The following is a 121,896-nucleotide window of genomic DNA, read 5'->3' as shown; positions in this document are numbered from 1 at the left end:
GCATTAAACTACAGTTACGATACACAAGAAGAGGGGACGCACAAAGCACGTAACAAACAAGATTATATGATCCACAGCAACAGGATACCAGTGTTTGAGAAAGAAAAAACAAAAAACAGGTTAGACCAGATCATATAGTTGCACCTGTATGTGGGTATTTACATATAAAGAAAATATGAATACAGCTCATAAGTCAAATTCTACCTCTTCCTGGTTTGGCAGTGCAAAAACAACAACATTGGCTCCATCCAGGTCAGCCGTGCCATTGGCCAGAAAAGAGGCAGGAGGCGGGAGTGAGAGAGAGCGTACCTTAGTTACAAAGTTACCTATTAACTGGATGTTCTCGGAAGCAGCTGCTGAGCACACCTCGCTCAACCTTTGCATAACATTTCTCCATTTCATAGGGAAGGCAGGAGAAAATGTGGCTAAGGTCGACATGAAATGTGCGAGCCACGGAGATCTACTCTGACAGGTGACCAGGTAAGGCTTTAAATCAACAGCTTGTAGAAGAGAGAGGTAGCCAGTGTCTTCCACACACTGGGATATGTGTTTTGGTTTGGTTGTGAACTGAGACAAGGAATTATATCTGAACATTGTGCAACAATATCACAATGGGAGAAATTTAAATAAATAAATAAATAAATAAATAAATAAAATAAGGAGTATTTAGCTGTTCCAAAACCATGAAGTGTAACATACTTTTATTTACAACTCAACTGGTTACGACTGAAGGAGGAGGACTGGCAATGCGTGCCTGAATGCATTGCCAGAAAAATCCAAAGTATATCAAAAAATAATATGGTTTTCATTAACAGTGGAAATCAGTAACATATTTTTTTTTCCTGCAGTGGAGTCATTTAGTGCTGCAGCAGCTGAAGGCCATTCTTTCTATAGACAGAAAAAACACAATATCAAAGCGTGTTTACATTTCTATGACCTGCACTGCCCTACAAACTGAGCACACAGTGGTTCAGAACTGTGTGCTCACTGCTGTGCTTTATTATTTCAAAGTATATTGTACCATCGAAAATGAGTGCATCTGCACCACCTTCAAAATGTACAAAAGCAATAAGCAGTATTTCTGCTGTGTGTAGTTCCTACAATACTGTTTGTATTGGAGCCCGGGCTCCGAATAAAACACCACAGGCTTGGTAAACTGTGAGCTGTAGGACTTGTCAGCACCGAGTTCTCTGCCAAAGAGAGACAGCAGAAATTGTAGCCAAGTCAGGTGAGGATTAGCTTTAGTTTTAGCTAAGGTTTAGCTAGTGGCTTTTACCCAGCTGTCACTGTAAACGGGAAAAAAGAAGAAGACTTTAATGTTTAACATATGACAGCAGCTAAAAGAGTTCATATCTCAAGAAAACAACCCCAACAACAGCAAAAACATTTTAACCGATATAATAAAAACTCAAAGATCCTAAGGAGTTTGATGCCGACCTTTAACCAAAGGTGAATGTAAAGGTTTTGGAGCAGGTACGTTTTATCTCAGTGATTTGTTTGGGTAAAATTATAACCTTTAAGAGAACAGTCAAACACTACAACCTTTAAACCCTTTCTCCCACTCTGTAGTTGCTACTCATTTTAAAGCTACTCAAACCTTTACCTTATTTCGCATGAAGTCACGGCAAAATGGCACACAATTTATGAACTCTTTTACTCATATAGTGTCCGAATGACCCTTGCTGAATACTCACTGACATGTTTTCCACCTGCTGTTTTTACCCCAAACAAAAGAACACCATTAACGGCTCTCTCTCTTTTAAACAGCACATGTCTATAATTTCCCACTTTAAATGTGTGGAGTTTCATTAAGGAAGTGTTAAAAGTAACTTTAAAATATCAAATAACGTAGTTTTTGGTCTTGCTGCAGGTTGATTATTATCTTTTTAATTAGCCATCCCTAAGCTTGGGTTTATTCTTTGTGTGGCTGAGGCTTCTCTGTTGACACTGCCATTATTCCAGGACCAAAAGACAAAAACCAAACATGTCATTTGCGAGTTCATTTAAGCTATTATGATCTTGGGTATAGTTAGACAACGCCAGCACAATACACTAATCATTTTTCAGGGCGTAGCTTTCATACTTCCAGTATGTGAGTTAAATAATCAGGCTAATAAACAATGTCTCTGCCAGCTGTTTTTAAACCCACTGCTCAATTAGTTCTTGTGCCTATCATCACAGACAAACAATAGCATGGCCTGACTCCTCCACACATTTACAAAGGAAGACAAAAATACAAAACTTGGCAGTGGGATAAGAGGCAAAGGGGGAGGCCTGCACGCTGCACTGTGGATTGTTGGGGTGAGGGTCACCCAGAGGACGGCTTGTGGTTTGAATATAAATATCGGTGATTATTTCAGCCAGGCAGAGAGCGTAAAGTGTGAGCTGAAAAGTAAATCCATTTTTGTGATAAGTGCTTATCAAAAAGCCTGTTTTTCATGTCTGATTCTGGCTCGCTGTTACATAAGTTGAAAGAAGTTTACCATATAATTTGGTGTCACCTCCTGTTGCGTAATCAGATTTGAACGCATCAAACCGCTTACAGTTAGCCTTTTCAAAGGAGCCTCATCACACTCCGTGAGCGGAACATAATTTTGATGTTTAATTCAGTTTGATGACAGGGAGAGCATTTCACGCCCTCTGGCCATCATTAGCGTCTACAAACTGACGCTGGACTCACAATTTGGAGAGGTGAAACAAAGTAAGGCTGCAAAAAACTGGCTCCTTGCGTTTGAGAGTGATATTCAAACACAGGCGCAAATGCAGCTTTTTCACAGACGCAACTTCGCATACAAGCACAAACAAATGTACTGCGGCAGTGCGCAGTCACACTCTGACACACATATTCTTGGCTCCGGGTTGATGTGTATGTTTTGCTACGCCTGTGTGAGGACAGAACGGGAAGAGATAAAGGCAGCTCTGTCGGTGTGTTTACAGCCAACACTGCTGAAGAGAATAGCCTAAGAAGATGAAGGGGAAGTCGCCTAATGGCCACAGCTAAGGAGCTGGAGCTCTCTTGCTGTGAAAAATCACCTCAGAGCCAAGAAAGCGAACAAGAAACTTTAAGCACGCCCTTTAAAACAACCACCACTATTTTGGGGGAAAGAAAGACACTGTAAATTCGTCTTTACATCTTTATAAACCATAGTTGATTTGAACTTTTTTTATGAAGCTGGTACAGGAACAAAGTCATAAAAACCAAAGTCATAGTTGTCACATTGTGGGAACCAATGTTCTGCGCTCTTCCTGTGAACTGTGGCGGAGCAGGTCACCCAGTCACTAAGGCCTAATTTCAGTGGGTCAGCCTTCTGAATAAAATCAGGCTGCAATATTCATGACTACTCCAGCACTTCCCATCACTGCTGTCTATAAATCAGTCCAGCCAATTTGCAAACCAAACCAAGATGCATCAGTTTGGTTTGCAAAAATTAATTTAGATGTTATAACAGTTACAGTTTACATGTTGATTTTTTTTTACTGCCACTTAACTGCTTTTTCTACAGTCACACTAGTGGAAACAGTGGTTCATCTGTGGCAATGTGATAAAAATAACAAATCTGTTGTTGTATAAGAATATAGAAATTCACATTCACATTAACTTGCCCACAAAAAGAGAGGTAGCCCCTGCAAGACAACGATTTAACTACAAAATAGCATAGGTGCTTATCAACCATGTTTTTATATAGGAATACACCCAGAATCCAAGAGGTTGGCAAGCGGTTGCGATGCATCTATTGCAGAACAACTCCCAAAGTGTAACATTAAACGCTAGGTGACAAATCGTCGGTGTATTATCCTTTTGGCCACCCAACACGTCCCTATATTACAAGTTCAGAAAAACTAGGAAACATGAGAACCTTTTGAAATGAATCTACACATGTACACTTATTTTACTTAAATCGCTTTGGAAAACACTATCTAACATGATTAAGGTGGTGGTCATGGTTAGGGCTGAATTGCACAGCTGGAACGTGTGTTACCGTAGGAGCGTCATTCTATTCGATTTCATCCACAATATCACCTTTCCCGTTCCCATGGAACGCTTCCGGACATGACAAATCGTCGGTATATTACGCGTCGGGAGTGAGAACAGGCTGTGCAGATAGATGCATCGCAGACAAGCTGTGCTCATCAGTGCAAACCAACCCAGATCAACTGGAATGTTATGACAATTTGTCTGCAATTATAAATTTGGTGGCAATACTTGCAAACCTTTTCTAATCTGTATGAGAGTAACTGTAGTCCATCTGAGACACAGTGATTATGTGGAAACAAGACTGCCTTCCAACAGGCAAAGGGCAATTGCCTTGTGATGTAAAGTGTCAATACAGTGTTGCTTCTTTTATTTAACTAAGACACATTTCTATATTTATAGTGAGCTATAAATCTATCTACAGTCAATATAAAGGTTTTTAGCAACCCCCCCCCCAAAAAAAAAAAATAAAAAATAAAAAATGTTATGATCTAAAATCTAGATCACAAACATAAACATATACTGTAGGTCCTAGTAAAAAACAGTTAAGAATGGACATCACGGACAAGAGCAAAACTTATTTGACTGCATTTTTGCAGCTCCAGTGTAAATACAGGGGGTCAGCCCGTAGTGCTGTGCATGCAAATATGAGTCTACTTTGCAAATAGCTGTGCATAAAGGTTCTCTTGTGGACGACAGGTTTGTATTTGCATTAAGAACATCGCTGATATGCTACTGTCAACAAAATACAACAAGTGGAACAAGCGAGTTCCTGAATGTAAGCAGAACACGGGGGTTTATAATCCAGTGCGCGTTGCCAATTCTGGAAATATGATGATACATTTGACAGCTGGTTAGCTAATTTTTGGGGGGAAAAGTGGGTGGAAACGCCGATTCTGGCTCTGTAAGGGAGGATCACACGTGTATTAATAATGTGTTTGTTTCATTTCATAAAAGCAAGATTTGTTTTATCGCTTTAAAAAATTGTGATCTTTGCAGACATCAGTAGAGAGTTCTGGCTTTCAGCCAAACTAGGCAGGCTGTTCCCCATTTCTTTTTGCTACACAACACAAATGGAAGTGAAGTCCCAAGATGCTGCACTTTTCCCATGTGGCTCAAATTAGATGGAATTTCCTCTCAGCACTGATTTTCCATGAAATTCCATTTTAATTTTTCTATAATAAACAACAAATGTAAGATCTTCTTGCCCATTAAGTCTGAAGTTTTGTAGGAAGCTGTTAAACATGCAAAGTTAAGATTCCTTCACACACACACTCACAGATTACTCATTTTGCCAGTGTTTTGTGTAGCATAAAGGAAGGGTTCTACAGTATGTGGGACTTCCTGTTTGTGACACACTTTTCCTATTGTGCATGATATCCTCCTGATTTCCTGACAGCCCGTGCTGAGTGATAATTTCAGTATTTAAAAGAACCTTTAAAAGAGCTTCCTTTAATGATGAAACACTCACTCTCCATAGATACTTAGTGAAATATTTAAGCCGTTTGATTGTTCAGTTTCGTTTTGTGTGGCTTAGTTATGAAATATGCATTTAATGCCACAAAGATTTCAAAGCACCAATGCACATGGGTATCGTTTACTGGTAATCTACATAACTGAGGAGCTTTTTTCCCCAGTTTTGTAAGATGCCTTTGTAGGAAAGTGTGTAAAATAAAAATATTCATGCTTCTTTTCTTCTCTTTTCTACTTTCTCCAGATCCATATGTAACTACAGCAAGAGGTCTGTAGCTCATATTTCATTGCATGCATAAACCGATTACGATACCAGCACCATTCAGCTGGTACTGAACTGAGGCCTCCCCCCCAGTCACTCAACCTTGCCGCCAAGCGGCGCTCTGAAAGTTAAACTCCTCACTAGTCAACAGACAACTAACTCCCTCATCTGGGGAGATGCCAGCCCTACAACATCACTTCTGAATCCTACAGTGGCTTTAATTAGATCAAGGCAATATAACACAAACCACTGAAAAGTGCCAGCTTCAATTAAAAGGAGTTCAAGGGTCTGCTGGCTCTTGTCGAAAGAGAGTGACATATGTGTTTGACACGCCTGCAGTCCATGGTTTCACGCTTGAGTTAATGGTGCCGCAAAGCAAGAGGAAAGCCTCATTCATCAAGAAGCAAACTGAACTACAAAGTGGAGGTCTCTTTCTAGAAGAGGCTGTACAAATAAGAGGCAAAGCTAAATGGAACCATCACTAAATGACACAGCTTTACCAACAGCAGCAAAAAATGGTAAGAGTTCAGTTGTTTTAGTAATGTCAGATAGAACGTTTATCAGCAGGAAATTTGTCTCTGCATCTGCTCTAACGGCAGAAGACAGTAAATACAGTTCCCCATAGTTGAAGCTTAATGCGGGTATCTGGGTTCTTTCCACAGTTGTGCCACCTCAAAACCACACTGATTAACTGGAATGGGACTCCTTGTCTTCTCTTACAGACACTTTGACAGCCAAACAGACCGGTCACAGCTGGGAGTTCTTCGTGGCCGTCCTCGTCGCAGCCATCTTGGTCACTGTTATTATTGCCATTATGGTTAAATATCAGGTGTTTCGGCGCTTCCTGGCGAGCTACAGACACACGCGGCTGAGGGAGAGTGATTCTATTAGCCACTGTGACCCATCAGGTTTGCTTTTTATGAATTCAATTTTAGAGATTACTGCATGCTGACATTTGTTTGTATGTTCAAAACCGAAAGCCGAGCCAATGCCCAGAGTACATTTAACATCTATAAATTCATGCAACAGATTGGATAAGAAAGCATTACACAAGAAAAATAGCAATATGAAAAAAGTGTACTTGTGCTCATAGTGTGCTTTGTTACAGCCTAAAGCATTTTTTTTAAAATCAACAATAGACCAAAAGATTATGTGTATGATGAATGACAGGAATTATAGGCTACCTCTGCAGTTAGTGTTAGCACTACAGTGGTTTCCAGCTCATTGTCTTTGTTTTCCGGCCCTGCTGCTTGTGGACAAAATAAACAACCAGCTCCTGTAGATGGTCAGAAATTAAAAGCAGATAAAAACAGAAGCAGTCCTTAGAAGCTGGGGGAGACCAAAACGCAGCACAACAATGACTAAATATCTGAGTTTAAAAAGACAAAAACACTACTGGAGATCAGTGTCCAGTGCTGTGTTCACAGTGCATTGAACTGCCTCCAAGTGGAAATGAAAATATCATCTAAGCCAATGAACACATAACAACACGGCAACAATTAATTTTTGTACTTCGGATGCCATGTCCTGGCAAATAGCTTGCATAATGTTTCCAAAAATGAGAAATGCTGACTTACAGTTGAAGCAAAACCAGACTGCACAATTATCTTTTGAAAATCTTTTATTAGGCTTTTATTAGGCTGCAGGAGATCTTCTGTTTAGAAGAACTGTGTCTTTAAGAGCTAATACAGCAATTAAGAGCTCATAGAAATTGATACCTCAAATCCAAAGCCGTCTGCGCTCTGTTGACTTACTCGGCGAGTCTTTTTATATTTGCAAATGCTGATAACATGGTTGGACAGAATGACTTACCGGACTTGGTTTCTAATGATTCTTGGCTGTGGGTTTTTTTATTTGCTCTCTTCTTCTTTTCTCATTGTTTTCAGGCCTGGAAGTGGGGTTTACCATGCACGGAGGACGTGGAATGCATCCTCACTGTATGCCTCCAGTGAGCGAGGAGGATGACGACGGCTTCATTGAGGACAACTATATCCCGACAAGTGAGAGACAGAGGGCCGAGAGAGCGGCCGAGAACATAGAAGAGGACACGGAGGAAGAGATTTATGACAGTGAGTTTAGCATTGGTTAGAAGGGATGTCTCCACACCTTCTGAACCACTGTTCTGGTATTTGGGCCAGAAGTGAGCTATCCGTTTCACTCCATCTGATCCTTTTCCATGGGTTTTCATAGTTTCTATCTCAAAAACTGATCCTTGGTTAACAACTGATTAGATGCATAAAGATAAAAAAAAATCCATTATTTCTGGAGAGCTTGGAAAGGAATATCCTGATGTCAAGCGCATTATCATGGCAGTAGTTCTCAGTGTGGGAGAACATTTCAACATGTTCTTATGAGAATAGGCTTGCGTTAAAAACACATATCATGGAAACTGCTGGATTTTTGAAAATGTACTTGAACAAATCTCCCATTAAAAAAATAAGTAAATTTTGTTTAAAAAAAACAAAACAAAACAAAACAAAATGTAAGTATACCTTTAAAAAAAAACGTAGGTACACCTTTTTAAAAAGGGAAATACACCTTTGTTTTTGTTTTGTTTTTTTGTAAAAAAAAAGGAAGTATACCCTGTTTAAAAAAAAGAAAAATAGGAAGTACGCCTTCAGCTTCAAAAGCTACTATTTTTCCTGTTAGCAGGGATAGCCAGTCTCTGATATCAGCTTCATACGATTTTCTTGATCACTTGTCCTTTCAAAATTCTCAATTACCTCAGCATCATTTCAAAGATTTTTTCCCCCATTCCAGAACTCCGTTTATTTCTCTTCATTGGTATATTTGAGAGTGTGCTGAGTTCTATTCCCCCTTTACTCTAATGGCCTCAGGTCATAGCTGAATCAGTGACTGATTAGTGACAAGCTGCCTAATTTGTTAGGCCTTAGTGTAACACAGTATAGATGTACAGCTTCCTCTCACGCCTCTCATGCAAAGCTGCATTTGGTGTGGGAAACATAGCTAAGCCAGTTTTTTTAGCTGATTAACTGATTACTTGATTTGATTTGATAGCACGGATTATTAATTAATTAATCGTATGCCGACGCATAGCCATAGTTAAGTAAGACTGACAACAAGAGCATACATTGCTTTGCTCAGTGAGAGTACTTTAAGTACCATGTACTGTACAACACTTGCACCGTTTTCTTTTAAAATGTTTTTTCTGACTTTCATTGTAATAATTGTATGGTTTTGGATGTTGCCTTACAAGAAAATTACAAGAGTCATATCATTCATTTGTGCTGTTACGGTACATTATTATTATTATTATTATTATTATTATTATTATTATTTTTAATCTGCCACAGTCAGTTTTTTTAAATTAAATTGTACTGCAGCTCACATATATCATAAGCAGTACTTGCAGTTACTTTTCAACCTTTTGAATCCTGTTTTTAAGAAACTGCACTGAGATGTGTACACAAAGTCAGCTAGACCTCAATAAATATCTACCTGTAAGTGAAACCCTTGCTGCATTGTCATGTATTTTCAACTGAAATCTGTCGGGGTTATTTCTGAGGGCTATTTCTCCACCATTAATTTGTGTATTTTGCTTGTCTCACTGGACACAGAATGGAATCATTACACTCACCTGTCCATTTAAACTTTGCGACGATGCTATAAACAACCATAATAACGCCTGAAAGTGCGCCTCGAGCAGAGGCCTGCAGCGCTTCGGATCCCAGGAGACGACGCCGATGATGAGAGGGGCTGACAGGTCTGTGAAGCTGTCAGCCGAGGCACCCGGAAACACGGCGTGTAAAGTTGACACCGAAACCGGAAAAAGACGATCTCGCCTTCAAAATAAATGGATAATTGAACGTTGTTTGCTATGATGGGTGTGTCTCATGTCTTAGAAACCCCCCACCCACGCACCCATCACTACCATGCCAAAAATCAAGAAAAAATAATGACTAAATAATACTTATAATAATATTACCACTCCCATTAATCATCACTTTTCCTTTCATTCAGAAAAGGTTAAACTTATTTTTTACGCTGTTTAATCTATAGATATAGATCGTCTTAATGTCACAGTAATGTAAATCAGATGGCAGCCTATTCCTGCAAAATTATTGTGGGCTGTGGGAGTAGAAAAAACGAAACCATTAATATTTTTAAAGTAATGTGCCACTGAATGTATTATTTATGAAGAACAGAAACATTAAAATATGATTTGCTTAAGGTATTTGGAGTTATTTATTTAAAAAGAAAATAGCCGGAAGTCGTATTTCCGTGACAGTAGCTAGCTTGATGCTACGATCCGGAAAAGCAGCGAGTTGCAGCGAAACGCGTTGACTGTGCAGTGTGGAGGAGAGGAGGAACGAGGATGATGGGAGCGAATCGTATTCCACTCAAGTGACCCATATCTTACAGTAGACCCAGATATTATTTAGCCTACTTCTTGTTCTCGAGGATTTTTCTCCGTGAAGATGTCGGCGTCAGCGATATTTATCCTGGACCTGAAGGGAAAGGTAAGTTTGTGGCGACTTGTTGGTGAGGAAGTTGACATTATCAACGCAGCACCTGCCTCAAGATAGTCAGTTTGCCAAGAAAGTCGCACAGGATATTTTCATTTTTATTGGCGTAATCTGCAGCTGTACATCACATGCCGCATACACTTTTCTTTGTCGAAAACTCTTTGCTAATTTAACTCTGAACCACCCGTACAGAGCAGACAGGAAGAGAAGCTCAACTTGTCAAACTCGTTTCACCAATGTTCAGTATACACAGAGGGCTTGTTCTTGTGCAGCGATGCAGCCTTTATTGTACGTGATGTGTCCTATTTCGAGGTCTAAAACTTTACCTTGGGCAGCCCTTACATGCCATGCAATAAACCGTACAGTGGTTAGTTTAAAATAATGGGGATATGTGTGTGGACATGAGGATGACATACATTAGAAATACATCTTAAGAGACAAACTCAAGTGAAATGCTTGAGGGTTAGTGATCTCAAGGTGAAAATGTCATTTATTTGTAAATTTGTACTCATCAGTTAATTTAGCTGGGTGCCTTACAAAAAATCTGCAGTCCTAAAAGTAAGGATTTGTCACTTTTATGTATTTCATGAATACTTATTTGATATTATTATTATTACATAACCTTAATCAGTCCAATCTAATAATTTCAACCATAAATGTCATAAAAAGCAACTACCCACAGCAAAATGTGATGTTTTTAGTTGATCTAGTTTGTTTGGGTAGCTTACAAACCCATCACTGTTTTGGTTTGCTCTCGTAAAAGCCTGAGAAAACCTGCTAACGTTCACATTAGGAGACAAGTCTCAAGTTTATTTATTATTTTTGCAAAAAATATACTTATTTTTATGTTGATCATCTTACCAGAATACTGAAACACCTGATTTAAGTGTTTCAGTTCTAACATGTGTGTAAGTTTAGTTAGACAAAACAAGTAACAAGTATCTGTAACCATAATGCTAGGCTTGGTCTACCACCTGACCAAACTATTTTAGTGATTAAAATGACAGAGTGTGGTAAATTTTGACCCTATTATGTTGTATAGACTTCCTATTGTGTTTGTTGTAAATATACTCTCTCCTTTATCTATGACAGCTATTCTAAAATGGTTTAATGTAATTATAGTTTTACAGTGATTTTTCTGCAAGAGGATTGGAGTTAGTTTCAGGGCTCCTGCTACTCTAGACCTAATAGCTGTGCTCCAGTGTAAAACATTAAAATGTGGTGATTAAAGTGGAAAGTAATGATAAAATAATTTTGAAAAAGCAATATTGCTAAAAATGGTTAAACTAATGCATAAATATATATATTTGTTTTTAGGGTCTGTTGATGAGCCTGGAAAAGACCTTTCCATTATCCTTGCCCCACCGGCAGCCTATTTCCCGGAAAAACACTATGAAAAGCTGTACACATTCACAGTGGGAAACATTTTTAGGATTATAAATATCACAATGTTACATATAAATATACAGCTGGAATTATAAATGACCCCAATAACTCATTAAAAGGATAAGACTATCTTCACCATGTATTTTCTCTAACCGTAACTTATTCTTAGGACAATGAAACAGTGTTTGTGGAAATGATACTGAAAGTCATGAGGATCATAAATGACGCAGTACTTGCTGTTTTCATTAATTTTTGTATTTTTTTAAGTATTTCTACAATTTCTTACTACTTCATATGACTCTATTAGCTTGTAGAGTTAATTTATGTGGGGCCAAAAAAAAAAGAATTGTTGAAGAAGCCTTATATGCTTGACAACATTACCCATTAGGGAGAAGGATCAGTCCCATCGTTGCCTGGATGTCTTATCGTACAGAATAAAGGTTTTCTCTTTCCCTCTCTTGCGTTCTATCCATCTATCTCTGCCCTGAAGCAAATCAGTAGTATCTCTTTGCCTTCAGTCTTCACCCTCTCTCTGCCCTGACTAGATGAGGTCCTCTGTTGTAGCAGAAAATTGTGAAACAAATCTGAGATGGAAAAAAGCATGAGAACAGTCCCAGTGACACTGTAGATAAAAAAATAATATTAAGGTTGTAGTCATTAACCCAAAGCAGTTATGGATACATAGGTAACCTGCTTAACTGTACAAATCCATAGACCTTTTGAACTATTGCTACTGCAGAAGTCTGTTGCATTTTTGTGTTTTCAAGTGTGCCAACCTACCCCAAGCCCTCGGTGCCTCCTCATGGGCGCTAGACTGCACTTGCTGGGTAGACCTAAATGTCAGGCTATTGAAATCAGCATGGCATCATTTGTTCTCTGTGATTCCCAATAGAATTTTTAATGAGCGAACATGCTCAAGCTGACTTTTTGGGTTGTAATGAGTAATGGCAGATTCCAATAGCTGGAGGCTAACATCTTCAGACATATAGTATATTTGCTCAAGGGGCTACAGCTCTTAGTTTTTGTAATATATATTCAATTATGTTGGACAATGCACATTCATCAACATCATAAGGGTAATGTGCAAAGACTGACTCATTTCGATTAGCTTTTTGTTTAATTGTTTAATTTGTTTAATTTAATTGCGTCCACCATGAATCCCAATTTAATTATTTTCATACTGGTTGATTTATCCATCTGTCCATCCATCCATACATCACATCCTCTATGACTCGCACCCACTAAGAGTAATGATTTTGGGGAAGGTTACACCCTGCACACCTTGGATACCGGTCTTTTGCAGGAATAACAAAGAGAGACAGACAACTATTCACACTCACTTTCACACCTATTGCCAATTTAGAATTGCCTGTTAACCTAACCCATGGATGTCTTTGGACCATGGGAGGAAGCCAGAGTACCCAGAAAAAGGTTATGCAAGCACAGGGAGAATATGCAGGCAGAAAAGACTACTGGAGGGATCACCTTCAGGATTGTTTTAGATACATTCCATGACCCTAGAGGATGAATGTGCATGACTTGGGTAATACACATTTTGCTAACAGTGTAACAGTTTGTGGACTAACTTACAGCTGGATCACATTTGTAATTTAGTCACTTATTTAGATGCAAAACAAATGACATTCTCATCATCATCTGCTTGTGTTGGGTATCATATTAGCATGCTGACACACTAAACTGTGATTAATATAGTAAACACTGTACCAGCTAAGCAGAAGTACGAGTTTGATAGAGCTGCCACTGTAGACTTAGTCTTATTGGACAAAGAATGCTGCAGCTGCAACAAGCCCCCTTCTCGAGGCCCTTTGAGTATTAACAATATTTAATGGTTGCAGTTGATGGACCAACTCAGTGGTGTCTTTTTGTACTTTTCAATGGTTCATTATTTCAGCTACAAGTTGTGTACTGTTAACTACTAGCAGCTTTGAAACGTCATTCAACATTTTCTACATAGAAATTTATTTTAGTACAGGAATTTATCTCATAGTCAGATTGAACTTAGTGGGCTTAGTGTAATTTACAAGAGGGTTGATGGGTGACACAAACTGTTCTTGTTTTTTTTTGTTTTGTTCCTGTTTGCCTTCCGGTCATACGGCCCAGCGAGGGGTGTCTGTTGCCATGTTTCTTTAGAGGTTAGCAGTGAGTGCTTTCTATTGATTTCAAACATTGAAAACAGTCATTGATTGGCTTGTGTGACCCAGTAACAAACTCCCATCAAATCCCCACAGCGATTTTCCCCAGCTGATTATGTTTTATTTCATTTATTTATTTTTTAAGACCACTGATGGTTTTAATATATAATACTTTGTTGTGCTGGTAAAAGCCAATTATAACGCCAAGAATTGCCTTTTGTCTTGTAGATTAAACAAAGAATGGATCAGCACATGTAATTCACTTTATAATAGGGCTAATTGGCTGTATTTTATACTTCAGTTTTTATATTATGCTTCCATTGTTCTTATTTCCTTTTTAGTTTTTTCCTTTTGTTCCCACTGAACAAAAAAACATTTCTTGGTTTTGAAACGATTTAACTAAGTTCTACATAAAGATTTTTAGCTCTCTGTCACAGTTGAATGCCATTTAAAACAATTAGATATAAAAAATATTTGTGATGCACGTTGATATTCCAGCAAAACTTCCCAAACTTTAAGCAGACACTACTGCGGGTTAACTTGAAGGGGATACATTCCCACTTGGTTGTAAAGAGACCTGGATTATTAAGTAGCAGTGCTTTGCTTTGGGGCATGAAATATGCTAACTGATTGGTTCTCTGCTGAAAACAGTGCAGCACTGCTTGTTTTTCTGGAAATACGAGTTTAACTGACACACGTTTGAACCATAGTGGCACGGCAGTGATATGTTGACACTTCCGTTTCCTAAAGGTGATATAAAAGTTTTTACAAGTCATTCTTATGATTGGCACCATTATTGTTACCACAGACTAGTTATTTTCAGAATCATCATAATCGGATGATGTGAAATGTCTCTCAGATGCAAATTTGGTGGGTTTTCTTTTGTGTTGTTTTTTTAAAGGTGGACATCAATGCACTAAAAGAGAGAATTACACAGAGGAAAATTGGTGGATAAAGCAGTCAATAAGAAGCTCGTCACAGCTCATCACAGTAAATGAAAAGAGTGATAAACTTTCTTCGTCTTTTATTGATTTATTGTCTCAAATAGAAATTAACTTCAGCCAACTTGTCAAGTATGTGCACATTGGTTGTGTACGGCCAGCGATGTTGGTGGCCTTTTCTTTGCGGTCCACATGTTCTATATGCCATTGTAAGTGCAGTAGGAGGCAAGTGTTATAGTGTTATATATTGGGCTGTTTATACTTTATTTTTTCATTTTTTTCAATTAGAAATTGATACTGTTATATGTAAAACAAAGAAAATAAGTGAATTATCAAATCAAAAATGCTGGACTCAGCAGATGTCTGTATCTTCTGTTGGAAAATCACTGTTGACTAAGTAATTAATTATTCCCCTTTTTGATGCGGTAACCAGAAATGATTATGACCACCACATAGTTAACCTGCTGTTGAGTCAAGTCTGGAACATATGTGTGCCGGTGTTTTTTCCATCAAGGTGTGATTTTTAAAACTGGCAATTCAAAGGACACTCTTCCATGGGCTTTCAATATTGCAGCTCTTTTTTGATATAGACTTGCCTATAGCTCACTCTCTGTCTGGTCACCTCTGAACTGTTGCCTGTGTGTGTTCTCCTCTCATAGAATCTGATCAGTGGCCTGTTCATATCCTTCTTCTCCCCCAGATTACTTTACTTTGCTGGAATGTCCTTTTTTTATTTCTTATTTCCTCCTGTCTTTGTTGCATCTGCCCCTTTGTGACCTTTGTGCAACAGAGGCTCCTCTATTAAAGAAGATGGGAAGCTTTTTGTGTTTGTGTGCGTGCATGCATGTGTGTGTGTGCGTGCATGTGTGTATGCTTGCCATCTAGATCCCTGAAGCGTACAAGCTTTGATCTCTTTCTTCACTTCACCGTGTGCGTCCGGAGAATAGAAAGACTGCTAACTCATCTTGTTATGTTTGTCTGTGTGTGTGTGTCTGTGTGCGTGTGTATGTATGTTTTCATTAAAATTAGGAGGTGTGGTGCTTTCTCTGGGCTGAATGAAGCAAGTCTTGTCATATCTGTGACTAGCATCGCATGCTGATTGGAGATGTTACAACATTCAGCCTTAAGTCTCAAGACAGACCTTGATACAATTACACCCCACCCCCCAGTGTGTAATATAGAACAGATCTGAAAAATGTTCTCAAACATAGTTTAAAACTGCACTTGTGTGATATGAACGTGCGCACTTTTGTCATCATTTTAAATCCTTGACTTACAACAGAGTAAGAAGAGTTTCTGGGTCATCTTTTTCTTGGTTCAGTCACATATTGTTCTTTTTCATGCTGTGTTTTATTTTCATTGTGTCCACAGTGGAGTTTTTTTTCTTCACAAAGGAGACACTGTGTCTTGTGTAGATGTAGCAAATTGGCTTATAAAGTCAACTAAAGCAAAGTCAATATATCAGGATCTCTTGTGACAGTGGTCTGAAAACCCCCCCCAAAAAACAGAATATGTGCAGTCATAATTTTTTCATTTTTTACTTTTAGAAGTTCAATCACAGACATGTACTCACTTAACTAGATTAGTAGCTGTGGTGGGTGTGTAAGCTCACACTCGCCTTTTATTACAAACCGGTTCCAGCTCTTTTTCGATGGTTGTTGAGTCACTGACAAAGAGGAGGACTCAAGGTTCACATTGGGAAAGGTCTGTTAGATGTGTGTTTGCACATTTTCCAATTTGCAACTGTTTAAAAGTGTGTCTGTGAGTGATGGAGGTGCTATTAGTGTTGCGGGTATATAGTGATGAATAGAGTTGTCGTGATACTAGAATTTAAAACTTGATACCGATACCCAGGAAAATACTCAATATTTGACACCTTTTTTTTAATAAAGGAGGAAGGAAAAAATGACAAAAAATCAATAGGGTTTTCTTTTTTTTGGGTAAAGATTAGTACAATACAAATCTAACATCAATCACAATGTTTTTGAGTAGTCTGGCATATAAAGTAATCTAACGTGGTGCAACCCCCCCCCCCCCCAAAAAAAGGACAATAATATTTATAGGTGGTTTGAGGTAGTACTGTGCCTCTCACGACTTTGCACTTTTCTTTACTGATCATCTGATGAAAAACGTATCCTCTTCCTTCTAACTTCAAGCCATATTTTCTAAACTGGGGCTCTAATACACAAAAAAGTGCTTAACCATGCCTATCTATTCTTGATATTATACCAATTGCTTATTATTAGTAAATTGGCTAAACAACAATAGCTGGTTACAAACTAACATTTTGCTTTATGTTGGGTTTGAGTGTCCTAAAAATCCCTCCGATAAACCCTTTAATTTTTTCACTCTTGCATTTATTTGCTAAGGAACAGAGTCCAACAACATTAGATACACTTCAACCAAAGTTTCACTAACACTAGGCTATTAGCAGCTAACAGTGCTATGAGCCTACAGCAGTGCTAATTTTCACTGACTCATCTCTTCTTATTTGACTCCTTTCACAAAGTTTTAAAGCCTTGAGTAAATGGACATGGACACTATTGTCAGCCTACACTTAATGCAGACAAATGGCAGCCAGAGTTGTTTGTCCTACAGTGGCCACCATAGCCAGGATTATGCACTTGAATTGGGAGGGGTAATAAAACAGAACTTGGACAGCTAGTGGAGAAATTTGTCACACTGTACCTTTTAACATTATCCGCTAGCCACAACCTCAATGATGACTTAAGAAATGGCTAATGTTGCTATCTGGTAATTGCAAACATATAAATGGTTAAAGGTATCAATGCGAATGGGTATCTGAACTGATAGTAATTCTTATTAGTTTATTATCACTTAGTATCTTAGTACTGTTTCTTTCAGACATAAAATGAATTTTTATAAGGGAAAGGCTAAGAATTAATGAAAATTTATTTTAAATTTGGTTTTAAGATTGATTTATTTTTTGCCAATTGACAGCAAGGAGGAGAATATACCATAAATGTCTAGTAGGACTTGGGGACATTGCATGCCTTGGCTATCATTTCAAACCTGGAAATCTTCCAACCCTTGCTAAGGTCTGCTCTTATTCTTCTTTCAAGTTGAAAAGTTGGTCATTCATCATTCATGATCAGATACCCATCAGTCCATTAAAACTACAAAGGAGAGATTCAAGCTGGAAACACATTTTGCACATTTCCACAGAGGATGAAAAAAATAAATATAACCCCCATTCAGGAGGTTAGAGGGTTTTTGTCAGCCACTGGCTTCTGTAGCTTCTTTAAGCTTGAGTGCAGGTTTGGTATCTTTGCCAAAAGCTATAAATATTTAATGACAAAGTCCTCTTTAATATCATCCTCTGCCTCTGTATCTTGTGTGTCTTTATGTTACTCATCCAGGTTCTGATTTGCCGTAACTACATGGGAAACATGGACATAAATGTGATCGACCAGTTCATGCCCATTCTGATGAAGAGAGAAGAAGACGCTGAGATGACGCCGCTGATCAGCCATGGCTCCGCACACTTCATGTGGATCAAACACAACAACCTTTACTGTATCCAAAGAGAGTTTACTGCTGCGTGATGTGCTCTGTGGTGCCTGCTAAAACGAAGCCTTCACTGCAGACACTATAAATATCTATGTGAATTCTCCACTTTACCACAGTATAGTTTTCCATTCTGGCTGACATTCCTGCTTTAGTTCTTCAAATGACAGCCCTCCCATCAATCATTTACAGCATGTAATACATATACCTTAATTGCATCTTTCCAGGACAGATCTATATGAAGTCCTGTGTTTCAGGTTGCTTCTGAGCTTCTCCACTTAAAAAATTGAACACAGGTTCACTATGATGTGTTATTCACTGTCTTCAATATTCCACACTCAGTCTTACTTACACATTATTAATTCAGGAACATATTCCAGTTGTTAGTAGTATTCCCAGTGCACTGCATTACACAGCTGAGCTCTTTTACCACCCTGTGGCCATGTTTTTAGTTGCTTGAAAGTCTCACACATTCTGTTAACTTTCAATTATGCTGCATTCGTCTCATAATCACTCCCAGTAAAGAATAAAACATGCCTGCTTCATGTCTTCTAACAGATTAAAAAACGTTTGCCTCTTGTAGATAAAACTTTGTTTCTTAACAGTTTTTTTTTTCAGTGGTGGCAATCACTAAGAAGAATGCTAATGCTGCTCTCGTGTACTCCTTCCTTTATAAAATAGTACAGGTGAGTGTGATGTTTACAGTTCATACTTTTTATTCCAAGGATGGAAAAGTTGCATTTGCATTATGAAGTCGTCTGATTTTCTATGTAGGCAATACATTTGGTTTGATCTATTGATGAAATGCAGGAACAGTTGGTGTTTCTGCACCGACAGTCTTGGTTTTTGGTTTGGGTTTCGTTGTATTTCTTGCAAAGTACTTTGTGACATGTACGGTAAAACAACAATGGCACTCACAGAATACTTCCCTCCCAAACTCTTACATTTATAAGAACGTGACCTGGAGTGGTACCACATTGTAATAGACTCCTTCTTTGATCTCCACCTCTACCTTTCCAACACATTTCAGGAAATATGGCCTAGTAGCTGTTTCGCATAATTCTGCTAGCAGACGGCCAGATAAACAAACAGCTCTTTTCTTGCTAGAGGAATAAATGTAACCAGCTCATTGTATAAATTATTGGAATAGGTCTTAATAAACTGCAGTATTAACCAGTTGACTATGAAGTGTAAGCGTATCTATTTGTTTTTCCCCTATACATATCTTTTCAGCACTGATATATGAAAAGATAATAATAAAAATCTTACTGTGGGATAGTAATAACATACAGTATGTGTGCACTCAATGTAAAAAGTACTGCTCAGCAGCTTGCATAGGATTTTTCATAGTAGCTGTTTGTATTTCTGTTTCTAGGTATTTAAGGAGTACTTTAAGGAGCTTGAGGAGGAGAGCATTCGCGACAACTTTGTGACGGTGTACGAACTGATGGACGAGGTGATGGATTTTGGGTTCCCTCAGACGACTGAGAGCAAGATCCTACAAGAGTAAGACAAATGTCACACAAGTTGACAACAGTCCACAAACCATTGCGCCACGTCTGTTTGTTCAAGTGTAAAAACTCAATACCTCAGACTGGGAAGCATTTTAGATTCAAATAAATAATGAGTCAGCACTTTATCGAAATATGTAAGCATAGACGGAAATACAGTAAATACAATTAGTAATGCAAAAAATACTATACAATTCTAATGAGCTTAAAAGTTAATATTTGGTATGACCACCTTTATTCTTCTACACAGCCTGAACTCTCTTAAGCAGCTTTGTAGTCATTTCTTCTTGAAGGACATTCAAACTCTTCTGTAGATTTTGGCTGCCTTTTTTTTGAAAATTTCGTGCTGAAAATTAAACTTCCGATGGCATTGCATGGCAAAATCTGACAAGCTCTCCAACACCACTGACTGAAATGCTTTCCCAAACCATGTCAGAGCCTCCACTGTTTTTTACAGACAACTGTAGACACAGTAGTATCTCTTGTCCTCCTCTGTACATTCCGATAAAAATTTAAACCAAGAATTTTACATCTGGATTATCACTTCATTAGACCAGTTGTCGCTGATTTTCAGCCCAGTACTTGAGTAATTTGGCATACATTGGCCTTTATTCCCTGTTTCGCTTCCTTAAAAATGGCTTCTTGGCAGCCACTCTTCCATTGAGGCTATAGTGAACAGTAGTAGTTCATCTCTCAGTTCCAGTTTCAGGTCTTTGCTGAATTTCATATTTCCTAAGGACATGGCATGTCTGGTGAAGATATTTTTATTTAATTTTTTTCCTGCCACTTCTTGTTTTGTCCTCCACTTATCCAATTTCCTCACATTTTTGAGGTAATGCTGCATACCATGGCAAGACATACCAGGTTTTTGGCACGTGGTTCTTTGGGAATCACCTTGTTGGTGCAAAGATACCATTTTATGCCTGTCAACCCATATGGAAAAGAAATAGTAAAAACATATATGATTTCATTATATAATTTTTCAAGGGATCTTATATGTGTTTTCACTCTTGTATGCTTTTCATACAAGTTTCATACAAGACAGATACAAACTTTATAAGATTTATATATATCTTTTCCATATGGGAAACTGTGTTATCTTTGGTATCTGTTCTAGATTCAACTGGAGAAATGGGAGCAAATGATGTGTTTTTGCGACAGGCTGCTGGTAACAAAGTGTTACCAAATTTAAAATGGAGTCCGATGGACCGATCCGATATTATGTATCTGTATCGATCCGATACTGACCTAAATTACTGGATCGGATATAGGAGAGAAATAAAAAATGTAATCCGATCCGAAGTATCACAAAATAACCTCACAAAACGCGCTACTTGGCGTAACCCAGCTCAGCGCATCGGAGCAGTATGTGTCACCTGATAGAGCGGCTGTTGTCTGCGAGACATGTCGGTGGTCTGGTGGAGCATTTGGAGCATTACGTGCTTCCAAACCGCGGCATTCCATCTCAAAGAAAACTATCCCAGAGAAGTAAAGTGTGTAAGTGCATCTCTGAATGTTTGCATAGTATTTCCACTTTAAGCATAACAACTGATATATATGGAGCCACAGCTGGACTGGCCATCGGAGTTCCATATTGAGGCGAAAAGGAAGCGATTTGTCCCGTACTTCAGCTAGAATTAAAAAAAGGCACGAAAAAAGGCTGGAGTTATTCTGTCTTTGCTGCACAGCTGCCGTTCTTCTCTCATTCTCTCCCCCTTCCTCCCCTGTTGCTACTTCAATCATGGAACTGACCAATGATCTTTTCTGTCGCAAGTCCCGTCTTACTTGTTTGTTTATCGCCCACTTTGCGCCAGAAAGAGGAGACCAGCGGATAAAGAACAGCTGCTTGATAAGCTGTTGTTAGACTTGATTTAATATTAATTTCTAGTATCAGCTGATGTTTGCTGGAGCCATGGCTGTAAAAGCTGCTGGTCATGATATCCGTTTGGATATGTCGTGAGAGGGAAACATGAATATGAAACCAGGAGATGTCCTTACTGAATCATCAGCTGAACAGTGATGGACAAACAGGTTTACCTGTTATGTGACATGAATGAGTGGAAGGGAAGCTATGAACTGTTTCTGAGAGACAAATAACACCAGGATCCTTTTCTGTGTAGCTGACAGCTGGTAACTGTGCAGGTGCGGATCTAGCAAAGTTTTGCCAGGGGGCCAGGTAGGGCATTAACAGGGAAAGGGGGGCACAAAAAATACTTTTCTTTGTTATTTCATTTAAAATGATGAACTTTTAATAAATAATTATCTGAATCTTACAACCAAAGTGGTCATCTGATTAAATGTATAGAAATCCATTATTGTATATAGTAACTATTAAGTCTAATATACATCAAAGTAATCTATAGTACTTTTTCCTATGGGAAGGTACCATCTGTGCAGTCTGCAATTCTGTTGTAGAAAGATGTTGAATCTATTTAATTATTCTTGAAAAATAATTTATTTCTGTGCATTTGTTTTACACGTGCATTAAATTAAAGTTGATTATGTCGATTAAGCATTGTGAGGTGAAGGGTGGGGGGGGGGGGTAATATTTTTGCTGGGAGTTGGCAAACCTATTAGTTAGGTTGTTTAATATTTCTGCTAAGTACTCTTTAAGATACCAGAATAGGGATGATGGTGCAGCTTTAAGTTTATTAGATTGATCAGTTTTGCTGAACTATAAAATATTTTGGGTGCAGTGTATTTTTTGCATACAAGTATAACAGAATAGCTTTAGTGTTTTGGTTTTTAAAACTTGAGAATGAACAAAATGTAGCAACATATTTATAAAAAAATTGTTTTATTGATTAAAAAATACACTATATCGGATTCATATCGGTATCGGCAGATATCCAAATTTATGATATCGGTATCAGACATAAAAAAGTGGTATCATGCCATCTCTAATATTATGATACAACACTGGTTCATCAACTGAGTTATGTGCAAAAGAAAAAAAAAACATTCCAAAAATGTCCACGTCTGAACTAAAAATGAGTGAAAAAGCAGCCAATGTCCAAAGAAAACTGAAAACCCTCAGAAAGCCTTGAAGGACTATTGCAAAAGAGAAAGCTCCTTGGAGGTAAAATATAAAGAGTGGTGAATAAAGATTTTTGCATGGTACGGTATATTTCTTTGATATTTGTGTTTAAACTATTTTGAAAGTATTAGCTAACCTTTCATTAAAAGAAAAAGGAAAAAAAGACATCATGAGTGGCCAAACGCGACAGTAATAAAATTTTAATGCATTACCTTTGTCATTGCAACACCATCAAACTCTGTCTTTTGATATTTTCTCAGAGAGACACCCAGTGGCAAAACTTACACTCTGTGCAGTGGAAGTAAAAGAGGGCTTGTAGAAATTGCTTTGGTGATTTTATATTGGACAAATGGTGAAACAGTATGGCATTTAAAATGAACACTAATCAGGCTGATGAGGTGAAAGTTACAAACTCTCAAAGGCCATAATTGCTGCATTCCTGTCTGGTTTTAATGTAACCACATTTACTCAAGTGGTACCTGTATCATCCATCAGGGAACAAAACAGGAGTTTTTCAGCGAGGTAACAGCTTCATATTTCATGGTGCAAGTTAGCGGGAGAGAGGGAATGAGAGCAAATGATGATTCTGTTTGAAGTGCTCTAGGCCATTTTTTTTCTTCTCATTCAACTGAGCACAACTGGTGACTAAAATTGTAATGAATGGCTCAGCTTTATACACTGAGTGAAATGAAGTGAAGCCACTGCTATTCTTTGGACCACTCGTGCTTTGTGTTTGAGCTGTACACAGGGTTGTTTTGCTTTTACCCTCCTCATGGCTCCACAGAGAGACTTTTGTTTCCAGGAGAAGGATCAACATTCACTCTGAAGCCCACAGCACCACAGGCACATAGGCTGTTAGTGTGTGCATTTTATTTGATTATTTTATTTTGCTGTGAATATATTGTGCACACAATTTCTTTGTCTTTTTTTTGTTATTGCTATTAGCTGCTGCTGTAACAATTTGTCACCATCTTTATTTACAGGGTGCTTTATCAGAAACTTTCACATTTGCATAGTGTATTGTTTACCTTTTTCATGTTTTATGTGTAGTAATACATGATGGATGTTTAATTTAATGTGGTTTTTTTCACAGAGGTTTGGCTTTGGCTACGTGTGTGTGTGTGTGTGTGCGTGTGCGAGCGCGTGCATGCGTATGAGTGTCTGAGCGTCTGAGCGTCTGAGTACTGCTGATAATTACCAGGCTCCTGTTGGCACTCACACACAATGACACCATCAGCTGGACACACTCAAGACACTCAGACAGAAATCCCTGCTCTTCTCTTCCCCAAGGAGCCATACAGTTGTTGTCTCTCACACACTCTCTCTTTCTCTCTCTCTCTGACACACACACACACACACACGTTCTGTCTCTCTGTCTGCAGGCTACTTCAGTTCTCTGACCTTTTCATGCCCCCAACACTGCTCTTCTCTTACATTTTAACACTATCTACCTGGCAAGAGTATAACTGTGTGTCTGTGTGGGTGGATGCAAGTGTGACTGGAGGGTTGCGCATGCACGTGAGTGAGTTCATGTGTGCACATACGTAGAAATCTTCATCGGCGTGTAGGCGTGTCTGTGTGTGTGTTTCCTTTGACTGCTATTGTTATGCTAATCCATCAGTTTGCTGCCAAATCAGCTTCCAGACCCTTTCATTAGCATTTCTGAGGAGAATCAGGGCAAAACAGAACAAACAGCAAAGCAGCAAAACAATCCGGCGTCAACCCCAAACCCACTTGTCGCCGCCTTTCATCTCTCAGCACTTGCAGACTTTCCTACATGTCAGCATGCATTCAAGACCCGCTAGGTTGGAGGAACTAGGGCAGAAAACACAGAAAAATCTTCCGCCTCAATCCGTCAATCAATCCAAAACTTGTTTATTTGGCACATTTTGTGGATGAGATTAGATAGAAAATTTTGATTTTAAGGGAAAGCAAGACTCTTTTTGTTTAGCAGGATTTCACACAGTTAGAAATCACACAATCTCACAGACAAGTATGTTTAGAACAATCGTAGTTAAATAGTTTTATAATAAGAATAGTAAGACTTAGCACAGAGAGCTGCCAAGAAAATCCTTCAGTTTTGGAGGCTTCACAGCAAGTTTTGTTTATTTTTGTCCTTTTTTGGTGTTGTCTGCTAAAAAAGGGGAAATATTTTAGATGGCATTTTGTGTAATAAAAAAAATACTACATTTAAGCAATATTGTCTCCTTGATGCTAAGAAAAAAGTGTTTATTGCAGGCTTGAAGAACATCTTTTTAAAAAGTTAATTTTCTGGACAGTATTTTTATACGTTAGCCTTTAGAAGTAACACGTCTCCTTACAAGATTACTGCCATTAGCATTAGTCTGTTACTTCACAGTGATACGTGACAAAAGCAACTTGTTGGAGCACTTTTGTGTTACCAAACGTGACAGTACTCTGAAGTCGAGCTATGAAGTATTATTATCCATATACACACAATGTGAATACTTTCAGTGTCAAGGGGATCTTCTTTGCTAGTAAGCAGCTGTGAGGAAAGGGCCAGAGACAGAAACACTGCTAGCACATTAGGGAATTTTTATTTTATTTGTTTTATTGAAAACAAAATGAAACGGCTAATATAATACAATATTTAACAGAAATGGATTGCTTATTAGGAAAAAAAACCCAAGATCACAAAAACAAAACTAAACTAAATGATTGATTTTCAGAATGAACTCATTAGATTAAAGTAGTGTTTAGTACTTTAAGTAGTTACAGTGTAACACATTATGCCCAGCGATTTGATGTACCTGCACTTATAGAACATTGTACTGAAGTCACATTTCTTTTTAACTCTTCACTGATGCTGTGCATTCATACAGCTCACACCCACAGCCAATTTAAATTCACCAGTCAACCTAGCATGCATCTCTTTGTACTATGGTAGGAAGCTGAGCCAATCAGGAGATTAAAACCGGTAAGCGTTATTCTGTGGGGGACAGCGCTAACTACCACACCACCATGCTGCCCAGTACTGTTGAGTGGTTGGATCAGTGGCTTAGATGGCACTAATAATACAGGTTACATTCAATATATTCCTGAAAAGTATGAAAGGTGAAATGATAAACATTGCATACCTGCTTTAGAGATTCTCATTTTCAGCAAATAGAGATTTTTGAGGTTTGGAAATGCACCTGGAGCATTCAGGTCATTGATATGTGGTTTTATCTAAGGAAAGCTTGAAGGCCTGAGTGGGAGAATGAAAAGATGAGAGACGGCTAAACGGAGGAGGAGACAGAGTGGAGGAGAAAGTGTCAGAGTAATGAACTCAGGGTGGAGATAAGCGGCTGCTTCAGAGAGTGCACTTTGGATCACTGTCAGTCTGTCTTTTTTGTGCCAATGTCAAAGAAACTGATTAAATTCAATTTAAGCTGATACTTCTTCGAAGTACGATGAACTCTAATTTCAGTTTCTCCTGCCAAGTACCAGCATTTAATCATTGTGAATAATAATATACTCAGACACTAACATATATCTAAATACATACAATACAAAAATGATTAATAACCCTTCAACTGGAATAACTGTTTACACTTCATATTCTGGGGGGAAATAATTGGGAGGCAGAAATATCCAGACAGCTCTGCAGTGGGAATGAGGCCACTGAGAGCTAAACAGTGATGGGGGGCAGGTGTTTCGGTAAAAGAGGCCTGGTCACATGATGTATCATAGTGCAGCTCCCTCTTATTCTCATGACGAGTCATTATACATCCCTGGAGTCGAAGAGGACCGGTGAAACAAAGCTTTACAGCTTGGTTAAGAGCGATGAGGTAATGCAGTGCTCTGTTCTCGGGTAGAGGCAGAATAGTTACATGTTAAAATGTATAATGAGTTTATTGATTTGTTCTTAGTACAGTTAATATTAGACCTAATTTAGAGCAGTATATGTACATCGTTGACATTTTTCAGAAGTTGCACCATTAAATATTTTTGTCATCAGCCTACCACTTAAATTATGTAAATGTATGTGTTTACTGGGAAAGGAGCTTTCTGTGTCGGTGTATCCTGAATAATATCACCCAAGTGCCATAATTCTCTCTTAGTATTGAGCATTTTTAGTGTTTTTTAGCACATTGGTTTGGTTTCACATCTGAGGTTTTGATTCGGCTTGGCCAGTCTTAGTAAGCAGAGGGTAGCTCATTTCCGTAGACAAGATCTCTGTCTTAAGACTCTAATTTAACTTTCAGTACCAAAGAGCTGACTGATTATCTGCAGAATGCAGCAGCAGCTAAAGACTTGGATGGTGGCATTAAAACTAGAGCTGAAAACAGAGTATGTGTATATATAACTGAGCAGAAGCATGAATCCAACTTTAAAGGCTTTACTTCAGCCAGTAACTGATCATCTTTTGTCCATCAGAATTTTCCTAAATTGTGTCAATAAAAGGCCTCTAACCTCCATTATTTCTGTCAGTGCATCCTAACACAGTTGCAAGCTACAGAGAAGCCTCAACAAATCAAAGAAAACTGACAAACTTGCTTCAAGATGCGTTACACGCTGCAGGTTCGGTTCCTTTGAATCAGCTGTCCCAGTCTTTCCTCATGGCCCAGTAGATACTCGATTCGTTGGTTCGTATTTACCCAGCCAATATGTCATTGTTTAGTCTCATGTAAACAAATGCTACAGCCCCAATTGATTTATGTAAATCTGTTTTCTAATTACGTTCATGAATAATCTTCGTACAGCACAAATACAAAGCTCCTTTAATTTATCCACGCTTGAGTAACTCATTTTTTTAAAGTCGTGGGGTGCGATTAATGCAAAGCGTAGAAACGTTCCTCAAGAGAGATTTGGTTCATGTTGCTAGATAAACACGCTGTTTGTTGCCATTTTTCATTTAGATATATTTGAGTTAAGGATCTCGCTGTTGTTCTTAGGCCTCTGAGAAGCTGTCAGTCTTTAGAGGAGATGAGGAGATTAAATTATAATTTCAGCCTGCTGCAGTTTATCATGGTACTCCTCCAAAATTAGAAAGTGCTGCCTCTTTCCCAAACACCTTCATGAAGGCTGCGATCATTAGTTTTCAAACTAGCTTGATGAATGATGTACATGGGTTTTCAGGTGTCCTACTCAGCAGGATTACAGACTGACTTTGAACACAACTTGAGCTTCTCTCTGCCTTTGTCTCCTTCAGGTACATTACACAGCAGGGCCATAAGTTAGAGGTCGGGGCACCGCGACCTCCTGCCACCGTCACCAATGCTGTGTCCTGGCGGTCAGAGGGCATCAAGTACAGAAAGAATGAAGTGTTTATGGATGTTATAGAGTCAGTAAATCTTCTGGTGAGTCAATATCACAGCATCATAAAGAGCTGTACAGTAAGAATGTTCATTTCCAGCCATGCGGTGACCATGGTGTCATCAAAACAAATGTAATGTACATAATATGGCTCTTTATCATTAGAATTTATATATATTTTTTCACCATTGAATTCAGTTACAGGAAGTAAACTAACATAATAGAAAACACATGACTCTCATTTTAATTTCACTATCAGTTCGTACATTGTTCAAACACCATTATCCGTTTTTTAAATCCATTGTCTAAAATCGCTGGACTTTCTCAAGCGGTTCAAATAGACTTGGCTTCCTTGAGGCTAAGTGGATGTGCGTTACTGCTAAAATTATCTTCCCTTGAATTGAATCGCTGAGTAAATTGTCTCTGCATCAATAATCATCCATTCTGTTCCAGTGCAATATTTTTGTTGTGTTTTCATTGAATGACTCAGTTTATGTCTAAGGTTACTCAGTAAATCAAGCAGACAAAATACCTCAGGACAAGTCACACACTATGTTTCTTGTGAGTGAGATGATTGTACAGCATTTTTAGTTAATTCATGGTCTAACTGCTGGAAAATAGAAAGGTTCAAATGCCCACCTGCTTTATTTCAGTAAATACTTGGTGAAAAACACTTTTCTTAACTAAAAGTATGTAAATGCTATCATCCAAAATATTTCATTACATTGTAACTTTCCCTTTCTTTACAGTTATTACATTCCCCCCCCCCCCACCACCACCACCACCACCACCACCACCACCACCGGGCTTAAATGGACAGTAATACCACGGTGTGCAAATGTGATGTTGTCAGGCTTCATGACCCAATTAGAAGAACTTCTATTTTTATTAAGGTCTAAGATTTCCTGCAGCAAAAGAAGAAGACGTTTGAATACGTGAACATGCTGCGTCTTCAAATGCACAAAAGAATCAGATCTTCTCTCATGTGCCTCGTGTTTGAGGCAACACCTCAAGGACAATCAAGTTACAACTGCAGTTATGAGTCATGGAAACTAATTTGGTGGAGGTGTTCAACCACTACACAGGGGTGTAAAAACCAGTAACCGCTTCCTTCTCTGTGAACAGGGACTTTTTTTTAATGTTGACAGAGTTTTATTTCTTTCTTTTTTTATTTTGAGGTATTTTCTGCTTTATTGAAGTAGTAAGGAGTAGAGCAGGAGAAGACACAGCACAGGGCTGTGGGTTGGACTCACACCCAGGATGCTGGGTTTTAGCCATGTGGTAAATGGTTGCCTCCTCACCCAGTGAGTGAAACTAGCACCCCAACATTTTTTTTTTAGTCTTCCTCACCAGTGTTTTACTTACAGTTCTTACGCTGCATGCTAAAAGACTTTCTGTTTTGTCCCTCAGACTGTGTGCATCCTCTGAATGGTTAGGTCGATTGGTTTGTTGCTTTCTTCTTCTGGGAACTACATATCTGAAAAGTGTAATTCTTCAAATAACGAATATGTATTTGTTTCAAGAAAATTGTAATTGTAATCATCAGACTGAACTTCCACAGCTGCAAGGGGCAGATTTGACTGTGTAGCATATGTATTCACAGAATCTAAACAAACTAATGTTAAAATTTATTTTCTTCTCTGTAGGTGAGTGCCAGTGGCAGTGTCCTGCGCAGTGAAATAGTGGGTAGCATCAAGCTCAAAGTGGTCCTGTCAGGGATGCCTGAACTTCGACTGGGCCTCAATGACAAAGTGCTGTTTGAGCTCACAGGCAGTAAGTAACAGTCACCCACAGCCATTTGTGTCACTAGAAGCCTTTATTACAGAGCTGAACACTCGTGCAGGCAGCTGACAGAATGAAAAAGGATCAGAATCCCTGTATATCTGTGGATTTATCTCAGTATTATACATTTAAAAACAACATCCAGCACACATAAGGGTTGTAGCACTTGAAGTCAGTGAGGGAAATTTAATTGGAGCTGGACCTGCATGTGTTTACAGTAACTTTTAAACATTATTATGTACCGATCAGGCATAACATTATGCACGCCTAATATTGTGTTGCTCCCCCTTTTGCTGCCAAAACAGCCCCTGAAGGTGTGCTGTGGGATCTGCCACCAAGATGTTAGCAACACATCCTTTAAGTCCTGTGAGCTACAAGGTGGATCAGACTTGTTTTTCAAGCACATCCCCACAGATGCTTGACTGGAATGAGATCTGGGGAATTTGGAGGCCAAGTCAACACCTCAAACTTGCTGTTGTACTCCTTGAACCATTCCTAAACCATTTTTGCTTTGAGGCAGGGCGCGCTATCCTGCTTTCATCGGTGGTCAAGAGTACTCTTAACACTTTTCTATTAGAATCAGCATTGACATTTGCAGTAATTTGAGCTACAGTTGTACACGGGCCAGCCTTCATTCCTCACATGCATCACTGAGCCTTGGCCATCTATGTCCCTGTTGTGGGTCAACCACTGTTCCTTCCTTGGACCTCTTTGATAGATACTGACCACTGCAGACCAGTAACAGCCCACAAGAGGTGTTGTTTTGGACATGCTGTAGACTTACACTTGCCCATTTTTCCAGCTTTTTGTCCACATCGATTTGGGGACAAAATGTTTACTTGCTCTTTAATATACCCCACCCACTAACAGGTGCCAGGATGAAGAGATAACCTGTGTTATTCACTTCATATGTCAGTAGTCATAATGTTTTGCCTGATTGGTGTAGTATGCAGTCTATTTGTTGTAACTGATGAAATGACAGTAAGCCTCTAAACGATCAGTAGAATGCTTTATTGCTTTTTGATACACTTTCTACTTTGTTTGGTGCTGGTTGAGCTTTTGGCTTTTCACTCTCCCCTTGAACTCACCCTCACGCTTTAGCTCCTCTTTCTGCCTAAATCCCATGCATAACTCTCTTCCTACCTCTACCTCCCCCTCTCTGCCTACCAATTTTTCCACCGGTGTTTCCCACTGCTACATCTTTTCTCGCCTACTCCTGCACATCCTCCTCCTCCTCTTCCATCTCTTCTTCCTCCTCTGCTTTGCCTTCATTTCTTCCCCCCCCTACTGTTTCTAGTGAAGGGGAAAGGCTCCTTCACTGTCTACCCTCTTTGCCTCTGCGTTAATCCTCACCCTGGGCTACAGCCCTGCAGATGAAAGGTGAGGGTCCGCGGCTATCCTATGCAGCCCACAATCCCCCTGCTGTGTGTAGGAGTCTGGGAAATAGCATATCCTCAGAAATAATGATCAGAAATAATGATCAAACAGACGCACTGGCAGATGCAAACACACACACACACACACACACACACACACACACACACACACACACACACACACACACACACACACACACACACACACACACACACACTGTTAAATATTAAAAAGTGTTTTGCACTCTCATCTCCTGCAGTTACATTTTACATATCATTTCCCAGTCATTGGATTATCATAGTTGCTTGGTTTGTACTTGGTTTGCACAGCTTGATGCAGACAAAAAAAGAAAGAGGAAGTATAAATCATTTAATGCTGCCCTCCGCTGGTAGAAGTCCAGAACTGTCACCACACGGAGCTGAAATAACCATAACACAAGTCACTCCTGTGTTATTTACTGACTGAAAGCAAGCAAACAAAATCATTTCTATCCCTTGAATGTCCACAGCTGCTCGCATATTCTCTAAGTAATTCAAAATTCTCTCTCAGTGGCCTCAATGGCTTGTTTAAAGTCAGTGGAGTTTTAGGTTTTGAGACTGTGTGGATTGGGTAAAAATGACAGACGTTTTCAAAGCAGCCCATATAATCATATTATGAGCTGCAGGCTACTTTGCGTGCAACTAACAATTATGTTGTTATCAGTTTGCACTCTTATCATTTTCTTAGTTAATCAGTTTCTCCACAAAATGTCAAAGACTCATAAAAATGCCCAAGGTGACAGCTTTTAATTACTTACGTTTATAACTGACAATCAAAAATGGAGAGGTATGTTGTTTACAATAATATACATCAAACATTAGACTAACCAATCTTCACATTTAAGGCGATTAAATATTCCTTTGGCCACTCGAAGCACCATTAAGATGCTTTAGGCATTTATCAGTTGTCACTATAACGTCTTTTTTCCCCCCACTGTGTGACAGTGGACAGAAAAACAGATTAGGTTGCTCTTGTCTGCTACTGTGCATTAAAGACATGCTGAGAGTGGCCGTAAGGGTGAACCACAGGGGACACTGCTGCATCTTCAATCCTCCTCTGGCATGTGCACGCACACCTGTCTCTTCTTTGGGCCCCGAGGTCCAGGGAATGACAGACAGTATCCTGTATGACCTTTCATTGCTTGTCTTGATAACGCTGCATACAAGTGTGTGTGTGTATGTGTGTGTGTGTCTATGGTAGTGGCATAGAAGGACACAAACAGGAAGCGTTTCCTGCTTTTTCTTGACCAGGAGTGTTGGGTTCTCCATGGCATCCACCTTTCTCCACTTTCACATTATAAAATGTCACACACACAGACACACACAAAATCAATAGAGAAACAAGCGCAGTACACAAATCTGCAAAACGGGCATGCATAAACACATGCACGAACACCAACTCACGAGGGAGGACAGTGAAGAAGAATACACACAGAATACACAAATACGCACATCCACACACAGGCAGGCACATTCCCTCTGACAGGCCTCAGTGCTGGTCCCGGGGTTGCATTCTGAGCAGGTGAAGCCTTAGCTCACTATTGAACGGGGGATTTAGCTGAAGGCTCACAGGCCCACAGTCATTACAGCAGTTTTTCACCACTCTGCACCCTCAATTAACCACGGCAGAGGTGAGCATCAGGCGTTCTCCAGCAGGCATCAGAGGCTGCCATGAAAGAGATTCCCCTTACAGTGTAACTGATTACTGCAACAGTGCAAGTGTGTTCACTCTAGGTAGCAGCTTTAACTTTGAGAGTGTTTTTGTGCCGAGTCTATTCAGGGATTTTCTTTTTTAATGGTTTTGCTTTTGTGACTTTAATATTTTGGGGGGCAATTGGCTACATAAAAACAAAATCTGAATACATGGAGGCATTATTGTCACATTTGAAATACTAAATAAATTGTTATAAACAATAGCAGGTGTGACTATATCAGAAGTCATTCATATCGCTTGAATGTCTGCAGAAATCAGTGAGTTTCATTTGGGGGGATGATGGCAGCAGGTATTAAATACAAACTGTGTGCTTGTGTGTAGCAGCAAAACTAATTGTTTAGTGCAGGATGAGAAGAAGGCACTGTGAGCTGGTAACACACTGCTTTCAGTGTGTGTTTGTCTGAGAGAGAGAGAGATGAAGTGAATGTTTGTCAGTCATCATTACCTTGACCTTGATTTCCCCAAGGCTGTGTACAAAGCTCTCAATCTTTGTGTGTGTGTTTGTGTCAGGAGAGAAGAGCAAGACAGTGGAGCTGGAGGATGTGAAGTTTCATCAGTGTGTTCGTCTGTCACGCTTTGAGAACGACCGTACCATCTCTTTCATCCCCCCTGACGGCGAGAGCGAGCTCATGTCCTACCGCCTCAACACTACAGTGAGGACACATAAACGTTATCAAAAGAGCACATTCTTTTCACATTAGGTCAAATGACATGACAACCCAAAAAGTGTCTTTATTTTATTGTTTTTGTACTCTTTGATGTTCATTTTTGTTGTATTAAGCTATCCACTTATAGTGAAGCTTGCTGTTCATAACTGATCTTCACAGTCATAGTAAATTGGTAAAGTTGTTAACATCCAACACTTTAAAAGACTCAGTTTTAAAAATAACATTACCCAGCTCTTTTTGGTCAATCGCAATAAAGAAGTAAAACTTTCACTCCTTTAGTGTACTTGAATGGACATTACTGTATCTGAGTCGCTGACTGTATTTATAAAAAATAGATGGAGCCTCCACAATGTTACCCAGTGGGGTTGAAGCCTTAAGCCTTGTTGGAGTGACCTTTTTTTTTTTTTTTTTTTTTTTTTTAGCTTTGTTAGCAAGGTGCACCCATAAGACAATATTGGTGTATTACATATACACAGATAAATAGTGATTATTGGTAAAGAAATATCAAACCACAAACTTTATGTCAGTACAGTTAGCAGCACATCAGGCCATATTATTTGACATTTAACTTTGATTAAGATGCTCTAAAAAGGACCAAGGACCAACAAAACTCAAACTAGCTGATGTCATGCCTAGCAGGTAGCTAGTGGCTAAGGGCACCTCACCTTTCATTCAAAATGTTGAAGTACTTCTGTTGGTCTTCAGCAGCTCAGCCAATAGTTTCTGCACAAACAAATACTGTTAGGAAACCTGGATAAAATAATTATTCCAGTTACTACGAGATGGCATGATGAGACTTTAAAACCAAGACAAACACTCCCCTGAGTCTTTGAAAACCAGGATAAAGTGACTGGATGTGTGAATGTTATTTACAGCCTTCTGCAAGCACAGCCACAGCACTGTTTGTCTTGTTATGATGTGTGCAGCGATGCACTCGATTGTGCGCTCGGTGCATTTCTGACCTTGTGTCCACCCTCTGAATCCCTCGCCGACCTCTGGATCTCTGACAGGTGAAGCCTCTCATATGGATTGAGAGTGTGATTGAGAAGTTCTCTCACAGCCGCGTGGAGATCAAGGTTAAGGTAACGATGAATGACACACAAATATATGAATGCACGCACATAGAGTAAAATGCACCATATGCTGATCTGGGTTTAAAGTGCATTAGTGCCTTCACTAAAGCTGATCTATAATTTATGACACATTCAATGGATTGCTGTTTGCCATCTGTTTGTTCGCAGTGTGGTGATGCAAAGTAACAACACTGTTGCATAATTGCAAGGTCTTATTTGAATTTGTGCATGTGCTTTTTGTTATAAAGATCTTTAATGACGCTTGAACTCTGTTCTCTGACATCATCTGCAGGCTAAAAGTCAGTTTAAGAGCCGCTCCACTGCCAACAACGTGTCCATTCTGGTGCCGGTGCCCAGTGATGCTGACTCACCCAAGTTCAAGACCAGCACAGGCAGCGCCAAGTGGGTGCCTGAGAAGAATGTGGTGCAGTGGAACATCAAATCTTTCCCTGTTAGTGTGGCCTGTAAACAAAATATATCATGTTGTCATTACTGATATTTTCTCACAGACACTCACAGGCATAGCGCTTCTCAACAAGCAGCAATAAATAATAGATTAAATCAAATAGACTGAAAACGACAGACATTCTTTAGCTGTTTTGGAAAAGTGTTTTCCATTTATTCTTTTATTCATACAAAATCAAATATTAGTCCCTTAAAAGTAAATACTGCCCAGAGAGTGAGCTGCCTTGACCGAGGTTTGTGTCCATTTTTCAAAACGTACAGCAGATGGCGCAAATTCTGCTTTTGCTTTAAATGTAGTGGCTCAGGACCAACTATGGATCCACTATATATATATATATATATATATATATATATATATATATATATATATATATATATATATATATATATATATATATATATATATATATATATATATATATATATATATATATATATATATATATATATATATATATATATATATATATGTATATATATATATGTATATATATATATATATGTATATATATATATATATGTATATATATATATATATGTATATATATATATATATGTATATATATATATAGAGGTTTTTAAGCTCCCCTTTTCCCAAGTGATGCTTTGAAAGCAGAGCAGCAGCAGCTTGATGCACTTCTACATAATCCTGAAACAGAATATCTGTCAGAAATGAAGATGTGTTGTGACAAATATTAGACAGCAGCCATTTATCACTTTATCGCCAACCTCCCAGCATACAAAACCAGACACAATCACATCTTATCTCCCCTATTTTCCACTTTGTTTTCAGTTTGTGTCAGTTTCTGCTCTGTAGGCTCCTCAAAGGAAATTTAACTGGCTTGAAGCTGAGGTTCTTTTATCTGTCAAGTCTTGATATCCCCTTTTGTAATTCATTACACATCTAATATGTCAGGGAGGGTTAGCAATTGCAGCTGTAAAGTATAGTTGACTAACTTGCGTGTGACTGTGCAGAGGATTTTTCCATCACTCGCAACCTTTGTACCCTGTAAAAGGACGTATTCTCTCCAGTCTCGAGGTTTAGATTGAGGAAACAAACAGAAAGCGGTTATAGAGAGCGCTCATTCACAGTCAACCAGCTGTGAGCTCCACCCAGCTACGTCTGACTCTGTTTTTATAAACACCAGAAATGTTTATGCAGCATTTATAAGTCAATTTTCCTTCAGCTATTTTATAAGCATGAATATATGTATCTTTGACATATTTATCATTTATTGGATATTTCTTATCAGCCTTAAGCGAGGGCAGAGCTGATAAGGTTTCCCATAGCAACCGTATAATGACAAGAAAAAATGTTTCATAATCAGTTCAACAATGAGGCTTTTTTTTTTTTTGTTTGCAGTTATTTCGGTTTGTCGGTTTATTGAAGTTTAGAAACGACATTACCAAATGATTATTATGCTTAATCAGCTTCTTCCTGTGACAGATGGGTTGCTGCATGAATGCACAATTTTCCGCCACAGTTAGAATAGTTATTTTAAAGCAGAGTGTTTCTGTGTTTGGGCTTCTGCCTGAGCTCTTCTCTTCGGTTCGATGTGGGCAGGGTTCAGGCGGACAAAGGTGATGTCACATACAACAGCGTTTCAAAATTGTAATGACACTTGTGTTGTTTTTTTTCCTTTGTTGCCAGGCTACTTGGACAGAAAAAAAGAAATTCACTTGCACAGTACTAGTGAAGCAGAATAGATTAGTTTTTGTTTTTTGTTTTTCTTATTTTTTAACAAATGAACAAGAATGCTCCAGTTGTCGCTTCATCACTCTAAAATCAATCCATCCAACCGTTAGCTTGAGCTGCTTATTATTTAAAAAGGTCCTCGGGTGGCTGGAGCTGGAACCAATCCTAGTCGACTTTGGGTGTAACAGGAACACCCAGGTTAAAGTCAACAGTAAATATATTATATTATGTGGTTTATATTATAAACCAAGTGAATAGGAGGCTTCAAGAAAGTCGAGCCAGAGAACAAACTTGCATGTGTTTAATATAGTATATGCTAAATCCTAAAAAAAAACTATATCTGATTCACCTTGATATGATAAGGTAGTTGCCTCGTGTGGCTGTGTGTATTAACTGGAATGGGACGCCCCCTTGAGACATGAGCTTTATAAATGGCATCATCCTAAATTTAAGAGTTTACCTAACAGACCCAATAACAGCTCTGTGGCCTTTTCTCTTTTCTGTTTGGGTGTCTAGGGGGGTAAGGAGTACGTGATGCGAGCACACTTTGGGCTGCCCAGCGTGGAGAGTGACGAGCTCGAGGCAAAGAGACCAATCACAGTTAATTTTGAGATACCCTATTTCACTGTGTCTGGGATTCAGGTAGGAGATGACAACGCACCGTTTGCCTTCACTGCCTCCTTGTACAGCTGCATTCTGTAAAGTAAAAATTATTACTGGATTAAATGGATAACTTATTAAGTCATCTTTTAAGTTTATGGCAACGATCTCCTTACACACTTTGTCTCAATTCACTCCTTGTTGAATTTAAACCATAGAGCAAAACTACCTTCACATTCCAATGTCTTTGATATTTAGGTCATTTATAAATGAGCTCTACCTGACTACATTAGAGTTCACATGTTTCAATTTTACCTTCTCTCTTTTGTTACAACCCATTAAAAATGAGACATTTTTTAGTTCTTCAGAATGTCTTTTATTTCTTCAGTTAGTGAGAAGAAAAAACAATCAAAATGTGGAGATCTGTGGTTTTCGCTAGATAGAAGGCATTTATATCTGCTGTAAATGAACTGACAGAAAGCTACCTGAGCGCACAGTCTGTTTATAGTAAACTGTAATGTCAAACCACTAAAGAAAATGAGGGTTCATAATGTGTTTGAATGAGTGAAATAACTGTAGTTAAAATGTCAATGTTCTCCCAGGTGCGCTACCTAAAGATCATAGAGAAGAGTGGTTACCAGGCGTTGCCATGGGTGCGCTACATCACGCAAAGTGGAGGTGAGAAAATAACGCAGGGAAGTGGAATTCATTACAACTCACCCTTAAAAACAAACACAAACACTGCAGATTGGCCACTTAGGACCACTTTTTAACTGGAAATGCTGCTGCTCTGATTTGGCAGCACGGTTGATGAAGTTTAAGAGAATTTTACAAATACTTTTTGAAGGATGAAACTTTCATGTACGACAGAGCTGCAAATGTCTGCATCTGTGGTTTGAAAGCCCTTGGATTTAAAATTGCATTTCTCTCATTAAGTAATAATGTAGTCAAAGTAGTCATCATATCGAGAATCATTTTTGTTTTTAGGAAATTGTTCTCAAAAGTCTAGGCAATCAGGGAAGCAAGAATAATTATTCTAATTTAAAACATATTCACAATTTTCAAAAATACTCATTCTTAGCTTTGTCCAAATAATAGCATTAAGATAGTTGGGGGTAGCAGACCTGTGACAACATGGACCTCAGGTGGTTAAGGTTTCAGATAAAGATAACTGAAAAGCGTTTTTTTAAGGTCATTATAAGCTAGAGGAAAAAAGAAAAAACACAGTTTGCTTCATCAGGACTGTGTGTCTCATCTCATCCACAGATTAGCTAATTTGAAAAAACCATCACATAAAACATGACAATTAACATCAAGTGTCGGAAGACTACACGGTGCATATTTTGAACTTTTTTTGGATTCCAAGTTGGTGTTCCTAGAAAGACAGAGGAGTAAATTCCCAAGAGAGATCAGAGTCCCAACCGGTCTTCCTGCATCAGTATTCAGTGTGTGTCCCTCAAATGAACCCAGCTGGATAGCATCTATCATATCTATTACCTGGCTCTATCACCACGAGCCATGTCATCAGGGGCTTAGAGTGACAAAATGCAGGTTGCCAAGGATAGAAACCTTCTGGCTTCTTCGAGGCTTAGGTAGCATGTTTAATGTCCAACTTTGAACAGAAACAGCCGAATTTCTGCAGCAACGTTAGCACCTGGGATCTTGAGATTCAGTTGCTGCCCTGGGAATGAACCCACATCCGTCAGCTGCTGACAACAAGGGCGACAAGGACCAAGAAGTGTTTGTCAGCTTTGAGCTTGTTTCATCCCATTAACCTGAGATGTTACCTGCAAAGCATGTTGAAATAAAAAGCAACACCTTCGCCCCAAACACACACATGTCATTTGAACAGGTCAGTTTAAAGCTGCAGTGTATTGATGAGACTGCAGCAAAGTCCTCCACACAGGCTCACGGGTTTCAGTGGGGACGCAAATGGTAATGATATGGAGATGGGAGTCCAGTACCTCTGCTGGACAACCGCCAGAAATCTTCAAGTTTCATACCTGCTATCTGCCCCAGGAATGAACCTGACTGCATTACATCAATCATATCCATTACCTGGCTTTGTCAGGGATGAGTCAGGGGATGCAGAGGTTGAATGATACCACAGGGTGCCAGGAGGCTCCCAGGGTGGCAACTTGGCAAATGCCAAGGTTACGATCACTTTGCTGTAACATCAGCAGAGAAGCAAAGGAGAGAAAGCGAGAGGGATCGAAAGGAGAAAAGACGAGAACAAGTTAGAGAAGGAAAGGGGACGAAGTTTGGGTGACTTGGAGAGATGGCTATTCCCTTTCTCTTACTGTTAACATCAGCAGCACACAGAGGGAGACGGGCGCGATCACATTTCACTCGACACTACAGGCAGACACTCTCACACTGATTAAATAATACCCTGATGCTGTGTACTGTAGCTAGTGGCTCATTAATGATTGATGAACAGGCATTTGCTTGTACTGTACAGCAGTAAGTCAAAGTGATGACCACTAATATCTGACTGATCAGGTGATGATGCACATTAGCTGGATGTTTAACATGACACATCACTGATCCAGGTTGTCACTGGATCCGGTTCTTGATATCATAAAGGACTGCTTTATTTCAGTGGAACCACATCTGCCCCCGTCTCACCCTCTGTCTAGCATCCTCCTCTGTCACACCAACCCTCTGCATGTCCTCCTTCACTAAATCCATAGAGAATCTTCTCTGTGGTCTTCCTCTTCCTCCTTCAGGGCAGCTCCATCTTCAACATCCTTTACCCAATATATCCCTCTTCCCTCCTCAGGTCCTGCCTGTCTTACTTTCTCCACTCTTACTTTGTAAATGAACCATCTACTTTTAGTTAAGCAGATATTTAATCCCCCTTTTTTCTTGCTGCTATTACCAACATATCTGTGCTCACCCTGACCCCTGGAAACACCCTAAACTCACCTCTTTCACTGAGTTGTTGATATTTAACTCACCGTCTTGTAAGTATTATGTGCCAAACTCTGGGAAACTATTCAAAGGCTGTGTTGTCAGGATTTTTTGTTGTTTTTTTTATTTAATATATATATATGAGCATGGTTCAGTTAACACACACTCTGTATTCTGTGCCACTGATATTTACCTTAAGTTCAAGTTCAAAAGAGTCAAAACAAAAGCGCATAACATATGCAAATGGGATGTTCGCATACTTCTGTTTCATCTTTTTTGTGACACCTCCGGGGGTGCACACGTGCATCGTAATTATTCTGTACACCTTGTTTTGAGATTTAATGGCACCATTATAAAGTGGTAGTGATGTGCAAGAGCACTGAGGGGAAGCAAGCTGCACGTTAATGCTCTGCTGTTACGTCTCTTGGCAGATTACCAGCTCCGGACGAACTAAAGGGCACAGACGCTGCTAGACGAATGGATATTTTCTTTCTCTGTCTGTCTTCGTCTCGCCTCCATTTCTCCAGATTTCTCTCTGCAGCGGACAGCAGAGGACAAGTGCAGGAGGACAATTTTTTTTTCCTTCCCCTTACACTGAATGGCAACAGGACGTCATCCCTTCCTCTAAAACTAACTTGACTCAGACGGGAAAGTGTGGTGCAACACCTCTGACCTGTAATTTCTATTTCAGATTCCTCCGGTCTTCAGTAAAGCGTAAATAATAAACTGAGCCTCACTCTAAATGAACATGGAGGGCTCATTTAGAGTGAAGTTTCTGGACTCATTTTTTTCTAGTTTTCTTCAGAAAGGGAAAAAACATGTTATTGTAGTTTTCGAAACATGGTCAATTTGGGCTGCTCAGCTTGTCCAGTGGCTTTCTGCTGAGTACTATGTAATCTGACTGATTATGTAGTCCCAGTGTACAGCAGCTGTGATTGTTTATCACCACTTGTTATTTCTTTAAGGGCCATAATGTTGCAGACTGGTGATTTTTCTCTATATTGAAAAATGCCAAGTACTCAAGTTACATGTGGTTCCAGGCAGGATCTTAGCTTCAACACAAAACCAGTCAGCATCTTTAACATTCGTCTTTCTCAATCACTCCTATGACCCGTCCTTCATATTCAGTGGTTGATTTTTGTCCTCTCGGAGCATGTTTTTTTTCTAGAACCTCTGTGTTAAGATATAATAGAACATTAAGATATAATAGAACCATACCAAATATAAAAACATCTATTTATAAATAGACGCAGGCATTGCCCCCAAAAATGCCTGCGTCTCATCAGCCCTAGCACTGTGAACTCCAGTGCACTGAAATTAACACCAGCAACCAGATCAATGATTAATAAGGCACAATATTGTCAGAGGCATCGGCAGTGTAACGCGACACCGTCGACACACTCTCATGGGGCCTGTAACCTTGTCCTTGTGCTCAAAATCAGCTTCCAGCTCTGAGCACATACTGAAGGAATGAAAAAGGTGGGGGGGGTTTGGGGGTTTCTTTTTTTTATCCTTATATCTGTTGTTTATACTGTAATCACTAATCACTGCCATGTGGAAAGGAGACTTTAAAGGAAAACAGAAGGGGGTACAAAGGTAAAATTAACCTGAAGAGAGTTTGTGTGCAGAATGTGAGAATATTGACAAAATGGTGAAGAATTCTTTCCCCCAGGATTCTTCTCGACTCCCTCTACTGTGCACGCTTTTCACCACATCAGTTCAGCTGCATTGCTAACAACACAGAAGAGTCCTGAGTCATTTTTACCATGTTTGCTGTTAAAACAAAAACATACTATTACAATCAGTCCTTTTCTTTTTTCATGTGGAGACCTGTTTGAGACCCCAGTGACGATTTTAATAGATCTGTGTTATGTGTTTTGATTAATTTATCAAGGACAATTTGTCCATAGGGAACAAAGGGATATATTTGGAAATAAAACATTTTGTATCTTGTTATGGGATATCAGTGTTTTGTTTGTTTGGTTGTAATTTTTGCACATAGTTCCTTACTACATTGGTCAAGCAAATTTTAATATTTGTGGGTGAAATAATGTTTGCCAGCTCTGAAATGTAGATCAACAATCTGTCACATTAGTGAACAGATCTCAGATTAGTGCTCCATTATTATTCTGAGTTAACGGCATAAAGGCGCTACATTAAGGTGCAATTCTTTTAAATGATTAGTCTGACATTTTGTGAAATATGCTAATAAATTCTTGCGGGACGTTAGATGAGGTAATTGATGCCATTCTCATGTCAGTTTGCTACACGGACCAAAAAAATTAAAGGAGCATTTTGAATATACATGAGATTTCAGTAGGAAAAAAACATGCTGGATATCTATACTGATATGGACTGGGTACTGTTTCAAATGATGCAACATTGTTTGATGGAAATGACAATAATCAGCCTACAGAGGGCTAAATTCAAAGACACCCTGAAAATCAAAGTGAAAAAATTACACGGTAGGCTAGTCCATTTTTCCAAAATTTAATTTCAGCAACTCATAACGACACTCATGAGGTCCCTTTGTAGAGCTCTGACAATACCAGAGGATGCCCCTAATGAGATGATGGTTGGTGCCCTGAGAGCTATCTTCCCAGGTCTCGACTGGGGCACCACTGAGCTCCTGGACAGTCTGGGATGCAACCTAGTGGCACTGGATGGATGGAAACAAAGTCCTAGAGGTGTTCTATTGGATTCAGGTCAGGCAAAGGGTGGGGACCAGTCATTGGTATCAGTTTTTTCATTTTCCAGGAAGTGCCTGCAAACATACTGCCCCATGAGGCCAGGCTATGTTGTGCACCAGGAGAAACTCAGGACCTACTGCACCAGCATATGACAATCGGACTCCACGGTGCCGGGCACTGAGCACAGGGCCAACTAGCAGACGTCAGCCCCTCAAAGCCACTCTCATGAAGTCTGCGTCTGATTGTTTGATCAGAGACATTCACAACTTGTGACCTGCTGGAGGTCATTTGGTAGCTCTGGCAGTGCTCGTCCTGTTCCTCCTTGCACAAAAGACCAGATATCAGTCCTGCTGATGAGTTAAGTCCATTCCAGCTCTCCTAGAGTAATTGCCTGTCTCCTGGAATCTCCTCCATACTCTTAAGACTGTGCTGGGAGAAACAGCAAACCTTCTGGCAATGGAACATGCTGGAGGAGCTAGACCACCTGTGGCATCACTGTAGGGCCCTGGTATTGCCTTGTGTTACCAGTAGTATTACCGCAGACCCTAGCCAAATGCCAAATTAGTGGGAAAAAAACAATTAGTGGCCTCCACCCCTAAAACCATTTGTATTTGGGGATTGTCTCACTGTTGCCCCTCCTGTTGTTAATTTCATCAACACCAAAGCAGCTGAAACTAATTAAAAACCCTCTCTGCTACTTAATTGACCAGGTCAATATCTCAGAGGTTTAACTGACTCGATGCTGTACTCTGATTAAAAAGTGTTCTTTTGTTTTCTGGCATGTTTTGGTTGCCTGGGGTTAGGGATAATTGTTATCTAGTTAGACCACAGACAGCTAAGTAGTCATTGGAATAAATGTGTGCAAAATGCTAATGCATAGCGTTAAGCTAGAAGAATTGTGAGTAGAATTTGAAGGGCCGCCATATGCATCTTCACGTCTCACCCACAGATGTTGTTTGGCGTTTCAGCAATACTGTGTTCAAAATGAAGCCTAGTTTTGGAATCAAACGAGAACTCCATTCAAATGCAATGTGGGGAAAGTCTTAAGCAAACAGGATGCACCTGAACAAAGTTAGGAGGGCCACAGTACAAGGTCTGAATATTTTAGTAAATCAGAATTTGGATTTTTTTTTTGTTTTATTCTTCAGCGGAAAAAAACGTGTTTTTACTGCAGTGTAAACTTGTGGACAAGAATGACCACTTTATCCTTTTAAGATGAATTTAACAACACGATACCAAGCAGAAGAGCGGTCTGAATGTCTTTCAAATCCAGTGTATAGCAGAGAAACAATTTGTCCAGTTTTTGTATTCTTTCTTCTGTTTAGCTTGACAGAAAAGCTCTGAATCCTCTCCTCCCACACAGTCCTCTCTCCTCAGTATCAGAACTGCCTCCCAGTTCGCTCTGTTCACCTCTTCTGGCTGTCATGCATGGGTTCACAGCCAGTCATTTCTACTGTATAGGCCACTGCAGGTCAAAAGGCAAACTTATGTAAGTAAAAGTCAGAGGATTTCTGTGTGTTGTCAAAATCCAGCAGGGTCCATGCTATTTTATTTTTCTCAGTGTGTGTGTGTGTGTGTGTGTGTGTGTATTGAAAGAAAGTGGTGCTGGTCTATGCCAGCCCCCACAGATCACTGTGTTGTGCATTGTGCCTTCAGCTTGCTGTCCATCATCACACCAACAATGGTTAACTGTGTGACCCTTTTGTCTCAAGGCAGCAGCCTGTGCGTATGTGCGGACAGATAAGAGGCGTTACTGACTTACATACGCACACACAACAGAAACACAATGCAAGGCCATTTTTTAGGTTATTCTGTAAGTGTTTCGCAAACACGAATGACCTTTTGCATCTTCTACTCTGATTCTGTCCTTGCGTCTTAAAAGTATCGAACGAACTTTTCCAAAAGGACGAAACATGATTGCTTTTGCGATATATTTTTTATATATATATTTATATACATTTATATTTCTGGAAACAAGAAGGATTAAATTATACCAAAGCTATATTTTCAGCAGCATAGCGTGGAGTTGTCCAATTCAGAGAAAAACTCACGTAGACATATCGACAACCTAGTTTAAACGATTGCAAATGCACTGAAATTCTATGACTGGCCAGGCTGATGCAATGGATTTAATTTCACTGATTTTTCTTCGTCTCAGCTTTGTGAGGAATGATTATGGCTTATTATCTGAGCCAGAAATAGCCCACATCTAATAAATTCAAAGTGCCGAGACTACAGATGACACCTCCAGCTATGCACCGCGGTTAAATTAAAAGTGTATTTTTGTAAAGTCTCAGTATTATTTAGAGAAGTGCAATAGTGGTAGTTTTGGTATCTTAATGAGTTTTATTGTAAATTTAAAAATAAATCTGGATTAATGCATGATCTGAGTAATGAGCCAGTAGGTCAGTACGAGTGTCACACCAACTGGATGTTGTTCTCTAAAGTTTAGTTAGGCAACGCAAAGAGACGTGCCATGGTTCCCACAAGAAAACTGTCAGCAGCTTAACAAGACCTCTCATAAGAAGCATCTGTGATCAAGGTGATCTTCTGCATCCTCATTCCAAAGATTCTGGACCATCTTTTCAGGATCACCTAAAGCTTTAAGGAAATCATGGCTATAAGATGAGCCTAGTGCCAAAAGGAGAATTGGAATGAGAGCTTTCGGATTCAACAGCATATTTTGACCAGCCAAGTATCCCACACGGTGATGTGACCCATGGGAAGTTTTTCCCAAAAGGCACCTTCTGAAGTTTTCACCAGTGGATTGCCAGAAAGTAAATAAAACGTCCAGTGTGCCAATGCTTGTTTCTGCTACTCTATGTGATAGACATTAAATTTGCCTAGTTTTGTCACTGAAACTATAATATAGCCCATGAGATTAATGCTCAGAGTTGGTTATTAAAAAACATTTTTGATAAACAAAAAGATTTTAGCTTCGCATTGTGTCACTTGGAGTGGTTGAAAAGGTGATTCTATTGCGATTTTTAACAAGGCTTAAATGTGGTTTCTTCAGAATCATCTCCCGTACTTTAAACTGTAAATTAAAAAGCACAAAACCATCCAATATGTACTTTGAGGGATTGTAACTCAGAAAATATTCACATTTTTAAGGTAAAATTTCACATAGTTATGTCAAAGGTAATGAAATGATTTTACTTTGAAGAAAAATGTTGATTCTAAGTTGGCTAGGTGGGAGGCACTGATTGATTTTGATTCATGAAATAATCCTTACTTATAACGTATTTGCTTCTTGAGGCCAGTTCTGCCATGCTGTCATGTTGTTCTTGTTGGAAACACCTTAAATAGACTGGATAAATGCATTCCCATACACAGCTCATACACACAACTTTCCTTATGGATCTCTGCATTTCCTGTTGGTTCCAAGTTTAAAGTCCAGATGCCCTTTTTTTGCCTTTCCTCTAAAGCATACTGGCTATTGTTTTTCAGATTCCCTTAGAGTGCCATCAGAGTAAAATGTGCCCCTTGCATCACCAGCTGTAGATAAAACTACCATGAAAGCAGCTGAACGTGGGTTTGTCCAACAGCACAAGATGTAATTTTAAGTGTGTAGCTGACATCAAATAAAGACTCAGTCTGAGCACAGCCATGAGCCAATCCTTTATCTAATAAAGAAATAATGAATACTGAGTAGGCTATTCATGGCTGAGAATGTGAACAACATGTTGAAAATTGTTGTGGCAAATGTGATGCCATCACAAGATAGTGGGTACAAAATCAGAACTGGAGACTAACTCCTATTATTTAAGCCTTAATCCAGCAAGATTTGCATTATCTTTTTTTGGTGGTATCAAAACTCTAATGCTCACCCTGGCTGCCCACCTGGACAATGAGAGAAATCCATGCAACAAAGCGAGACTAAATGAGTCTGCAAAGCTTGGTGGTTGTTCTTTATGACCTCCACGTTATTTTAAATGAATGTTTTACAGTACACAGTGGAATGCGATGCCGTGACGATATCAAAAATCTCGATTAACACTGGTTTAAGATAACAAAGCGCCGCGAGAGTCACAATTAAGACAGTACAGTGTTGATGCACAAAAAACACAAGTTATTCATACATTCTAAAGTGCTGTGATACAAGTCTCCAACAATCACATTTGACAGGCTGCCACAAACACTATACCTCCGCAGCATGAATTTTGTTAAATTATTATTAAACCGAGGCAATAAAACTCCCAAAGAATCCCTCGTATTCATCATCCCAGAAACTGCAGAGGCAATATTTTCACATATACACGAAGATCATGAGGATGGGATATGAATCAAAAATTATAAATAGGATTTTGTTCATGTTCATACTGTCCCATTTCTTGCAGATTCCATCTTATTCAATTTCCATTTCATCCATTCAGATGACACTCTCATCTGCAACTACGAGAGCCTCAGTGAGCAGGTAGTGGTCAGATGTATGGTCCCTGGTCAGTTATCACAGATGCAAATCACATGCATAAATTTGAATGTGCCGCCCTCCAAATGAGGACTCAAAAAACATTACTTCATCTTTTAGAGAACAAGATGGGTTTGTTTGGTTGTAGGCTTACAGTTCTTGGAATTGATAGACAGGGAATAGCTCAAAGTTCATTCATGGACTTTACTCCTGCTGTAGGTTAGCTGTACTCAGTTGTAGCTTGCTTCTCCTGTGGGATAAAAATTGTGCTTGTAATTTATCAGAACTGGCTTAAATATTTTTTGTTGTTGTTCTGTGTGTCTTCTCCATGCTGTTTAGTATTTGTCCTGTGAGAATGGAGTAACATTTACCCACTATAGATAAAAAGCAGACCATCACCATGTGTTCGGTTCTTCTGGCATTTTCCATTTTTGCATCCTTACTCACAGAGATCTGACTGCCAATAACTAACGTGTTCACTAAGAATATACTACACACTCAACTATTTTATCTCGTACGCAGTCTGCCGAAGCATGCATGGTATGAATCTGTGTCTGGGCATAAAGCCAGTTCTAATTTAGTTGAGCCAGTGGGCAAAAAAAAGCTTTATTGGGGTTGCATCTCATATAAGGTTAGCCAAACTGGAGGTAGTCTCTCTTCGAGCGTGACGGTCCATATGTCCTGAAACAGTGAAGATGTGCAAAACCCGGTCTACAAACCGCCGTCCGTGCCTCGTCCTCTCAAGAAGGATCACCACTACAGAGTATATCCCAACACCCACAACTGCAGCTCCACCTCCAGCCAGCAAAACCACTCCAGAAATGTACATGTCATTAAGGGCTTGGCCAGGCTTTGGCATACGGTTGGCAAGGGCCAGATGCAGTAGAACCCCTCCACAAATCAACAGTGACAGCCCGGTAATTAAAACCACTAGAAGGTCCGATAAACCACCGCTCTTTAGCATGTCGATCCGCTGTCGGCTCCGAACGCAATTCATGTCCTGCACAGCTGAGCTGAGAAGTTGTTTGAGCAGGACTCCCAAGGCTAGCAGGCACAAAGCTGTGCCCGTGCCGAGCCGCCACTCACTCGAGACGCTGGTGGTAGTCGAAAGAAGGCCGACGCCCCCAAGTCCGCAACCCAGGATGAGAATCACAGCGACACAGTAGCAGAGGAAAGACTTCCCAGGATCTCTGAACCACCACAGCTCCACTTGTTCCTCTAGGATGCTGTGCTGAATCTGTGCTGGGTCTGCTGGACCATTAAGGCCCAGTTCAGGACTCCTGGCTTCCCTTGCGGGGGGAAGGTTGTCCAGCTCCGGCATTGTAGTGGTACTCCCAGCCTGCTGAAGAAGGATGCAACCACCACAACGAGGGAATGAGAATCCACAAGGTTACTTTGGTCCTTCCTAAATCTACCAAAGGTTACTGCAGGTCAATCAGGACAAGCAAGAGATTCCAGAAGTTTTATGGGGGAATTTGCTCAAAATTATCCAGAAATTTTTCGATTTTTAGCAGATCTAAAAAGAGGTTAAATGTAATTCCCCAAAAATGTTCCAAAAAATTTTACTGAGATCAGTGTATTGTATTTTATCCACAATGGTTTGTACTCAAAGGTTCCACAAAGTTAGTTTGGATGTATTGTTCCTGAAAATTCATGGAATTTCTTGTAGTTTTTCTTGTAGTTAACACCGGATACAGAGTCAGATCCCAGTCATCCTTAATGCGTTAGTTTCTGAATCAAAGAATCCACACATCGGCAAAAGTGTTAGTTGGTAGCAGTCACCTGGAAGACAAGACATACAGTTCATTCAGTGCTGTAGGTGGCCTCTCCAGCTTACTTAGTTAGATAACTGTCTTACTAACTAGTACATAGATTCAATTCCTAACCAAACAATAAGTCACAGCACAGAAATGCATGGATAAGAAGTGCTCGTCTATCATTTCTTCCCCAAGCACAACGTGGAGAGGAGTAATAGCTTAACTTTCAGATCAATTCAATTCAATTCAATTGAATCTACACAGCACCAAATCACAACAACAGTCGCTTCAAGGTGCTCTAACCACCCACGTTCAACAGTGTCTGGCTAAACACAGGCTTATATACGAAGACTTTACTTCTGTTTCTTCCTTCTTGTTTTTAAGGGTCTCTTTGTTTTCCACACCCTGAAGGATGTGATCAGTACAAGATAAGTTAAAGAAAAACTTCAGACCAGCTAAAAATCCTCTGCATGCTGAGCTCCAGAGATTGAAGTTCTTTGCCTCCTATTCACCAACAAGTTTGTTTTTTGTTTCTGCTCTTTTATTTTTTGACACTGTGTGAAACCTGAGAAGCAACAAGCACAAACAGTGTTATTCAGCTCGGTGTCAAGTTTCTCTTTAAAAATTTTAAGTTTGTGTATATTTTGCAGCAACGGATAAAAAGCAGACAAATTAAAGACACGTACACACACATATACACACACAAAGTTTCTATGTAAAAAAAACTTGGTGTGCTGACACCGGCAACCTTTTCTTTCTCTCGTTATCACTATGGTAATGAGTTGCCACTACAGAGGCGGCTGGATAAAAGGAGCATCAGCTGTCGATAGAATAAACAATTCCTATCCACGCACACACTGAAAATCAAACAGCTAATCCACAAATGTAAATTTTCGTTCTTTTCATCCTTCCAAACAGACACCCACACAGCCTCACTTGACGAATCTTTCTATTACCTTGAGTCCAGTAAATCTTCTTTTCCTTCCTCACATGCACTGTTAACACAAATTGGAGTAAACCCCCCAAATCACCACCAACCCTTTATTTAACCTTCTTGCTGACCTCAGCACATTTAGCGTCCACACTGTAGTTTGTAACCTCTTCACACACCCGTAACACAGTTATGTAAACAAACAGCAAGCAAACAACCTCAAGGTTATGGCTCTCCACAGCTTGTCTTTCAAAAAAAAAAAAACTGTCTGCGGCTTTATTTCTATCAAAGTCACAGGCCCACGCTGTCCAACAGAAGCTGACAGTAGTCACAGTTTGTCCTCAGCAGTCGTGGATCCAAATTGAAATTGAAATCGCATCTTTGAATCCCCCCCCACACACACACAGACACACACGCTGTTTGGAAAAGACTAAACAAACATGCAAGATCACATTTCTTGTCAGTATGGACAGGTACCGCCTTGTATCGAGGTGGAGCAGTTATACCGTGACACGGGGAGATATGAGTTGCATACACAAGGTGTGAAATGAAGAGTGAGGTAATTACAGCCGAGGAGGAGGGTGTTTATTGGCAACATGCTGTTCTGGAAGCTTTTCACATCCTGTATCTGGTGGAGTGCTGTGTCAGTATGTGTGTGTGCGCGCGCGCGTGTGTGTGTGTGTGTGGTTGGCTTTTTTACAGTTGTAGATAAGTAGTTAAAAGAAATGCTATAAAAAGAACATGTGACTTATCACGTTTAATCATATGATAAGCCTGTGCATGTTTCACTGAGTATCTGCATTTGTTTTCGCATATGTGCACGTGTGTGACTCTGTGTGTGCACCTGTGCATGTATGTTGAGTCACTAATTAATCCCAGCTGATTTGAGCTCAGTGTCACTGACAGGTGAGGCCAAAAACACAGCACAGTCACTGAGATGAAGAAACATATGATTTAAGGTGAAAAAAAGAAAGACGCTACAACGCCACCCAAAGCTGTGAAACTATCCCTTTGATTCCTGCTGAACTCGTTTATGAGACATTATTTATACTCTTTCGTTAAGCTCCTAGTAACATGAAGCGCGTGATCAACAGGGCGACAGAGCGAGAGGCACGTGACACAAGATGAAACTGAACCCTCGATGACGCGAGTATATCTTACTTCATGTTCTGTTTTTCGCAGTCGAATCCCCACAGAGACAAAACACAGACACAGAACTGCTGGGCTGTGTCTGCCTTTCTTCTTTTTATCACTTATATGACCTCTAAACCCTGTCATATCATCCGTGTCTTATTGGCTTCATAAATATCTCCACAAAAGCACTGACTCACTGCCTAACTCTGTGCTGGCCTCCTTTTAAGAAATAGAAAAGAAGTAGAGAGGCACAAATAATTTACACAAACAAATTATTCAGTTTTTCCACTGTGCTCTGCTCAAGTCACTAATGTCAAAAGTTGACTTTTTTTTCTTTAGTAAAAGCTTGAAATAATCTTTGGTTGTCAGTCTGAAACCTTGATACAGTCTGACACAGATTGTGAATGAGGTAGGGCCATCTCCTCATGCTTGAAAATTCAAAAAGATTTTGCGGCACTGCTGTTGCCCGAAGTCATCTTCATCCCACTGTTTTACACCCGTGCGCTAAAACCTTCAGTGCACCATGTCTAACGATGAATCTTCACACCTTTAGCCGTCGATTCACACTCCCACAACTCTTGGCATATTCATAAAATATAGATCCGCAGATGCACTACTGCCGCTGACTGTAAAACTCAGTGAGGCTGAGTTGACAAGCAGCATTATTGAGAATCTGCTTCATCCCTTCATTTGGACTGACAATCCCGGCACTTGTCGTGACCTATGAATGTGGCAGGTACTTGCATATCAAAAATGTGCTGATTATAAATCAGCACATCTTGATGTCTAAAGTAGCTTATAAAGGCATTTGAAAGCTACTCTAGTGATTATTATTTAAATTTATCAGAAGACACAGTGTCTGAAGACCACCGTAGATGGCTGTCTTTTAAGTGACAGGAATAATAAGTGTGTCATGGACACTCAGCTCTGCAGAAGTACTGACATGATTGAAATGGGCTGACACTACCAGTAAAAACATTCTCTGTACTGCTAATGCAACCAAAACTTAATTAAAGTCATTAAAAATCCCAAAGACACTGTAATTGTAAGCCCCGGACACAGAGTATCATCCTCTTTCTCTTTCGCTCTCTCCGTCTCTGCTACGTTTTCAGCCCACAAGGTCACAAGAGGAGCTGTGCTTTAGAGTAAAATACAGTATACCTCACTCCAATTACCTGGGAAGCTTTGGGACTCCGGTATTCCCGCCTCTGTTATGTTGGCCAGCTGAATTCATTTCACCGGCCATTAGTGCCTCGTTTTACTGTTGATGAGGGGTTCTTTTTAAAGTTGGATGTCAGGATATCGTATGCTAATCAGAGTGCCGGTCAGCAGAGTTTGATAGAAGAGAGCAAAAGCATCCAAAGAAAGTGAAGTAGGCAAAATTTTGCTTATTTTAAAAATGCAAAGAAAGAAAGAAAAATGCAGGGACTCAGGTGGGAGAATGAAAGCGCAATAACCCCAAAATGAAGTGGCAAAGGTGCAGTGCAGAACGTGGTAGCTTACAGCAGATAAAAGCATGCGTTGACATCCAGGGAAGCTCGGACTGGAATGCAATGCGTATTACGTTTTGACTGTCAGAGGAAAAAAAGAGAAAACAGCTTTATTCAGGTAAGCACAGCACAATGGGAAGTGGCTTGTATGCTGTTTAAAAAAAGCTGAAACATTGTTTGCCAGGCTGTTGCAACTTCTGTGAATTCATTCTGGAGCACACAGACTGGAGGGGAAGAGGAAGTTTGGGGCTCAAAACCAAACTTGTTGTGCTATAGACAGCCTTTCCTTCAGTATTTGCAGTTCATTTGCTTTCCTCTAAATTATGTTCACTATATTTAGAGGTTTTTTTTCCAATCTTCACATCCTCTTACTGCACAAATGTAGAACAAGGCATCAGTGCCAAATAATCAAAGCGAAAATATGTCAGAAAAAAGATAGATCCTTCTGCTCCTGCTGCTGAATTTCCTGCTGTGTGCATTTTTTATCTGAGGACGGCAGGACGGGCTGAAGGGGAGTCCATGGGAGATTAGACGATGTGTTGCTGTGGTGACAAAGCAATGCTGTACTTCCTGTCTCCCCCCCCCCTTTTACACTCGCACCCACCCTCTTCTCCTCTAGTCAGGCGTTGATTCTCTTGGCGTCCCCACGGGCGAAGAGAGGGGTCAGGGTTGGCTCCATCTGTCTATGTGATGGGCATCGGTGCCAAGCGCCACGGGGGCTGGAGGGAGAGGAAAGAAGACTTGTGCGGAGTGGGAGGGTAACGGATGTTTCTGAGCAGTCATCTGGGACTCCGAATGGGGCTGAAACTGGGCCTGGGGAGTGGGAAAGGGGTTCAGGGAAGTGGATTGGGGATAAGGGCGTTAGAAGCAAAGGGACAGAGGGAAAGGCTAGGGGCTAAGGAGAGTGCTGAGACTTCACTCTTGTTCCTGGTATAACAAAGGTGGCTGGCAAAGAAGAATGATGCTGAATAGGTCTTTATGCAGGCAAGCTGGATCTTTCGTCTGTTCTCTAGTCACAATGGACAGGCAAGACACTCGGGGAGCCTCGCTGTGTCCGGAACCAGTGATGAGACAATGGCAGAGTCAGTATTACTGTCCTCACTCTGCCAGGCATCACAAGGGAAAACCTAAGAGAAAAAGAAAAGACTTTTACAGGAGCTGCACATACTGTTCTTTAACCCTATGGTTCACTTTAAAAGCACTTACACGTTCATTCCTCTCCTGTTCTGCCACTGAAATTCAGCTTCTATCCCTCTAACAGCAAGCAAATCACTGTGTTCAAATGTTAAAGATGCTTCAAGTCTACAAACCGGTGCGTGATCGTCAAACTGATTAACGAGCTTAATTAAAATCTTGCACATTATCAAGGAACGGAATACCCAGATGAACCCCCGCAACACCGCAACCAGAACTACGTTTCTTTTTCAGAAACTAATGGTTTGTTTTCAGCTACTGGGGTTTTAAAGATGGCAGTGTGGGTTGGATTTAACTAATTCTATAGCTGGTGGATGGACTACCATGAAATTTACTGCAGGCATTCATTTTCAGTTTGTCCGGCGCCACCCGTCAGGATGAACTTTTGGTCCCGGGTGAAAAGTCTCAACAAATGAGAAGTGGTTCAAGTACCATCTGGGATGATTCATGATGAATCTGTCGATGCCTTAAATTTTAATCTTGTGCCATTACTAATTAATTACTCTAGGTGTGATTAAGCCCAGAGGGAACACAGTGGAAGTAGTTTGATGTGATTCCTGGAGTGCTGCAGCGAGAAACTGCTACAATCACACTTCAGCGTGCGACTGTACCTGGCTTCGGGACCTTTGGGGTGGACAGGGACATTAATCTAAGTGGTAAGAACAAATGTGAATGGATTGCAGTAGTTGTGATTAAAGAAAAAGTGGTTTAATACCAGATATGTTACTGCAAAACAATGTTTCTCGATTGGATTCCTCCATCAGCTGCCACAAAGGTCATCCAAATGACCGTGTACGTGGTCGGTAGCTATGTATAGCAAACAGATGCTTACCACCCTCTGTCCATCTTGAATGTATTGTGTCTCAAAGTAAAATGGAGATAATTATGCATGGCTTCTTGTCTTGATTATTTGTTATCCCTTATTCCTCTGCCTGAGCAAATCATCCCTGGATCGCCTACAAATGATCCGGAATGCCTCTTTCACGCACCAGGTCCCATGGGATATAGATTTTGTCTTCCTTACACTGGCTCCCCCTAAAGTTTACGCTTCAGTTAAAACTTTTGGTAAGCCCTTTCAGAGCCCTCCATGGTCAGACAACTCTGTATGTCAGTGAATTACTACAACCAAACATAACATCTAGATCCCTGAGGTCTGTGATTTAGGTTAAAGACAAAAAAATGGTGACTGTGCTTTTGAGGTTGTGGCTCTCTCATACCACAATACCCAAATTCAGTTTAGATTTAAGTTCCTTGTTGTTCCTTCACTTTTTTATAATCCATTTAACTGGGCTCTTCTTTTAGCATAATCTTCTACCTTTATGGGCTATTGAGCTACACGTTTCCGATGTTTTGGCAGATATACCGCAGTAATTTCCAAACTTTTGGGATGAATAAGTTGTTGTTTTCTTACCTCATCTATTGTCAGAAACTTTGGCTAATTGCCAATCCCTTCTACATTAATGGCATTCCCAACTGCTCCACCTGCACTTTGTTGCTAATTAGCTAGCGTTAATATGGCTAACGTGAAAATTTGTCGACATTGCAATCTGATGCATTAGGCAGCTTCACAGAGCAGCTAGTGTGGCTGCAGACCTTCAGTTGTAAGCGATATTAATATTTTTAGATGCTTTAAACTTCCCATTTTCATTCTCCTCCTTACCCACTGCCTCATCTCAGGTGATTTTCTTCCTTCCCAAATGAGCTTTATATCTCAGCTTATGACACAATATCACCCTGACTGGCACGACCAGCCAAGACCTTCCCCCCTGACACTTTATCCACAACCAAGCACACACACTCATCCCCATCTGCTTTCTTCACACTCTTCCTTATCTCCATAGCTTTACACACGTTTCCTCCCTTTTTTCTATGCCTCTCATATCGTTCTCTGTCTCACTACCAGTGCTCCTCTGTGTGGCTACTTCTTATCTTTTCTGTCTGCTCGGGTATTGGGATGTTGTGAAGGCAGAGATGTGCATGGGGTGTGGAGGGGGGATTACTCACAGAGGTCCCTCTGGATTCAGGTAAAAGCCTGTTTGACTCAAAGCCCCATGCAAACATGTGTCATGCACACAGCTACCTGGACCTTTTTCCCTGTTTTGGTGTTTACATTGTTTTCTCCTTGAAATTCTGATGCTATTCTCCCTTCAATCATTCTTGTATTCACATCCCATCATTCCCAACATTAAAAAATATGCCAATTCATCAGCCTCGGTAAAACTGCTGAGTATTGTTAATCCCCAACGCGAACACATGTTAACAATCAAAGCCAAAACTCGATTTGCACAAATTTGTTATCTGGAATATGGTGTTCCTCTCTTTTTAAATAGACGTCTTCCTCTCACTGCTGCTGTTGACAAAAATGTAGACCAGTCTAATTCAGCTTAGCAGAGGCTCTGGATCTCACTCAGCCGGTACGATGGGAGCCAAATGGGGCTTTTAACACACTGAGCGCAATTCAAAATGGCTCGAATATTTCTGCTTCTGTCAAACTGGCTCCTTTACCATGACTCCAGAAATCCAGATTTTTTTTCTTTCTTTCTCTTTTTTTTTTTGAAAGTTGAAGGAAATTAACTGAATGACGTGCATAATGACTAAGTTGTGTAATAACCCTCGGTCCCCGAAGTGGAGGAGTGTTGATTAAAAAAGAAAAAGAAAAAAGGGAAGAACCTCTGTCCAGCCGGTTGCTTTCCCTTGTCATGCACAGCTGCAATATTAAAACGCTAATCAAATCACCAATTAACATGCTGGTCCCCTTCTGCTTCACTCCCGCTGACGATGGAAAAGGCTCACCCCCACCTCCCCATCTTCTGTCTTTGTTTATTTTAACCCTGACCCTTTCCTCTTGTGGGTTTTAAAGGTGATTTTCAACATATTTTAATTTGATATTGGCTGTCTGGTGATGATAATTGTAATGAATGAGATGGCTGTCTCAGTGTCTGGCTATTTCCTCACTACCTGAACTGATGTCTCCATCCTGCAGCTGCACGTTGTGGCTGAACTTTTAATACAGATTTTTAGTCTTAGGTGACAGGAATTTTTTTTGACATCTATGTTCCCCGGAGGATGAAACCTAACAACTATAATGAGCTCCCAACTTTCTCTGTAGTGCCTATATGAGGAGGACACCTGCGGTTAAGTGAGATGTTCTAATGACTATTGTATCGATAAGATTGAAAAAACACTGATGCCCCCACACTTTTATATGCTTAATATGAAACTAGAGCGAGCAGCTTGCTATAATGTTTATATATATCACAGACAGAGAGCCAGCAAGAAAACTGATACATGCCAGAGTATTGATAAAGTTTCAAAAATCTCTCCCCATGCTCTCCTTCATCTCCTCTTCCCCTCACTCCCTTACCAGTCACAACAGATGGCTACCCCTCCTTTGAGCCCGGTTCTGCCCGAGGGTATCTTCCTGTTAAAATGGATCTTTGTCTTCCCATCGTCGCAAAATACTTCCTCCTATGAGATTGTCAGATCATTGGCTCTTTATTTTATTACATAAATTGTACTTGGGCTTGATCTGTAACTTCTTGGAGTCTCTACTGCTCGCAAGTACCTGGAAAGCAAATAGCCTTCCCATCACTGTCGGGTTTTTTTAATAGCACCGTTCTAGCAATAGTAAACACATGTTAATGTGTTAACCAGTTAAAAACAATGACGCAAGTGCTAAAACACCAACATGTTAGCAGTGGATTTAAAGCTGCAGTGCTGATCACAAAGGGAAAAGCAGCCCGTGGATCTACAGCGGCTTCATCAAACTTAAACATGCCTCTTTGTCAATTCAGTCTGTTATAGAAGTAAATAATTGATTGATTCATATATAATGCCAGCAAGCTCCAGCGTAGACTGCACTAACAACATGGTATTTTTTTTATAAGCTGCGTAAGTGAAAACCTGAATCATGTTTGGAAATGCTATTAGTCTCATCTTTTAAAAAGGTGGGACCTCCCACTGATGAGACAAAAGTGGATCCTGCCAACATGATGTGAGGGTTTCAGCGGGAGAAACTGGTAAGGAATACAGGATGCTGACACTCAGCTATGTCTGTGTGTGCAGTAAGCATTTTCTCACTGATAAGTTAGAAATCAGTGTCATTTTAAGCTTACTGTATTTCTGCAGGCTAAGCTGAGGCATTTTTGACATTATTCAGCTTGTGTTACAGACGTTTTTCAGAATGATACGAGTGACACTGTTTTGACTGCAAGTGCCTTCGCTAACCACAGCAGAATGCTTATATAGCTAACATTAACTACCAGCAAAGATTGCCAAAATAATCCTCTGATGTGGTGAAATCTAATATTTTTAGCCAGCTGCAGTCATTTTGCGAGTGATTCAGCCCTTGATTGTGGTGCCCGCTGTTCTCCCCTCCAGTGGAGGTGGTGTTCAGAGGTAAAGCACTATCTCTACAAGCTGCTGGTATGGATGCGTGTAGATGTAAAAACAATCTTGTGCAAACAGCTTAAAGTTATGATCGTCAATTTGATGCAAGTACAAAAGGAAGAATTGCCTTTTCTGAACACAGTCTGGCAGTTTAGCCTCATCTCACCCCTTTATGGAATTCATTATGCTTACTGATGGATGTGTATTATACCCAGGGACAGGAGTGGATGTAGTCATTACAGCTGCTACCGATGCCACACTACATACCTGACTGTGTGCATCTGCTGACGGTGGAGAAAGGGGGATATTTAAGATTCTTGTCTGATACTCTACTCTGATTTGTGTGTTGTCTCAAAGCCAACACACAAACACATACAAAAAACGCACCCTGTGTTGCACGGTTATCCACAGACTCAATCACTGACTCACTTTGTTTTTCTCCTTCTTTCATCCTGCACTCTGTGTTGACTTCAGGCTCTTTCTTAACAAGGTCTATCACATGTTGTTTTCAGCCTGACTTGTTTTTAAGAGTTAGACCTCATCTTAAATGATCCTTAAAGTGCTTTCGGTGTAGAGAGACTGACAGTCAGCATGTAACCTCGGCTCATTAAGATGCCCTGCCATGATTCATCTTCGGCCTTTAGATTAGTACCAGCAGATCAAGAGGTTATGAGCAAAGCAGCAGGGGTCATGCCTGGACAGTCTATTGATCTGTTGCAATTGCGAAGGCTTGAATACAGCTACAACACTCCCTTTCTATGTGGTTTATGGATTTTCCACAATGCAGCAAAACTGATAGCTGAGTATATGACAGCAGCCCTATGAAGTGATGATCTACAGCGTATCTGAAGCCCTATGTGTTTGATAACTGTGGACCAGCCTACCAGAGCAAAGGTTAGTGGGTATGGCATAATGTCAATATCTTTTACTTCCTTGTTTTCCTCAGTATAAAATAGACAATTTATTCTTCCGGGAAAGTCCAGAAAGCATACGAGCATGACAATGCAACTATTGTGGGAAAAGTGACACCAATATCCAGGCACCTTACATCTACATACAATGGATTTCTTTAAGAAGTAGTGCTTACATCTATCATAAGGTAGATAGATAGATAGATAGATAGATAGATAGATAGATAGATAGATAGATAGATAGATAGATAGATAGATAGATAGATAGATAGATAGATAGATTTAGTCTTTTAGTTAAGTCCTTACAAAAGCCAAGAGAGAAAAACACTTTTAAAAAGAGACACGGATACTGACCTTTATATGATAACACTTTAACAGTTTAGTATACAACTTACTAAATTGTTAAATATTTTGTTTTTTAAAAATAAAGGTGCTATGTCCGTGACACCAGCCTGCACTACTGCGCAGATGAGCGCTATTATTACTATTATTATTACTGATCGACAGTGACCTTCTTTTATAATCCTTTTTATAATACTGCTGTTCATTCGGGAATAAAGGAACGTGAATAATGTAGCAGTTACAAAAACTCGCATGTAAGTTTTTAAATAAATCGGATTTAAGAAAAAAAGCCCTTTGTTGGTAAAAAGTTGAAACTCTTCTGTGTTTGGAGCTTGTTTATTAGAAGCCACTCTTACCTGTGCGCTAAGCTGTTCACACTGAATGCCTTCAGCTCCGCGCAGTAGCTGCGCTCGATTTCTTTTCAGTAATTCCCAGCTCGTTGTCCAGATCATCAAAGTCCCACAGCCGTATGTCGCCGCATACCTTCAGCCGTCTTTTGGATGAGAGGGTCCAGAGCAATGAATGTGCCGTGGGTGCCGCGCTTCCCCTCCTTTCGCTCTCGGTGAAAGCCCACAGTCTCTCTGCCTCTCCGCCGGACGGACTTCCCCCGTTTAATGCAGGTGTGGCCGCGCACGGCGACAGGGGACGCCGATGGGAGGGGACAGAGAGTCAGCGAATCGACCTCCGCACTGCCGTGGGTCCCCAGAGGGAAACCAGCACATGAAACGAAGGACGGCTGCTCCTGATAAATAAAAGATTCACTGTGATTGTGGTGGAGGGCTGTCAGGTTTACAGAGTAATATTGGTTTAACCCTTCCAGTCCACAAGGAGGCGAAAAGTCTGCTGATCAATAGATTAATCAATAACTGTAGCTAGTGTTAACAGATTGATATAATATTAATCTAACTGATTAACATTAGGGCTATAAGGCGGTGCACTTGTTGTTTTTCTGCCATTCATCACTTAGCAGTGACATAACGTGATTGATTCTGAGACAGAAAGCAAATTTCTGAGCAATTTCTATTGCTGCTCCTGTGGAACTCTCCATCATGCTGATGTTTGTGCGCTATTGAGCGCTTTAACCCTTGTATAGTGTTCGGGTCTGTGAGACCCGTTTTCAGTTTTTCTCAAAAGAAAAATTAAACAATTAATTATTTTTTCAACCTGAAATTCATTGGCTTTGGCTTATTTTCTGTGAAGAACATAAATCCGAACTAATTTTCAATGACCTCATACTGTACCTCCCCCCACGCATTTACATTACATACAAGGTGTTCGGGTCCACTGGACCCAGGTCTAATAAAAGTGTTGAAAGTGTAGGTCCTGTGTTCCCACACTCTGTCTTCCTCCTTTCTGGTGCTGCTGATAGTGTTTTCTTCCCCTCCTGCTCGCGCACAAAGTTGCAACATTGTTGAAAATTCAACTATCAACACCGTCTGCTCTGACATTCCCGCACATTTTACCCTCTTTCTTGAGGGATCCAAATTTTATTTTCTCATACCCTGTCCCACCTGCAAATTAGGGGCATAATACTATAAATAAGACTTTGCCAGTGTGGTTCTTTATCACAACTGATCAAGATGGCAAAAGATTATCTGCTGCGAGGGCCATCCAATTGATTTTGGAAGAGAGAGAGGCTTCGGATGATGATGTTGACAAAGAGGTTTCAGAATATTTCACATTTCTGAAAATTCAGAGTCTGACAGTGACTTTGAAGAAGAGGATGAGGTTGAGCACCATTTAGTAACAAAACGAAGACGAGTACTCCATCTGCAGCCAGCTCAGGACCAGAACAAGCCCACCAGACAGCAAGTGAAGAAATATGGATGTCAATAACTGGTGAAATTAAATGGTCTTCTTGCCCAAGAAATGGGCCACCCTGCAGAGCTGTTACTGTGATAAGCCAGGGCCAACACGGCTGACAGTTACTCATGTGCAGGACATCAAGTCTTCATTTGAGCTTTTCATCCCAGATTCCATCCAGAAAATTATTCTGGATTGCAGTAATCTAGAAGGAAGGTGTGTTTTTGGAGAGAGGTGGAAGGAGATGGACCAAATTCATCTAAGAACCCCAAAGGCCTACTTTGGGGTTCTTATCCTTGCAGGAGTTTTCAGGTCCAAAGGGGAATCCAAAGAATCCCTGTGGGATGCAGAAACCGGCAAGAACCTTTCCGTGCATCAGTGTCTCTGGAAAACTTCCACAAAATTTCCAGGATTATCCGTTATGATAACCGAGACGACAGACCAGCTCGACGGCAGTGAGATAAGCTAGCTGCCATCAGGACAGTGTGGGATAAGTGTGTGCGCCACCTCCCCCTGTTTTACAAACCTGGGCCTAATGTCACCATTGATGAGCAGCTGATCCCATTTAGTTGTGAAACATATTGCTTCACGTGTAAATGTGTTGTGTCTTTCCACTCACTCCACTTGATTACAACTGATTTATTTTTTTTATAACATTTTATAAAAAAAAAAAAAAAAAAAAAAAACGAGAAGCACATTAATTCATAAATGTGATCTAACAAAGGTAAAGGGAAAAAAATTAACAATGTTTACTATTCATATGGCTTGTAATTGGGATGAAGTAAACATCTGTTGAGTAATTTAACATAAAATTGTTTGATAGTGTTAATTTGGAAAGCCAAAACTCTAGCGGGTCCACCAGACCCATGAACACTGGCTGAGTAACAAAAATATGAACACCACACAAGGGTTAATAGATTGTTTTAGCAACTGCGTCTATGATAGGCTCCGTTGGTCTTCTTAGAAAAACAATTTCTGTTGTGTTTTCCATGTATCCAGCCTATATAAGTTTAAATCCATACCTATTCTTATAACGTGTTTGGCATATATGGATGTGTATGTGTCTGTACCCCCCATCACCACAGTTTCTGCCCAAAGAAACTAAAAAGACTGATTCGACTTATCTGCTAAAGCGTGGTCAGGCTGGGAAGCTGGGATCAGATAAAAGACCAGATCTGTGTAGTTTATTGGCATGCAAAAAAAAAAACGTTTTTAAAAAAAATAAAATAATAATTTGTGTTATTATACTGTGACATGTCCTTCTCATGTACAATTTATTCCACTTAAAGGCCCCATGAAATGACAGAGTCAAGCAAGAATAATACACTCTGGTTACAGTTTTACACCTCGAGCCAAAAACCTGCTTCACATTCTTAAATAGAACTACTACGGGTGATATGGTGCATTTACAAGTACTAAACAATTAAAGTAAGTAACATTACATTTCTATAGCATCTTTCAAGATGCATTTAAAAAAAGGATAAAAAAAATAAGATTAAAACATCCTTAAAGAAAGACGAACGATGCTCCAATTTTATTACTTTTTATTATTTTCAAATGTTTCAGATGGCTATGCCAAAGTCCAGACAGGCAAATTCAGATTTGACCTTTGGCCTTCAGCTTTTTCACGTGTCTTGAAGTAAAACTCATTTGCCCATACTTCCAGTTTATATTCAAAGCACAACATCATTTGATTCTTCTAATAAAAGAAACTTCCAGAGCCAGAAAACTCATGTGTTTGGTTTGTTTGTGTGGACGTCTGGGAGCTACATCCACGTAGATCACATCTTACGGCACTGCACTAAACTGGTGCCTCTCCTCATCTGTTGATCATTTGGAGTCTGGATCATATTCACACATCTGCAGGTTTCCTTCCTGCAGCACAGTCTTCATTGCATTCGATATTTTCATCCTCTTCAGGGCCACATTCCAAAATTAGATCAAGTGCTTCATTCACAGTTAGTCACTCACGTACTGTGGTGCTACCACAGACTGTCATGTGCACGGAGAGAAGTATTATTTTTAGACCAAAGATACAGGAGCTGATTAGAGTAGATGTGTTGGATGGATACCATAGAGCAAGAGAGTGAACGTGGGAGTGGAGCTATATCCAAGGACCCTTATTATCTTTTCATCTGTACATTATACATACCTGAACATCAGACTGTGTTGCCAACAATTTGTTCAAACAAAGTTTTTGTTTGTTTTTTTGCATACTACTTCACAGTGAGTTGTTCCTTCTGATAAATAGCCTCGTTGTGATATAACACATTGAGCATAGCATCTCTGACACAAAGGAGATTATTGGGTGATTTCTTTGAGGGGGAGGGGCTTTGCCAAGAGTAACTATAATCCATTTATATCGTTTGTCGCCTAGTGATGCCCCATAAATTGGATAATACAGAAAAAAACATTTTATGCCTCTTGTGGAAATAAAAACAAAAAAGAAGAGTAAAATGATTTCATTACAAAAATAAAAGTGAAAACGTAGTGTCACCATCACTAATGTTCAGACTTGGTGTCCTGTGATGAATTACCTCTATGGCTGCAATATTAGAGTTTAGTACAATTTTATTTGTTTCCTTTTCCATTTGGCAATGTCATTCTTTGGATTAGTTCAATGTCTGATGTGTAATATGTTAGAATGTTAGAAAAAATCAAGCTGTCTGTGCATGACACAAGCACAAATCATGTTAAAGAATAGGCCATCCATCCATGTAATTAGTCGCTTATCCAGTTCAGGGTCGGTGGAGATATGGAGCCTATCCCAGCTCTCATAGGGTGAGAGGTGAGGTACACCTCGGACAGATTTCCAGTCCATCACAGGGCTAAAGCAGAGAGACAGCCATAGAATTGCCAGTTAACCTTAGAAACATATCTTTGGACTGTAGAAGGAAGGCACTATGCAGGCACAGGGAGAACAATCTCCACGCAGAAAGGCCCTGCCAGGATTGACCCCTAGGACCTGTGAGGCAACTGCAGATGAATGTCAGTTTTAAAACATCACATTTGACGTTTTAACCAAAGTCTAGATGTGACAAGGTTTATTTAGTTATTGTGCTGTTATCATGAATACAGTTTTTTACATTTTGGTTTGATAGTGTCAGAGTAAATGGTATAATCTCACCAGAACTGGAGGGGTTCATCACTTTCATGTCACTCTAACCAGTGTATTTCCAGAGCTTAAAGTCTGGCACACTGACATGGCCACGCTTAAAAAGATATTCTATAACAATAATAATAATAATAATAATAACAGTAATAATCCAGCTAGATGGGAACATTCCCAGATGTTACTTTTTCAAAAAACAAATATTGTAATTAGATTTTCAAAGAACTTTACCCAGATGTTTAATAATGTTCCTGTAAGGTCAAAAGTTTAACTAAGCTATAGCATTGCTACGAGGCAGCAGTGGCAATAACCGCACCACCCTGCCACCGCCAGAAGAAATCACAAATGTATTAATATTTTAGGTTGTTTTGGGTTACACTGTCAGACCTCTGGTGCAGCTAAAGATGCTGTTTGTGTATGTGTGAGTTTCCCTTTCACTTTGGCTGTAGTAAAGAGATTTTGTTCTCTGTCTAAGGGGACAATTTACTCTTTCAGTGTATCGGGCTCCAGCTAAAAAGTGTCTGCCAAGCTAAACACAATTTTGAAGCTAAACATTCAAAAAACTAAAAATCTGTTGTTTTGCATTTCCAAATAGTAGCGCTGGGTGATGTGTCAACCCAGCACAGCACTGTGTTGCTGTTGATCCAACCAGCACACTCACTCTGGGAGGTAAAGGGGCTGTAGTGGGGGGTAACAGACAAAAACAAAAGCAGCCTATCATTTGGTTACATTAGCAGCTCTTGTTTGTTTTTGTGATACTTGTTTTTTTTTTTTTCAAGCTGCATTATGCCCCCCCCCCCCCCCCCCCCCCCCCCCCCCAAACTGAAGTAAACCAAGTATCAACAATGACTGAATTTAAAGTGGCTGCCATCAAATGACTCCAGAGAGGGACGCTGGCATGTGAGAGTGAAACAAAATGTTACTGATGTAGTCTCACAGCAGTATGTTTTATTCAAAGTCAAATTAAATTGCAAAAAAAGGTCACATTTCTTTTAAACACACTCAACAGCACCCTGGCACATTATATTGATTATCACATTCTCCTTTGATTGCTGCAGCGGTGTTTAGAAAGAACCTTTTTGCCATGACTTTGCAAAAACTGGACCTAAGGAGCAGATTCAGATTACTGACAAAAGGTCTAAAAGATTTATTTACAGAATGAATTGAATTGGAAACTGGCAGGAGGTCAACAGGGCAGGAACTAATCACAACTAGTGGGCTGATGGTGATCGACAACTGGTAGTAGAAGTTTGCAAATCAGATGCTGTATTCAACTTTAAGATCTTATTTGTTAAGTTTAGGGTTTGAGGCGTTGGAGGGGTAGCAGGTGGGCAGGCTGGAATCCAAGGGAGGCAGAGGAGGTTTGATGGATTGTGGGCAGGCAGGTGAGCAACAAAAGAACCCATGTTTCCGCAGTGATCGACTAGCTTCCATGTGCATAAGAGGTAAGAGGGCAGCTCTGATCTTCAGACTCCTTGATGGAAAACAGGTAAGTACTGTGGAAACAAATCATGAATTCAAGGAAGGGAAGCAGGAGAGGCTACTGAAATACACCAGGACAAGCACTAACCAGGAAGAGCAAAGTTACCACTGTTGTGGAAACAACAATCTGGTCTTTAAATAGCATATGCTGTTAAGACACTGCACTGCAGGTGCATGTGTGCAAGCCTAGGACAAGGCAACTCCATTCATAGGTGGAGGCACAGATGATCAACTCACATTCGCCAACTAAAAACAGGGAGAGAGAGAGACAGAGAGTGAACAAGAAAGAAAAAAGGAAAAAACTCCTTTTTTGTCAATGACCTGGATGGGAGGCAGGCGTCAGCTGGAGGGCACAGGGGATTGGAAGAGACTGGCTTTAGTTGTGAAACACGGAAGGCTGGGTGATTTTTCATGGATGAGAGTAGCAAAGAAAGGCAGCAAAACAATATCTCTGAAGGACAATCAAACATTCTGACTTGCAACATTTAGCAGGGCCCAGGTCCTCTTCCTGTTAGCAAGATGGCAAGATTTTCATCAGCAGTCCATAGAAGAGCTTGGTCTCCAAATACTGCTACTTCACGGGGTGGCTGGAGTCTATGTCAGCTACGTTAAGCGAGAGAAAGGGTACACCCTGGACAGGTCAGTGACCTGTCATGGCGCGAACTGGTAGAAGAGGCGAGCATATTCAATCCATCATAATGAGACCTCCACAAGGAAGTGTTTGAGAAAAGCGTATTCAGTAAGTGAAAATAAAATAAACAATAAAAGGTGAATCAAATGGACCATTACGGCAAGGCTGGGATGGTCAGTTTGGTAAAGTAAATCCGTTGGGCATCTTTCTTTGCCTTTAGACAACAATTCTGATGGCAAAAGAGCCAAACGGGACAGGCAAAAAAAAAAAAAAAAAAAAAAAAAAAAAAGCAGAGAGCAGTTTTAGTTCTTGATTTGTCCAATAGAGTCGAGTGACAGCCAGAGGTCAAACAAACATTATCACCCAAAGCTTCACTAAAGCTTTTCTAAACTTGGGCAATAAACAGAAACCCTATTGGAGAATGTCATGCTTGCCAGTTACTACAGGTCCCAGCACACACACAGACATACGAGGATGACTCAGTTCAAGTTTCTTTATTTACAGTGATTCATCTTTTCAAACTATAACATCCCAGATCAGGGCTCCAGCTGTCCTACCACCAAACTCAGCATCAGCTCTCATTCCTCACTTCCCAGGTGCTGGTGCGCTACTGAAATAAGGGAGGCGAGATTAGACAATTATTGCCAGCTGTCCTTCAGCCTCCCCTGCACCTGAGCCACAGACCACACCCCGCCACATAGACTATGCCTTAAGAGATGCTGTGTAACCTGAGCACATGACTTGCTCAGTTTAGCAGTTTAAGAAGCGGTGGGTAGCTTTGGTAAAGTTGTAAATGGCTGTGCGTCCTTCAGATGGGAGCAGAGGAGCTAGAGTCATATGTAAGACAGCGATCGATGTGGAATGGATAGTGGTTGCAAATGACCTGCAGGTGGTTGTGTGCCACTTTTATTGCTAGCACATACAGTGCATGCCAAAACATATTCTGTTCCATCATTGTCTACTGAGGGCCATCAAAAAGAACATTTTAACGATGAAACGATTCAGCTTACCTTGGGGTGGCATGCAAATTTAGCAGTGTGGACTAAGCAAATTACCTGCAAGTGCACAGAAGCACAGCACACCTGGGGGGATGGGTGCAGGGTTCGGGCCAGTTTGGAGCCTGCAGATAACTATCGGGACAGAGCATCAGGTTTGACATTTCGTGAACTAGAGCAATAGGTTATGAAAGTGAAGCAAATAGTTTGTTTGGCATTTAGGTAATTGGCGTGAAAGAGGGAAACATTTATCAGTGAGGCAATCTGGCTGCAGCATTGACCACTGATAGAAATTTGTAAACCTCAGAAACCATTGCAGCTGTTTACAAGATGCACGAGGAACAAGCCAATCAGTGACTGCTTTTAGCTTTTCTGCATCCGTCTTCACCTTTTTTAGGACCCAGGAATGACAGAGCTGATGTGAAACTCATATTTTTCAGGCTTCACAAACAAGTTTGTTTCCAAGAGTCTCTTGAAGCAAAGTCTGACATGTCTTTGGTGTTTGGTGGAGTCTTAGAAAATCAAAATGTCTAAAAATGTTTAGGATGTCTCTCACAGCACATTTTTCTGGACCTGAAAGACAGTGGTAGCATTAGTGAGCCCAAAGGGTAGAACCAGATATTCAAACTAAACAAGAGAAATGCAAAGTGCAGTTTTCCATTCATCCTCTTTCCTGATCTGGACATGACTATAAGCAATAGCAGTAGCAAAGGTCTACTTTAGTGAAAGCTCTGGTGCAATGTGAGCTCAAAAGTGGATGTGATTAATAGGAATGAATACTTGTTTTCTACTGCGATCTGATTTAGTCCTTAATAATCAATAGAAGGTCTGGGAATCTTGTCTCAGACTCTGCACCTACCAGGGAAGAGGACAGATGAATTATACCAGCTTCGAGTTAATCTTTTCTTCTCCGTGACCTCTCTCTCGGGATGAGAGAGGTTATATAGATGAGTGGAGAGAAGACGAGATCTATTGTGCATTTGTTTGGTGTGGAGGGAGTGACAGAGCCTTTTCTTTATTGAATACTGGACCCAAGTCACGGTACGCCTTTGGAATAAGAGAAAGATCAGGATGTGTTTGTTTGGGTCTCTTCAGCTCTTTTGATCAATATGTCACACAGGCAGTTATTATTAATAAAAATCTTTGGTTCATCTCAAGATGACAATTTATCTTTTATCTGATCATTTAGGGAGGGCCTTTTTCCTTCCCAACCAGTTTAGGCAGCCATAACTCGAAATAAGGAGAAATCTGAGAATTCTTATTACCTTTCAGAAGATTCAATAAAAAGCAGGCAAACTCTTTCTCTTGGTCAAAAACTAAATTAGGCATAGCTGACAGATTCGGTGAGGTTAGTGATTATAGAGGCTTTTGCCAACTGAAGAGTGTAAACCTTTAACAGACTAATGTGTGAAATCTTGTGATAACCATATGGGAAGAGCTTAAACAACAAGGTACACTGAAGCGGGAAATCTTAGCAACATCCCAACTCCCTGCCAAATGGCTCAGGTGAGCGGGGAGCAAGATGGCAAGTGTGAGGTTGTGAAGGAGCTTCTGAACTAGAGGTGGATGTACTGGTTTGGGCTGTTGCTTCAGTAATACTTGTAATAATTTGTGGACTCCATAGTACAGTGCATTTGTTGATGTTGATGAGTGACACTTAATCAAGAAAGTCAGAAACTGCTCACGTGGGTCTAACAAAACTGGGGCTTGAACTGCAGTTGGGTTTGTAAGGAGGAGACCCAGATTTCCGACAACAGGTTTAAAGTGGCAGGAGGTCAACGGGGTAGGAATTAATCATGACTGGTGAGATCTGCAGAGAGGGAGAGAGACTGTTAGAGATGGCCAGCAGGAAATAAAGGTTTGCAAAGGAGACATCCTATTTAACTCTGAGATCTTGCTTGTTAAGTTTGGATTTGGGGCATTGGAGGGGTAGGAGTTGGGCAGGCTGTAATCCAAGGGAGGCGGAGGAGGAGTGGGCAGGCAGGTGAGCAAGAGTGGAGTCCTTGTTTTCGCAGTAACTGACTAACTCTGTTTGAAACAGAGATAAGGACTTTGGACTCGAATGGGAAACAAGTCGGTGCTCCGAGTTCAGACTTTAAATACCGTATATGGATAAGACAAAGCAAAAAGCAGGCAGAAGCACAACCAATGTCTTCTTCACCAGAGTGAGAGAGAGGGGAAATCAACCCAGAGCCTACTTAGAACCTAATACTTTCAAATGTTATTCAGAGCTGCCTGAATCTTTGTAAAGAAAGCCACATTTCAAACAAGTCTTTCATTTTATAGATATTATAGGCTATATTATCAATCAAATATCTATGTTTGGCACAGAATAAAGTGAGAACTTGAAGTGTGAATCTGCTTATAGCATGCATCAGTCTCGAAGAAGTCCTCTCAAATGTGCTCAGTAGTTTTTCTATGTAGTCCACAGCTTTATAGTCCACAGCTCTGATAATTAAAGGTCAACCATGTGTATCGAATGCTTCGATAATAAAAATGCACTACCTCACACTTTAGAAAATTAGAAGAACTGAACTTGGAAGAGAGTCTGCTCACTGTCGCCTGCACACAGTCTTATTGCCTAGAGGTTGACATTCTGTGAGTCTCAATAACTTGTTTTTCATCATGTTCCTCTTCAGAGCCACCATGTTTCTCTCCAGGTGCTCCCTGTAGCAGGAACACTCCATCTGTGTTTATTATACTTCTGGCCCCACCTGAGGGAAAAGGGGAGTGTTCTCATGAACAGATGCACTGCAATCTGTTAATAGTGGTGACACCGCCATAAGAAAACATCAGATTTATTCCTAAAATACAGGGAGGAAATCTACATTCATTCTGGAAAATAACTCTTTAGGCTTGTATATTATGAATATGTGAATCACAGTTGTTCATCTTGACATTTGATACAAAAATGTCCTACAACCTCAATGTAATTTAGTTTATCTTTTTTGTAATTAGAGGAAAGGTGTTAGGGAAGGAACCAGTGGAGAGGAGAAAATAGGAGATGACGTGCAATATTGCTGCTGACATATGGGAGTAATAAGTAATGTCGGCACTCATGAATACAGTCACTTTAACAAGTGTTCACACATGTGCACCCCCATGCACCTGCACACACTCCTCCGTTTTTGGCCAGTGGAAAACTGCAGTGCTACACATTATTTGTGTATACGTAATCAATGCATGCAATGATCTGTATTCAGAACAATGATTATTCTCCTCAGCCTTATCCTAACCTTTATCTAGAGCTACATCTTTGTCTTTATCTGCATTTAAATTCATTTTAACATACACAACAACCTGGAAAAAACACTAAGGCAAAAGCTCGTGTCTGTTCACAGCATATCAAGTCTTCTTCTTCACTCACCTCTTTTCACTCTCTGTGTGTTTATACATCACTTTCGATTTAATCATTATTATTCATCTCTGACTCTTTTCCACAGCATGTCTTTTGTTGTGTCTCCCTCACCTTCTTTCCAACTGATCGCAGCAGGTGGCAACCTGCCTGAATCTGGTCATGCAGGAGGTTTCTTCCTGTCCAAAGAGAGGTTTTCCTTCCCACTTTTGCTTGGTAGTAGCTCATAAGAGGTCATGCTGGGGTTTTCTCTCTGTGTTGTGTTGTGGTTGCAGCACTGAATTTAAACACTTTATTCTTTGTTTGTTACAATTATAATGTTAGATTCCTGGAAGAATTAATAAATTTTTCTACACATGAAAAGAAGTATCCAAATGGGAAAACAAAAGTAAGTATAGATCAAATAAAAAATATCAGCATCATGTAATCCTCTAATCTAACACGATCAACAGGCTTTGGAACAATAGCATATTTTTCTGGCAGGTTAAATGTGAACTAAATGAATAAGTGATAAGGATTAGACATTCTTACTTACAGGATCTTCTTTCTTCTCAGCACAATGTTTCATTTTCACAGGCTAGGATTTATAATAATAAACACTTGCTGCTTCCATATTCAAATGAAATACATTTTGCATCAAACATGCATTAGAAAGCACATCTTCTCCAGTGTAAATGTTTATTTTTTGTAGCCTTTTCTATTGATTTCTTTTATTGATTTTTACTTTTATCGCGTGGGTGCCAACCCAACTTTTCCAACATAACAGATGATACGTTGTCCGATCTTGCTCTGAAAGGCTATATATTCACCCAAACATATACTCAACTAACTCCACAATTTCCAAAAAGTTGTACTTGACATACTTTTTTTAATTTAACCCTGAACCATCTTAACCATCACGGAAATGCTCTCATTTTCTAAACCCTGAAAGTTTGAAGCGCACAGAGATAGCACTTGAAAAGCACGCACACACACGTACACATAAGCATACCAAATGAGAGGAGAAGCTCATCCAGCACTGATCAGGCACCTGATCCTCGATCTATAAGGACCAGAGTCTCATTTCCATTTAAATTAAAGATAACCCAAGTTGGCAAGATGATACAAACTATCACCAATGATGAGGGAACAGAAACTTTTCTTGCCCAATAACAGCAGTGAAATGAGCCCTTTGATCAATAACAGTTTGTTTTTGCTTTTTCTAATGATTGGACAAGTGTTTTCCAAGAATTCATTAATTTTTCATTGGTGCGGCTGAAAAACTCTTTTAAGATGCATGTAAATGACCACTTTCAGACTTTTAAGAACAAGGTGACTTCAAAAGGCAATAAAACAGCAAAAATACTTTGGATTAAAACAGCATTAGCTGTGAATGTAAACTGGAAACACAATTTTTGTCATAAATTGTTTAATGATGTGCTACACAAAGTTTTAAGAGTAGCATCAGAGCTGACAGTGATAAACCTCAGTAAAAGATGTGCATGATAACAGTGAATTGTCTGATAAGAGGTCACTTTTAGATAATGAAACAACAGTGTCCTCGACTGATCGCCACTTCCAGTCAGTGTTGAGACAAAATCTTTGACCTACTATGTTTCTAGGGCTGAAAATCCAAGAGGAAAGTGTTTTAACTCTAAGCCAGCACTGCAGTCTTGGTAATAGGATGTTAATGTTAGGCCTAGGACACTGGAATCAATTCAAAATTCATTTTGGCTTCTCCTTAACTTGTGACCAAATGAATGTCAATTATGGCTGTTTGGGGGGTGAAGTTAGGTTCATGCTGCTCTAACCTGGGTCAAAAAGATCCCTCCTTTGAAAGCCATACTCGAGGCCATCCACTAAGACATTTCCCAGATGACAGACTCTTTGGGTCAATGCTAGCACCACCAGAGTTGGGCTGTATGCATATTATACAGTCCTGTGAACAAGTATTTATCCTCTTCCTTTTTTGCCCATTTGTGACACTCGTATGTTTTAGTTCATCAAATAAATGTTAATATTAGACAAAAGCAATCCAGGTAAATCCATCATGCACGTTTTAAGAAAAGCTATTTAAATCTAACTGGACATGTGCCCAAGTAAATCCCCAGTCATTCAGGAGGTAACAACAGAATCCAGAACAACATCGATTAAAGGCAGAGTTCAACAATATCAAAGAGACTGGGCAAAAATGGCTCCAAGGAGAAAAACGCTGCTGAACACGAGGAAAAGGCTCATCTCACATTTTCCAAAAAACATCTTGATGGTCCCCAAGACTTTTGGCAAAAAGACTTAAGCTGAAGTCTTTAGAAGTTTTGAGTCTCGCTACATCTGGCATAAACCTGAGCCAGCATTTCACAGAAAGAAATCATATCAACAGTCAAACATGGTGGAGGTACAAATAAGTTGAAAAAAAAAAACTGCATTTTGTATTTACACAGGTTAACTCTGTTTAATATTAAAATTTATTTGGTTTAATTGTGCAAAAAAACTAGAAATCAAGAAGGGGGAAAATACTTTTTTCACAGCGCTGTATGTCCAAGATTATCCACTTTGCCAACCTCTTGCGGTCATGATGCCGAGGTTGAGCATCTTGCTTGGTTAACAGAATCCTCACTATAGTTTAGCTAAAAGCGTCAGCTCTGCTGCACACCAGACTATAGACCAGGTCTGGGACACTTAGTTGAAATTTAGGAAGGGAAATTTTTCGTTTTGCTTTAACACAAAAAATACCACAATAAATTCAGATGAGATATTTATTTGCATTTGACTGAAACCACACTCTTGGACTAAAGTTACCCAGTACTCCGTGTCAAACATAGTGTCTCCAGCTTACATGAAATGAAGTGGCACAGGTGGGAGTTCAAGCTACTTTCACCATAAAATCAAAAGTTCATTAAATAAATTCATGCTCTGCAGTGCAATGAAATAAAACATTTAGTAAGTCCATTCAGTCAGTAGGACATTAAACGGCAAATGGCCTTGTTCCTGTTGAGCTTGGAAAAAATACATTAACATTCACCAAAAATGATTTACACAGTCCTAAACTGGGGAGTAAAGCACCTGAAATCTTTTTTTAAATAAATAATCTGTGTATGTGTTCTTTAATGTTTCTTTGTTGTTATTCTCTTGGGATTCAATATGTTTTCTTTCACCCCTTTTCTTCTTTTTGTACTCTAGACGAACCTTGAAAACGTCTCTCTTTTTTTCATCATGACTCACAGTCACACCTACTGTATTAATCCTTCTGTCATTCGGTGCTATGCTTAAGGAATCATGAATCACCATTGAAATAAAATGCTTGTACCCAATAAAAGACAATGAATATCACTTGTGTCTCACCAACGGTCCTCTCAGCATGCCCAGATCCACTGATGTGATTAAATGAAGTGTAAACTGTTCTACAGAAATGGATTATAAGAGAGCCACAAACCAATCTGACAACAGAGCATGTGAGCAGCAGCTGCTCCACGAGCAAATCTTTAATCATGAGGTAGTTGTGAATGTATACACTCTCTCACTTCCACACACAAAAAATGCCAAAAATACACATACTTCCTCTGCACGTTCAAAATAGAAACAGAAAGTCCAAATTATTTTACAGTGCGATCGGTTTTCTGATAGAGAGCCTCAAAGTTTTCACATTCAACATCTGTGACACTTTAACAAAAACGTATCAATGACCGCCCTCCATCCCCTCCTCTCCAGCCAAACAAAAGAAACTGCATAGTGACCGAGATCGCAGATGGGATGTAAATTTCTGTTGACTAGACAGTAGCATGGTGGTGATGAAATATGGACTTGCTCTTTCCAAAGAGGGCAAATGCCAGACTGCCACACACACTGCTAAGGCAGACAGAAGTGAGCTCTGTTACAGAGGATCGCTTCTACAAAGCCTGTGATGAATGGGTAAAGTTTTGGGACAACATTAATGAGCTGTATCGAGCAAGCAGTCGGTACAACACCGTTTGCATTGCTTAAAAAGGTTGATTAAATGGACTTCTTGATGCCAGAATCAATTTTAACCTTTTCAGGGTGTTTTACTCTCTCTCTCTTTTCTTACCAAGCCCTCAAGTCAGATGTCCTTTTAGACTGTGTACCAGATAAAGCTTTTGAATAAATTTAAGTAGTAACAATTATTCCTCTTTACTTTGGACTTACAAAGCTGAAGATACAAGGAGGCCATTAGGAATTCACACTGTTCACACTAATTTAGATGTGTTTTACATGCGTGCACTTCCACTTCTCTTCACATCTGTGCTGATTCAGTGTCATCATTCCTGACCCAGACTGCAGCTCAGTCACCTTGCCAACTGTGATGAATGATACTGAGGCTCATTGAGCACAAATAAGGTGAGAACTTTGTGAAGAGTTTAGAAAGGTGTGCAAATGTGATTGATGATGAAATGATTTTTCCAAAATGGAATCGTGCATTCAGAATGTTATCAGGCACCAGTTCCCACATTTTTGAATAACATTACCCTTTGGGTAAAGGGAAGTGAAACAAAATCTAGTCAAACACTCCCACCGTGTTCGGTATATCTGTTCAACTTCTTAATGCAAATATCTAATCAGCCGATTACATGGCAGCAACTCAGTTATTTAAACATCTAGATGATCAAGACAAGCTACTGAAGTCCAAACTGATCTTCAGAATGGGAAAAAAAGAAGAAAGAAGTCACTTGGAACATGGCATGGTTGTTGGTAGCAGATGGGCTGTATTCCAGAAACTGCTGATGAGCAGTTCCAGTGAGCTCGAAGTTCTCTGGGTGAAAATGCCAGAGGTCAGAGGAGAATGGCAAGACTACTTCAAGCTGATGGGAAGGTTACAGTAACTCAAGCAACCACTCATTACAACCAAGATTGTAATTTAGAGATGCATAAGAACATCTCTGAATTCACAACATGTCAAAGCTTGTACTAAATACACCACATTAGCAGAAAACCACACATAGCTGCTACTTTTGTCGGCTAAGAACAGGAAACTGAGACTACAGTTTACAGTGTGTCACCAAAACCGGACAATAGAAGACTGGAAAAAATATTGCCTTGTTTCATGAGTGAGTCTCGAGCTCTACTGTGACATTAAAATGGGAGGGTCAGATTTTGGTGTAAACAACATGAAAACATGGATATGTCCTGCCTTGTGTTAATGGTTCAGACTGATGGTTGTGTAGTGATCTTAGGGAAAAAACATTGGGCCACTTTGGGCTACTTTGTGCTTACTGAGCATCTTTTAAACACCACAGTCTACCCAAGTATTAATGCTGACCATGTCCATCCCTTTAAGACTATAGTGTACCTATATTCCAGTGGCTGGGTTTCTTGAATTTAACAGTGAGACACTCTACTCCATAGTCACTAGATCTAGATCCAATAGAGCACACCAGGAATGTGGTGGAATTGGTGATTTGCCTATCGACAAATCTGCAGCAATTGTGTGATGCTATCACGTGAACATGGACCAAAATCTCTGAGGGCGCTTTGGTGAATGCATGTCATGAAGAATTAAGGAGTGCTGAAGTAAAAAGGCAGTCCACCACAGTACTAGCAACGTGTACCTAATAAAGTGTCCGGTGAGTATAATGTTACATCAGCAGTGTCATGGGATTTTAAAAGGTGTCAGTCAGTGCATTTTACGCTTTACGTTTAATTAGGTAAATGGGTAATTCCAAAGAATTCGGAGACTTAATGTCACAAATGCTTAATGAAAGCTCAGATTTTTCTGTGATAATTTTCTTTCAAGTCTTATTTCTTCTCTCTTGGGACTGTGATTTTTTGCTTTGCCAGCTTCGCCTTGTCCGCCTCCATGTTTCTATCCTCTCTGTCCTTCTTTAGAAGTGGCTCTGAAAACGTGGCCATTGACAACAAAGCCTTAAAACACTGTTCCATCTCAGGTAAAATGAGACCACAGATATAAAAAGTGCTCAGACAAAATTATTTCTTAAATGACATAATTTATTTATTTAGTTTGTGACATTTTAAAAATGCAAAAGGGAGAGAGAGCGAGAGATGCTTCTTTCCATTCATGACAAATCGATATTATGCTAAAACAAGCTATTTTGAGCTTCGGGGTTGGTGTGATGAAAGCAGCAATCTTGGAATGCATAGCAAGATATGATGATGCCCATCCTGCCTGGCTTTTACCTGAAAATAATAAACACAGATTCAGGTATTTCTATAATTTTAGAAAAAAGTACAACCTTTAGAAGATGAAACAAATAGTTTCAAAAAGTTATTTTACATGTTCAGATAGTTAATAAAGAGCAAGGAATACTTTATATACCAACATCTTTATTGTTTCATTATTCATAGGAAGCCACATCTTCGATCTTCTTATTTCTACCTTTTCTTTAAATATTTTACAGAAAGAGTGACAAAGATGTATATCTGACTTCATGAGTCAAACAATCCACTACTGAACAAGTCCAACAGTAACAACTCACTAGAGACTTCATTACCTGCTGAAAGACTGTGCTTTTAGATGACAATGATAATCTGTTTACAGCATCACAGATAGATAGATGGAAGTTGAGTTACCATATAAAAAAAAAAGACTAATGTGTGCATTATGAAAACACGTTACCGTTACTTATAGTATGTAATGTCAAGTAAGTCCTCTTGGAGGAGCTGTTGTGCATCTGCTCAGCTTGGAAACCACAGTTCCACAATAGACAGATATATCGATGTATCGATCGGATACCAGGTAAAGAAAGGGCCAGTACCAATATCGATACGGATACTTTAAACTTTTAAAGGCAGCTTATGTAGAGGTGACATGACTTATGAGATGAATCAACATCAAATTGCAAAGTCTGGATCGTTTTTTGATCACTAAATCATATTTTTACTTCCACAATAATTATTCAAAACAATAAAACTCAACTTTAAGCTTTTATGCATTTTGAAAGTGGAGACCTGGGATGTAAATTTTTTTCATTGATTATGTAAATTTTGGGTGAACTTGTGTTATTTAAATGTGGTGTAGGGCATAAATAAAAGAGACGAGGCAGTCAACACAAATAGACTGAGACATTTTTCATATTGCATGTTTTTTCATTTCCAAAAGAAATTATTTAACACAGTTTGGTGAGCTATATACTGAACTTCAAGGACAGAAACGATATATTGCTCCTACCGCACAATGGTCAATCCGATATTAATACCAGTGTTGATACTGATACTATCAATACGATTGCTCTGCCTGCCTCTAATAGAAAGACAGCAAAATGCAGGACTAAGACAGAGGGCGAGGTTACCATTCACACTCATGGCCAATTTAGAATTGTCAATTAACATGTTGGGGTCCGAGGCAGAGAGGCCGTATTACCCAGAGAGAACCCACACAAGCACAGGAAGAACATGCAAACTCCTCTCTGAGGAACCCCACCCAGCCAGTGGCAGTTCAATCCTCAGACCTTCCCGGAAGGTAGCTCCTTTTACCATAGCACCACTGTGCTACTTGCAATTCATAGGTATAACCCTATAAGTCTTAATTACCATGTTGTTGCCTTAACTAACTAAAATGTAAAAGTAGCTGCGGTGATAAAATGTGCATATTCTTGTCTGTAAATGTTGTGTTAATGAATTTAACCTTGCCACTTCAAAGGTTTGGCACACTCACACAGGCGTTCCGTATTCTGGCTAATTAGACCTCAGCTTATGTTTGAGCTGTTTGGAGTGTTTCTGAGCTTTCTGAGTCTCATGAACCAAAAACAAGGGTCACGGTGTGTACAACTCTTAAAGAGAGTGACAAAAAAATAGTTGGAGGCCAGAACCTTGGTAGTTTTTGGGCTGTAGGCCAAACGGTGTAGCTGCCAAGCCAAGTCGCAATAGCTCCCAGGGTTTTTCTTTTCTTCTTTTATTGTTGTTTACTTTCCCTTGCACTTAGGTCATATTTGCCTGTGATTTCTGCACACTCTGTTTCTGGTGGTTATCTCTTTGGCGGTCAGCACTGTCAAGACATGTCAGTTGATGTCAAAATTATACTTAAATGAACTCTGAGCAGTCATAATGATTTAGCCACTCATCACAAATCTCTGCAGAATCTTGCTTGTTTATATATAAGAAGTTTATTTCCACCCACACTGTTTTCAGTGTGTTTTGAAGTGGAACCAGAGAAAATAACAAAAGGTAAACTGCTGAAAGCAATATGCAGAACAAGCCAGCTAAATAAATCATGACACGAAAAGTCTGCAACTGCAACAGATTTAAGAGAGCTCTTATGTTTGTGCGTTTTGCAGTCGCTGTGAGCCAATGGCTGTGCTTGCGTTGAGTTAACTGAGGACAGGTGTACTTGATTGCACTTCCACTCTGATCTACTAACACTGCTCTCACATTTTCTCTGTTCAGCAATGTTATATATACAGTCCATATTTAATATGGTTTGAGATTAAATGCAATACTTTTATAGTAAATATTCTTTTGCGGTTCTGTGAACTTTACAGTTATGATCCTGCTAAATGCTTGGTCACGTTATCCTGTTTCTCTGTGCAGGGCAGGCCCTACTACATCTGGCAGTTTGAAGAGAGAGTAAAGAAAGAGAAAATAGGCGTATGCAACTACATAATGTGCAGCCATAGACTTTTTTGCACTTTTCCTACAACTCTGTGCTGGACTGGCATTAAAGAATTAATATGGAAAATTCTTTCATTTTAAAATGGTACATTGAAATGTTTCTTGTGCTGTTATGTTTTGTTCCCCCCCCCCCGCCTCCCAAAAAAAAAAAAAAATTCTCTCTGTACACAATTTATAAAGGTGAGTCTTAAAAGATAGCCTATAAACTTTCTTTATATCTTGTCATACAATCTTATTTTAAAAAAAATTACATGACTTTCATGACCTAGTTACTCTATAATAACACCACAGTGTGTATATTAACAATAACATGAACATAAAACAGCAGAAAGGGTTTAAATATACTTTGCAAATAAGCTGGAGACCACACAACAACAACAACACAGATGGAGCAATAAGTTGCTGGGAAGCTCGAAGGCACGAAGAAACCTGATTTGCAGAGCAGTAATCAGTGAAGATAGGAAGACGGGAGATAAATGAGTGGACACTGAGTCAGTGAGCAAGGCAATTATTTAGGGGGAGGAACACACTGAAAGAAGGAGAAAGGATGGAGACGAGAGGCCAAGGAGAAGAGGAAAGACAAAGATAAAGAGGCGCTTGGAGAATGAAAACAAACAAAAAGAAATGAATAAATGGAATGAAAGACCACAAAGACTAAAATGTCAGTGGCAACTTTCATAATTCGCACTGTTGGAATTTTACAGCGATCTCTAAACACACATGTGCAAAATACAAAAAAAGAAACCAGTATTAAAATGAAAAACCCACACACCCACTGATTAGTGTTTAAGTGTGATGTCATGTACTTGTGTTAAACTTGTGCCAGGACATGCGTTCAAGTCATTCCCCACAAATGAAAGTGATCTGTTTGCTTGTTGTGAAAGAGTCAGTGGAGCACAGAAGGCCTGAGTACGGACAGATGGACTAACTGGCTGGCTGGCAGGAAGTAACAGGCTCCACGCTTCTTTTTGATTGGCTCTAATTATGATCTACTGCCGTGCCTCCCAGAGATTTGCTGACTGGTTGATGTGAGGAGTTGTATGGATGTGTGTGAGAGCGTGTGTGTATGCATGTGTATGTGCACACCCTTCTGTGGTGAATCCAAAGTTTTTACAGGGAAAATAGGACAGGCAAAGGTGTTGAGCAAGTAAGAAACAGGTTGTGTTTACATTTAGTTAAGCCATATGGTAATGCAGCAATCTGAAAACAATTTGTCTCAGCATCTGACTGCCTCAGCAAAAAAAAAAAAAAGGGGGGGGGGGGCTTTGATTGGTTGCAGTTTATCAGTTGCACGGTATTTCATTGCTGTTAGCAAGTTAATTTTGCAAGCCCACAGTCATCTAGAGCTAAACAGCAGTGAGATTTAATTAGAAAATACCCTTTTTTGGCTCTGTTATGATCTAGCGGAAGAATTTTCTGTTAGTTTTCAGCGATGCACTGGTGATTTAGACCCTGCAAACTAAAACCACGCAAAGTCTCTTTTTAAGAAATATGACCCGAGTCGTCATCCAATTTTCACACAAATTCTAGAAAGAGAACTCAATTAAAAAGATGACATTTAAGCACATAGTCATTTATTTATAAAGGAAAATGAGCTTTTAGCACATATCTGTCAGGGGAAATCGTACGCGCACCTCTAGGATTAGCAGTAAGTTTGTAGGTGACCCTAGAATCAGGTGCTTAATCAGGTGTAAGTGTTTTAATTTAAAGAAGTGATCTATATCAAAACCCAATCTTCATAACGCATATTTGCAGAACTCAGTCATGGCATAAACAAATTATATTCCTATGTTCTTCAGTGAAAAGAGTTGATGCTCAGTGGGTAAGGAACTATCTCTGAAGAGTTGCCTAAGGCTAGAGTCACAGTAAGGAGAAGAGCAGTTGAAGGATGCGGCATGACCAAAATGATCCCGTATGTCAGAGTCAGTCGCCACCTTTAAAGCGACTTTGGTGCATCAAGATGGCGATAAAACAGCAGTTTGCAATTGAATGTGGTCAAACTGGCAATTACATGCAATCTGTTTGTGACATTACAGCCACTGCTGTCCTTTGTCCATCTGCTCCTCTCTATGAAGACATTCACAATAGACAGAAATTCACATTAACCGGTTACATTCAGAGTCTAGTCAAAACCTCAAAGTTTTGGAAAATAAAATCAACGATTCTTCAACAAATAGTGGCATAGTTGCTACAGGACAGCAATTTAACTGCAAAGTGCCTTTGCTGCTCTTCTATATAAAATCTCGCTTTGATATTGGAATGTATGCTTCCTACAAAATACACTGCAGATGGCTGTCTTTGTTCACACTCTCAGAATTTGTTAGTCAGAGCCTTTCAGTCTGTGGCACCAAGGCTGTGGAAGAGTCTAACACCAGAGTTACGTTTAGTTGACTCTGTGGATTCTTTTAAAAAGCTGCTAAAAAGTTTAAATGGGCTTTCTGTTCAGAATTTGTTTTGAATTATTATTTATTTATTTTGTGTCTTATTGTATGTTTTTATGGCTAGAGTAAAATAAATATGAACTTTATGCGTACAGCACTTTGTGACTCCTTGTCTCTTAAAAGCACTTCAAAAATAAACTTTATTTACTTATATATCTATAATACAACCAGTTGTTGAGTCAAGAATGCATTGCAAAGAGATGTGTCACAAACCAGTCGCGCTCACTGGCACAGCTTGACTCTGACTAACAGCAATGTGTTGGCAATCTGCCTGCATTTATAAATTAGACTGCAATTATTTGCAGACCTCCTTCAATCTATCTGACTGTGTAACACCCGAGTGTTGCACACTCGTGCAGCACCTCTTGTGAGAAATGCAATTCCAGTGCAATCACAAAGCTACTGATTTTTCCTAGTCATAAGAAAGATGCTGTCCTATTTTAACTGGAGTGTGACTGAGTCATGTTCATGACTCCACCATCAGGAGAAAACATGGCATGCATATCAGGGCTGCGGGGAGAAAGCCACCACTCTCCAATAAGAAAGCTGCTGTCCATCTGCAGTTTGCTAAAGCCAGAGGGTTACTGAAACAGTTTTTGTATTCAAAGGAAACTTTAAAGTACTAGCTCATAGGCTTTTTCTATCTGTGAAACATTGCGGTAGTTTGAGCATTTTTCTTTGCTGCATTTGGACCAGTGTGGCTTCCTATGAATAATGAAACAATAGATTTTGATTATACTTAAGTTGTTATCGTTGGTGTTAAATGTGTTGGTATTTTAAAGGACTTCCAAGGGTTAACTCTCAGAACCATCATTAAAGCTAAATAACCTTAAAAAAAGGGGGGGTTATTAAGTGCATTTAATTTCTAAATTAGGCAGAGAGCACTTGCTTTGGCACAGTTCATTAGGTTTATGTGGGATGCATGCCCTACGAGGTGAACTACAGACGTTCCCCAGAAGAACTGTCTCTTTATGCCCTTTCCCAATGAGTGCCAAACTCCATTGATGACCCTGGAAGCACCCAAGTGTTCATGAAAACTAAATTTTCTAATAAAACCATCTGCCGAGCAAGTTATTCAGTCAACAGCTTCAGCATGTGAAATGGCCCTTTGGTTTGATTTTTTTTTTGTTGGTCAGACAGTTTTATTGGCTTCAGTGTTAGTATTCCCTCCTCACCCCTTTTCGCTCTTGTCTTTGTTTCTGATTTCCCTAATTTCTTTTCCACCCTCTACATCTTTAAACCTCCATTCTCTTCTCCCACCCTTCTGCAGTTTTGTCTTCCTCCTCCTCCTTTATCCTGCTCTTTTCCTCCCTTCCCTTCCTCCTCTCCTTATTCCCCATCTTTCAGCATGAGCTGCTCTGCATGCCAGGCCTCTCCTCTTGCCTTCTCTTCTCATCCAACCTCTAATCAGATCAATTCACTATTCCATTCACAGGGATATAATAAGGTGATTATGCATGGGCCCCGCGCTGCTTCCATACTCTTGCTCACACACACACACACACACACACACACACACACACACACACACACACACACACACACACACACACACACACACACACACACACACACACACACACACACACCCTGCCCCTTTAGCACTGATGGAAGTTGACGTTGCATTTCCCCTAAAAATTCTGTGGATGTTCTCCGTCAGAGAAAGCTGGCAACCTGGTGCTCCCCGATTAATTTGTCTCTTCGCTTCTAATCAGTGTCACGACAGAGGAGGAACGCAGTGATGAGAGAATGAGGGAGAGAAGGAGGAGGAGGCAGGGAAAGAGGAAAGCAAACAAGGAAGGGAGGAAGGTCCCTCTAAATGTTTGATTAGAGTCCACCAGGAGACCTCTTCAGATCAAATCCCCAAACTCAGCACACAGAATAGGGGTGATTAAACTTCTATTGCCGTACTTCAGCAGCCACCTCAGCTTCTTTGCACACCCATAATAGCCCCATGACAAATACACCAAGGTTTCAGAGATTGCTGTGTTTGGTGTGTCTTACCTGTGGTGCAAACAACAGCAAGAGCAACAACAACAAACCCTTTAATCAGGCTGATTGCTGCACGTCTTCATTTTAGCATAGAGGTTTAGCAAAGTAAAGGTGAAATATCAGCTCCCTCACACACACACAGCACGTTTCTAGCTCTGCTGCTATGGCCCACTTCTGATCAGTTGCACCGTGCATCACTAATTTCACTGTCCATGATTCTGTGACAGTGAAATCAGTGATGCACGTCCATGATGAGTTCATAATGCGCTGATCGTTTTGTTCATTTGTGTTTTATATTGTGGAATCTTTTTCCAGGGTGAGCAGATATCAAATAAACTTAAATCAGGTATGAGGATTTCTTTTGAATAGGCTGAAATTTTTGATGATAAAAAACAACAAATGTTGGGAAACTTGATGTATTCAGCTAGATAACGTTCTACTCATTTTTGACTACAACCATTTGGTTAAGTGTTTCATGACCGTTTTAATTGGCATCTGCTTTTTTCAGGCCACAAGCAATCAAAGGAAGATAATTGTCTAATATACAAAAACAAAACTGGAGAGGATTGTAGTATCGCTGATCACATAACTGATTAACAGGCCAATCATCCCAGTCTTGTAATTCAGGGACGCTAAAGAATTACCAAAGAATATTTGGCTGCAGGGAATGGTAAAGAAACAACAGAAGCAGTGACAAATTCCAAGAAGAATACACTAGGAGAGCTAGCTCACAGTTCAGGAAGAGAGAGTGGGTTATTTCACACAGTATTTATGTATTTTGTGTGCATGTCCGTGTGTGTCCTGATTCAGTGATTCACCAGGATGCTGAATAGCAAGTATGCAATTTTCACTTCATTTAGAGAAGAAGAAAGTCGTTGATAGGAGCAACGGTTGGGGGGGAATCACAGAGAGGTAGTGATAGATAAAATGGCTCGGATGGGCAGTAGAACACCTGCCCATGTGGGGGAATAGCTCACTAATTGGATGGAGAGTGAAACACTCCCATGAAAGCAAACCATGCAGCCTTGTGGAGCCTGTTTCTCACTCTGTATGGGTATATTATAGCTCATTTAAAGCAACAGGATTAGTGTATGGTGGATGCAATAAGGAAACAATAGTGCCACTGAGAATGCAAGATTTTAGGAATTTGGCATGCTTATGAACAGAAACATTTTGTTTGTTTATTAAGAGGCGAATATTTTTTTTAATTGTTGCCGGTCTACTCTGCTTAACAAAAACAGATGCTAAGACACAGTTATGCCACTTGGTTGTTCGCATGTGATTTGTCACATAAGAGAGTTGTGAGAGAGTTCACAATTCTCTCACAACAAGAGATGTAATAAGTATTTCAACCACTAGGGGCCACTGGGAGCTACTACTGCATGCAACTCACTGCTGTTGGTCAGCTTTCATCACTATTGTCTTCTGTTAAATTTCCATTATTGATTTAAAAGAGATCTTATCACACCCAACTTCAGAAGACTACACCATGTGTGCAGAATGAGAATGTACCCAGAACCCCACACAAGACATATTGAAGACTAAAGAACCAATGTCTGCTGTTTTTTCTCCAAAATAAATGCAATTTAGAAAAAAAAAATGTGACCAACCAGGTGAAAAATTAACAAACAGTGTCTCTGGTAATCATATACCTTTTAGTTTGGTCAGTCCTTTCGAGTAAAGGTTGCAGAAGGCATAACTGAAGGCTAGGGGTGCAACGATATTCGTATCGATATTGAACCGTTCGATACAGTGCTTTCGGTTCGGTACGCATATGTATCGAACAATACAAAATTTGTAATTTATTTCATCAACTTTCCTTCTGACGATGCTGTCTGTGTTGAGCGCTCAGTGAATCTGCGTTCGACTACTCCGCCTCGACCCTAGGCGGAGTAGTCGAACGCAGATTCACTGAGCGCTCAACACAGACAGCATCGTCAGAAGGAAGAGCGCAGGGCAAGCTAGCGAGACAGAAGTTAAGCTCTCCTTGTAACATGGACCTCCTCCACTCTCATTCAGATCTGGCGTTTGGAATTATTTTGGTTTTCATGTGACGTATGACCCTGAAGGTAAGCGAGTCATGGACTAAAGTAAAACAGTATGTTGGATGTGCCATGCAATGCTCAATTACATGGGTGGGAACTAGTGTGTTAGCGCAGTTAGCTCGTTAACGTGTTGGCCGTCTAGCCCCATGCACGGGGCGATCGGCGGTAGCTCGTTAACGGAGATTTGCCGTGTTGTGGCGTTAAGGTCATTTCAACGAGATTAACCTGAAAGCACTAGTGGGAACACAACGAATATGACTGCACATTTACGCCGACATCATCCTAGTGCAAAGACAAAAATAACAAGCATGCTACTAACTTTAGCCGAGTCATTTAGACAGCTGTTTAATATGCTGCTGAGAATATAGCCCAGAAGAAGCGTATAGTATAGCTTTTATTTTGGAAAGAGCCATTTCTCTGTAATAAACTCTCTTTTCCAAAGATGAGTGATTCCTCAATCAGATACAGGGCTCGCAATATCGCTAGCCCAACGTCCCGGGGCTAGCGATTTTTTCAGTCGGGGTACCAAAATCTATCTCTGCCCTGCCCGTCGGGCTATTGTAGGAAGGAAAAATATATGTCAATGCTTTTGCATTCTTTCGGAAATGTAGCTGGGTAATTATGTCATTGGCATCGGTGAGCCACTGTCAATATGTGACATATTGAAATCGCGTTTGATTTTGCGCTTGTTTTTTTGCTTTCACTTTGCAATTGCGCGAACTGTGTATAGAGAGCGACAGCACTGATCTGTGAGTGATGATAATTTGTGCACCAATTCCTCTGACATCGTCTTATCAATCGTTAGCTTACTATGCAAACATGACAAGTGAAATCTCCCGCAGCTTAAACATGTGAGAGGTTGATCGCGCAGAGAATCGCTGAGCTTATGTGAGTGCATGTGTAAAAGCAGCAGGATTTATATTTGACTACGATGACCTGGATGACTGAGAACCTTCACAGACAGATATATATTTTAGTTCTTCTGAGCCAAATAAGACAGGTCAGGGTGAAGAAGTGACAGCCAAAGAAAAGCTTACCACAAAACGGAGAAGTTATGACAAATCAGACTATAAGGCAAAAAGAAAGTGCAGCTTTATGGTTTCATGGACAAAAGAATTTCTGTGGCTGCAATATGACGAGCTAAATAACCAGGGCTGCACATAAGTGGTCCGCAGGTGCGCATTCGCTGTCAAAATAAAAAACACGCACAAGGGTTAGGGTTAAATTTAAAAACTGTACTTTTGAGTTAAAATATATATTTATAATTTTAATAAATGACAAATTAAAAAGGCATGAACATTTTTTTGTATCGAAAAAATATCGAACCGTGACACCAAAGTATCGAACCGAACCGAACCGTGAATTTTGTGTATCGTTGCACCCCTACTGAAGGCATGTCCATCCATCCATTCATTTTCTTCCACTTATCCAGGGCCGGGTCGCGGGGGAAGCAGCCCAAGCAGAGAAGCCCTCTTCCCAGCCACCTCCTCCAGCTTATCCGAGGCCAGCCGAGAGATATAATCTCTCCAGCGTGTCCTGGGTCTGCCCCAGGGCCTTCTCCCGGTGGGAAATGCCCAGAAAACCTCGCCCAGGGGGCATCCTTGTCTGATGCCTGAACCACCTCAACTGGCTCCTTTCGATGTGGAGGAGCAGTGGCTCTACTCTGAGATGAATATAAGGGTGCTTCATATATGTAGCTTACCAAATGAAACCAAAATAGCCATTAGCAATTTTTTTCAGGTTAAAAAATGCCATGACAATAAAGCAATTTTAAACACGACTGTCAGTTTTCTGACAGTTTTGTTTTAGCCTGTGTATATCGCTTCCAAAGCGCTCCTTCTCAAAAACAGTTGTAACCATACAGAATATTCGAACAAACCCTGAGCACAATGAAGACAGAAGATATGACACAGATAACCTGTGCACATCAAAATTCCCCTTCCCATTTGTTTTACAGCAGTCTGCTATAAGCTAGAACTCTGGGTTATTATAAGCTGTTCTTCCTTATAATAAAACACCACCAACGGAAAAAAAAGGCCTTTATTTTTCACAGTATAAACAGAGGAAAAAAAGTACAAAATGTACTGTTTCTACTTCTTTCTTTTTTTTTTAACCAGTGATTTTCCATCTTGAATGTATCCTCATAACTGATATTTGACAAAGCAAATTCTGCCAGTGAATCTGCATTGAAGGGTGGGTATTATCATCTAGATAATGTGAATAAACATATGCATGAACTGCTTTTTCTCTCTACTGTATTTCCCCGTTATAGTGATTTGTCTCGTTCCTATCCTTACCTGTTATTCAGCCTGATTCTCTCCAGCAAACTGAGCTTGGGCCAGAAAAAGCTGGAATATAACAACTCACTGGGAAGCGACCAGTATTCACTCTTAAGGGTATAAGCCATGAGTGGATTTTTCTGCCCAACACAGACTACTTGCTTTCACTGTAACACTTAGTGACCAAGGTTTCTGCAGGCACTTAATGACCACCTGAGGATCTACAGTATAGGCTGAATTATAAAGCACTTTGTCACCTGGCCAGTGGTTACTTTTTGGACCACATGAGTGTCTGTCAGTCAGTACCCCACTAATGCGCACAAATGGACTTTGTGCTTCCTCCGTCAGAAGCAAAATGTCTGCTGACTTAATGGCTGGGTTGGACAGTGTCAGCAGTCAGCATTTTAGACAAAAGTCAAGGTCGGAACTCAGGGTCGGAGACCTTTCTGAAATTTCTTGCTTTCTGGCCTCGTCATTTCCAATTCTAGCCATTTCCTCTCTTTTTTTCCTTTCCTTTTTTGCTAGTTTGCCAAAAGCTTTCTCACTAAGATTTCCTCTGGAAACATCTGCTCTCTATTATCGCCATGTAATTACATTGTATGGTGGCAATCATGCCTTCCTCATAAACTGATGACATGAGATGTGACAGAAATCTAGTAAGTAGAACACAAATAAAGAATTTCTGTGAAACATTTTCTTAAAGGTTGGCACGGTGGTGCAGTGGTTAGCATGGCTGCTTCATAGCAAGAAGGTCCTGCGTTTGAATCCACTGACTGTTTGGGGCATTTTCTGGACGTATGCTCTTCTATTGTCTGTGTGTTTTTTTCTTTAATTGCTCTGGCTTCCTTCCATAGTCTGAAGACATGCATGTTAGGTTATTTGGTGGCCCATATGAACGTCTGTCTGTCTCTATGTGTCAGCCCTGACCTGGTGTTGCCTTATGACAGTTGGGATAGTCTCCATTCTGATGCGATCCACCCATTCGCTTCCATATACAGAAGTGAATGGATGGATGCAACACGACCTTTTGAACTGCAAATTTACAAAGTTCATTGAGTACAGGCTAAAATGTATTTATTCATGCTTGGCACACAGTGTGCCTCCTCTTCACTAGTACATTTTGGTCTATACTCCCTTGCAGACAAAACACATGGACAGCTGCCTGCAGCAGCATCAATTACACACGACTGTGTATTGTTCTTGTAACCCACAACAGACCAAAGATTGAGCAAAAGGAGGTAGATGAACTATGAGAGAATAAACAGATGAACTAAAGTGCTGTTGGCTATTTCTGAGAATGACAATCAAAATAAATGCTGATGTGATGAAGTAAACACATCCTACTGCAGTGTAATAGTGTTGGGGATCAAAGATACATTAGCCTCGAGAGCTAACGCCAATACTTAAAGTTGCTTAAAAAAATGAAGCCAGTATTTTTGCCTTAGAGTGACATTTCTGGCTTTTAGTTCCCAGTAACAGTAACTGTCAGATCGACTTCATGAAACAGAGTGTTGATCCTGGCCAGAAGAGCAACCTTGACTGATGTGACTATGGTGATCCAGATTCTCAATAAAGGTGATTTTGAAATTCGTGGTTTTGAGGGAAATCCATCAAAAACAATTGCATGGATTATTATTGTTATGTAAAATTTTACTCATGCCTCTTCCATTCAGGGTGAATTATAACCATGGCAATACTGTAGTTGTGAATTACTTTCATTTTTGTCCCACTACCCACAAAACTAAATAATTCTCATCTGTCTAATCAGTACTTTTTGGTATTTGAATTCAATCCATACACAACCAACCATCTCCAGGCATTTTAAGGTCAGTGTCTAAGAGCATTATGAGAAACTCAAGATTTTCTTATCTTGGAAATAGTTGGCAAAGGTGCATCTGACAAAAAACCCACAATTTTCACAGAAAGAAGCTTCCAACAGGGCAGGGAGCTGTTTGTCTCAAATGGTAAGGGTGAGAAGACAGTGCAAACAGAAAATATGAGAAATGAGCAACAACAAACAATAAATATAAAAGAGATTTTTAGAGAAAGTAACCTCAAATCAGAATGTAACTTCCAAAAGTCAAAAATGCCTGGGGCACAGGAAGCGAGGGCAAAAGCATCTGGTGAACATGTGCCTGGAAATATGAACACACTGATATTAGCGATCACTGTAGTGTCTCAATAAGACTTCATAAATGCCACAGGCTGCTGTTTTCTTTATTAGGGGTATGGCACAACAAAAAGCATAACATAAGCCATGGCATCATCCTCAAATTTAGCTTTGTATTAATAATATTTGATCTTGAAAACACTGGCAACAGTATAGATGTAAGCCCATTCCTTGGAGGTCACACATGCTAGCTGCTCATGGTTGACAGACAACAGAATATGGCTACTGTGTGGCTAAAGTAATACATGGGTATAGGCCTGTTCTTTAGCAGTCATCTCACAGATGTTTTGATGGATGGAGAAGGAATGGATATCCACTCAAGAAAGGACAGATCAAGACTAAATGACCTAAAAACTTTTCCCAGTAATTCATCCAGTATTGTTTACTTGCACATCCCTAAATCTCTTTAGGCTGATTGAGAGCCGTAGGAGCTAAAGCACTCACCCATCTTAGGCCCAGACATTCGTGACTGTATTATTGTTTTTTCTGTCCAATCCTCCAGCAGCCAGGAATAACTCCAAAAGAGGAGCTTGACAGAGTGAATCCAACTTATTTTCAATCTGGTGTCAGGAAGCAGTCTGTTGCCCTGATATGAAGAGTGACAGCAGAATGGGAATTTAATAGACCACATTTCTGTCTGGCTCAAGCGATTACAATGACAGAAATGTAAATTATGGGGGTTTTTTTCTCCTTTTGAAGATATCTCAGAGCAGGGCTCTGACCATGCAGAGAATGGAAGAATTAAGGGTGGTGATGTTCAAATCGTAGAAATCGATTTCCATCAGAATAGAACGAATGTCACTCTCAGGGGGGCTCAGACAGTCTGTGCTTTGAGGACTAGGAGGATAAAACACTGAAAGAGGCCGATGACATCTCAAATGAACAGCGGCTGTCAGCACAGAAGTCCCCAGTCTACTTCATATCCTGCCCATCTGGTATTAGTGATAGTGGAACTCCTCTAACCTGCTGAGCTGTGAAATAAACAAAATTTGCATGGTTTAATACCAAACTAAATGTCTCATTAATAAGCTAAAGTGATATGAAAAGATCATTCTTCATCATCAGTGTACATAGAAATCAGTTTGCTATTGCTAATTATTACATCTACAATCATGGTAAGAAAAATAAAGTAAACTCTCTTTAAATTCCAGTGTAGTAAATACAATCTGTCTGCCAGTACTGCTTCCATAGGAATGAAGATAGTAAGTAGCAGACAGGTGCTGATAATCAAATGCACTTAAGTCATAAGAAAGCGTGACCACCTCTTTGAAACCTTTGGCAGTCTGACCTGAAGTATTCAGGTGAATTAGCACAGTGCCAAGGAGGAAAGACATCAGCAACAAGAAGCAACTGTTGCTCCCCATCAATCTGGAAAGGGTTATGGGGCCATTTCCAAACAATTTGAAGTCTATCATGCTGCAGTGAGAAAGATTATTCACAAGTGGAAAACATGACACATTCATGACAGCTACCAATCTTTTCAGGAGTGGATGTGCCAGCAAATTCATCCCAAGGTCAGAGTGTGCAATGCTCAGAAAACCTGAAAAAAAAGCCAAAGTCTACATCTCAGACTCTACAAGCATCAGTCAGCAGCTTAAATGTTAAAGTTCATGGTAGAACAATCAGCAAACGGCACAAGTATGGCTCGTCTCTCTAAACAGAACATGGCAGCATTGCTTAGGTTTGCAAAGTCCGAACAAACCACAAAACGTCTAAAACAATGTATTTTGGATAGATGAGACCAAAAAGGTGGCGTTTGGATAGAAGAAAGCCAAACACAGCATATCAGCACAAACACCTCGGTGGTGGAAGGGTGAAGATTTAGGCTTGTTTTGCAGCAACAGGCCCTGGAGACCTTGTAGTCATTGAGTCAACCACAAGCTTCTCTGTATAATAAAATATTCTAAAGTCACATGTGAGGTCATCTGTCTGACAGCTCAAGCTTGGGTCACGCAACAGAAGAATAATCTCAAACACAGCAGCAAATCTACAACAGAATTACTGAAAAAGAAAAGAACCAAGGTGTTGCAATGGTCCAGCCAAAGTCCAGACCTCAAACTGATAGAAATGCTCTAGCTCAGGGGCGGCCAACTCCAGGCCTTGAGAGCCACTGTCCTGCAGGTTTCAGATATCACCCTGGGTGAACACACCTGAATCAAATGATTAGTTCATTACCAGGCCTCTGGAGAACTTCAAGACATGTTGAGGAGGTAATTTAGCCATTATATCAGCTGTGATGGATCAAGGACACATCTAAAACCTGCAGGACACCGGCTCTCGAGGCCCGGAGTTGGCCACCCCAGCTGTGCATAAATGCCCACAAACCTCAATGAACTGAAGCAGCCTTGTAATACAGGTGAGCCTAAATGTCTTTGTTACAATGTGAGAGACATATAGTTAATCCAGAAATTATAACTTCAAGTTACAGTTCAACAAGCTATTAAATGATTTGCTATACTTAGTTTTCTTCTGCATTTTAGCTCAGTGTAATATATCAGGTGTTGTTGTCCATCTGAGGTTGCATTTACCTAATTTTAAGACTGGGTAAGGACCAGATGACCTTTTATTAACTGAATTGCCAGAAGGTGTACTATCATTTCACCATGACTGTATGTTCTAATTATTACAACTGTTATTCATTAAAAATAACACATTTCTGCAAGACTACTCTGAGCTTTCCTGATAAATCAAAGTAATGTCAGTAAGCCTGTAAAGTTGGATCACTTTTGAAGTCCAGGTGTCATGAAAGCGAGACGGTTATTAAGAAGAAAGCTGTTCATGTTACTATTAGTCAATCTCAAAAGCAACCTTCAAAGAGATAATGAATTTAACTTTCAATAACATAGATAAGAGCAGCAGTGTCATGTAAAGAGAAAAAAAACTTAGGATAAAATAGGCAAACTATTAAAATACTGCATTAGTTCCAGATTCAATATCTTTTGATGTTTTTTAGTTATTTGAATGGCGTATGAAAGCGAAAATCAAAGATGCTATGTGCTGCTTTGTTCAGTTAGCAGTTCTGATGCACATTGCATAAGCTAGGACACCAGCAACCACCCAGGTAATTACCATACAAAAGAGTTTCAATATAAGGATATGTCTTATATTTTTCTTTAAGTTACATTCACACTGAGAAACCTGGACACCACATAAAACAATGAAAAAAGGCAAAGATATGCCTGTCTGATTCTGCTTTACTTTCTGGGTGATTATTGATTATCTGTTTCTTTGCTATGTGGCTATAATAAAGGTTTGCAATTACCTTATCCTCCAAAGGAAACCATATCTGTGAAGCAGCATAAACATAACACCGCTAACCATTAATTGCATTTAGGAGTGTTTTACTTCTCACCACCCGAAAGGGTAAATTATCTCTTAGTTTTATTTTTAGTATGCACACTTTAAAGCATGTCAGCTCTTCGCCTTGCCCTTGGTATGGTTGAGGTCCTTGCTTGACCACTTGAAATGAATCCCTTTCAAGTGACATTTTGAGTAAGATCAACTTACTTCCATGGTCATAGGCAAAGCACACCATTAGCATTCAGCAGATACGCACTCTGGTTCTAACTGCAAGCCCTTCACTCTACAACTGCTACGTGACCACATAAGATGAATACAAACTGTCCTTTGCTAACATTAAAGTGAATGATTGTGACTCCCATTGGAAGTACTCCTCGGATTTGGACATTTCAATGCTGATGGCCTTTGCATACTGCACATCCACTGGTTTCTCTCGGGTACAGATCAAAATGTGTGTGATGTCCACTGGAGAGTTTAAGGAAAAAGTTCCTTGGGTAGCATGATTAAAGGATCACAGGCACAGATATGTATGTTAAAGATACATAGAGGCTACATCCCAAGAAATAAACAATAAAAGAATTTATTTATTTTTGAATGTCTAATGAATGCAGAAACAAACTTTACTCAGAGCACCAGATTTTGGGCTGTCCTGATTTTCCCCACAGACAAAATGTCCATTGACAGTGACACTGGGCCAAAATGCAGACATTTTTCTCAGTCGTGCCATGTCAAAGTGACAGAAATCGACTCAGGAATTGAGTAATGGGAAAGAAATGTCGATAGTTTCTTTCTTGATGAGGTGGCAAGTGAAAATCCTGAGTCTTCCTTTACACAGTAGGAAACGATTTAAAGTAGAATCTCTAAATTGACGTTAGACTGTAAAGTTCTCATATCGACCCATCCACTGTACTTTCCAGTCTGCACAGGTGTACAACATCTCCTCTAAGAGGACTTATTTGATATTACACACTAGACTTACACACTAGGAAACGTGTTTTCGTCAATGACCGTAGATTTTTATACAGTCATTGGTTTTCTAAACCACCCAGTGCATTTTATTTCATATGTTAAATCAAATTTAAAGACTGGAATGGAATTCAAAACAACATTTTTATCTATATGAAAAGCGGAGATTTAAATAAAATAAGATGATACGTGACAAAAGTTGCATCAGAAACTTACTTGTAATATAACTTACTTGTGATTTTCGCCGCTCTTCAAAGAGCGAATCGGACATTGAGTTATCGGATAGTGTGACTTAAACGTTATTTACTTCTGTATTATTTTTTTTATTAATTTATTTACTTTTTTTGCGTTGAATTTTTTCCGGGTTGGAACTAATTTTCTTTACACCTTTTATCCGCCGGCGAACTGAATAGGTAGGACGTTCAGAGGCGTCACTTCCGTTCCACGTGAAAGGCTCCTTATAGTCCATGTGAGGAGCACTGTATATCCGAGGCGTATTGTTTTACGTTTTAACATTGATAGTTCACATATAGTCATCTCATGGTTATCGACAGCAAGACTATGGCGTCCGTAGAGGAGGAGGCGCTGCTCGGTCAGGATTCAGAGGAGGAAAACAGTGAATTATCGGACGATGAGGTCAGTTTCCTAACATGCTAGCATCGTTAGCTAACCACATTCCTGTTAGGTATTAAGGTTTTAAACGTCACTGTGCCTGCTGTTTATAAAGGTAATCAAACAAACAGAGACCTGGTACTATTGTCAGTATCAGAATCTTTATTTTTCTAATCAAGCTTTTTAGATAGCAGGAAAATTCACGTTTACTAGGACCGTGTAGTCTTGCTGTAGCAAGTGGTGGTTTAGATAAGTCAGAGTTAATATTATTTATCTTCATTTCATTGCCCAGCTGCAAGAAGCCTTTGCAGCGGGGTTGTTGAAGCCTGGGATGAACGTCCTGGTGGATAAACCCAAAAAGTTCGCCAACAATGTGGTGAGTGGCATCTCACATCTTCTGTTAGTAGCAAGTTATGCTACACAGGGATGGTCAACGTACTATAAACAACCATACCACTGAAATAGTTTTAAAGCAGCAATGGAACAGTTCTCGAAATTCCCTGTAAAGTGAATAATATTGTTACTTGTTGTACCTTTATTGCTCCTATGTTGTCACACAGGAGGGGTTGAAACAGTGTGTTGCTGATTTTCGTAAAGATCTTCCTTGGGTGGAGAGATTGGATCTGACCAACCTACCAGCTGCAAATATCATTTCTCAAGCTGAAGAGAAAGCTTCAGCGCCAGCCGCTGGGGAACTGGATGCTGATGATGATTTCCAGAGGGAGATGTTCTTGTAAGTGACCGTTAATTCACCTCAGTTTTATTTATATAGTGCCTGCTCATAAGACAGAACCAGGGTTGGGGAGGGGCAGCCATCTGCTGCAACTGGTTGGTGGTAAGAGAAAAAGAAAAGGAATCGGAGAGAGATTGGACGATAGGCTAAAAAGCATCACATATACTTGTATTTTGTAACCACACTAATATAGTTTGGTTACGAGTCAGACAAATAAGTCTTTTTTTCTTTCTTTTTCTTTTTTCAGCTAAAGAGTTACAAACATGCATATGGTGTTGAATGTTTTAGAGAATAGCCTACAAAAAAATGCTGGAAAAATACAACACAGCTACAAAGAGACCATTCCAATTACTTTGTGTTTTTTGTTTATTTACAGCTACCGTCAAGCTCAGGCTACAGTCCTCGAGGCACTGCCACTCCTAAACAGGCACAGCATAGCCACCAAGAGGCCCGAAGACTACTTTGCAGAGATGGCCAAATCTGATCAGCACATGCAGAAGGTGAGCCTGGTCTCCTATATGATGATGCTTTTTTTTTTCTCCTTACATGTTCCATAACACCTGAAACAGCATCACTGTAATTAAGTATTAGTTCTCACCCATATAGTAAAGTAATTAACATTTCTTTGCACATACTGGTTCAGGACCTGAGTTTAGTTCTTTTGTTCTGTCGGGCCTAAATTCATATACTTTTTCATTTGTTGGTCTGTTCAGATCAGGAAAAAGCTGATCTCAAAGCAGATGATTATGGAGAGGTCAGAAAAGGCCAAGAAACTGCGCGAGCAAAGGAAGTTTGGCAAAAAGGTTGGTGACTGAGTTCAGAAATTCTTCTTAACACCTGTAAGTGTTATATGTGTATGATACTTCGACTGTACATGGCTAAAAGAATGACTCTAATTTTGAATTTTTTGCCAGGTCCAAATAGAAGTGATCCAGAAGAGACAGCAGGAGAAGAAGGCCATGATGTCCGCTGTAAAGAAATACCAGAAAGGTCGGTGTTTACAAGTGTAGCATGGACGTTATTTCCTTATTTCTTTTATTGTTTTGTCACTACACCAATTTGGACACGTCACTTATTGAGCACTGGGAACAACATCTTCTCTTTCTAGGAATGACCGACAAACTGGAATTCTTGGAAGGTGACCAGAAGATGAATAAAGAATCTTCTCAGGGCTCAAAGAAAGCAGTGAACAAAAAGGGGTAAGTTTGAACTTTTCAGCAGTGCACACAGCAGTCATTGCTTTTTTTCTTTTTGGTCCCGCTTCAGATTTGTGGCATTTTTACAATGAAACTCTTACTTATTTATTTTTCCCACAGGCCTAGCGCTAAGAGAAAATTCAAGGACCAGAAGTTTGGCTTTGGAGGCAAAAAGAGTGGAAAGAAGTGGAACACCAAGGAAAGCTACAACGATGTTTCCGGTTTCCGTGCCAAAATAGCTCACGGCAAGGGAGGGAAGAAGGGGAAAGGAGGAAAACAAAATGTGAGTCTCTCACACACATGGTTATCTATTGACTGTTTTATTCAAATGAGTAAATAAGAAAACAATTTCTTTCTCTTTGACTTCCAGAAACGTCCAGGCAAGTCTGTGCGCAAGAAGATGAAGAATCGCTCTTAGAGACTGGCGGGCTGCTCAGCAGACTGGACTTTGCACTCTGCTTTTTGGCAGGATTTGCCTAAAGGGACTATGAGCTCTTCTTCTACACTTTTTGGTACAATATACCTTTCGTACATGCATCTGGATTGATATGGAGGTCCATATTAATCATATTCAAACCACAGATGGACTGAGTCCAATCACACAGCTGGGGAAGCTATTCAAAGGGCCTGTAAAGCCAAGAATGGACTGCACACAGCTCCAAAATACAGAGCTTTCCTAAGGTTGAGAAGGACAATGTTATTTGCTGTAGATACCCTGATATTTGCATCTGTGGCTGCAGTTGTCCCTACCCTAAGGTGGTTTTAGATCCACTCTCTGTGATTACACCTCCATATCTCCACCTTCTCAATGACTCACTCTTCTCCTAAGGTTTGTGTGTTCTGTTTTACTTTTCTCACTCAGCTTTTTGACTCGTTGATTCTCTCCCATGTTACATGACATTTTATAATATTGAGCAGCTGTCAGTTTTGCCCTTTTCCATTCATTTGTATGATTAGTATGTGATGGGCGTGTGTGTTTTGTACAGACCTGTGCAAATGTTCCCCCCAAGTGTTTCTCTAAGAAGGGTCAGCTTCTGTGCTGACACCCGCATGTTTGATGAACAAATACATTTCAGTAGGCATTCAGTTTCTATTCTCTCTCTTTTGTGTGTGTGTGTGTGGGGGGGGGTTAATTTTGTGTTCTTTGGCCAAATTCATGGTGTTTGGTGACGTCTGTCATAAATCGGAAGAAATTGAATCTGGTGTCTTGGCGGGACTCCGGGACCTGGTGGAAAATAAATCAACAGAGTTAAGGTGGATGCACGATTACATCAGCCTACTGGTGTTTACTGTCTTATAAAAAAGGAAAACAATTTTCAAATATCAAAATGGCATGATTAAACGAGAAACAAATATCTGTATTGTGTTATTCTAGGCATCATTGTCAGCCCAGGAATTTAAAATAAGTGTTTCCCTAATTAAAAGAGGAATGTTTGGACATGATAACAATGGTGTTCCCAATTTTCAAGTTATTCCACCAATAATTGTCGTTTACATTGGGCTGTGACAACGGCTTCTTCCCTGAAGTATTTTTTTTTTGGGGTGTCGCACCATTTGCTGCAGACATTAAATCAAACTAAACACATTAAATATCCCAGCTGTGTCTCAGCCATTTCTACTCGAGTTTGATATCCCACACCAGACTAAACACTGGGAAAGAATGGTTGGGGCAGATTCTTCAAAATTTACACAAGCGGGGTTTCATGACGTCTTCATAGTAGTGTTTGTTCCAAAATCCACTAACAGAGTTTTACTCACCAGTGGAGTCGACATCCATCCTATCTCCTGGCTCTCAGTGAGTGGCATAGAATACTTCTTGGTAGGAACTTCGTGGGCCTTGCGGAAAGCCTTGATGAAATCCTCTGGAGGCCAAAAAAATCAAATTATAAAACCAACTTGTTTAAAAACAAATTTATATAAACGGAATAGATGGATAGAATATTTCTCTCATTTAATTCCAATGGAAATTTTACCGTCCTCTGGAATCTCTTCTGTCGTTCTCCTACACATGGGTTTGTCTGGCAGTACATGCACTGTAACACAGCATACACACACACACATAAGAAAAGGAGGTATACAGTACAACAATTATACAGAGCTCTACAAAAGAGGACCAAACTGCCATGAAATGCACAGCACTCGTGCTTTTCAGTGTCTGGCTCTTCCTAATAAGCATGCTGGACACTGAATCATAGTGTAACCTTTCTTGCAAGCACTGCTAAAGTGCTGAGGGCCCTGATTTTGGTCCCCTAATCGCAGTGAAATTCAAAAGGAAAAAAAACCCTGCCCAGTCACACTTTTGAGTAAGTGATAGTTCTTATTTTTATCATATTTTTGATGTGAGGGAGAAACGGAGCAAGAGGGGAGATTAGCTTACTTACATTTCCTGTGGGGGTTGATGCTGAACTCCGTGTGGAGCTTCTGGTGTCTTTGCTCTTTCCGGACCCGCTCGACGTGAATCGCGTCCCGATGGACCAAATCCAGTTTATCTTTATCTGCCATGTTGAGAGAAAAATAAAAACGCCGACAGTTAGGGTTGGATCAACAGAAAGCCTTTCACTGGCCTTAAACTAGGTATGCGCGTTACCTAGCAACAGTAAACACCACCTCATGCTGGCTGCAGTTGCGAGACTCGAACACGCGATGGCGCCATGCTCTCAGATTTGGTCATGGTGGAATGGTAACAGTAACAGTTTATATTAGACGATTTATGTAATCAAATGTATTTTATTTTGGAGGAAAAAATAACTAACTAACTACTTTTCTTTTCATTGTTATTATTTTTCTAAATCCTCAATAATTCAGTCTGTGATATCAGCAAAGAGAAGTGACACTTGCATCTGACAGGTTAAACACTATATGAAATAAAAGTTGAAAATGTTTTGAATTGGTTGATTTTAAGCTGCCAATTCAAATCAAAGAAGAAATCACTAGTGATTTATTATGACATTGATTAGTTATTAATTACACATAATTAACTTGCCAGTATTGTTGCCTGTTAATTCTCTGTCAGTCTGTTTGATGAGGTCATTTCACCTCTACTCTTACCTCCTGGATACTTAGTGGCTGCGCAAACAATGAAATTTCTATGTCTGATTATGTGTAATAGAGACTCACCATGTGTGAAGGTCAGTATAATTAATCCAATGAATACACCGGGGTTAGGCTGAAATCATCCTACTTCTGGTTTCACAATTTAAGACTGATTTGCTTACTCAAATATATATTTCTCACTTTTGTAGTACATTTTAATGTGAAATTTTTAAGATGCTTTGCTTTGGCTGGATTCTGTCAGGCTGAACTCTATGCAGTCTAAATCATTAGCGTTTGCAGTGTGCAATTGCTATTCAACATCACTTTTGAATAGATCCTCCTAATGAATACTGCAAAGAGATAAAACCTTCCATTTAAAAGAAATATAAGAACCCCAACACATTTGAGTCTTTTAGCCATGTATTGATCAGTTAGGCTTGGGGCTTAAGAGGTTAATATTTAATTAAATATTGAATATTAAATATTGAATAAAAACAAACAGTTTTTTTCACTATCAATCATTAATCATCAAAGTTACAGAAAATACCTGTGACTTGATGCCTTCGGGAAAGGTGGAGGCTGATCAAAATCCTGCACATCCTTTGGCTATGAGCCAGGATGCTTCTTATGCCCTTCTTCTGATGCAAGGGCATGGGAAGTCCAGTTTACACTGGATTTCATCCAAACCACTAAACCATGCTGAAAATGTTTGCCTGTAACAAACACACCCATCAAAACGCGGAGAAAGAGCTCTGAGTGAATAGCAAAACCCATCAGTTTAGAAATATTGTTGTATTCCACAGGGGGAAAAAAAACACTCTTTTTTGAATGAAAATGGCATTCATTGAATCTCAAATACTGGAAATGGTTATTGACAAATGCTGGAAAATCAATGTAGGCGTACAGCGGCCCATTTATTAGGCCTTCAAGGCTGTGTTTGCTACAAATGGGAAATTCTTCACTGAAAACGTAGAAATAAAATCTGCTAGCTGAGTGTCTGCCACCAGCCCTGGTGCTCCAGATTTAAATAAAATTCAAGAAAACTGAAGAAGGAACGTACTACTCCCTTTACAGAATTCTGCATACTAGCTCTAGGAATGGAAATGGAAGGCAAACCTGGGCAAGGAGGAAGTGTTGACACCTGACAGGTCCTCAGCTGATAACGTCATTAAATGGCATGTACAAAACACCAGTCTCCAGCATGACTCCTGGATGCTGGACTTCTAGGCAAAACGCAAAGAAAAAACTTCTGACCACAGATGTAAACAGGATAACAGTCTATCACTCTGTTTTGCAATGCCACACTACACCCTGTGTTGCTTGACAACCGATGAGGTTTTGTGGGAATAGTTTAAAGAAAATGCCCATCAAACACCTCCAAACTTTAGGAGGTAATCTCTAGAAAATCTCACTAAAGGTCTCTAAGCCTGTAAGTGCAAACTGGACTATTTTGTGACGAGACAAACATGAAAGTGAATCACTTACATTGCATGTCCACACTGAGAAAATATAGCCACCCCTGTTTACAGTGTGATCTTAGTTTGTACATGTTCTGTTGGGGCGACAGAACATTTTGCTCGGCATTTTGCTCGGTTCACTCACCAGGACTTTCTGAGTTACGCACACAAAGACAAACATGTTGACACGTTTTTGCCGAGCACGCACAAGCCGACGACTGCACAAATATGTTTGTGAAGGTTTATTGGCCTTGAGCGTGTCACACTAACTGGAAACAAATTTGTAAGAATGCAACTGGAATGACAAAGAAGAGAAATTACCCAGTGACAAGCGCAGTGTGTTTAAAAACCAAAAAAAAGTGTAGTGGCATTTTTCACATTTCCTTGTACCGCCTTTGACTGTCCCTGCACTCTGTGGCGTTACAATTCACACATGAATAACGACCCTTTCACATTTATTAAATAGTACTTATGGTTGTGTGATTCCTGTGAAGGCACTGATAAACTTTCAAGGCTGCTGTGGCCTACGTTGTCTGATGACTTCTTACCAATTGTCTCCTCACATTAGGATATCTTATTTAATTTCCTGTTTCATTTGAGTTCCCCTCTTCGCCTTCCTCTTCCTCCAGCTCTTTCTCTCTTCACACCGTCCCATCTGCTCATCTCTGAAGCGATCACTGTGCTTTTATGCTCTCCCGTTTCTGTCTGTGTTGATTGTGGGAACTTTAACTCTGTGTATGTACGTGCGCGGACGCTTCCTCTTGCACTAACAGACAGCTTAATAAAGGCTGAAATGTTCAGCTCTTGGTTCCCGTCTCATAACTCGATTCATGCTTTATTGGCACTGTGTGAACGATATAATAGAAACAGGTAATAACTCAAAATGTGGAACAGCAGGGCGGTAGATTTCAGCGTGGGTGGGTGACAAGTCCCCTGTGGTTTTTGTGTACGTGCGCGAGGAAGAGTGAGCAATATGTATAACGGAGGATGGGAGGGCTTGCGGTGTCAAGCCTCGTTCCCTGGCTCCTGTCACAGTGTCGGACCACGTTATCATCAAAGCAGCCACTGAGCTCCTCAGGCAGAGAACAGTCAAAGGCCAGTTTGTGAGTTTGTTCAAACTCTACTTGCCAAAGGAAGGTACTACAGATGGTGTGTGATTTAATCAAATATGACAACTCTTTCCCATTCTCCCCGTGTGGCATGCAGGTAGAAAGGAATCATTTTATGCCATTTATGTTAACTAATTCATGTTAGGAATGTGGATCTAATCTCTTTTGTCCCTGAGTGTCAGCGGGAAGGGATCATTTTGTTTGGCTTTAATATGGTTTAGAAGAGATATTAATGATGAAACAAAGTGATGTGAACTGTGATGAAAGTATTATCCTGCCATGCTGCTTTGTCAGCCTGCCTCGTGAACACAATTTTAAAATTGTGGCGTTTAAAACATTCTTTTGCCAGCGTCCAGATGGTTATCAGGTAAATTCTTATCTTTTTTTTTATGTTTGTCTCTTAACTTTTTTTTGAACATCTAATTTGGCCAAAATATAGAGATGACAACCTCATGTACACTGGCACATGGAAATGCTCCTCTTTCATTCTCAGTCAGATCCACCTCTTACTGCCGCATCTGGTCTTTAAACACAAGGTGGTTTACCAGTGGCACTTCATGAACCACTGGTTGATGTCACAGTGTCTATGTGCTGTCTGTGTAAATAAAATGGACTATTAGCAAATTTGGTGCTATTTTTATAATAAATTAAATCATTGTGTTGCTTTGGCAATGACTGTAGTTTTTTACAGTCATTGTTTAGTCATGGGTCCAGGTTCCTGTGCTAATTCATAATTTAATTTGTTATTTTTTCTTTCTAATGTTAGTTTTTGCAGTTAGTGGAATTGGCTAACTGCAAGAGTGCAAGAGAATGGATGGATGGATGGAATTGCTGTAGTCCTGCTGGAAAACTGTTCCACAGTTTTACTCCACAAATGGAAATTAACTATCTATATTACATTATATTGTTTGTCAATTAAGACACTTGAAGTTTAACTTTCCCCTGTGTTACTGTCCCCATCTCTGTCAAAAAGCATCCTCTGCAGATTTCCTGGTAGCATATTATATGCAGTTTTATTTTATGAGGTGCACGAACTTCAAAAAAATAGAATGTAATTGCAGACTCTAAATCAGGGGTGGGTAATTCCAGGCCTCGAGGGTTTAGATCTCACCTTGGGTCAACACACTTGAATCACATGATTAGTTCGTTACCAGGCCTCTGGAGAACTTCAGGACATGTTGAGGAGCTAATTTAGCCATTTAAATCAGCTGTGTTGGTTCAAGGACACATCTAAAACCTGCAGGGACACCGGCCCTCGAGGCCTGGAGTTGGCCACCCCTGCTCTAAATCCTGCACGATGAACCATTCTGACTGCTCTGTTTTTAGAAGTTTCCATAATGATTGTCTTGAACTTTTGAATGTGTTGCCCCAGACTTTTAAACAGTAATCTAAACAAGGTAACAGAAATGAACAGTAAGCAACTAGCAATGTTAAAGGTGTTACTCTTTCTCAACGATATTTATCATAATTTTTACTCCAGTATCTTTTATACAGTTTCCAAATTACATAAAATTTGAACAGTAAGTAAATTTATCTCTCGATGCATGATCGATCATCCAGGTAAGAAAATCACAGAAAGTTTATTCTATTCACCTGGATGCAGCAGTGGGAGAAACGTTTCATCACCTCGTCATTTGCATAATGAGAGAAACCAGCACCGCTGACTAAAAATGATTTTAGGCAACGCTATGACCGAAGGAACAGGATCAGCTTTTTGGGTTCAAATTTAATGTTCACTGCTTTCCATCAAACCATGAATTCAGCCGACTCATTTCTTGTGAGACAATTTCCATTTTTTAGTTTTAAATATTAAAATTAATAATGTATCAGATGACTTTTCATCATCAGTGGAATGCTGCCTATTCTCCCTCATCTGTTTTAGAAGGAAAGCAAACAGTGACTTTACTACCTGGTTTACAGCAGAGGCGCATTTCTGTCCGCTCATCAACTATTCTGTGTGCGCAGTTAAGATAACAATACAATTTGGAGAAAATGAGAAGACAGTAGGTCTGAACAACACCACACCATCAATTTGAAAATATATTCAAAGAGTAACAGCAAACGCGATGAGATATTTTTGTTGGAGCTTCGTCGATCAAGCCGTCAAAACCTCCTTTCATGAAAGAAATCTCAGCTTAATTTGCCCAAATGATCTACAAATGATCTACAAATGATCTTGCAGACAGTGAAAAAAGATAAGACAAGCACACAGAATGAGACTCAGTTTCAACTGGAATGTGACTGGCTTCATTCAGGAGCCTGCATTTATCTCGGAGATCACTTGATTCCTTTTAAACAAACTCCCAGGCCCCAACGCGATCCCCTGACCTTTCATAATAAGACTCTATTTTAATTAGCAAGTGCCCTCCACTCCCTGCTAATTAAAAACACCATGTCATGTATTATTCAGCCATTTTCCCAACCACCCCTCCAACATAAAACAAATGAGAGGTACACACTGTGTCTCGTCACACTTCATCTAATCCCCTCTAACATGTATGATGGCTAATGAAAGGTGCTGATATTTTTCAAGAGGAGGAAGTGTTTGCTGAGGTTTTAACCTTAATGAAATTCCCCCCGTATTCCCTCCCACCCCCACTTGCCTCATCCTGCTAGCTGGTGACCTTTGTATGGAGTTTCTGTGACTGAAATTCAAAGGAATCAGTGCTTCTTCTTCTTTCTTTCTTTTTTTTAAATCAAGCACCACTTAATAAAAATGGAAATTGATTTTCTGTTGCTCAAATACATAGCAGAATGGAATTTTAAAGAGCTGCTTTCAATGAAAATACACCAGTATAACCAGTGGTGAGTGAATGATTGAGGAGTGCGGTAACCTGCCAAAGCTAAGATAAGCACATTGCATGTTTGGTATACATTTAGATTAATTCCTAGGGGTAATGTAAAAATTCAAATGTTAATTTAAGTTTCTTTTACAACAAAGCTCCGAGGATTTTTATGGGGGGGACACAAGAAGCTCAACAAATGTGTCTAGTCAAGATCGTGAGAAAGTGGTTTTGTGGTTTGCCTTTGGACCCCCTTGCCTGCTCCGTCTGTGGCTGCCCGTCAAGCAGAACACTAATCTAACAGCAGATAAAATCCCACTCATGTCACCCCTTTGTCTCCTCACGTACTATGATAATAATTTATCACAGGTTTATCTCTCATTTTCTTTTTTTCCATCCCTGCAGTGGGACTGTGGTTGTTTGCTTATCTGATTATAGATTTTTATTCTCTATTTTAAACAAGCCATGTTTGGAGACACGGGGCACCTTTACGCAGCAGCACGCTCACGTTCACCTCCCCTCTGCCACTGTCTGTCCACCTTGCTCTGGAAACAAAAGGTGATAGCTGAGCTCATTTTCTTCCACATAGATAAACACACACTTACATGCCTGCGCTTTCCAGTTTGTTTTGATAGTCATGTAGGTGTGCGGGGCTAACTGGAGACATCATGGTCGTGGGAAAGCTGTCTTCTCATCAGATGGTTGCTCTGTGTCACCATTGCTCTTGTCTGTAATCTCCTGTTTTGTCTTAGAAAAGAAAACTTTCTCAGGTAGGACAGACAACAGCAGAGATTAGTGCCGTAAACATTAGGCTAGACTTAACTGTAGCTCTATGATAGCAGAAATAGTAGACACCCCAAAGTTACACATAAGTAATTTAAACAGCTTTACGCATGTTTTATTAACCATAATAAAATTTTGATTGCTCATTAGTATTACCTACACTTAAGCCTCACTCACACAAGCACAGGACACAAGTGGTGTGGTTGTAGTACAAAGTTTGTATGGAGGACACCGCGTTGTCTACAAACACTGAAATTCTCATGAAGTGATCGTAAAACTGTGATGATTGGGATGCAAACCGGAAACTGAGATTATTCGCCTCCGAGGTAAAAGCTACAGATTATGAAGTGTTAGTTTCAGGAGTAAGGCACAACTCTTATTTTGAAAGGTTTGCATGATACTTATCACTGTCATGGTACACGTCCCTCCTTGCAACTGATTTCACCCAGTGACAGCCAGCAACCTCCAACAACCACTCAGGGAACACATATTTTTCCCTCGTGTCAGGAGCCCTAACTAGTCACTGTCAGCTGCATGGGCCAGAGGAGTATAATGTTGTTCCTGTATGAAAATTTATAAACCAAACCAAAAAGAAAGAGAAAAAAGAAAACAACAACCCAATATTAAACCTTTTTCCTAAAGAAAAATAAGTACTTACAAATTGATGTTTGTATATTTCTATATTAAATTGTTAAATGGTCTAATTTTTCATCCTTTTTTTTGTCTCTTTGAAATGGCATGTGATAAGCAGAGTACGTGTTACTCATAATAAGCTTGGAACCTAAGCATATGTTTGTAACTCTCAGCTGATAACAAAAATCTGGTATGGTTGAAAAGGTTTCTTTCTTTTTTTTAATTGCTGATGGAGCAGTTTATCATATGGTTGTACTGTTATCTGTCTGTGTACTAACAGCTGAGGAGAAATGGTTCCCCAAACAGGTGCTGCATAAAACATATGGCCCGTATTTGCTGACAGCGGCTTATTGTTGTTAGGTTCAAGAACTTTCTTCTTCAGTATTAGAAAAATAGAAAACTTCTACATTTATTAGAAGAAACTCAAAGCCAAGATTGGTTATCTGAATTTTCTATCACATCTTAATTTTAAACAGATGGCTACAAACAAATGACAGTGATGAGTATGTAACTTTTCCAAAAATGTAACTATTTTTAACTGAGAATGCAGTGATTGTGGCAGAAAAGGAAATAGTAGGTTGAGGACATTTTCACGTTGAGGACTGTGAGTGCTGTGCTGAGTTTCCTAAAATGCAAATAGAAAACAGACACTTAAACCTCAAAAACATCTGCCTGTGAGCACAGACGCTTGAAGTTACTGTATATAACTGTGAAGGTGGTTTCTAACAGGCCTCACTGTTGTTTTGGGGAGTTAGTCAGTCTGTGGTGGCTATGGACACAATGAACAGATGTTTGGCTGTTTCAATCCCAGAAAGCAAGGTGAATAAAAATCTCTGGCATTGCTTTTCTTTTGCTATTATTATTTCATAAAAAAATTTAGTTTCTTGACTGCAGAAGCTTGTAATCATGAGCAGCAATGGCCTCTAATGAGTATTACATGGATGGCTTTTCTCTGCTTTGACTGCTAGCGCAGGCAAGTGATTAGCTAAACATAGGTTGGGTAAATGGTGGCATAATAGTGCATCCCTAGGTTTGTGGCAAAGCCTACGCTTGAAGCCACGAAGGTGTTTGATGGCAGGGGCTACGCGGTGCTACTGTTATGAATGAAACTTGACATAGTCCAATAACTCCAGCCGTTCATATCTTGTCTGTTTAACACCTGTATTGATTTCTATTGGTTGCATTTGTTATTCAACAGTTCGTATCCAACGTCATTTAACATAAATTACAACAGTGCAGCGGTCACAAACTGTTGCATGTGTCCACCTTAAATACCGTACCATAAAACCATACCATACTCTCAAGTCACAAAAAGTGACCCCTAGTGGCACACACTATAACAACACAAAAACCGGCTCCTACAGGATAGAGGAGAGAAAACATGAATGCTTCTCATTGTGAGAGACTGCTTGTGCTCTATGACTCACGCTCCATCAATCTGCTGAAGAGATTGTGTTTTCACTCTCTACCTCAGTGCCTCTTATCACCACTAATGTGTGTGTTTGGTCTTCTGGTGAAGACAACCCAGTTTATTTGAATGTAGAGTTGCACACATACAAACAAAGTCATGCGTTAGCAATTGATCTGTTTTTATCAGCGTTCCAGATGTGATCTGATTATGTGAGCAAGTGTGTTATGTTGCTGAATCAAAGGATTTGCGTTGAGGAGAGGAAACATGCTCTAAAATACACAATCGTTCCCCTTGTACAAATGCCAGGTACACAACCTCTCTGAGTGAATGTCCCATCTCCCCTCTGGAATCAGCATTTATTACTTGGACACATTTGTGTCAGATGTATCACTTTTTACAACACTTAATAGAAAGCTACATGTATTGGCTAAATCGTGTATCACAGAAGACAGCTGAATTTCCTGCATTACACACAAAAATGCTGAAAACATATGTGCAATGATTCAATGATCAGGAACTTCTCTCCAAGTCTAGACTAGATTAAATATTCATTTAATTAGTAATTATTGTTTGGGCTTTTTTTTTAAACCTAATTTTGTTGCATATTGAACAGATGCTATGCTAGCAGCTTATTTGGAGTCCATTCAACTTTAGCTCTCAAAACACAATTTTTCCATTAATCTTAGTAGGAAATTCCAAGAATGTACCCTAACTTTCCAAAGTCTTGAGCCACCCACTACTTCTTTACATTTTTGCTAGGAAATGGAAAATAAGTGTTTTTTCTCTGTGAAGCTCACCCAATACTGCTTCATTAATGTTGAGGTCTGGGCTGTGAGGAAGCCAGTCCATGATTGGTCATGTTCCACTCTGTGTCTTTCTACCCAGGTCTGTTCTTAAGATAAGATAAGATAAGATAAGATAAGATAAGATAAGATAAGATAAGATAAGATAAGATAAGATAAGATAAGAGTCTTATTGCACATGTGTGGGTTTGTGTGTTTGATCAGCTGCAAAGTCTTTGTTGTGGAGTCTGACAGCAGTGGGGAGGAAAGACCTGCGAAATCTCTCGGTCCCACACAATGGGTGCTGCAGCCTGCCACTGAAGGAGCTGCTCGGTGCTGTCAGTTTCTCCTGCATGGGGTGGGAGGTGTTGTTCAACAGGGATGACAGCTTAGCCACCATTCTCCCATCACTCACCACCTCCACTGGGTCCAGAGGGCATCCTAGAACAGAGCTGGCCCTTCTGATCAGCTTGTTCAGTCTCTTCCTGTCCCCGGCAGAGATGTTGCCACCCCAGCAGACCACACCACAAAAGATGGCTGAGGCCACCACAGAGTCATAGAAGGTCTTCAGGATTGGGCCCTTCACTCCAAAAGACCTGAGTCTCCACAGCAGGTACAGCCTGCTCTGTCCTTTCCTGCAGAGGGCTTCAGAATTATGAGTCTAGTCCAGTTAATTGTTCAGATGAACACCAAGGTACCTGTAACTGTTCATAGCCTCAAAGTCCATACCTTGGATGTTCAGTGGTTGCAGTGAAGGATGTTTGTGCCTGCTGAAGTTTACCACCAGCTCTTTGGTTTTATTAGTATTGATCTTGAGGTAGTTCTGCTGGCACCAGTCCACAAAGTCATGGGTCAGTTCTCAGTACTCCTTGTAGTCATTTGACTAGCTGGGATGTCATCCTCAGTTAGGTTTGATGGTATTTCTGGTAGATAATAGCAGATGGCGTGAGCATGAATTGAAGCTGCGGTTCGGGGTAGGCCTCAGACACACACAAACAAATGAGAACAAACACCAGGTTGTGCAAAATTTAGATAAAGTATTTCCATTGGCAGTGTGTTTGGGTTCAGTGTCATGCTAAAAAAGAATCCATTGCAAATCAGATGCTTTCCAGATTGCATTACATGCTAAATCAAAATCTTGTCAGTTATCAGAATTCCATTAATTTTGACAAGATCCCCAATGCCACTGGCTAAAGTGCAGTCCCAAACCATGCCAGAGTCACTACTGTGTTTCACACAAAGCTTTAGACACTCTCTCTCCCTCCTAACCTCCTCATTTATATTGATAACCCAAAATTTCAAATTTGGATTCACTCCTTAAGACTTGCTACTACTACTTTTCAGTCCAGTTCTTGTGTAATCTACAGTTTTAAGGACACATCGCACACCATGCTGAGATATGCCAAGTTTTTATCTAATAACTAATAGCAACTTTACTATTTTATATCTATTAAACTGTGTTGTCTTTGGCATTTTTCATACATTCAGATAAAGAAATAGGAATTTTTGTGACAGGCTGCCCAAAACAAAGACACAATTAAAATTTAGTTCTTTGCTAACTTATGTGTATTCACAACAACACTGGTTCATAAGTTGTGTTAGGCACCTTTTTTATGCTTGTATTGATTGTTAGGTCAGTAACAAACAAAAGAAAAAATAAGTCTTCTAAAAATGGTCAGGTACAAGTACACACTAGTGCTGAAGGCCACCTTAAAGAAAAGCTGTAAAAACTGAGATTTTTGCACAGTACTGTACAGTATATAGATAAGGACAATGTGATAACACATTCTAAAGACAGAAGATAAAATTAAAACTATTTAACAATAGTATAATCCAAGTTAAAAAGGCAGCCGTGTTAAGCACACAGCTCTTGTTTTCCTTTCTAGTTTACTCGAGCCATCGTGACCCACTCAACTGGCAGTTGCTCAGGCAGCCATCCTCTAGTCCCTCATCAACCTCCCAGCATAAATAGAGTTCACTTTTCGGTGCCACTTGGGTAAATTGTGTGCGTTTACAAGCAGCTGTAGCACCCAAACCATTTTTGTACCTGTTTCTAGTTATCTGACTGTAATCATTTTTTTTGCTTCACTATGGCTACCCTGCAGCTGCGTGGTTGATTTCCTGCTTCCCTACATCAATCATCATTTGGTTTGTTTTCCTCATTTGACTGCATCTACTTGCAACTGATTTTCGCCATGTTTTCTGTGTCAGTCAAGTTATTAAACGCAGAATTTCTCCCACATTTCTCTAGTAGAGTAAAGCAGAGCTACCTGCTGTGGCGATCTCAAAGCAAAATCACTTTGCTGTCAACTGTTTTGTGACTTTAAGATAATGTTATTTTAGAGATGAAAAGTTGGGGAGCAGAAGATAAGAATGTGTGCAGCTTATTTAAGAAAGCAGCGGAAGTCTCATTTCAGTAAGCTGAAATGAGTTTGCAGGCATATCCAACCTTTTAATTTGTTTGGAAAAGATTCTATCCAAATTAGTTTATAGCAGGAGAAAGAATTGCCTCAGGAACGTGAAAAACAATTTCAAGGTTTTATAAAACTGTCTGATCTGACAGCTCACGAAAGCCTTATCACAACATGACACAATCCACTTTATAAAAAAGCGATTCCACATTATTTTGATGCAGTGATTTTTTCAGTGCTACTGTGAAATAACAGAACAGATCACACTGAGACTTAATAGCAGCCTTCCCCTCCTGGCTTCTAAACATCTTATGAGAGAATATTTTTGGACAACATCAGTAAATTTAGCCCGAGAAAGAGGCGTGAGCCACGAATCCCCATCATTGCATTTGCTCAGACAATCATCTTCATAATGACTGCTTTTCAGCCCAGCGCTTAAGTGTCTTGTTATTCAGGGATTTTTCATATTCTCTGCATTAAGACCAAGATAAACCAGCTACTATTTCAAAAAATGTCAATAGACAGTATCTTAGCAAGTCACGAGATACATAGAGGAGAATTGATGAGCCTGCGATTATTAAAAGCACTGCATCACAGTAAAATTACCTTAATGGGAACAGTTGCCAAATAGTGGATTTGGAGTACTTGAAGCTGATACGCTTTATTCATGCAACACTGAATTTTTAAATATCAAGATATACATTAAGAGAAAATAACCACTCCTTACAATTGTGACTATAATAAAACCCTCCAGATTTATAAAGTCTGAGCAGTGGAGCCATAACTGACAGACATTTAATTTTCTTTTGACGTTATGATTTCAGCATGAAATGATAAATCGCAGAACAATTGTGCTAAAAAAATGCTTATGCATTTTGCAACATGTTAGATAAAACTTGCTTTGTATGATTCTCCCCTTATCTCCCCACCCAGGTAAGTGAAAGAGCTCTGAGTTGTATGCAACACTGTCATCTCTCGCTGATCTCATGCAAGGTCAATCAAGTAGCCAGTAGTTGTGAGTGTTTTATCTCATTTTGTTCCCGTCATTGCAGTCTGGTTTATTTTTCTTATAATTCATTGGTAAAAATCTAAGTGATGCCTAATGTCGTCAGTGTACCTGTCGTTTCTCTGACCTTTAGATAAGCAGTTCGCTCTTCCACTATGGTGTTTACTGCCTCACTGGTTTTACATCATTAACTCTCTGTAGCTCCAGGGCTGATAACACAAACCCAAGTGTCCATGGCTCAGATCTCTTGAATAGGGAGATTGTTGGGAGAGAGCGATGGGGTTATCACTCATGTCAAATTCCTGGCCAAAGAGGTCCACTTTGTTTTTTCTGAAAAAGATCTGGCTGTGTCACGGCTCGGCACTCATTCACTCCCATCAAGTGAAAGGAGCTCAAGACAGACCTCAACACTCAACAGACCGTCGCTACGCTGAGGAGATCTTTAATTTTAAAGCAAACGGAAACATTTTTTGGGTTATCCTCCAGAAATTTTACACCATTCTCCATCAGCTCAGAGGTTTCATGCTTGTAACGCGCTTTGATATATTTCATTTTTTCTTTTCTATAATAATCTAGCATCAGTTATATATCAATAAAGGACTAATAAAAAATAATAAAATAAAGTTATAAAGCTACCTCACAGTTTCGCTAAAGTCCTTCTCCAAGATAGGAGATTTTCATCTGACACTGAAAGTGAAGAGGGCCACTTAATCACTCCCAACGTGAGCTTAGTGAAAGACTCCAAACCAGCCATGACATGCTGGGATAATAAATATGTCAAGCCATCAATTAGGAAACTCAAAACGGGCCATATATAACTTGGCAAGGAGTGTAAGGTCCAAGGTAGAACTGGGCATTGCTGAATCTGTATCAGCACAGATATAATAAGGTGTGACAGTGGCTCACACAAGGTCACACAAAGATTATGTTTCTACATGCCAGGTGAGAAAAGTGAGTCAAAAACCTGTAACAACAACGCATAAGAGTGGTAAGATTAAGGAATCATAAAATGTATCAGAAATATGAGGTGACAGTGAAGCATGTTGTAAAAACAAAAGCTTTTCCCTGTGCAAGTGGGCAAAACTCATTATCTGCTGAAAAAAAATCCCTTTCCTGTAACCTTTACAGGAAACGTGTAGCCAGGCTAAATACTGGGTGTGCTACATATTCTAAAGGGGATATTTCCTCTACACACCTGCACTTGTAAGTGGATCGTTTTGGAAGTTTGAGAAATCAGAACTAAGTTCCCGGTCTCCTTTCTCTTCTCGTCCAGCTAAATGTCAGATCTGTCAACGGCTAGCACTTTAACCGAGCGCAAAAGAGGAGTCGAATTTTGGCTGCGGCTCAGCGTTTTCACGAGGAACTGGTAGAAGCTTGACACTTGAGAAGCTGGTTTCTGGAGTTAAAGATACTCGTCTCGAAGCAACAACAGACATCTAAGTTGGCAAAGTGTAAAATAATGTGCTTTAAAAAAATCACCTCTTTGTCCACGTTTTTTGTCTTTAAACTTAACTTATTATAAATTATAGCAATAAAAACTGCCTTTCAAAAAATGTGTGAGCAGTGGTTCAAAGCATCTAGCTGCACAAAGTGCTTACTAACGTGGGTTTTTTATTTCAGTTTAAATTTGCAGAAAATAAATGTCTTCCTCCCAGAATGCATTGTGCATCCTTGAAGCCTAACAAATATGTTGAATGCTTGAAGAACCAAATCTTTTGAAGGACTCGGAATGAACAGTCTTCCTCATTCCCTTCTCTGTTACACTGCATCTTTCTTGTCAATGTAATAAACCCATGGATGTTTATGTGTAAGTCTTTTTTCCATTAAAATGTTTCTTCTTTAATTTTTCACCATTCTTGCAGAGGCGCTTCTGTGGGGCCAGGTTGGATGAGAAGGCCTGGCAAAAACCATCCATAAGGCGGGTGTTCTCCTGGTAAAGTATAAAATGATCAAGAAATTAAGTACGCATTGAGGAAATTTTGGGAAAGGGATAAAATTCCAGTGTTCTCTAAATAAAATCCCAATCTTTCTGTTGCTGAGGTAAAGAACTGCAAAGTATTAGTTGAGAATTTGTTGAAGCCGGTCAAAGTTTTATGAAAGATGAAACAGAACTTCAAAGTGACGGTCTATATGGTGGGATAAAGTTTTAAAAAAAAGGTGCTTGTGAAAGCAAAATGAAAAAATCTTGCCTCACTGACACTTCAATATTCGGAAAAATGTCTTTAATCTATGTTAATGCAGGACGGGAGGTTTTAGGAAACACTTCCAGTGGCTTCCACCGAGATACTCGAAGACAGGTGCCGTCAGACCTTGTTTGAATAATCATTATCTGCTGCAGAGCAAGAAAATGGCTGACCAGACTTTCACGGTGAGGCGGCCAGGCGTGGTGTCATCACCTTAAGTTTTAAGCTATTTCATCAGCCAAGAAAAGGTGATGTAATTCTCCTCTCATTTTCTCCAGTTTATTCCTCTTCATCTCTCACGATCACCCACAAACTCTGTATCATCTCTTCACAAACTCATCATTTCTTTCATATTCCGCTTTTCAGACTTCAACCGGAAAAACTTGAGGCCGAATACAGATCACAAAAAAAAAGGAAAGGAAAGGAAACAACTTCTTTTCTGGGCTTCAATTAAGCTGGACTATTTATCAATAGGAGTGCCTGACTGTAAGGTGAAAGATGGGAACCGCAATCGTTTTTTGATTTGGCTGTGCCTGGAGGAGAGCATATAGAGATTGATGAGCTTATTAAAAGCAAATGGACTCCCAGACAGACAGCTCATTAAAACTACAGCGTTTGGAGCCCTTCACAATGCAGGTCAGTAGTGAAGTAGCCACTAGAAATCGAGCTTGTCCATCATAAAGAAACTCTAGACAGTAAAAAAGAAAAAAAAAAGAAAATCCAGATTGTTTTTCATCTGTCGGGGCAAACACTTGAAAGAAGACTCCTGGACATAGTTGTCAAATGTTTTTTGTGTGGCTAAGGTGCATTATGTCAGTGATAGCAAGCACACCAACAAAAAAAGAAACTGTCTTTTGTGCGTCCAGAAACGCTGCTTATCCTTCGCCTTTCTTTATTCTGAAGTAATCATTCGTATTTTGGCCTCAGAGCCATTTGAGTTTGGAGATCGATCGCTGCAGAGCTCTGCTAGACTTTGGGTCAACACGTAGGTCGACCATTGCACCACTTCTATTGTCTTCACATGCCCTTCCAGAGTGAAGCGGTGTATCCCTTCAAGGATTCCTGGCTTTCAAAGTGTTGGCTTAACTGGAAAAAAATGAACCAATGTCTCATCCACATCCGGATCACGGCTCTTCTACAGACGTAAGCATCAAAAGAAAAATGCTTTAACTGACATTTGCTTCTTATTCTATATAATGCCTGGCGACATCATGCAAAATAGGATTGGGTTTATGTGTGTGTGTGTGTGCAGAGTGAAAAGAGAGGTGCCGCATCAACGGGAAGTGGGTTAAACGTTCCCCTGTGCTCTCCCGCGATGGCTAAACCGCTGACTGGCATTTTCCTGTAGCAAGACTGAGAACATGTGCAATATGTATCTTCATGCATTCACATACACACACACAAGCTTGTGCGCACGTCCAGCATACACACACCTGGAGGGCTTACATGGCTTTACATGGATGGCTGGTACTCAGCCAAGAGCTGCTGCCAACAACCCATCATCACACTTTTCACCTGGCAGTGTCTCGGCAGTCCATCTTTTTACAGCTCTCCCATTAAAACGGGCCCGTGTCTGCATGTGAGTGTGTGTATGTGCAGGTGTTAATGTGTGCGTCTCTGATACGGTAATGTGTCACAAAATAAAGTGCTGGCAAAGTGAAGTGTATGCTGAGACATGGAACAACAGTGGAGGCTGTTTATGTGCAGGGCCTCATTCCAGCCACATTATGACTCGTAATGGGTTTCATCTTTAAACGATTGCATTTGTTGACACAGCACCAGCTGCCGGTGATGTATTGCTTCTCTATGTGCATTTGTGTTGCGTTGCTTCGAATACAGACAGCAACAGAGAGAAAGGTAAAAGTTTAGGATGAGGACACAAACTCTGGAAGAAGACAACAGCTCAGTGAAAAGACGGATCAGTGTTTTCCAAATTTTGCTATCAAGTGCCCAAGTTTTGAGTGACTCACATTCAGTAAAATTACTAGTTAAGAAGATGAATGGGTGCATTTTCTATAAATTTAAAAAAGGGGGGCATAGCTGTTTGTACTTATGATGCGAGGTTTCACCAACTTCAGTCACTCCTGATTCACCACGTTGAAATGGCATTAAGGTATTTATTCTTGAAACTGAATGAAAGTAATCTTCAGTTGCACTAAAGTGGTACCCAGGTACTAACATAACTCCTCCATCATTTCCCTCCTTTCATTCTTTTCTGGGATCACTGCTCATCTTGCTTTCTGTCACTCTTCACCATCCAAAAACAGAGATTATGTTACAGCCAACAGCAGTGACCCCCTCTTCACACAGAGATTCATCTGGAGAGGCCTCCTTTGTCCAGGCACGTCAGAGATGGGGCTTGTGTTCTGCCATGACTGGCCTCTAAAGACAGCAAAGGATGCAGCGACCAAGACTGAGTGTGCATGTGTGTCTGTTTTGGAGATGCTTTTGCTGGAATTACTTGCAAAAACCTTTCACTCCTTGCAGGCTCCTGTTTGGAATGATGATAACTGTTTTGGGTGATGGAATGCATTTAGAGGTCATGAGGATATTTTTGGGCAAGAGTGGTTTTCAGTGAGCGGATCTGTTTGGGGCCTAACCCTAAACCTTACAGCACAAGGATAAGAAATGCTAACCAGTTTTTATGCAATCAACATCAAGTCCTGTCCTTTAAGTTTACTAGTGCACACAGACCGGGTCGAGACATTTATTATAATAATATGAAGCTTAAAATGTTTAAGACATTCTGATTTTTTATTATTTTAAATTAGGTTTGAAAGGATACTATATTTCCTTTGAGGACTGAAAATATATCAAGCTACTATACATTTGTGACTTCTATACCCGATTTTTTAAAAATCCATTTTTTATGTCTGATTCATCTCAAGGACAACAGATTTTCGTTTTAACCTTTTCTGATTTCAACACAGTAAACGAAAAAATGAAACAGATTCGTGCATAGATGTTTTTTAAACTTGTAGTTCAAAGTCTGCTGTATCTCTGTGGTTTGTTACAACAGCTCAGAGGCTTGTATAGCATGTAATCAGCTATTTATCGCTCAGTGTTTGTTATAGTGTGAGCTGATTTCAAATATAGATATAGTTTGGCTCTTAGATTGACTTTAACGTTTGAGGATATTTTTTTTTCTGTGTAACGCAAGCATTTTATTTAAATTTCTTATCTACCAAGTAACAGCTTGAAGCCAGTAATGTGACAGCTGGGTGGGTTTGTGAAAGAATATATCTCCATGTATCTCTCTGGAGAGCGAAGACACACTCATTGCATTCCCTCTGGATCTGTGTGTGTGTGTGTGTGTGTGTGTGTGTGTGTGTGTGTGTGTGTGTGTGTGTGTGTGTGTGTGTGTGTGTGTGTGTGTGTGTGTGTGTGTGTGTGTGTGCAAGTGCGCGGGCTGTGAACTCTTTTATGATTTTTTAAATATATAGCATGCGTGGATATACATAGCCAGGCTCATTTTCAAACAAAGGTTCACGCCTCTCTAATTATACCTTATATTCCTCCTGGCTGTGCAACGAAAATCACAAACCCAGTGTCATTTGGGTTCAATTACAGTGGGTTACAGTGTGCACTTTGACAAACAGCACAGGCTTCCATCTTCTTATGTGTTACAGCAAACAAGACAACTTAATCGCTTCACATAAATGTATATGATAGTTAAAAGTTTTAATGGCGTTTCATCCTTCTGACCAAACCGCGGGCAATGGTGCTGTTTGCATTGGAGTGAAATTTCAGCGTGTAAAAGTCAATCTCACACGAGAACATAAATCACTATGAAATAATTTGCCCAAACAGCCAAAACCCATTTTTTGTGACTGTGTGCTACAGGTGATGTGGATTGCATTACATTATATTATTTACATTATGTTGGACTATTATGTTGCCACATTAATTTCAGCCTGCAGTAATATGTCCAGGAGAAATCTCTCCCTGAGGAAAAGCAGTGTGAGGGTTTATTATTATTATTGAAACCCCAAGGACTTTGGGGACACCACCAAATAGAAAATAAAACCTTTTTGTAAGTAAGATGTAGTGGCACACTTCAGCAAAAATGACTCCATCGGGGGCGGCAGATTTGTCTTTTATTTTTTCTCTCTTCGGTGTCCTAATTTGTCCCACATGGAATATCATCCATTTCCTCCTGGCAGCTATGATGCTCTCCAAAGTGACAGATGTTGAGAGCTCGTTCCCAGAGCTTACACATAGGCAGAAATTGTTCTTCCTCACACATACAGTTATGTGGAAAAGAATATTATCACAGGACTGCAAAATCAAGTACATTCAGTGGCTTATCAAACCATCTTTAGCAGCAATAACTTCTAAGTAATCATTTTCTGTGTGACTCTCTCATCGTTTTGGGGGAATTTTGATCAACTCTTTTCTACAATGTTACAATTGCAATAGTTCCTTTGCAGCTCTTTTAATTTCCCATCACAGCATTTCAGTCAGATGGCGTCTAGACAATTCCTGAACTTTCATTCTTTTGTTTTCAGCCCGTGGATGCAAAACAAGCTCGAATCATCACCCTTCCACCACCGTGCTTGGGAGCTAGGATGATGTGTTTGTGCTGATATGCCCTGTTTGGTTTTATCTGTCCTTTGGTTTGATAAAACCAAAGCACTTTTTTGTTGTTGTTTTTTTCTTTTTTTCTTGATTCACTTCCCATGAAGATTGTGAAAATGTGCTAAATACTCCTGATCTCAAACTGCCAAAACTTCTGCTTTTATATTGGTCCTTACACTTGCTAATGATCAGTAAATCACGTGCATTTGATTAACAGCACCTAGCTGCAGCGGTTATTTACCCTCTTAATTCCTATGGAAGCAGTAATGGTGTAGTTAGGACTGCACAGAGCCCTGTGAAAACGTGTTTTTTCACATGACTCTACACGCAGTATTGGTGCGCTTGTTCGCTGAGGTTATTAGTTATATGCTGTGTATTTGAATGGCAGTATAAGTGGTGACAAATCATGAGGTGTTGCCAGTGGAGCAGTATCATTAATTACAGTCATTATACCTATCAACCTCAAAAAACACATTTACACACAAATTTAAACACTGTCCCTATGTAACTACCATCGTGATGTCAAATACTGAATCACAACTAAATAAATGTGCACCTGTTGACACAGCTGGAGAGACAGTGTGTGTCTGTGCAAGACTAACTTCTCTGCGTGTCACTTACAGAGGTAAATTTGTCTTGCGATGCATGCGATTCTGTGTTTTCGAATGGCATTGGCTTTGCAGGACCCAGAACAAGACGTGACAAGCAAACCTACCTTCAGGCATCACTGCTGAGTAATAGCTGGTTGTTTCTGTGGTTTTGGTCTGACAAATGTCTTTCTTCATTAGCATCAGAAGCTTTCCTTTTCGCCCCTGACCTGATGATTCTCAGGGAACAATGACTCATTTTAAGTTGGTAACAAGAATTCACATCACAGAGAAAATATACAGATATTTTCAGTCATATTTTGATGTGTTTTGTTGTTTTCATCACTTTTATTTGGAGAAAATATACAGATATTTTCTCTGTTTCTCATCTTGTTGTCCAGCAACCTGGACATACATTTAGCACAGAAGGCGGATAGCATAAACCTAGAATAAACAAAGCCATCACCAGGCAACAAACAACATTCATTTCTTTGGATCTAAGAGATTTAAGATTATCTAATCTTGCCCATGTCTCCTTTACTTCTTTGCAGCAGACCAAAATAAGAACAATTTTTCCTTCAGGAAACGTATCTTTACGGTCCTTTCTGTCATATTTATCAAAACCTTCGGCTCTCGGAATATATGCTCGCTGTTATTTTTAAACACATTTTTGGTTATTGTATCTCAGCAACAAACAAAAGCTCATATGTGAGGACAGAAAACTACTTCTAAGACTGAACACACATTGTTCTCACACAAAAACCAGAGTCAGAGTTTCTGAGTCTGATTTTGTGTATATGTGATTGTGTGTGTAAGAACAGTGATGCGTCTGAGATTTGTGATGGGGCAGATTGCCGGATGACAGGGAAAGAGCACAGGAAGAGGGGCAGGCGTCGGGTCTGACACGCAGTCTGACAATCAGCAGCCTTGCTGTCTCCACTCTCTTCATTTCTATCTGTCTGTCTCTATCTTCCCCTCACATTTGCTTTCACTTGCACACACAAGCGCCGAGTCTGGCACATAAGAAAAGAAGCTGATGATGATGATGATGATGATGATGATGATAATGTTTTTGGGGAGCTTACAGTGATATTTTTTCAGATGTTGTGATGATTCATAGAACTGAAAATGTTCACAATAAGCATGTAATCCATGAATAGAAGCAAGACCTTTACATCATATCCCTATCTGGTGGGTCATAGTTAAAATGTTCTGAATTACAAGGGGAAAAAACACTTCTAAAATATATAAAGTGTTACGACATGTGTTGTAACACTTGACATGCACTTTCATGCAATATGATCTCCGTTTACTTAGCATCACTGCTGATGGTTGAACCCTCGGAAAACTGAACGGGGCTTGGTAACGTCAGTCCTATTTTTGCCACTAATCCATCCACAAACTATAATGCACTCTAATTTTGCGAGAGGAAAGTAGCCCCATTTGTCAGCACCGTCACTACTATGTTTTCTCATTTATCTGTCAGTGATTTGGCTCAGTGACTTAACAGCAGCCCAGTTCCCTCCATTCATTCGCTCGTGGTTCACTCTCAGTGACTCGCTATAGGGCAGTGATTTAGTGCTCAGGAACATAACTACTGCAAGTGGAAACTCACAGAGGGAAGGAAGGTCTTTCCCTCCTCCTATGATGATTGATAAATGATAGTCAGGGGGCCTCCGAGCCTTCGCTGCCCTGCTGTAATAACCGGTTACGTAGTGAGAAGAGACACGCGACTAAATCCTTCCACTGCTGTCTCTCCGTCTTTCTTTTCTTTTTGCCTGTAACAGTGTAGCCACTGTCTGTGAATATGTTCCTAATCTGGAGTGACTGCAGCTCTTCTGTTAGACTTTCGAGCTTTCTCTGCCACACTCATCAGTTTGATTGATT

At 39.9% G+C, this 121,896-nt stretch overlaps 5 protein-coding genes across 7 annotated transcripts; 3 read left to right on the top strand and 2 right to left on the bottom strand.

Moving 5' to 3' along the window:
* Window positions 1-347: 347 nt before the first annotated feature.
* Window positions 348-9,179, top strand: lg17h1orf210 (linkage group 17 C1orf210 homolog). The gene is made up of 4 exons (XM_004562137.4): window positions 348-480; window positions 5,691-6,226; window positions 6,431-6,616; window positions 7,595-9,179. Exons 2-4 carry the CDS (start codon window positions 6,178-6,180, stop codon window positions 7,795-7,797), a joined length of 438 nt encoding a protein of 145 aa, XP_004562194.1. The 5' UTR covers window positions 348-480; window positions 5,691-6,177; the 3' UTR covers window positions 7,798-9,179.
* An 803-nt stretch (window positions 9,180-9,982) lies between these two features.
* ap1m3 (adaptor related protein complex 1 subunit mu 3) lies at window positions 9,983-42,297 on the top strand. Its single transcript, XM_004562138.3, has 12 exons — window positions 9,983-10,189; window positions 18,056-18,212; window positions 18,822-18,889; window positions 19,579-19,709; window positions 27,907-28,054; window positions 29,657-29,783; window positions 33,432-33,574; window positions 34,600-34,671; window positions 34,955-35,113; window positions 37,340-37,465; window positions 38,026-38,101; window positions 40,768-42,297. The coding sequence occupies exons 1-12, from the start codon at window positions 10,148-10,150 to the stop codon at window positions 40,788-40,790; spliced, it is 1,272 nt and encodes a 423-aa protein (XP_004562195.1). The 5' UTR covers window positions 9,983-10,147; the 3' UTR covers window positions 40,791-42,297.
* Window positions 42,298-46,923: 4,626 nt separating this feature from the next.
* On the bottom strand, window positions 46,924-60,181 carry tmem125a (transmembrane protein 125a). Of its 2 annotated transcripts, none has more exons than XM_004562139.3 (3): window positions 59,942-60,181; window positions 52,435-53,876; window positions 46,924-49,219 (listed from the first exon to the last, which is right to left on the bottom strand). In XM_004562139.3, exon 3 carries the CDS (start codon window positions 48,756-48,758, stop codon window positions 48,060-48,062), a length of 699 nt encoding a protein of 232 aa, XP_004562196.1. In that variant the 5' UTR covers window positions 48,759-49,219; window positions 52,435-53,876; window positions 59,942-60,181; the 3' UTR covers window positions 46,924-48,059. The 2 variants fall into 2 exon arrangements, with proteins under 2 accessions (XP_004562196.1, XP_004562197.1); XM_004562140.2 differs by having other exon boundaries at window positions 53,354-53,876.
* Window positions 60,182-95,127: 34,946 nt separating this feature from the next.
* On the top strand, window positions 95,128-98,339 carry ebna1bp2 (EBNA1 binding protein 2). Its single transcript, XM_004562142.3, has 9 exons — window positions 95,128-95,348; window positions 95,617-95,700; window positions 95,885-96,057; window positions 96,434-96,557; window positions 96,771-96,860; window positions 96,972-97,047; window positions 97,166-97,256; window positions 97,374-97,536; window positions 97,624-98,339. The coding sequence occupies exons 1-9, from the start codon at window positions 95,253-95,255 to the stop codon at window positions 97,669-97,671; spliced, it is 945 nt and encodes a 314-aa protein (XP_004562199.1). The 5' UTR covers window positions 95,128-95,252; the 3' UTR covers window positions 97,672-98,339.
* On the bottom strand, window positions 97,558-100,912 carry cfap144 (cilia and flagella associated protein 144). Of its 2 annotated transcripts, XM_076875806.1 has the most exons (5): window positions 100,834-100,912; window positions 99,635-99,742; window positions 99,227-99,286; window positions 99,012-99,115; window positions 97,558-98,478 (listed from the first exon to the last, which is right to left on the bottom strand). In XM_076875806.1, exons 1-5 carry the CDS (start codon window positions 100,883-100,885, stop codon window positions 98,383-98,385), a joined length of 420 nt encoding a protein of 139 aa, XP_076731921.1. In that variant the 5' UTR covers window positions 100,886-100,912; the 3' UTR covers window positions 97,558-98,382. The 2 variants fall into 2 exon arrangements, with proteins under 2 accessions (XP_076731921.1, XP_004562198.2); XM_004562141.5 differs by lacking the exon at window positions 100,834-100,912 and having other exon boundaries at window positions 99,635-99,848.
* Between the last annotated feature and the right edge of the window lie 20,984 nt (window positions 100,913-121,896).

This window comes from Maylandia zebra, linkage group LG17, assembly GCF_041146795.1.
Source record: "Maylandia zebra isolate NMK-2024a linkage group LG17, Mzebra_GT3a, whole genome shotgun sequence".
NCBI classification, from domain to species: Eukaryota; Metazoa; Chordata; class Actinopteri; order Cichliformes; family Cichlidae; genus Maylandia; species Maylandia zebra.
The sequence above is the reverse complement of the archived record's forward strand: the minus strand, read 5'-3'. Positions and strand labels throughout refer to the sequence as shown.

What these genes read in the sequence shown, in the direction of transcription:
- lg17h1orf210 (XM_004562137.4), top strand. Translation starts at nt 6,178, where the DNA reads ATGGAACCATCACTAAATGACACAGCTTTACCAACAGCAGCAAAAAAT. An exon ending in ACCAACAGCAGCAAAAAATG is followed by an intron (nt 6,227 to 6,430) that starts GTAAGAGTTCAG and finishes CTTCTCTTACAG; the next exon opens with ACACTTTGACAGCCAAACAG. An exon ending in TAGCCACTGTGACCCATCAG is followed by an intron (nt 6,617 to 7,594) that starts GTTTGCTTTTTA and finishes CATTGTTTTCAG; the next exon opens with GCCTGGAAGTGGGGTTTACC.
- ap1m3 (XM_004562138.3), top strand. Translation starts at nt 10,148, where the DNA reads ATGTCGGCGTCAGCGATATTTATCCTGGACCTGAAGGGAAAG. An exon ending in CCTACCGCCTCAACACTACA is followed by an intron (nt 33,575 to 34,599) that starts GTGAGGACACAT and finishes GATCTCTGACAG; the next exon opens with GTGAAGCCTCTCATATGGAT. An exon ending in CTACATCACGCAAAGTGGAG is followed by an intron (nt 38,102 to 40,767) that starts GTGAGAAAATAA and finishes GTCTCTTGGCAG; the next exon opens with ATTACCAGCTCCGGACGAAC.
- ebna1bp2 (XM_004562142.3), top strand. Translation starts at nt 95,253, where the DNA reads ATGGTTATCGACAGCAAGACTATGGCGTCCGTAGAGGAGGAGGCGCTG. An exon ending in TTCCAGAGGGAGATGTTCTT is followed by an intron (nt 96,058 to 96,433) that starts GTAAGTGACCGT and finishes GTTTATTTACAG; the next exon opens with CTACCGTCAAGCTCAGGCTA. An exon ending in GGAAAGGAGGAAAACAAAAT is followed by an intron (nt 97,537 to 97,623) that starts GTGAGTCTCTCA and finishes TTTGACTTCCAG; the next exon opens with AAACGTCCAGGCAAGTCTGT.
- cfap144 (XM_076875806.1), bottom strand. Translation starts at nt 100,885, where the DNA reads ATGTGCAGGATTTTGATCAGCCTCCACCTTTCCCGAAGGCATCAAGTC. An exon ending in CCGAAGGCATCAAGTCACAG is followed by an intron (nt 99,743 to 100,833) that starts GTATTTTCTGTA and finishes TGGCAGATAAAG; the next exon opens with ATAAACTGGATTTGGTCCAT. An exon ending in GATGGATGTCGACTCCACTG is followed by an intron (nt 98,479 to 99,011) that starts GTGAGTAAAACT and finishes ATTTTCCACCAG; the next exon opens with GTCCCGGAGTCCCGCCAAGA.
- tmem125a (XM_004562139.3), bottom strand. Translation starts at nt 48,758, where the DNA reads ATGCCGGAGCTGGACAACCTTCCCCCCGCAAGGGAAGCCAGGAGTCCT.